Source organism: Rattus rattus, chromosome 1 (assembly GCF_011064425.1).
Source record: "Rattus rattus isolate New Zealand chromosome 1, Rrattus_CSIRO_v1, whole genome shotgun sequence".
In the NCBI taxonomy this organism is placed as follows: domain Eukaryota; kingdom Metazoa; phylum Chordata; class Mammalia; order Rodentia; family Muridae; genus Rattus; species Rattus rattus.
Window position 1 is genome coordinate 5,108,983 of NC_046154.1, and position 126,416 is coordinate 5,235,398.

At 45.1% G+C, this 126,416-nt stretch overlaps 4 protein-coding genes across 11 annotated transcripts; 1 reads left to right on the top strand and 3 right to left on the bottom strand.

Annotated features, from left to right (window-relative positions):
* Window positions 1–218: 218 nt before the first annotated feature.
* Nadk (NAD kinase) lies at window positions 219–27,684 on the bottom strand. 2 transcript variants are annotated; one of them, XM_032893314.1, is made up of 12 exons: window positions 27,444–27,684; window positions 15,059–15,262; window positions 12,895–12,978; window positions 6,984–7,113; window positions 5,914–6,022; window positions 5,712–5,797; window positions 4,423–4,525; window positions 3,754–3,893; window positions 3,467–3,566; window positions 3,231–3,388; window positions 2,564–2,646; window positions 219–1,902 (listed from the first exon to the last, which is right to left on the bottom strand). In XM_032893314.1, exons 2-12 carry the CDS (start codon window positions 15,235–15,237, stop codon window positions 1,740–1,742), a joined length of 1,335 nt encoding a protein of 444 aa, XP_032749205.1. In that variant the 5' UTR covers window positions 15,238–15,262; window positions 27,444–27,684; the 3' UTR covers window positions 219–1,739. The 2 variants fall into 2 exon arrangements, with proteins under 2 accessions (XP_032749205.1, XP_032749213.1); XM_032893322.1 differs by lacking the exons at window positions 12,895–12,978; window positions 15,059–15,262; window positions 27,444–27,684 and adding an exon at window positions 7,988–8,453.
* On the top strand, window positions 11,036–11,630 carry LOC116891908 (ATP synthase subunit d, mitochondrial-like). Its single transcript, XM_032893333.1, has one exon. It carries the CDS (start codon window positions 11,082–11,084, stop codon window positions 11,565–11,567), a length of 486 nt encoding a protein of 161 aa, XP_032749224.1. The 5' UTR covers window positions 11,036–11,081; the 3' UTR covers window positions 11,568–11,630.
* Window positions 27,685–32,817: 5,133 nt separating the features above from the next.
* On the bottom strand, window positions 32,818–98,971 carry Gnb1 (G protein subunit beta 1). Of its 6 annotated transcripts, none has more exons than XM_032893394.1 (12): window positions 98,864–98,971; window positions 76,683–76,731; window positions 64,820–64,916; window positions 57,772–57,810; window positions 56,161–56,267; window positions 50,987–51,050; window positions 48,441–48,603; window positions 40,575–40,641; window positions 38,622–38,823; window positions 36,770–36,986; window positions 34,760–34,867; window positions 32,818–34,563 (listed from the first exon to the last, which is right to left on the bottom strand). In XM_032893394.1, exons 3-11 carry the CDS (start codon window positions 64,874–64,876, stop codon window positions 34,761–34,763), a joined length of 1,023 nt encoding a protein of 340 aa, XP_032749285.1. In that variant the 5' UTR covers window positions 64,877–64,916; window positions 76,683–76,731; window positions 98,864–98,971; the 3' UTR covers window positions 32,818–34,563; window position 34,760. The 6 variants fall into 6 exon arrangements, with proteins under 6 accessions (XP_032749285.1, XP_032749279.1, XP_032749273.1 ...); XM_032893388.1 differs by having other exon boundaries at window positions 34,756–34,867; XM_032893382.1 differs by having other exon boundaries at window positions 32,818–34,566; window positions 34,756–34,867.
* A 24,486-nt stretch (window positions 98,972–123,457) lies between these two features.
* Window positions 123,458–125,292, bottom strand: Tmem52 (transmembrane protein 52). 2 transcript variants are annotated; one of them, XM_032887345.1, is made up of 5 exons: window positions 125,104–125,292; window positions 124,961–125,044; window positions 124,803–124,844; window positions 124,137–124,315; window positions 123,458–124,014 (listed from the first exon to the last, which is right to left on the bottom strand). In XM_032887345.1, exons 1-5 carry the CDS (start codon window positions 125,160–125,162, stop codon window positions 123,764–123,766), a joined length of 615 nt encoding a protein of 204 aa, XP_032743236.1. In that variant the 5' UTR covers window positions 125,163–125,292; the 3' UTR covers window positions 123,458–123,763. The 2 variants fall into 2 exon arrangements, with proteins under 2 accessions (XP_032743236.1, XP_032743226.1); XM_032887335.1 differs by having other exon boundaries at window positions 124,961–125,004; window positions 125,097–125,292.
* Between the last annotated feature and the right edge of the window lie 1,124 nt (window positions 125,293–126,416).

Below are 126,416 nucleotides of genomic sequence, written 5' to 3' on the forward strand. Positions count from 1 at the left end.
TAGTCACCAATCTGTCCCAGTTTTGGGCACTACATGTGACCTCTTTGCAGAGGTGATTGTGTCCCGACTCTTAAGATACAATGTTGTATTGCTTTGAAGTGGGCCAGGTGCCCAACCCAGGGCCATGGTGCTATCAGTTAGGGTAAGGGTATCTCTTGTGGATAGGGTGACATCTGGAGATGTCCTTGACTTGAGCCAGAAGAAAGCTGCTACTTAACTCAGTTTTTTTAAAACAAGTTTATTTATTGAAAGAATCTGAAAATAGTAATAAGGCCTTCATTAACAATTAACAAAATTTTAAGATATTAACAATATGAAACATTAAGAATTTACGTGAAAATTCCATGTGTTTGAGATCAGTCTGGTGGCAGCTGCTTCTGTACTTGTCAACACTCGCTTTTTAGATGCATGGACTATGCTTCAGACCCTGCTCTCCTCTGGATCATAGCAGAGGCCTGCTGTGCGCAGTCACAGATGAACAGCACAGGTGAACCATGGGGATGAGCCACCATGGCTTAACAGCACTCAAGCCAGACCACTTGGGGCTGCACGGGTGCCCAGTAGGTCCGGACTTTAACAGGTAGAAGAAAGCTCAGAGTAGTCGGTTCTATAGCAGCTGACAAACCTTCCCTAGAAGCATGAGACAAAAGCCTGACTTCACCTGGAAAGCCAGTCAAAGAACAGGCAGTCCTCCCTACTCCTGCCGTAAGAGGTGAGCACAAAACTGAAAGCAGATACCTAGCTGAGGTGCCGGGGCCGACCACTGACCCCACAAAGGCTCCAGGGCCGGTGTGGCACTCACGTGCATTACTTGCACTACATACATGTGTTGCACACAGGCTCCATATGGCTGCCTCTCAGTTGCAAACCTAAGAAGGAGAGCAGGCCCACAAGCCTGAAGTCAATAGTGAGCTGGTCTCAAAACCCTTGTGGCCACTGTGTAAGGGAGGAGTGGCAGCACAGAGCCCTGTCCTGGATACAATGTAATCCTGGATACAATGTAAACACCAGACAACAGGCAGTCCCCTCTAAATCTTCACAAAGTGTGTACAAGAAAATATGTACATAATCACTTCAGAAAGTTTAAAATAACCTCTAAAAAGTGTATACAGGATTTAAAATGTCCCCAGGAGCTGCTGCCCTGATGTGTGAGGAATGTGAGGTTGCTGGATGGCTGTGCCAAGTGTTACCTCTGTCTGCTCTGGAAGGAGTCAGAGGTCTTGGGGCCAGACTCAGAGGGAACCGAGCCATCTCCAGAAACACAGGAAGCAAGCTTGCCTTGCCAACCCAGAGCAAAGCTGCCACGGGGAAAGGTACAGGCCCTGGGGGAAAGCACTGCAGTTAAAGGAAGATTTCTCGCTGAGACATTTATTTCAATATCAGAAGGAAGATCAAATCATTCTGACCCCCTCAGAATTTCAACAGACTGATTTATGGGAATTCCTGACCTAGAAATCTCAGGGGTACTTGGGGGCCCATGGGAGAGATGTAGGACACCCAGCCCAGTTCTCATTTTGCTTCTTTAAGAAATGAAAAAGAGATTTAAAAACATTAAAAAGCTGATCTGTTCTGCAAAAGGCAGACCCAAGCTCTCCCAGCAAGGCAGACAGGACATAGATGCCTGGTCAGCCATGTGGTTTGTCAAGGCCAGGTCAGCCAGAAGGCCAGCAAGAGAGCAAGAGAAAGAAGGCTCCCAAGGGCTTGAGGGCCTGATCGGGTTAGAAGCTGGGAAATGTAGTCTAGCTGTCCTCCTCATTCTGGTCCTCCTCATCTTCTGGAAAGTGAGCTTGCTTCTTTCGAACATTCCAGTGCAGACACTGAGCAAGGCTCTCGAACCAGTCACTCACAGGGTCACACACACAGATGGAGGGCAGTGGGTAGCAGGAGGTGGTGATGCTGATGCTTTGAAGGGAAAGAGAAATACGTTTGGGTAAGCCAAGTGCCTTTCCAAGTAACAAATGCTCTCCCTGTGACAAAGCTCTCTCCAGGGCCTCACTTTGTCTAAATGCAAGCAGCTAGTTTGGATAGCATAGGCACAGGCTCCGTCCCCGTTATCACTGTGCTGATGGCCTGACTCCAGGTCTCTGACTCCAAGGGATCTAGGCAACTTCTCCTGGAGGTGAGGCAGGATGGGGACTGGTGGAAAACCAGGCAAAGACATAGGCAGCTCTGCTGGCCCATTCTAGGTCTTGTGGTAGACCACACTTAGCTGCTGAGCAGCACACCCGTACATCCTGAAGATGCAGGGGCTATCTTGAATAGGTGCAGCTGGCTGTTTCTGAGCCTGTGCAGTGGTGGGCTCATGGCCAGCTGCGGACCATTCCCCTTTAGGCATTGCAGGTCGTAGGCAGCACCACAGCCTTACTGAAGGTGACTCACCCTATATGTAGGCTGAGACCAGTTCTGTCTTTCTGTATATAACAAGAACCAAGGAACAGGGCCTTGCTGCAAGCTTACTGCATTGTACATGACCATGCTTTTGGAACAAGCCACCCACTAGTGACTATTCCCACCTGATGGAAGACACGGATTCAGCCCATGCCCCAGACTTGCAGTTCCATACCTGTCTCCATGGCGAATTTCCTGTCTTTTCCGTCCATCAAAAGACACCCATGCCGTGTTCCTGGCTTCTGGTGACAGCATAATCTAAAGGGGAGGAGCAGAACAAAAGTGGGCTCCAGGCAGGAAGGGTGTGTTCCCAGGCCACTCTGAGCCCTTCAGAGTTCCTGCAGGGTACAGCTTTGGTCTCATTTTGGTGTTTAAGAATAGTCAAAACCTCCCACACATATGGTCACTAGAACTTATACTAGTAATTAGTTAACTAGCCTACGTGGCCTGGGATGGAGGGAGGGTAGAGAAAAATGAAGCTGACGGTGGGTACTTGGAAGTCTGCTAGAGACCAGGTCAGAGGCTTTGTGGAGCAAACCAATCAGGAGTCTTTCCTTACACGGACACACTTATTCCATGCCCTCCTAATGGGGACCATCCCCATTCTTTGCAACTCAGAGTCCTGCACAGAGGACTGGCCAGCTTTATGGGCCATCAGAGACCATGGACAGAAGCAAAGCTCTTCTGCCTTAGGTTCCAGGTACACTAACAGGTGGGGCTCACATGTGAGGGTGCTGGGAGGTGGACTTTGGAGGTGGCAGATACTAAGGTACAACTGTGTTCTGCTGGCCTAGGGTCAAAAGATTCACAGATCAGAGGAGACAAAGAGGGACTGCTCTGACCTTCAGCTCGACCCCTGCAGGGACCACGATAGGCCGGAATGACAGCGAGTGGGGGCAGATGGGTGTAACCATGATGGCCGGCACGTTGGGGTGGACCATGGAGGCCCCGGCTGCAGCTGCATAGGCTGTGCTGCCCGTCGGGGTGGACACGATCACTCCTGGCAGGGACAGGGTGTAGGCATCACTCTTGGGCCCATGTGGGGTTCTTGGGTCCCTAATTGCAACATGAGCCTTACCATCGCCCTGCACAGTGGTAATAAGGTGTCCATCCAGGTAGACATCAACGTTGGACAGGTATGAGGAAGGGCCTCTGTCAATCACCACTTCATTCAAGACCTGGAAGAGACGGAAGGCCATGGCGCTGTGCTCAGGGAGCGAGGTCATGGCTCGTGTGGCTGTCAGAAGCCCCGAAGGCTCACCACAAGTTCCTCAATCTGGTATCAGGGATTCCAGCCCGAGTTCACCCCACCCTAGTCCCCTCCTTGGGAGCTGAAGTTAGGTAGCTGGGGAATTTTCCACAGACCTGGTATTGCATAGCTTGTTTTCCGCCCTCTGTGTCCAGACCATTTTCACTGAGGCCGTTGTGGATGGCTGTCTTCTTGTCTCTGGGCTCTTTCACCACCCTGACCTTTAGCCGGCTCCTCAGGATAACAGCAGCATTCCCTGGGGTCAGCAGGGTCCAGCTCAGAGAGGCTGGGGCTACCTCCAAGGAAGCTGGAACCCTTCCCTTTCTAAGTCAGTGACCATCAGTGCCTTTCATGAAAGCCACCCTGAGCAGCCCATGCGCTGCTGGACTTCCCACTTAGTAAGGAGTGTTTAAAACATCTGAAATTTAGAAATTCCCAAATCTTGAAACTGTATCATTAATAAATATTTAAAAAAAAAAACAAAACTACCAAGGGGGCCAGAGACATGACTCAGTGGTTGAGAACATTGGCTGCTTTTAAAGAAGACCCAGTCTCAATTCCTAGTTCCCAAACATTGGGTAACAACTACCTGTAACTCCAGTCCCAGTGGACCCCAAAGCTCCATAGAAGTAGGTACACTCACGGTGCATAGACATACTTATGGGCAAAATACCCATACATATAAAATTGAAAAACAAACTAAACCCCACAGCAATAACAAAAATCTAATCAAGTAGGAGTGAAACTCTGAACTGTTTTGGGAGATCCAGGACGCTCCAACTTACCCTCTATCACCTGATTCACTTGGGATTGGAAGTTCTCAAAGTTGAATGGGGTCAGAAAGCCCAGGGATCCAAGGTGAAAGGCCATAACAGGAGGCACACTGCCCTGTGGGTGAGGAGACCAGGTGGCATCGCCGGACTGCCCAGGGACCACCGAACTGTCAATAGTTGCACATCTCAGGGATGGTGGGCGTGAGCCAAGCAAGAGGCAGAAGAGCCAAGAGTGAGGCAAGGCAGGGCATCTCCCAAAGCAATGAGAAATGGGTGGGAAGGGCCAAAAAGAAACAAAAGCAACAGGATCTGACCAGTTCACTGGTCACACAGCAAAGATCTGGCCAGTACCAGATACAAGGCTAAGACTGTGGCGACCATGCCCATAAGCTAGAAGGTAGGCAGACTTGACAGAGACCTGGGGGATGGAAGAGGAAAGTTGGAGATGGTTCAGGCCCCATCTAAATACAAGTGGGGCTGAGCATAAAACTAAGGTTCAAAGTGCAAGTTGCCTGTAGTAATTAGACAGAAACTTCTGCAGCAAAGCAGAGGTGACATCTTGCCAGAACCCCAACCCCACTCCATGCCCAGCTCCACATAGTTAGATGGGCTCAGCACTGGCATCTCACCAAGGGCCCTGTCCGCTTCCATCCCACTCCCTGTAGGCCATACCACTCTTCTAGCATACCATAGGTTAGGTCCTACCTTGCTGAGGGGGAGGCCAGAGGTCCCCTTGCTGCCCTTATCTGCCTGGGGTTTGATTTCTAGCCTACCTCTGCAGTGCCAGGTTTGCAGCCATGCGGTCACTCTCCAGGAAAGAGTCTCCCCACACTCTCTCCCTCCTCACCCTGACACAAGGGCACACCCACTCACCTCTACTCACCCAGAAGACCAGCTACTTGCATTATTTGCAAACCTGCCCTACTGCTAAAAATTGGACTAAAAAGAATTCCCACGTCCTTAGAGTCCGTGGCTCTCAGCCTTCCTAACGTGGTGACCCTTTACTACAGCTTCTCATGCTGTGCTGACCCCCAACCTTAACATTATTTTCGTTGCTACTTCATAACTGTAATTTTGCTGTTGTTACGAATCGAAGGTAAAGTATAAAGTATGAGGTGTGTGTGTTTCCGATGGTCCTGGGTGATCTCTGTGAAGATGCTGCCTTTGAATAAGAACACTAAGGACCTTGTTTGTGGCTTTCTGGTGTGGAGCTGCATGATGAGGAAGCAGGGTACTTACGCTGAAAGCAGCTCCTCACACTGGACTCAAAACCACCTCAACACCCCCAAGCATGGCCTTACCTGGAAAAGTGAGGAGGCATAGAGCAAGGTACCATCTCCTCCAAGGCATATGATGAAGTCTATCTGGTTGGAAATGTCATCATAATCTACAAGACAAACACAGAACTGTTGTCGCACAAACCCTTAGTGCCCAAGTGTGCAGACACCAACAGGGCAGAATCCTAATGGCTTCTGCCAGCTGAGAGGGCTCAAGTCAGCACACCTTCACGAAAAGTGCAGAACTTCTTCTTCACTGGTCCAAAGTTTTCATCACCCACTATAGCAGGGTCTTCCAGAACTTTCTTTTCCACATACACGATCATGTTGTTTTCCTGGAAGCAAAGAATGCATGGGAACCCCTGCATTGCCCATGAGGCCCTCACCAGTGCAGTCCAGGTCATGCTGGCTTTCCCACTTTGGGATCAGGTGGAAAGATGTTTTCTTGGCTTGCAAGTCATTCCCATGCTGCTCAGCCCCTCACAGTACAGTCAGGAACTCTGCGGCTCAGGGTGTCATAGAGACCTCTTCCAAAACAGGTGCTTTCTAACCCCAGTGGCTCTTGGTTTTGAGGGAGTTCCCAAAGTCATCTACTGAAGTGCAACATGATTTTGAGGTGCCACTTTAGTCTTCAATGTCCAGAGGTGGCACCTCTCGGGGGGTGATTAGGAGTTAAGCCATCAGGGTAGAGCCACACCACTGCACTCTTGTGGTTTTATGGGGAGAAGGAAAGGCCTGAAGGTATCTGCACACATATTTAAGAACAAAGGCTGTCCTGTGCCTGGGGGCTCTGCAGGGAAGGTGGCTGTCATCAGTTTTGGCACCTGGACCTTGCATCTTCAGAATCACAGGCTAAAATAACTCTCTCTTTCTTAAAACTTACCCAGACAGGGGAGATGTGTTATTGGCAACATCAAAAGGATCACGGTGAGGGTTTAGTGCTGCAACAGGACTCAGAAGGTAGTGTGCTGGAGGGTCTGAGGTCAGGAGGGCAAGTTCCTTGTCAACACGTGACACAGTATAGGGCTCTTGCCAGATGCAGCTCCTCCACCAGGGTTTCCCAGCCCCTAGCACTCCAGGCTAGCCTCCAGGCTGGCACTCCAGGCTGGCACTCCAGGCTGGCACTCCAGGCTGGCACTCCAGGCTGGCACTCAAGTACTTTTTAGAATGCTTCCGACAGCTAAGTAAAAGGCCTGTCAAGTCCTGGGTTCTGCCACCCTGGCCATGTCTCTTCCCAGAGCCAGAACAGGATGCATCAGCCCCAGAGCCTAGCAGACCCTATCCTGCTTGCCTTACCTCCATGAGGTATATGCAGAGCTCCTTGAAGGGCTGCAGTAAGCTGGCATCTCGGATCTTTTTGATAACAAGCACACTCTTGGGAGACTTGTTCCATGTCAACCGTTGGCTTGCAGGGTCCTGGATGTGCCTTTGGGGAGAGAAGAGAGCTCATACCAGCAGTTGTCTTTTCCTTGAGGAATATGGAAAAATAAAAAGAGCCAAAAACCAGAAACAAGTAAAAATGCATTGCCAACTGTATGCATAGAATCAGCAATGGTTCCCACCAGGGATGGCTGCCAGCCAGTCCGCAGCCACTTACCGGGAACACCAGGGTTCCAGAGCAACTGTCCTTAGCTACTAGTATACCCTGAAGACCCACCCTGCCCAGCCACTGTCCACATGGCTTTGGCCATATCCCCTTGGGCACCCTGCTTGCCAACGTTCAACAGGCCAGATCATGTGTGTTATGGTGGGGACAAAGATGGCATAAAGCAACAGAGGGGAAAGCCCAGGCTCCGTCAGCCCACAGAGGACATCTGTTCTTCACAGAACCTACAACAGTTGGTTTGAGGACTCTGTCCTGGGGTCTACTATGGACTATTTCCAGTCCCAGAACCCTTCAAAACATGTGTTTCCTTTGATGTACCTGGAGGGTGTATGGCTTCTCTATGCCACTGTATAAACTTAGCTGAGCCTTATTTATTAATTAAAAATCAACATAAGTATTAAGATTAATAATAATTATTAATTTTTTTGAGAGGTTCTCATTATGTGGCTTTGACCAGGCTAGTCTCAAATTCATAGAGATTTGCCTGCATTTGCCTCCTGAGTGCTGGGATGAAAGCTGTGACCTGGTACCATGCCTAGCCCAGTAAATCTTCATTTCTGAAGAACCTTTTTTCCTGTCCAACACAATCTCCCCAATTATGCAATGTGTTCTAACAGTCTGTGAGAACCCACAACCAACCTTCAAAATTATGACACTATTAAAAGCAGAGGTCACGAGTGATCAAAGCACTCACCTGTTCCTGGCATTTCTGGGAGGGGAGAGGCCGCTCATAGCTGCCTCTCTGAACCTCACCACCTGCCTGTAGTGCTCACGACTCCTGAGGCGCTCACTCTCCACCTTCTAGGAGATAGCAGGCATATCCCCAGCATTGCGGTGTTCCCTCTCTAGCAGACACACACAGCCCTGCCTGGCCACCATGCTCCTAGCTGTGTATTATACTGAGTTTAGTTTTTGTATCCTCAAAACTGAAAGCAAGATGTAAAAGACTTGTCAAGGTCCTATAGCAGTGTTCTCTAAACTATGAAAATCAAATAAACAAAAACAGAGACTCCCTTCTGACTACATGGCCCTTTTGCCTCATCATCTGGTTTAAAAATGAAAAACACAAGGTTAACTCTTAAGAGCAAAGAGGGCCAGTCTCAACTCCCTGCTCTTAAGGCAGGGCCAGGCCCCTAGCCTAGCAGGCCCCTGGCAGGGCAGTGTCCAAGCCCAGGAAAGAGAACTGGGAGCATGGAAAAGGCAGGCCCGCCCACAAGAGGCGGCCTCAGGCCACCTGCAGGTGAAAGGGCTGCAGGTGAAAGGAGATCACTCCCTGAACTTGCCAGGCTCTGGGTTCCAGAGAATGTGGGTGGATCACAGACCTCTGCCCCACCAGAGCTCCAAGCCCACACCCTGTACCCAGCAGTTTATCCTGCCCATGTGTGGGTTATGGCTCAGGCCCAGCCCATGACTCTTTCAGCCCCAAAGCTCAGTAGGGCTCAGCATGTGTCACCAGCATTTTATATGCAGGTCAAGCCCTCCCTGTGACCACAAACCAGCTCACCTTCCTGTTGTGTCATCTAAAGGGGAACGGTGACCATTCCAGGCAGGCTGAGATTCAGGTGCTATGTGGAGCTGACAAGCTCATGGCCTGTCAGAACCAGATGAGTGATCTGCCATGCTAGTCAAGGATGCATTACCACTGTGCCATACAACAGAGACTGACATCCTCACATATCCCCATAAGGAAATTACAGCCTCAAAGTAAAGTCTCTAATATGGGAACGGAATTCCTCCCAAGTCCTCCATGCTATCTTGGGAACACTTGGTGAATGGATAAAGCCCTCGCTTTGATGACATAGGCGGTGCTATGTCCCTACACTGACATAGAGGTATACAGACAGGTGACAGAACTCTACCTCAGAGCCCAGAGCAAATGGTCCCAGGCAGAGCAGAGAAAGACACCTGTCCTGGACCCTAACCCACAATCCTAAAGCCCCCTCACTTGGACTTTCTGACCTCAAAGAGTAGCTTGCAGGCCACTTTGTGTCCTGGCCTAAATAATTGGTATCTATGTAAAACTGGCTTTGAGGGGTTGGAGAGAGAGCTCAGCAGTTAGGAGTGCATACTCCTCCAGCACCTGGGAGTTAGGAGCGTATACTCCTCCAGTACCTGGGAGGCAGAAGCTGAATCTCTTTGAGGTCAGACGGATCTAACTAACAAGTCAAGTTCTAGGAGAGCCAGGTAACATAAAGAAACCATGACTTATAACTAAAAAAAAAAAAAAAAAAAAAAAGGAGGGGGTGGACACTGCTCTTGAAGAGGACCCATGTTTAGGTTCCAACACGCATATCTGGTATTACAATTGCCTATAATTCTAGTTCCAGGAAGTCTAAAAACCTTCTTCTGGCCTCCACAGGAAGTTTTTGCTTGTTTATAATATATATGTATTATACATTATATATATGTACTATAAACAAGAAAAAACTGGATGTTGGAGAGGCACTAGGTAAGTGGCAAGTGCTAAGCTGTACAGGAAGGGGCAGGAAGTAGTGGAGTGCCTAGAGTTCTAGGTGGTGGGGAGCTAGTGTGGGTCACATGTGGGACAGACAGTGACACAGTGGAGACTCATGGGAGACTGCTTGGTGTTGCTGCAATTATAGTTGCTGGACATATGGATAAGAGCGTACACACCGTGTCACGAACACTTGCTTCCAATGACACACATCTAGCAGCAGCACTAACTCATAACTAACCCTGCTCTGTGAGCTCACAGGCACAGAACATTTCTTTCAGAAGCACTGACACTAGCATTACAGCCCCAAGGGCGTAGGAACAGCATCATTACTGGGATTTATACCAACCCGCAGCCAAGTTTGAAGTTTAAAACCAGTTCCTTGGATGGCCTGGAGGTGGCAGAAAAGCAATGATGCTGTCCTCTCAAAGAGGAAGCTTAGAGCAAGGGGTTTCAGCCACCATTTTGGGGCTTACATATCAGATATCCTGTCTATCAGATATTTATACTGTAATTCATGACACTAGGAAAATTAGTTATGAAGTAACAATGAAATAATTTTATGGTTGGATGTCCGCACAACATGAGGAAGTGTATTAAAGAGGTAGCAGCATAAGGAAGTAGGAGACCCACTACTTAGAGGTCACACATAGCCTTGGTCAGGTCTATAATCCAGACCCTGGATGCACAGATAACAACAGTCTCTAGTCAGGGGCAGAAAAAGCCAAACAAAAACAAAAACCAAAGGTGAAGAAATGAGGTGCTCCTGTGCATTTCCTTACTTAGCTACTTACTGATTTAGTGTGCGCGTGTCTGTTACAACGCGACTGTGGAAGTATGACTGTTCTTTCCTTCCACCACGTGCGTTTTCCACTCAGGCTGTCAGGCTTGGCAGTGAGTGCCCTTACTCACTGAGATATTGCTGGCCCTGACATTATAATTTTTTTTTGTTGCTTTTCTCTTTTTCTCTTTTCTTTTCCTTTCCTTTTTTTTTTTTTTTTTTCCTTCCTTCCTTCCTTCCTTCCTTCCTTCCTTCCTTCCTTCCTTCCTTCTTCCTTTCCTTCCCTTCCTTCCCTTTTCTTTTTCTTTTTCTTTTCTTTTCTTTTCTTTTCTTCTCTTTTCTTTTCTTTTCTTTTCTTTTCTTTTCTTTTCGAGAAAGGGTTTCTCTGCATATGTACCCATGGTCTGTAGTCTGTAGAGCAGACTGACCTGGAACTCAAGGGATCTGTCTACTTCTGCCTCCTAAACCCTGAGGGCTGTGATTAAAGATGTGAGCCTCAGCTGCTGGAGACAGCGAGACAGCGCTCCGTCGGGGGTCGGTGAAGTATCCAAGATGGCTGGGCGCAAACTTGCTCTAAAAACCATCGATTGGGTATCTTTTGTGGAGATCATGCCCCAAAACCAGAAGGCAATTGGAAACGCTCTGAAGTCCTGGGATGAGACCCTCCACACCAGGCTGGCTAGTCTGTCTGAGAAACCACCAGCGATTGACTGGGCTTACTACAGGGCCAATGTGGACAAGGCTGGCTTGGTGGATGATTTTGAAAAGAAGTATAATGCTCTGAAGATCCCTGTGCCTGAGGATAAATACACAGCCCTAGTGGACGCCAAGGAGGAGGAGGATGTGAAGAACTGTGCCCAGTTCGTGTCTGGATCTCAGGCTAGGATCCAGGAGTATGAGAAGCAGCTGGAGAAAATAAAGAGCATGATTCCCTTTGACCAGATGACCATTGATGACTTGAATGAGATCTTCCCTGAAACCAAGCTGGACAAGAAGAAGTACCCATACTGGCCCCACCAGCCCATCGAGAACCTGTGAAGCAGCCCAGGAGGGAGCCCTGGCTGACTTGAAATAAAACATTTACATAGTCTTAAAAAAAAAGATGTGGGGTTGGGGATTTAGCTCAGTGGTAGAGCGCTTGCCTAGCAAGCACAAGGCCCTGGTTCAGTCCCCAGCTCCAAAAAAAAAAAAAAAAAGAAAAAAAAAAAAAAAAGATGTGAGCCTCTAGTGTCTAGCTACCATTCTGAACTGCTAGTATCAACACACCTGAAAGATTTTTTTTTTTTTGTTCCCATGACAAAACACAGCTAGATCCTGTGGAGAACACAAGGCAAACATTTATTCTTTTGGAAATATCCAATGCTAACCAGAATTTGGGTTGACAGAGATATTGATCAGGTGTAACCCAGTAAGGTCTCAGGAAGCTTGCATTCCAAGGCATTGTCCTGGCCAGTGACAGGGTTGTGAGGAGCACACAGGATGGAATGTAGCCAGTGGTAGAGTGCGTGCCTGTCACAGGCAAGTCCCGGTCCCATTTCTAGCATGGCAAACCCATTGTTCACACATACACATGAATAAAGAGAAGCATCTTTCAAGCAACTAAAATCAGGTTAAAAAACATTAAATTCATACTGCTACACCTGGTACTACTGTTAGAATGTAATTCTCATCATTAGAAATAGAAAATTGGAACTGGAGCGATGGCTCAGTGGTTAAGAGCACTGGTTACTCGTCCAGAGGTCCTGAGTTCAGTTCCTAGCAACCACACAGTGGCTCACAACCATCTACAGTGGGATCTGATGCCCTCTTTTCCTGTTTTGTCATGCAAGCATACATGTGCAGAATGCTCCTATGTATGTATACATACATACATACATACATACATACATACATACATACATACGTACGTACATCTTTATAAGAAGGAAAAAAACAGAGCACTAGGTAACTCAGACTGACCCTATTTAACCTGTGTAGATAGGAACAGTCAAGGAACCAGTGCCCATGTGGCCACAGCCCTCAGCTCACCATTGCTTTTCTTTCTCCCTGGATTATGTTTTTGTTTTTCAGACGGAGTCTGACTCTAGGCAGTCATCTTACTAATAGCTCAAGCTGGTTCAGATTGGAGATCCTCCTGCCTCAAACTGAGTGCCATAGTATAGGTATATACCAAAACAGAAATTTGCCCTCTGCCTCTGGAAGCCATGGGAGAAACCACCAACTGAATGTCTCCACTTAGGAGACACTTAGGAGACAGACGGTTTCTGAAAGATACCTGCTTGGCTTTTGTTTTAAACAACTCAGAACTTTGCAACCCCATAATACTTCCAAGGAACACCCCTCCCCCCAATTCTGGTACACTCACATGATGGTCTGGGGGTTCTGCAGCACGCAGGCTTTTGGTCCAAACGTTGTCACTGGGCACGGCCCATGGAGAGAGCGGGTTCTCCTGTGAAGCACAGTGGGGATTGGTGTCAAAGTAGATGGAGACAGGAATCAAAACAAACATGGCCCCATCAGACTCCAAGAAACCTAAATGACAGTAGCTTCATCATCACTGGCATTCACAGGGAAGGCCCAGAAGATCCTGCCCTGGTCTAGGATGCTGTGCTGGAGCTCACTACTGCCCAGGTTCCCTGTGGCAGTAATGAGGCATGAAAGCTGACCTGGACAGGCTCCCGTGGACACTGATCCCAAATCAGAGGAGGCACAAGTCTAGTAAGAGCCAGGAAAACACGGGTCTGGCATGAGCCTGGCATGAGCCCAGGACCCAAGGCAGCACCTCTCAGCAGGTCTGTAGGCTATAATCGGGAGTCGGGACCTGGCACCACCCTGAATAATCTAGATGAACATTCTAGCAGAAATATTTGCTCTGGAGCACATATGTCTATAACACAGATACCAATCGAGCAACCCAGTCTTCCCTCCTGAAAAGTGACCCAGCCAGTTGACATCCAAACTAAGGCTCCCTGCTGCCTGCCCTGACCAGAGACAGCAGCGGCCAGGCTTCCTACACCTCTGGGGAATTAGGGCAAAGACCAAGACAGTACTGTGGTTGTTCATCTCGGGACACTCACTCCTCTTAGCCCAAGAGAACAACACCGAGTTAGTAGTCTTCGAACTTGCTTGCCCCTTCACTGCCTGTCTCCACATCCAGTCCTCCAATCCCGATGACGCAGATGAAAGTCTGCCCTGCCCCTGGGCGAGCAGGCAGTGTCCAGGGTCATGGAGCCTGGCCAGCTTGGCCAGCTGACAAGAGAGAAGTCTGGGTGTTGCAGGCCTTTCTCAACTAAAGAAGTGCTAGAGTTTTACATAAAGCTTTTCCTTTTTTTTCTTTTTTATAACAGGCCTCCCAATATGGCCCAGCTTGGCCTTCCGCTTGTGATCCTCCTGCCTCAGCCTTTTAAGTACTAAGATTGCAAGTGTGAATCACTCACTAAGCCTGGGTTAATTACATAAGCCTTTAAAAGGTTATACAGAACATCACACATATCGACTTGTGTAGGACTTAAGGGAACCAGGCAGGAAACGCAGGGCTTGCAGAAAACAGGAGTCGGCACCAGCACCAGCACCCTCCATCCTCCTTGAAGGATCGTTGCATGGGCAAACCTGCTTGTACACTCACTGCTCTAGGACATCAGCCACCAGCCTCAGAAGCTGCTCTGACCCATGGCCACTCTCACAAGTCCACCATCCCCACAAAAACCAGAAACTCAGGCAATTATGTCCTAAGTTGGTAGGGCACAAACATAGTGGTGAAGGCATAGGCAACAGAGGCCACACTGTGATTATCTGTGTACACAGGGCAAAGGTATTGGTTCTACTGGAGCCACCTCTCACAGAGAGACCTTTCTACATACAACTGCAGCAGCCCCTGTCCCTCCACTGCTAAGTGGGAGCTCTGTGAGATCACTCTCTCTCATGGGAAAGACTGCCCACTGTCACATCTCATAGGTGTGACCCTGATTCTGGAGTCGGTGTCAGTCTCTGGCAAGCTTCCATCAAGACTCAGAGTGGTTATTGTTCCCAGGAATGAGAGCACCTCCTGATGTCAGTGGAGCCCCGTGCTTATCAGGTGAGCGTCCCTTGAGGCTTTATGAAGTAGCAGAGAAGGCAGTGCCCTACAGCGTGCACATGAGACTCTGTCCTCGTGTGAGGAGCAGAGGCCTCTAGGCCACAACAGTGCTTTGCTCCACCAGCACTTACTTTACTCAACCGTTCTTCCTATCTGCTCACCCCCAATGCAGCATGGCTCTGCTGGGTGGTTCTGTGCTGAGGCAGAAAGGAAAACATGGTGTGGCCTGTACTTCGTACATGCCAGTGGGTAACAAGTGTCCACCACAAGTCTCGTGGACAGTGCTTGATCCCTCTGCTAAGGTCAGCACCACATGGGCAGTGCCAAGCCCCACCCTGTGGGCGAAACTCACACTAAGCAATGATGATCTACACTGATATAAGCTGTGTCCTCTGTAAGAATCGTAACATGTCCCTCTTAGCATGAGAGGAAAAGAGAACACTCCTGGTCCTACCTGAACTCCTTGGTGCTGCCCAGGGCAGGTGAGGCTGATAGGCTCCGAGACTTGGCCCGGCCCCGGATGGGGTGATTGTAGCTCCAGGTCTCATCCCCATGGCATGCTGAACAGTTGTAGGAGGCTGAGTCAGGATTCAGCTCCTTACTCAGGTTCATCTTTTCTTGTTCCATTTCCATAGTTGATATGAAAAAAACACTGGTGCTTTAATTTGATAAAATAAAGCAAGTTACATATATGAGCAGCAATAACAGACATTCAGTGCTGTCCCAGGAAGGGTTGGGTGTGATATCTGCCTCTCACAACAAGTTCTTCCAGACCTGCCCAGTGGAAGGAGGGGAAGATTCCTGAGGCCACTCCCCTCCCTGAAGGTATATAAACAGTGAACTCGGCCAGTTAGACTGTGGTGGTACGCCTTCCTATAAGTAGCAATAAATTCACTCCTGTACTTGGTTGTCATTTGTCACTGCTATCTGTATCTGGGTAAAAAGAAAACAGACTCCCTAAGAAAAGTTGCAACAGGAAAAAAACTGCCAGGTTTCCATTTTCCAGAGTTTTCGAAAATAGGCTATTTTCACCTTTAACATAGTTAAGAACAGGCTGGAGAGATGGCTGAGCAGTTAGAGCATGGACTCCTTTTCCAGAGGTCCTGAGTTCATTTCCCAGCAACCACATGGTGGCTCACAACCATCTGTAATGAAATCTGATGCCTTCTGGTGTGTCTGAAGACAGCTACAGTGTACTTACATATATAAAATAAATAAAATCTTTTTTAAAAATTAAGAACTCACAATCCTTCCTGCTGTCATCCACCACCCCCACCCCCCACCCCCGTTTTAGAGACTGAATCCGGGGCTCAGCACATTCTAGCTATGCCCAAGATACAATCTCACACCTCACTCTGAACCATCTTAAGATGTAAGGAAAAAAAAAGCCAATGCAGAATGCTAGCGTTTCCACCACAAACCAGATAAGAGAGTCCCTGGAAGGCTGGACACAGAGCCCCTGAGCAGTCTTTATAGCAAACGAGTAAGATCAAACGTAAAGTTGTGGCGTGGACAACGGTACAGTAACACACTTTTCAATCTCTAACAGTGGAAGAATGCAGGTTATGCACCACAAAGCCAACGAGCTCAGTCCAGTAGATGGAAGTTATCAGAACTGAGCTATAATAACTCCCAAGAACTTCAGCTCCCAAATGAAGATTCGCAGTTCTGACCATGGCTCAATAAGATCCGGGAAAGACAAAGGAATGGAGGGGAAAAAGCCAATTCTCCCAGCCAGCTTGAGACCAAAGCCCATGGTTAGCATGGGAAGCCACATGGGAAACATCCAGGCAGTAAAACCAGGTAAACACAAAGTTTATTTAGTTCCTAGAACTGAGCTGGATTTCCTAAGGATGAATAGAAGAACTAACAAAGCTGGGAAACAATACAATGAGCGCAGCAGTAGTCAGGCGAGGCAGCACAAGCCTTTACTCCCAGCTCTTGGGAGACAGTGACAATCAGATCTGTCAGCTCCAGGCCAGCCAGGCTACAGTTAGACTCCTGTCTCTTACACAAAGGAAGAAAGAAGGCTAGGCAGGTTGAGAACGCTCATGAACCCAGGAGGCAGAGGCAGGCAAATCTCTGAGTTTGAGGTCAGCCTGATCTACAGAGAGAATTCCAGGACAGCCAAAGTTACAGAATAGATACCGTGTCTCCATAAAAAAACAAACATAAACCAACCAACAAACAAGACCAGCAGAGACACACAGAGCCCTGGGAATTCCAGTTCAGACAGGGCTACATTTTATCTGTCTCAGAAACAAAACAAATCAAAAAAACAACCAGGAAAAAGAAGAAACACAAAAGGCAGTCTAGAGAGAAACTCTAATAAACTGGTTTGAGTTAAGGGACTGACACACTGTGCCCTGGTTTCTTTCCTGTCCCTGCTGTGATATAACACTGACCAAAAGCCACTGGAGAGGGACAGACTGACTTGGCTTACACAGCCAGGTCACAGTCTGTCCCTGAGGAACATCATGGCAGGAACCTGTAAAAACCCTGGAGGAAAGCTGCTCACTGGCCTTCTCTAGTGCTCAGCTAGCTTCTTTAGATAACACCCAGGGGGCTGGAGAGATGGCTCAGCGGTTAAGAGCACTGGCTGCTCTTCCAGAGGTCCTGAGTTCAATTCCCAGCAACCACATGGTGGCTCACAACCATCTGCAACACAATCTGATTCCCTCTTCTGGTGTGTCTGAAGAGAGTGACACAGTACTCACTTACATAAAATAAATAAAATCTTAAAAAAAAAATAGACAACACCCGGGAATACCTGCCTAGTTACGGTGCTACCCACAATGGGCTGATCCCCCACATCGATAATCAGACAATCTTTCCTGTATCCATAGAGCAACCTGATAAGTCCTTTGAGACTAGGCTGTGTCAAGTGAATGCTAACTAGGACACACTGACAACTTCTTTGGGGGGTGGGTGAGGCTGTTTTTGAGGTAGGTCTCATGTAGTCCCAGCTGACCTCACACATTACTATGTAGATAAGGATGATTTTCCTGGGTACTGGGACTACAGGTGTTTACTCCATGCTGTGTTGCACTGAGAACCGTATCAAGGTGACTTTTAAAAATGTCTTTAAGAGTTACCTTATTTTAGGTGTGTATGTCCGCACTACATGTATGTACGCCACGTGTGTGGCTAACACTAGCAGAAGTCAGACACAGGGCACTGGATCCTCTGGAACTGGAGTTACAGATGGCTGTGAGCCACCTATCCATACTTCTCACCCTCTGCCCCCATCCTAAACTCTCCAGCCCAGGGTTCTCTTCCCTTCTCTCAGTCTCTGATTCCTGCATGAGAGACATTTTGGCTACTTGCCCTCCTGGATGGCTGGCGCACGCTTGCTCATGTGCGCGCTCTCTCTCTCTCTCTCTGTCTCTCTCTCTGTCTCTCTCTCTCTCTCCTGGCCTTCAGGTCTGCTGGCCATGTTCAGTCTGGACCCTTCCAGACGCCCTCTGGCTGTTCTCTCCCTTATTTCTACAATAAAATCCTTCTCAATGCACCTCGGAGAGGTCATGGCCTCATTTTCATCACCTTCGCAGCTCAGGCTGTCCTCTCACCTTCACTGACCCTGCTGCTTCTGGGTCCAAGTGCTGGGATCACAAGTGTAAGGTGATTCCTGCCCACACCCTCCCCACTCACCCCCAAATAGGGTTTTTCTGTGTAACAGTCCTGGCTGTCCTGGAACTAACTCTAAAACACACACACACACACACACACACACACACACACACACACACACACACACACCCCAGGCTGGCCTTGAAATCACAGAGAGATCCACCTGCACCCTGAGAATAACGGTTTGTGCTATGCTGCCTGGACTGATTTTTTTTTTTTTTTTAAGTTTAAAAGTGGGCCAGTGAAGTGCACATGGGCATGCATGTGCAGCTGCCAGTAAAAACCAGAAGGATTTGGATTCCTTAGAGCTGTAGTCAGTTACAGGTGATTGTAGCCAGGTGTGGGTGCTGGGAACCAAATTCTGGTCCTCTAAAAGAGCAGCTTTTGCTCTTAACTACTGAGGCATTTCTCTAGCCCAAGGGAATTGTAAGGAAGGCGCCTTCAGGGAGCTTGGCGTAGTGTTGCATAGCTGAAATCCTAGCCTAGTGAGCTAAGGCAGAATAGCAGAATAAGGGGAATAATAAATTCAAGGTCAGTCTGCTTTACATGGGCGACTATAAAAATGAAACCTCCAGAAAGAATTGTGGTAGAAGGAAAGAGAGTCATAATTTCAGGCCCAGTGCTTTGCTGTGGCCAGTGACAACCCCAGACTTCAGGAAGCCTATAATGGGGCAAGACAAAACAAACCAACAAAAATACAAATCAAGGGCTGGCGAGATCAGTCAGCACTGACTGCTCTTCCCGAGGACCAGAGTTCAATTCCCAGCACCAATAAGGCTGTCTGTAACTCCAGTTCCAGGGGAGTTGACACCCTCACACAGACACACATACATGCAAAACACCAATGCCCATAAAAAATAAAAATAAAAAGGAGGGGGTGTGTAGGCTAGTGAGACTAGTTCAGCAGGTGAGGTGGCCATCACCAAGGCTGACAATCTTAAGTTCAGTCTCTGGCATCTACAGCAGGGAAAGAGAGAAATGACTATTGAAAGCCCCACCCCCATAACACACACACACTTAACCACCACCATCATGCTTTCCTGCTGAGGACCACTGATATAAAAATGTCCCCAATAGTGGCCTAGATGGAGAGTATGCTACAAGCAACACTCAACATAATCCATTCTTAATAAGGAAATCACTATACAGCAAATAGAGAACACACAGTGTCAAAAAACTAACATTTTTCCATTGAAGAAGAGAAGCAGCTGGGCCTGGTGGCTTGCACCTTTAATCCAGCAGCAGGGAGGCAGAGGTAGGAGGATCTCTGAGTTAGAGATCTGATCTACACAAAGAAACACTGTCTTGCAGAAAGAAAGAAAGAAAGAAAGAAAGAAAGAAAGAAAGAAAGAAAGAAAGGAAGGAAGGAAGGAAGGAAGGAGGAAGGAAGGAAGGAAGGAAAGAAAGAAAGAGAGAAAAGAAAGGAAGGAAGTTAGTGTAAATCCCAGATGAAACCGTGCTGTGGTCCAAATGCTCCCCCTACCTCCAGCAGTCATGGGGACCGAACCCCACCATTCGAGCAAATCCTCTACTGCTGGGGGCACAGCACAAAGGTCCCTGCTCCCACAGGTCTCTAGAGAAACTAGGAATGTTAAACACACAGGACTCTCTTTCCAATGGGAAAGATGAAAAACCTGTTCTTCCATCCAGAAAAGCTGAGAATTGGACGTGATTAACAGCTGGTGATCTGCATTATCCATTGGGCCAGGACATATCGAGCTCCTACAACCAGGACCAGAAGTCGCTAATGGCCAACTGACCCCTCCACTATTTATAAGGCTGAGACCAGGCCAGACCCTCAGGCCCCTAAGCTAGTGCAGGTAGTGTATCTCTAAAACCTGCGTTCTTTGAAGAAATGGCATTACCCTGAGTTGAGTTTCCATGCATTTACACTTCCTTTGCATCTGGGATTGTATTACACCTTTTCCAAATTATACTGGGCTTAAATAACATCAGGGAATAACCTGCCTGTTCTTACACTCCCTGGGGTCTGATTCAGGTCAACAAGTCAGTCTGCCCAGGTTTTCATTCTGACCTCTTCACGAGGGATGAATGTGCACCAGCAGGGACCCTCTCCACTACTGAGCTATACCCATACCACAGCTGATTTAGTTTTTTGAGACAATCTCTGTCACCCACATAGCATCTTGAACTTGTGATCTTCCTGCCTCAGCCTCTAAAGTAGCTTGGATAACAGACCTGCAACCACCAGGCCCAGTGACACGCTTGAAGCTATCATGACCCCTTAACTACCACTGTGATTATTTGGAGAAGGGTTTCTGAGGAAATGAATCACAGGGTGGGGCCCTGATGTTCATTAGTGCCATCCCCACCCCCACTCCCGACACACGAGGTTTTTCCGTGTAGCCCTGGCTGTCCTGGAACTTGCTCTGTAGACTAGACTGGCCTCTGCCCACTCCCTGGTTCATTAGTGCCTTTTAAAGAAGTATTAGAGATCTCCCTCCATTTTCAGACCTGCCCACCATGAGCAGCACAGAAATGCTGGGAAGAGTTCTCCACAGTGAGCTGGGCTTCAGTCCCCTACTTCAAACAACCCAGTCTGTGATATTTTGTTACAGCAGCCCAGACAGCTAGGACCTGTGACCTTGGACAAGTCTATGGAGCCCATGCTAAGGTCAAAGGTGAGAGAATAGATGCGGTTCTTACCCTGGCTACATTTTACAATAACCAGAGAACTTTATCTATTTTTTTATTTTTTTATTTTTTTTTTTTTTAAAAAGGCTGAGGATGTAGCCCAGAAGTAGTATGCTTACCTAGCACAAGGCTGCTGCTCAATTCCAGTATCAAACAGAGCAGATGGTCCAGAGATAGACATCAACCACTGTGAATGTATGTGTGTGTGTGTGTCTGTGTGTGTGTGTGTGTGGTGTGAGTGTACAGCTATCCCTCGGAGGTACACCCTAGCCTAGCCTAAGGGTCTTGACAAAGATGCTGAGGTAATTCAATAAAGAACCTTCAGGTAGTAACAGATGGACAGTCAGTCAAAAAGACTGAAAACTGAACTATTTCCTCTTATCACATACACAAGTAGACTACAGACCTGTAAGCGCCAACTGTCTTTAGAAGTGTTAGAAAAAGGCAGATCATGATGCCTTTAAAATCTTTTCCTGTGTGTGGTGTTGGGGTATAAACCTAAGACTTCAAACCTGCTACATAAGTACTTTACTACTGAGCTATTCTCCCAACCCATTATGTGTGTTTATTTTTGCCTTTTTGGCTTTCTGTGCAGTCCTGGCCACCACTGGACTCCGAGATCTGGCCTCTAGAGCACTGGCACTAAAGCATCCACCTCCAAGGCCTTGCTTTTTATCTTTCCTAAAAACAGGGTCTCACCCTGTAATCCAGTCTCTAGCCTCGTGATCTTCCTGTCCTCTTGTCCCTGCCTCCCTAGTACCTAGGACTACAGGCCTATGCTGCCATGTTTTTTGCTGTTTGTATGACACTTTTAAGAAAATGAGAAGACATGCATATACTAACATGCATATACTAACATGCATATACTAACATGCATATACTAACTACTAACGGATTATTTTTCTGGAGATAAGGCTTCACTGTATAGTTCTTCATCCTTCCCCCACCCCCAGCCAGATGCCCAAGTCTTAGTCTCGAAGGGATCAGGCCATTCCTGGACACTGACATTCAAGTGTGAGATCTGAGTTCAATCCTTTGGACCCACACTACAGAAGAGAACCAACTCCTTTGGACCTCCACGGACAGGCTGTGTACATCTGACCCCATCCTTGTACACTACACATCAGTAAACAAGGCCTGTGGGGGTTCTGTGCGATGCCAACCTCCTCACCCTACCTTGTTAGGTCATCGCGGGGCAGAGCGATTGGTTTGTCAAGATGCCAATTATCACATAAAGACTGTGTGTACGAGGAGCAAGTGTCCACACCAGCATTCGACAGGGTAGAAAATGACATCATGCATATTACAGGTGCCACAGGCATCTCTCAAGTCAGGGCAGAAAGGACCCCACAGTGACAAGCAGAATGTGGCTAGACTCATGTATGCCCTTGTCCTTTGTCCTGGTCATTAGGTTAGACAGACCCTGGTACATGCTATACGTAGCCTATGTCCAAGTGACTGGAAGAAATGAACTGTTGGGTCTCCCAGGCTCTAGCTTTGTGTTTGCCGGAGAAAGAGATGGAAAGAACATGTAGAAGGCAGGATTCAAGACCATCCTGCCATGCAAACACATTGTGCGGGTGGATTATGGTGCCATTTCACAGGAGAGGAGACTAAGACTCCAGACCATGGCCAGAATGAAAGTGCAGAGGAAGGATCATCAAGAGAACATGGTCGTTGCCAGGCAACTGTGGGGCAGAACAGACAAAATGCTAACAGCATCACCTTATTTTGTGCCCACTAGAGTTGAACTTCTAGTTTCTCAAGGCAAGAGAGAGTGGCCACCACCTAGGCTCTCAGGTACCAATCCACACTTGGAGCTTTTAAAAAAACAGATTAAGACTTGAGAGATGGCTCAGCGGTTTAGAGCACTGACTGCTCTGCCAGAGGTCTGGAGTTCAATTCTCAGCAACCACATAGTGGCTCACAACCATCTATAATGAAATCCGATGCCCTCTTCTGGTGTGTTTGAAGACAGTTACAGTGTACTTATATAAATAAAATAAGCAAACCTTTAAAAAAAAATTATTTTTATGTGTATGCAGTTCCTATAGGCACCAGAAGAGGGTGCTGGATGCTTTGGAATTAAAGTTTACAACTGTTAGCAGCCACATAGGTGCAGAGACAAGCCCATTTCCCCTACAAGAGCAACAAGTGCTATTAACCATGACTCATCTATCCACGCCCCAAGCCTTTTCTTTTTAAATTATAGTTGTCGGGGGTGGAGGAATGCCTTTAATCCTGGCACTTTAATCCCGGAACCGAGAGGAAGGACAGCCTAGTCTACATAGTGAGTTGCAGGCCATTCAAAGTTACATAGTGAAACTTTTGTTTCAAAATATAAAGAGCCAGGTGGTGGTCTTTAATCCTAGCACTTGGAAGGCAGATGGATCTCTGAGCCTTTGAGGCCAACCTGGATTACTTACAGCAAGGGTCACACTGAAAAACCCTATTTCAGAACAGAAATAACAACACAGAAAAACCCTGCCTCAAAATAAAAACAAAGAAACAATAACAAAAACAAAAAAATAAATGAATAAAAAAAGAAGCCAGGCCTAGTGTGCACAGTGAGCTCCGGGACAGCCAGAGCTACACACACACACACACACACACACACACACACACAAAGCCAGGAAATCGTGGTGCAAGCCTTTAATCCCAGTACTTGGGAAAGCAGAAGCAGGTGGCTCTCTAAACTGAGGTCAGCCTGAACTACAAATTGAGTTCTAGGACAGCCAGGAAAACACAGAGAGACCCTGATTTGAAACACACACCATCCCTGCCCCCCAAAAAAATAAATTTAGGGAGGAAAAAATAAGTAAATAAACAGACACATTTACTTATGGGTTTGTGCACACATACTCGCTTGCACCCCTTAATCTGCATGTGGCAGTCAGAGGATAGCTCTTAAATCCTTTCCCTCCTTTACCCTGAGGCTCCCTGGGATTGAATTCGAGTTATTGGAACTAACCATCATTCTTTTTTTTTTTTTTTTTTTAATTCTGTAGCCTTTTGTCCCCAACCTTTCTCTAGGTCATTCTTGCAAACAAGGTCTAGAAAGGGATATGGAGGGGCTGGAGGGATGGCTCACAACCATCTGTAATGGGATGGGATGCTCTCTTCTGCTGTATCTGAAGAGTGCAACAGTGTCCTTACATACATAAAATAAGTCTTTAAAAGAAGGGAAGTGGAAACTATGGCTAGGCAAGGTTATATATGCTGAGGCAGCAGGTGGGGGTGGGTGCACTTAGCTAAACCTGGTGCAATTTGTTGTTGTTGAATAGCCCTGGCTGGCCTGGAAAAGCATTATGGAGTATGCATCAAGAACTTATAAATGTAGCCAGAAAGACATCAATATTGAAATAGGTCAATAAACTCATGTACAACAGGAACCAAAGACAGGCAGGGACACACACACAGAGCCCCACAAGAGACTTAATACAAACAAGTTCAACTTCATGTGAGCTTCGCAGGAGAATCATACATGAGAAGTAAAGCCAGGCAGGCACGTCGGTACGCACCTGTGACCCAAGGACTCAGCATGCAGAGGTAGGACTGCAATCTGTGCTACTAAAGTCTGAGTCTTTAAAAATAGAAGGAATGAAGGAAGAAATGGGCGGGAGAGAAAAAAAAAAAGAAAGAAAAGGAAGGAAAATTAGTGAGAGTAACAGGGAAATGGTTAACTTCATTAGTTAATACCAAGCTGGAAAAGTTTCAAGTTCTTGTTTTGTGAGACAGTGTTGCTATATCGACCCTACTGGTATCATAGTGAGCCACAATGGCCAGGTTTAGTGATTACCTAATACCTACTTCATTTCTACAAATAAATGATATCCAAGCTAGCAGACAGGTGGGAGGGGGGAGTGTGCTGTTACTGGAAAGTTCTAAGGAATGGTATTGCAGAACCCATCTATCTGGTGGTGGAAGTGCTTCACGGACCTGAAGGAACCATTCTGGTCTAGGAGGCTAAGTGGTCGGGTGTTGCCACATTTTCTACTGCACCATGGAGGGCAGCCTCCATGGATCAGAATATAGGACAGTGATAAGGTAAGCAACAATCACAAGAATAAGAATGGCTTCTTGGGGTTGAAAGTGACACTCCTTCAGGAGGGCCAGAGTCCTATGGGAACTGTAAGCAGATCTCATAAGTCCTAGAAAGTGGAGCCTGAGATCACAGCCCGCAGTCCACCCTCTTGTCCTCCCAAGGCACCTCCTCACAGTGTTGAGCATTTTGAACAGCTCTCTGGCTTTCTTGCTGCTACACCAGAAAGCAGACAGGGGTGGAGTGGTGGCTCAGTGGTTAAGAGCACTGGCTGCTCTTCCAGAGGTCCTGAGTTTAATTCCCAGTAACCACATGGTGGCTCGCAACCATCTGTAATGGGATCTGATGCCCTCTTCTGGTGTGTCTGAAGACAGCTACAGTGTACTCACACATACATAAAATAAATAAAAGTCTTTTAAAAAAAAGAAAGAAAATGGAGGTGAATCCATTTCTACCACCTAAGGGACTGGAGAGAAGCCTCGACAGTTAAGAGGCTTTTGTTGCTCCTAGAGAACTTGAGTTTCCTTCCAAGGACCCAGGGATCTGACACCCTCTTCCTGCTTCCAAGGCACCCGTACTCTGTGCAATAATAACCACACACACAGACACACATGCGTACACATAAACTCAAAATAAAATAAATCTTTAAAAGAGTGGTGGTGTAAGTCTTTAATCCTAGCACTCAGGAGGCAGAGGCAAGGGATCCCTGAGTTCAAGGGCAGCCTAGTCTACAGAGTGAGTTTTGGGCCAGAGAAACCCTGACTGGAACTCCATCCTCCAGCCCACAAAAAAAAAAAAAAAAGGACTGAAAAAGAGCTCAGAAGTCACAGTGCTTACATAGACAAAGCCTTGGGCTTCATCCTAACATCACATTAAAACAAGAAAAAGCTCAACTGGATATGGTTGGTTCATGCCTGTTAATCCCAACATGCAGAGATACACACAGGACAAGAAGTTCAGAGTCGCCCTTGGCTACACAGGGAATTAGAAATCAGCTTGGCATACATGAGGTTATGTCTAAAAACAAATGACCAGAGAGATGGCTCAGCAGGTAAAGGCACTTACTGCCAAGCCTAATGTCTTGACTTTAATCCAGGGAACACACAGTAGAAGGAGAAAACCAACTCTTGGAAGTTCTTCCACACATGAGCAGTAGCGAGTGTGTGTCCATTCCCATTAAAAAAAAAAAAGGAAAAGAAAAGCCACTCGCTTCTCTCCATTCTCCAAGTGAAGCCTAGAGAACTAATGTTCATTTAAGTACTGCTGTTTTATCTGCTAGCCATGTCTACCCAAAGGGAGAGGTGTGAGATGGATTGCGGCTAAGTGGGACACGATCTGGGCTGGATCTGTAACACTTCAAACAAGATGAAAAGGGAAAAAGGAAGAAAACAGCAGTCCCAGCGATTGTTTTCAATAAATAAATCTACAAAGGAGAAAAAGCAGAAGCATCCCGAGATGCCACCTCCAAAATGAAGCTACTTGGTCAGACTGTATATTGGCACCTGTCGCTGTCCCAGAGTCCAAGATGGGTTGTATAAGTCACAGTGAAGTGTCTGCTGAGGACAAATATACTAAACTCCAAAGGACGGGTCACTAAAGGCTCAGAAGAGCTATGTTGAGAGGGAAGGTCAGATGTTTTTAATTAACTAAGGCAAGGATACCAGCGTCGGGCCCGTGGAAACCGACAGTGATACATAAAATAAATGAGTATAAGTTTGAAAAACATTCTTCTCAAGAGCCAAGCCAAACGAATAAGTTTTGTACTGGAACAGAGCGTGTTCCCAAACAAAAAAGGAAAAAACAATTTGCTATTCAGAATCACAGCCAGGAGAAAGCCTATTGCTTGGGAGAGCTAGGAAGAGACGCCTGATCTTTGCCAAGGAAAGACGGGCCCTGGAACTGAGCTGGGCGCGCCCTATTCGCACAACTAAGAAACCTGCCAGAGGCCAAGACAAGCGGCCTGTGAGTGTGATATCATGAGAGGCAGCTGCCTCTAGGAACATCTCCATGGACTCTTCAGGACTTTGGAAGTTTCTGGCAAGTACTGGATACTAAGTTTACGATGGGATCTTGGAGAATTTCACACCCCGACTGCTTTACACAACGCTTGGTTCACTACTTTGCACTAGCTTTGGCTTCTGAAGTTTTGCATGCCAAGGCCTCTCCTGCTTGCTAAGGCCCCATTGGAAGACCAATGAAGCTGAGTCGGCTGCGGTGCTGCACGCTGAACTGGCCAGGAACAGATCGGCGGCCTACCTGGCTTCTCCCAGGACCCGAACCTCTGACTGGTCCCCAGACCCATTCCCGGACCTGAACCTCAGACCTGTCCCCTGGGCTCGTTCCCGAGACCACACGTCATCCTGGCCACAACCCACATTCGGACGCAGGGAGGCGCGTCAGTGCCACCAGCACCCGGCCTCGGGCAGGTGGGCAGGGCCGGCGCGGTGACCCGGTCTCCACGGGTCCCGGCAAGTGACGCCCGGCAGAGGGCGACCCCAGGCCCCGCACTCACCGTCGGCTGCCGCGCGCCCGCGTGGACGTCTACATGCTGGGCCGAGCCAGCGGTCCCTGCTGCCCTACTGCTACCTGGCTCTCAGCGACCCAGCCGCCCGCCACCCCATGGCCGCTCGGTCCAGAGGCCGGCACCACCAAGCAGAGCTGCGCCGCGGATGTCAGTGCGCAAGCGCAGCCCGCACGCATGCGCAGTAGAGCACGTGGGGGGGGTAGCGCGGCGCACCGCACCTACACAAGACAGGCACTCAAACTTTGGATTTCGCCAAACCCTTTGTAGGCCAAGGATCAGAGGCTGTGAGAGAGAGAGACGTAACGAGGGAGGGGCGAGGCAAGGAAAGGAGGCGGGGCAGAGAGGAAGTGGGCGGGACAGGGGGAGGAGGAGGGGCAAAGGCAGAGCAGAAGGGTCGCAGCAAAGGAGCAGAAACAGGACGTAGCGGAATAGGATGGGAACAAGGGGGCGGAAGACAGCACAGGAGGGATGGGGCCAAGGTTGGTAGAAAGGGACGGGGCAGACAGTGGGGGAGGGACAGGTTGCAAAAGGGCGGAGCCCAGGGCTGGAGGGACGGAACTAAGGAGACTAAGCGTGAGGGGAGGGGAAGATCCGTAGAGTAGGAGGGAACAAAGGGTGGGGTTGTCCGGGAGGAAGTGGGAGGCGGGGCAGAGGGGGTAGAGGGTGAGGGAGCAAAAAAAGAAAAAAAGGAAAAAAGGAAGCCTAGCCTAGCCGAGGAGGGGCAAAAGGCTCTGGCTCAGTTCTTATGACTGTCTCGGCTACAGCAGAGAAAAACACCACCAGATTCTTTCCCTCTTCTTGCCTCCTTGCCTCGCTGTTCGATCTTTATTCCTGTCCTACATCACACTGTTTGCTTTTTACTGGCGAGGTCTCCAGGACCATGTAGTCAACGCGGGCCAGCTTGGTGGGAAGGTGGGCCTCGCGACAGGTTCCTGTTCCCACCTTGTTCTAAATGGCCAGCGCATGGACCTGGTAGCCTTCAGAAGCAGAACTCAGGTGCCAGCCATGCCTGGAGCATCTGCACTCATTTGGGTCTCAGGCCCACCAGCAGTAACTTGACACCCTTTGGAACTGGCAAAGCCTCTAGGACTTAGGTCTGAAAGTAACAAACCTGACAACTGGCTGATACATTGGTTCGCTACTTTAATCCCAGCACCCAGAGCCCAGGATTTCTAGGAATTCGAGGTCAGCAGGGGGTACGGTAGTGAGAGACTCTGTCTCTAAAAGAAAAAAAAAAATTCTGATAATTGAGAAGTGACTGTGTAAACAGCGTGCCTCACCCCACAGCTTCTTTTTTTTTTTTTTTTATTTTTTTTCCAGAGCTAGGACTGAACCCAGGCCTTGCGCTTGCTAAGCAAGCGCTCTACCACTGAGCTAAATCCCCAACCCCACCCCACAGCTTTAAGAGCAGGAAGGAGGGGGCTGGAGAGATGGACTGTTCTTCCCGAGGTCCTGAGTTCAAATCCCAGCAACCACATGGTGGCTCACAACCATCTGTAATGAGATTTGATGCCCTCTTCTAGTGTGTCTGAAGACAGCTACAGTGTACTCATCTATAATAAATAAATAAAATATTAAAAAAAAAAGAGCAGGAAGGAGGGAGGCCATTAACTGACTTTGTAACTGATCCAGGATTATGCTGAACTGGTGGACACCCAGTTTATGCATCAGACCTTAGACATCCAGCAGTGTGCATACATAGTGCACCTGTAGGTGTTTTGCAGTCTCCTGGCTCCCAGCTCCGTAGTTTTCAGATGGTCACACCATGCTACATTTGTCAAGACTTGGCACCCTGCCATTGCCCTTCCTGTAAAGCCCAATTTCCAGGCATCCCCACAGCCTCCATACCTGCTGCAGTCAGGATGTTCTCTGGTGGGAACTCCTGAGACCTGTGTGCTGTCCTTCCAAAAAGAACACATCGATGCAGTGGGGACGAAAAATTGTGGGTAGGGAGGATGGTGGGAAATTGTGGGGATTTCTTAAATTTTGTAACTTCCTCATGAGTTTTGTAAGCCTAACTTCTTCCCCAGAGTGAACCCCAGTCACACCCACCAAAGGCTGAAACTGTGCTTTTGTCTATCATATAATAATAATCTTGATTGATACCTAGTGGTAAATGGCAGGCATATGGACAGGGACGGAGAGACATCCGGAGTGGGAGTAGTCATATCCTTCTTTAAAGGCACCCAGTCTATGGTCTGCAGTCCAAGGTCACACACCAAGTAACCTGTCTAGTCTTAAACTAAAATAGCGGATGTCCAGTAGTTGCTGGGGAAACCCTTTTTCTATAACGGGGTCAAGGCCTGGACTGTGCAGGTGGCTTCCTCATTTCAGAGGAAGCTGACATTGTGCAATGTCTTGCTGGGAACCACCAGACTCTGAAGACTCAGGAACCAAGTGCTCACTCCCCCAAGGCAAAGGCTTGGAATGGCAAGAGAGTAAGTACTTAGACTCCTAGAGTGTTTAATCAGGGCTGGCTTCAAAGGGCAGCAGATCAAATGTCACATGGGGGTGAGGCACCAGGAAGAGATCAAGGCAATTATACATATTATTGCTTTGGGCCTCCAATACCTGGACTTCCTCCTCCTCAAAGGCTAAATGATAAGGGAAAGGAAGAATGAGATGAAAAGTAGAGGGATGGGCCTCTGCCTAAAGTCAATTTTGGGTGGGGGGTTGGGGGGATGTCAGTCAGGTAAGCTCTCAGGCACAAATATGGGGGGGGCATGTACCTCTTTGGGTCCTGCCTTAGTACTGAGTGGGAAGTTGGTTTCATGTGACCAGGGTGGGGCAAACAGCTGAGTAAAGGCTGTCCAGTACTAAATAAGGCTGACAGTTAACCAGAAGAGTGTATTACGGAGCAGAGTTGATTGCCATGGGATACTATGAAGTCATCTTGTCCATCCTCCAACAGTGCACTTGGCATAGGCAAAGATCAATACTGATGGCATCATCAGGGGCTAGAGTTTCCTTATTGGAGTAGGTGAGGGGCAATGTTATTATCCCTTCTTCAGCCAAATCAGTGGGACAGCTGCCAGGTATTCAACTCTTTGGGTGCAGCAGGAGAGTAGGACCCAGCCTTGCCTAGGGTACTTAGGAACAGATGTCAGGCAAGGGAACAGTGGTTTCAGGAGCCTGGGTTACATAGTCACCAGCTGTAATCTTACACTAGGAACTTTTTTCTCACAGAATCCCTGCTGACTATTTACTAGTTCCCACATGGGGAACCCGAGGGCAAATACCTTGTCCAAGATCACCCTGTGTAAAGAGGCAGAGGCGAAAGGCTGCTGGCTGCTCTTGGACCTTGAGGGGCTGGAGGGGTCTAACAGAATGCTGGTGGTGCCAGCTTGAACTGAGAATCAAGGGGCACAGTGACGGCAGGATGAGAGTAAGACCCAAAGGAGACAGTAGAGGAAACAAGCTGGACTCAGGCCAGCTTATGGCCTTTTATCAGGATCCCAACCTAAAGTATTTGGCAAATAATGAGGTGGCTCCCTTTACAGGGCAACAGAATTGGAACCCTAGGGTCATGGAAGGGCAGCCCATGCACTGGAGGCAAATGAAGTGACACAGCAAAAGTGGGTTTAAGATACAGCAGCCTTGGGCTAGAGAGATGGCTCAGTGGTTAAGAGCACTGTCTGCTCCTCCAGAGGTCCTGAGTTCAATTCTCAGCAACCACATGGTGGCTCCCAACCAGCTATAATGGGATCCAGTGCTCTCTTCTGGTATGTCTGAAGTCAGCAACAGTCTACTTACATGAATAAAACAAACACATCTTTAAAAAAAAAAAAAAAGGTACAGCAGCCTCTCAGCTGCCTGTGTGCACCTGAACAGTATGTGTATTCCCAGCATGGGCAGCAGACTGGGCGACTACACACAGGGTACCCTAGCATCTCAGCATTCAGAGCATGAGTGATGTTAAATGCTAGATGTAGGTGTGTAAGCCTGAGCATTTGTGGGGGCTGTTGCTCAGGCCTTTGCTGTTTGGTCACTGAGGCTGCCCACATATTCAAAATGGACATGTTTTTCAGTTATTGCTTGCTAAACAAGTGGGTAGTGGTCTTGATGTTGTTTGAGAAGCAGGACAGGCCTTCTGAGACAGAGACAGACCTACCCCAGTCCACTCAGGCCTGCTTGTACTCAGGCAGAGTAGAGACAAATTAAGACATGGATTCCCAAAGAGAGAAGGTGGAGTGTGGGGGCATGGTTAGCCTTACCTTCCAGATCAAAGACCTCAAGTGCTCTGTATTCTCTGTGGGAATTGAGGTAGGTAAAGACTTGCAAAGGTTTTTGTGTGTGTGGCATCAGGGAGTCACTTCTGAAGGGGATACCACTGACCCTGCATGGATTCATTTGCTTACCACTGTCCAAAAGAGGTGGCTTGGTCTGGTTAGTATTTAGGGGATGTAAGCCTGAAAATTAGTTATCTTTTATCTTATTTTTTAAAGGAATTATTTATTTTATGTATGTGAATATACTGTAGCAGAAGAGGGCATCGGATCCCATTACAGATGGTTGTGAGCCACCATGTGGCTGCTGGGAATTGAACTCAGTGCTCTTAACCATGGAGCCATCTCTCCAGCCCCCTAATTATATTTTATCTTAAAATTTAGGATTAGAATTGTATCACTAAGCTTAGAACTAGGCACTGGGCACCAGAAGTGGGAATGGCAGTCCATCAACTTGGGTGGTGGTGGTGGTGGTGATGGAGGTGCTGGTGATGATGTTGATGGTGCTGCTGGTGGTGGTGCTGATGGTGATGGAGGTGCTGGTGGTGGTAGCTGATGCTCGCTTTTCCTGATGTAGTAACCTTTATTGACTGAGAAGGAAAAGCTGCTTAATTAAAAGGAAAGTGTCTTTGGAAGGGCAGGTCCTCGAATATTTTAGTGGAGAAAGAGGAAGAGAAAAGGAAGTGGAAGCCATAGCAGCTGTGTGGTAGAGGCCAAAGCAGGAGAGAGCAGACAGGGTCCAGATGCTGAGGGTGAAAGGCCCCTTGTTGTGAAAAACATGTGGCTCTGCAGGCCTGAGATATGTATCAGAAACCTCCCAGGAGCTGATCACCCCTGAGATGTGTATCAGGAAGCTCCCAGGAACCGATTCCCCGCCCCCGCCTTGAGACAGTGTCTATATTGCTTGGCAGTCCTAAAATTTACAAAGTAGATCAGGCTGGTCCTAACCTCAGAGATTCATTGGCCCTGCCTCCTGAGTGTTGTGATTAAAAGTGTGCACTACCGCACTCAGCCTGAGCTGACAGTTTTATAATATAAGGATCTCTCATGACATTATATAACTGTTGAGTCAGCATTGGGGCATGTGGCTACCTTCACACACTGAAGCTGACCCTCAAATAACCATCACACCAGAGTCCCTCATGTCAAACTGCTTTATTACATCTTAAATAACAGTACAGTTTAATATAGTATCTATCTTGCATCCAGCCTCCTTGCAGTACACTGACTTTAAAATTAAATACAAAAGGTGAAAAGGGTACAGGGTGCAGAGAGCTCTACAGAGTCGTTTGGTAGGAAGAGAAGGGGCTTCGCTGTATTCTCTTTGCCATGTCCAGGCCTACCGCACAGTCACAGCACAGTTTTGTACAGGACGCTGCAGAAAACAGAATGGCGAAGCCACTACTGCTATGAGGGGTGCAGGATATAGGGGGATGGGAGGGCCCACAGAACACTGCTGTCCAAACGCTGCTGCTGAACATGGCTTTGAGATGATAACCACGAAGATCTGCACGGTGTAAAAATGGTTGCCTCAGATGCAAAGGCTGTTCCATGGAGGCTGCTTCCAGGAAGTGGCAGAGAGGCAGCGGAGCAGCTTCCCTCCCTCCCTGAAGCCGCAGCAGTCATTCCCAACAGGACTGTCATCTCGTAAAGTAAAGAAAACAGTGACTTATCCCACTACTCGAGTGTGTAAAGCGCTTGCTGCTTCCGGTATGTGTGCAGAATAGCAACAGTAATGGACAAAGCCGCCACGGTTACAACTTGAAGAGGTTATTTCTTAAAATAAAAAGAACATCTAAGGACTGAGTCCTATATGCACTTTAGAGCATTTCTACAGCATGCGATTCTAAGAGTAAACCCACCCAATATGGCAAACAATCAAATTGTTTAAAATTTAACTTAGAAAGTCTGAGATCATTATTTTCAAAACATTGATTTGTACATTGTTTCATACACAAACTGACTATCCAAGCACAGGACAGGCACCTCTCTGGAGAAAAAAATCTGACAGCAGGGGCAGGACGGCTAGTGTCACATGACTACAAACTTCCCTCCAACTTCACAGGAAACCCAAGGAAAGAACAGAAACTGGACATGAGGAGGGAAGGGTGCTGGGAATAAGTTCACTGCTGAGCAAAGGGAAGGATTCTGACCAAGCATTCGTGGCCATCATAACATGTGCTTGGCTACTTTGCTTCTGAATTTTTTCTTCCACTATGCTGTGTTTGTGCGAAACAGTCATCTGTGACATGAGACAAAAAAAAAAAAAAAAAAAAAAAAGCAAGCCAGGGACAAAAATGCATCAGTGACAGTCAGACACCCCCATGGGCTCTGGTTCTCTTAACTACTGAACATAAAGGAATATGTTTAAGGAAGAAACGTGAATGCTTCCAAAGTCTTGCTACAAATGACTTATATTTAGAAACAATTCCAGATAAACAAAGTCTTTAACTTGTTTTTCATGAATGCCACAGATCAGGATCACTGATTTAAATGCAAATGAACTAGTAAAAAGGTGTGTCTGTCTCACAATCATACTCAGGGTTACCTTCTGGTTAACATTTTTATTGTAGTATTTCCTTTAAAATTTGACCAAGACAAACAAAACAAAAACAAAAACCAAAAAACAAAACAAAATAAACCAAAGACAATGGCCCCAGAAAAATGCACAATTTGTTTTAGTTTACAGCACAGAGATCCTTCTCTTAATGGGAGTTGTGCTCTTGGTTTCAGCAATAAGTGAAGGAAAAAAGATCTTGCCCTTTTGAAGTTCTGAGGGGAGGTGTGGGTGTCCACGTTAGTATGGTTGGATAGGATATGCTATCGCAGTAACGCTTCAAGGTTGGAATGGTCTTCCAGGCGCCATGGCATCCATCCACCTGCTGCTGTGAACAGAGCCTGGAGTCAGTGCACGAGAAAAGAACCTGAGCTCTTCCCGCTGTGCTTTTGCACCACAGAGAAGGGCCATCACTTCAGATCTGCTGCAATGCCAGATCAACAAGGTATCTTTGTAAATCTACAACCCACATAGGAAAACTTCACGTCCTGAGAATGGGTCTGCTACAATTACCTACTGGCCTTAGTTCCAGATCTTGAGGAAGCTGTCCCAGGATCCTGTTGCCACAGCCATGCCATCATCAGTCACCCCCAAGCAGCTGACTCGGTTGTCATGTCCAGCTAAGACACCTGCGGACAAGAAGAGCATAACCACAAACACGTGATGCTGTGACAAGAGCAAATAGCTCATCTGGATGGACAATACTCCAAGACATTGGTACAGCCAGCGCCTATGAGGGAAGGTCACTATGAAGACAGGAAGTTTTTGTCAAAGTGTAAATTATCCTTAAATGTACAGTCAATTCTGTTAAAGCAGCAACCAATCATAACATGTTCCTCTGTAACAAGAACATGGACATAAGCTCAAAAGGATGACAAAGTGACATGCACAAGTATGCACATGTACACGAATCCAGACCAGACCCGTGTGATAGTTTTTGTATACTAACAAAAGCAGCTTAAAAATCACAGAACACTGGGTAGTGGTGGCACACACCTTTAATCCCAGCACTTAGAAGTAGAGGCAGACAGGTCTGTGTGATCCAGGACAACCAAGGCTACAGAGAAACATTGTCTTGAAAACACAAATGAGGGGTTGGGGATTTAGCTCAGTGGTAGAGCACTTGCCTAGCAAGCGCAAGGCCCTGGGTTCGGTCCCCAGCTCCGGGGAAAAAAAAGAAAAGAAAACACAAATAAACAAAAGAATAAATAACGAATAAACATACCCCATCTGTGAGGCAGGGTTTCTCTGTGTAGCTCTGGCTGTCCAGGAACTCACTCTGTAAACCAAGCTGGCCTCAAACTTAGAGATCCACCTCCTTCTGTCTCCCCATGTGCTGGGATTTAAAGTATACCCCCACCACTGCCCATAGAATAAATCAACCTTTAAAAAAAAAAACCAAAAAAAACAAAAAAACAAAAAAACTGAACAGCTAACCTTAGAGCAATAAACCACATGGGTATGCAGAACCACCATCACATGGCACACGCCACCTGCCAAGACACCCTTTCTCTCACAGAAGGGTTTGAAACTTCAGAAACAACTTCTAGTTCCTGTAGCTACTCATGTACCAACTGAGAACAAGGGCTGGAAGGTTCTCTGTCAACTTCCTGGGCTACAGGGTCAAAGGCAGAAATGTTTATTTTTATTTTTGAGACAAGGTCTATGTAGCCCTGATTATCCTAGAACTCACAGAGATCTGTATGCTTCTGTTTCTGAGATCTGGGATTAAAAGTGTGGGCCACCAAAAATGTCCTCAATTCAGCAGTCTGGCAGGGTATAAACATCCACAGTGGGACACATAAGACTTGTGGTCTCAATCCCCTCTCCCATCCTCCAAAGCAGATTTGTTGAATGTGATAACACTCTTCAACTTGAAGCTTAAGGCCAGCTTGAGCTCAAAGGTAGACACTAGAGACAAAAATGTTCTAACCTTTTATCCAGCTTGTATTTAACCCATTTGATTCTGATATATTAAATTCAGGCTTTAAACTGAATCATCACCAGCACACTACTCAACAACCTTGTACAGACAGAGGAAGGGGCATGGCATTGTATCAGAGGTCAAAACTGTACAGATAGGCCCAGAAATCTGAAATGTGGCTGGCCATGGTGGAATGAATATGTCAGGAGGCAAATGACTGCGGAGGATGAGTCAGGAAGACTGAAAGTTGATGGTACTCACCAATAATTCTAGTATTTAGAAGGCTGAATCAGAAGACTGTTTTAAATTCAAGGACATCTGGTCTAATAGAGTGCTCCAGGCTAACCATGGATACTCACAGGAAAAAGGTGAAACTAACACTGAGCTCAGTAGTGTCTGGCATACTATCATCTCCCACATTCCCCTCACAGGAGTTTGGTACTTCCTGGAGGGCCAGAGCTCAAATTAGGTGGCCTTTAACTGTCCCCTCTACTGGCTATGACATACCTAAGTTGATGACACAAATGTACACATTTTAGCTCATCTAAGCCTCATTTTTACCACAAGCTGATGTCCAAGAACACAGAAAGGCCATGTGGCCACTGACCTGCTCTGTCAGCTTTGAGTGCATCCCAGACATTACAGTTGAAGTCGTCATAGCCAGCGAGGAGGAGGCGGCCACTCTTGGAGAAGGAAACAGATGTGATACCACAGATAATGTTGTCATGGGAGTAGGTCATGAGCTCCTGGTCTGCCCGAAGGTCAAACAGCCTGCATGTAGCATCGTCTGAGCCAGTGGCAAAGGCATTGCCATTGGGAAAGAACTAAACAGAGAAGACAAATCAAGACATATGTAAGCAATGAGGCCTGGGACACAGGCCAGCTGATTCAACACTTACTTAGCATGTGTAAGGCCCATAGTTCAGGCACAGGAGAGGGTAAAAAGTATAGTGGTTCTGCCTGTACTCCAGCATGGAATGGAGTACAGTTTTCAGGAACACAGTGGATTCAAGGTCTAGCTGAACTATATATGAAGTTCTAGGCCATATACTGACGAAAAGTAAACATTCAATAAGACACGATGTTAATGTAGTGGCAGGACTGCCATGGAAAGGAAAACATAGTACTCATGGACTGCCACTGTGAGCACGGCAGACTTCAGTACAGAAAAGCAATGAGACTGAGGCACTGCTGAAGGGCTTCTGGTCCCTGAACACTAGGGAGGGATTTGTGGAGGACAGAGCAAATCCCTGCTCCCGCACCAGACTCGTCACTTCAGGAGGTGTTAACAAGAAAGCAGTTCTAAATTTGCCATTCCCTTGGCTGGCAGGATATTCAACCTCTAAATTACTGGTCACTTTACAGAAAGGAACAGAGTCGAGCTGGCACCTAGTAGCCTCATTAGTGTCTGAAATATATGCACGGCACAGGGTTCAGCTGCTTCTAAAGACTCTGTGACTGTGACTCTGGTTGTATTTGCAAAGGGAAGGACAACTAGATTTGGTAGCAAAGGCCTGACCTTTTCTCAGAATAAACACAAGGGAAAAATTTTTTTTTTAAAATACTTCTTTCTTTTTTTTTTTTTTTAATTTTTGTTCAAAGATTTATTTATTTATTTATATGAGTGCACTGTAGCTGCCTTCAGACACACCAGAAGAGGGCATCGGATCCCATTACAGATGGTTGTGAGCCACCATGTGGTTGCTGGGAATTGAACTCAGGACCTCTGGAAGAGCAGTCGGTGCTCTTAACCACTGAGCCATCTCTCCAGCCCGGAAAAAAAAAAAATTTTAAAAATAAAAACAATACTTTGAATTTTTTTCCCCCCTAAAGATACTAGAGTTAAACACCAGAAGTTAAGAGCATTTACTACTACCCAAGTTTGTTTCACCCACTCTTTATCAGGTGTCTCCTAATGGCCTACTTAACTCTAGCTCCACAGCATGAAATAACCTTGTCTGGACTCTGTGAGCACCTGAACTACACATGTACATACCCACAGATAGACAGACAGACAGACAGACAGACAGACACACACACACACACACACACACGAATGAAAATGGTCCCCACATGCTCGTACGTTTGAAGACTTGATTCTTAAAGTTCACGGAACTGTTGGATGTGTAAAGTTACAAAAGGCCATGCCATTCCATGTTTGCTGCTCACTCTCCGCCCTGTGGTCATTTATGTCTCAGGAGGAAGTGCTCAGCTGCTTCTCCTACCATTCTTGCCTGCCTGCAGCCAGGCTCCTCACAAGGACGGTCATGGACTCACCCTTTGAACCTGTAAGCCTCAATTAAATGTTTTTCCCTTTAAGTTGCCTTGATCGTGGTGTTTTTGTCATGGCAACAGAAAAGTAAATAATATGCTATCTCTCCAGCCCCAGAAAAACAAATCTTCAACAACAACAACAACAACAACAGGTTATGATCTGAAGTAGACACAATTTAACTCACACATATGGCATTGATGTCAGACTCGTGTCCTGTAAAGGTCTGCCGGCACATCCCTTCTCGGACATCCCAGAGCTTGGCCGAAGCATCGCAAGCACCAGAAACAAACAGTCTGGTGTCAGGAGCAAGAGACAGGCTCATGACATCTCCAGTGTGTCCAGTAAACGTGGTTGTCTGCTGGCCGGTCTCGATGTCCCACAGGGCACTGGAGCAGGAATAAGTGGCAAATAGATATCAGCCACACACATGGGACCAATCACCTAAAACAACATCCTCCATACTACCCAGGACCACAGATGGCCTCTGTGCCACTGTGAAGTCATTTACTTCTGTAATGAGATTTTGTTTAGGAAAAGCAAATGGAGAAAATAAACAGCTATACGGATGAGCATAAGGGCTGCTGTTTCCAAGTCACCTCACAGTACAGCAAAGGAGCTATCATCCTTTCAAAGCAGAGTACATGAGGTTATATCACACAAGATAATCATGGGCAGTTTGTGGGACGGCAGAAGGTGCTAAGGCCTGAAAGAAAGGATGCTGTTTCATCTGTGTTACTCCCTCTGTGCCTTCATCTCCCACCTTCCCAGACACCAGGGAGGAACATATGGTCAGTAAGTGGCTCAGAGCAACTCTGATGCTCCAACTCCTCTTCCACGAGGACCATAAACCAAAAACAGTCTTCACGGATGGACAGGGCCTTCCAAGGGCCTCTGCTTGACAGTTACCGACAGCACTACATAAAGCAGGAACTGGCTATTAAAAGGAGAATCATAGGCTACTTCCTGCTGCAACCTGAAGAAGCAACAGCATGGTAAACTGCCATTCTTGTTAGCCTCACCAGCCTGTCTCACCCACAACACCATCCAATCAAGCAAGTTCACCACAGTGAATGCTGGCTATCTTTGCTAGGCATGAGGGACACAGGAAGGAAGAAGCACAGAGCACAAACGTTTCATACATTTCATCCAAGAAAATAATCAACACATGAAATTCATAATGACTAATCTTCACTGTCCACCTGACTACATTTGATTACTAAAGCCCAAGCAGCTAGGCACATTTGTGAAGGGTTGTCTTGATTGGATCATTTCACGTGGGAAGACCCACCCTCAATTTGGACCAGACCTTCTGGTGGTAGCTCACATAAAAGGGTGCTTTTGCTTTTTGCCTGCTTGCCTTCATTCTCATTGGCAAGTTCTTCTACCTTGCTGTAAAGACCTTCCTTTACTGCTTTAAAACCCACTTCAGATTTCCATTGTAGACAAAAGACCAGCTAAGACACCAGTTTTATGAACTAAACAACTATTAAATTTTTTACCATTTTCATCAGAAGTCCATTGTTGGATTCTCTGGCATGTAAGTCATGCTTCTAAACCAACTTGAAAATACTGCTACCGACCTCCCAAGAATGCCTCCAATGACCAGAAAAACACACAGGGGCAGCTTAAGTCTAAAATTATTCTCTTAAAGTAACGACCTGGTCATTTCATCATTAAACAAAGGGAAAAGTTACTTGAATATATCTCCATCTACTAGTAAACAAACATTCTAAAATAAATAAATCTGATAGAGCTGCTGTTTGAAAGCTAGACTCATTCTCACAATATGCTGAATTGAGTTCACAGTGAAAGAAAACCCCACAGGGCTAAAAACACATACATGAGTAAAAATAAATGGAGAAAAAAAATAAAAGAAAAACAGATATTTGATATACAACTAACTATAGTCTACATTTTAGTTCTTTAATCAAAATCAAACTTTGCATATCTACAGATGGTGCAATGAGTTATTTATTGATACTTACTGTTTTGTAGTTACCAGGCTATGATCAAACTCTAAACTGTCTTAACTACTGACAAGAAGTGTTTACCTTGCAATAGGAAGTAGCCCTACTAACCAGTGTTAACAACAGTGGATAGATCTCAAGTCTCACTCTCTGCCTTGTCATGTACTCACCATGTGGTGTCTCCAGAACTGGTAACTATCTGATTGTCATCCAGGAACCGGCAACAGGATAGATAACCTGGTAAAGAGAAGACCCAAATGAATAACCAAGTGTAGTCAGTCTCAATCCTAGGATCCTCTCACTGTAAAAACTATGGTAATAAAAATACCCAGAACTTCTGTCACAGGCCGGGTGAAACTATAGCTAGGTAGCCTCGATGGGATAACACTTCAGACAGGCCTACACCTGCACAGCACACAGCACTGAGCTATGCCAAGGGAACACCTCACTTTTCTGCCTGACCCTCTGTCTTAACATAGGGTTCCCTTTCCTTTTAGCCTCATTTGTTTGTTCACCTACTTACCGAGTAGGGCAGCTGGACACAAAGGAGCTCAATACCCAATGAGGAGAGACAGCAATGGAAATAAGGAGCAAGGGCTACAGGACAACTAGAGGAACAGGAAATGATGACAGAATAGCAAAGCACACTGAAAATGTCCAGTAAGTAGGCTCCAAAAATATGGGTGAATGGGCTTGCTCTCTCAAGAGCTGCAATATGAAGTATGCATGGAAAAGCTATGTTCCTGCTGCTGATACCCACAGAAGCTGGGATGGAAAAGAGGACAGTGAGACTGTCTCAAAACATGATAAAATTTTTGAGAGAGCTGAATACGAGTCATTGAAAAGTGAAACAGGCTGATATCTGAAAGTCACCTAGTTTCACTTGAGAGGAGTAAAATCTGCCAAGCAAAGGGACAAATTATAAATGGTTACATAAAATTACACAACACAAGGCAGGACACGGAGAACATCCCGGATGTGTATGGATTCTGTGCACAGGCACTTGTTGCAATCGCCTGAGTGGTTATCCCTGAAAATACCACTTCCTTTCTGCTGGAGTGACACGGATGCTGAAAGGCAAACTCCAGGGCTTTGCTTTAGCCTGTGATTTTAACAAGCCATGAGAGTGGGACACCAAGATGATGGAAACAGAAATAAGTACTTAATTGACCAGTTTTGCATTTCAGAACAGATTTTGCAGGCAGACAGAATCTTTTAGGTCACCAGTATCCTTCAGAGTGAGGGGAGGAAAAAAAAAAAAAAAACAAAAAAACCACCCAACCAACAAATAACCACCCTCCCAAAAAATGTCCACTGTGTTCATAAACATGTAAAACACCCAATTATTCATTAGATGAAAAAAAATTATACACAGAAAATGTTCCAGCTACTCACTCTACCAAGTCACAATACTTTCTGGCAATGCCATGCTACATCAGAAGGACAAATCATGGCCCTCTGAACCAGAACACTCAAGGTCTCAGAAAAAAGAGTCCACTCTTTTTTCATCAGTCCCTAGGGATTAGTACTGAGACCAATCTGTGTCTCCTTGAAAACAGTATCTAGGCAATAGACATGTTTTCATATATATTTATTTGCATGTATGTATATGCATGCCTTATTTGTTTGTTTATGACAGTATTTCTCTTTGTAACCCTCGCTGAACTGGAACTCAGTCTGTACAAGAGGCTGAGATTCTCATATTGAGCTCAGAGATTCTCATGCTTCTGCCTCCTTAGTGCTGAACTAAAGAAGTATGCCATCACACCTGACTAAGTATTCTCAATTAAAAAAAGAATGTGTGCTCTTTGCTCTTCTCTACTCCCTCTGTCCCTGTCCCTTCTCTCCCCACCCCACCCCTTTCCCTCCATGTGCCCATGGTCGGCCTCCTTTACTCCTCCTCCCTTCTATTCATTAAATCTCTCCACGTGGGGAAAAAAACAAAGAATGTGTATTCTACCTATAACTTATAATTAATATAAATAGTAATAATGAACACTCTTTGAGTTATTGTGAACCCGCTGGATCCATTTCTAGGGTTTCCTTATCCTATAAGATAGCCTATACGTTCGATTAGGTTTTCAGCCTGGAGGGCATACTCCTACATAGGAAGCTCCTACCTAGGAGCAATAGGACACAGAGTCAACTACCAAAAGCCTGTTCCTCAGCTGACTTCAATGGTCCTGTCTTTACACAGTTGGATGATCACCAAAGACTCAGCCAGTCTGTTGGAACATTCCTGAGAAGTGCTAAAGCAGCCTCCAAGAAGTCCTAACGTACATATCCAGGTATTTAACAGTTAACAGCAAAAACAAACAGGCAGTGGGCAAACCCACAGACAGCTCAAGTGGCAGGAGGACAAGGTAAGAATTTTGCTGCTGTGTATGTGTTTCTTAACCTGATGAAACTGAACAGACATTTGAAAGGAACATAACGAACCCACAGTTGCTATGACAATTATTGCCAAGGCTGCAATTCAAACTTGGTGCACTGAGAAATGGCAAACTGTGATCCACGTTCAATAGGAAAGGAGCACAAGGACACACCTCAAGACCAGACGCTACAATTAGTAGACATTTTACACTTCGCTCTTGTAATTATATTCAGAAACATAAGAAATAACCTTGTTATAAGTAAGACAGAAAAACTTCAGTGCTTGTGGAGGGGATCTTTAAAAATAAAAACAGAAATTCTGAATCTGAAGAGACCATTTGACACAAAACCTTATCTGACTATGCTCCCATGCCTCACCAGCACTCACCAGCACTCACCAGCACTCACCAGCACAATGCGTATCCTTGCACCCATTCTTAGGTGAATGCTAGGTTAATAGAAGGACAGCTGTGGTTCACTGACTACAAAGTCAACTGAATTTACTTGAATAGAAACAAAATATGTGGGGTTGGGGATTTAGCTCAGTGGTAGAGCGCTTGCCTAGCAAGCGCAAGGCCCTGGGTTCGGTCCCCAGCTCTGAGAAAAAAAAGAAAAAGAAAAAGAAAAAAAAGAAAAAAAATATGTGAGGAGTGGAAACTGAAGCAGCTTACCCTCACAGCCATAGAAACCAGGGCATTAGAAGACAGCTCAAATATTACCGATTTAGCAAAAGACAAATTTTAGTAGGTTCCAAATGCCAAGCACAAGAATACAAAGAAAGTCACATGTCTAGAAAATTATCGCCAAATCAAAGATATACCTTTAATATGTTTTGTTTTTAAATGTTGAAGGCTGAGAAGATGACTCAGTGGTTAAGAACAGTGGCTACTTTTCTAGGACTCAGGTTCAATTCTTAAACCAACAAAAAACCAGTTCCAGGAGAAACCCAGCACACTTCGTCGGCACTGGCCATGCATGTGCTGTGCCAACATTTGTGCAGGGAAAACACTCATACACATTAAGATGACATCAACTCAGAGTTCTGTATGTCCAGCAAAAATATCCTTCAGGAGTCAAGGGCCAGCAAGATGGATTAATGTTAGGTGCCTGCTGCCACCTGGGTCACTGGAGCTCAATCTGCAGGACCTACATGGGGGAAGAGAAAAGCCAACTTCCCACAAGTTGTCCTCTTAATTACACACACACACACACACACACACACACACACACACACACACACACACACACACACACACACACACACACACACACACACACGAGGTCAAAGACTGGCAAGATGGATCAGTGGGTAAAGGAACTTGCTGCCAGGTGGGTTTGATCTTCAGAATCCATGCAGAGATGGAAGGAGAAAACTAATTCCACAGAATCATCCTTGATCTCCATATGTATGACCCCATCACCACCTCGCAAATAAATACAATAAAAATAATCTAACTCAAAGGTGGTGACAAAGACAGACAGATCTCTACGAGTTTGATCTACAGAGACAGTTCTAGGACAGCCAGGGCTACATAGAGAAACCATGTCAACAACAACAACAACAACTACTGTAGAATAAATAACAAACAGACCTTTTCAAAAAATTAAGACTTCTCACCAGCAGCCTACTCTAACCACTGAAACCTCCTCTGGTTTCAGTTAACCCATGAAAACCTAGCAAATCCCAGAAACGAAAAATTTCTTGGGGCTGGAGTGGTAGCTCAGTGGTTAGGAGCACTGACTGCTCTTCCAGAGGTCCTGAGTTCAATTCCCAGCAACCACATGGTGGCTCACAACCATCTGTAATGGGATCTGATGCCCTCTTCTGGTGTGTCTGAAGATAACTACAGTGTACTTATATACTTAAAAAAAATAACAAATTTCACTCAGTGCCATGAGTCCAAAAAAAACCCTTAATTCTCAAATAGCATTCATTATAGTGTATTGCCATACTGTGTTACCTTCTTGCTGCTTACTGCCAATTTCTTGTATCTAATCTGTAAATTAAATTTCACTGAACGAACATTCAGATATAAAAGAAAAACAGCAATAAAGGGACTACGTAATGCACAACTGCAGATGTTAGGAGGGAGTAGCTTTTTGGCTACAGGAAACCAGAAAGAGAGATGTCCTCAAGGAGTACACGGCACTGGAGATGCTGCTGCTGTCTGAGTGCACATGAGACCATATGACCCTTCAAACACAATGCTGGATCCAGGCATGGTGGTGCACACTTGTAATGACAACACTGAAGGGGCAGAGGGAAAAGAATGAGAGGCTGGAACAAGCTTGAGCTACAAACAGAGTAACACAAAAGAAGGCAGGGAAAAAAACCAAAACAGGAGAAAAAGGAAGCAGAGGGAAAGAGAACCATCCTAAGTACAGAACCAACTCCAACCACATCCAGAGCAACACTCAGGATTTTCTATTGTACATCAATAAAAAAGCAGCATTTAGTGCAAATAAACTTCAAATTTTAAATGCGATTATTTCAAATTATCAATAAGTGGTATGATCTTCCCAAGGTGCTGGCTAGCAGCAATGAACTCAAGTTCTCTGTCAGGACTGTAAGAGTGCAACACAGCAGCCTGACCTGTCCTAGGCAACAAAGGTGCACCCACCCATCACACTTTTAGTCCTAGCACCCAGGAGGCAGAAGAAGGCAGATTCCTCCAAGTTCTAGGTCAGCCTGGTTGCCCTTAAGATGAGGAAGAGGATGGATGGCAGGCTAGACATAGTCAACATAAATAGCCTCTCATGTAGTTTAGGCAGTTTCAAACTCACTACATAGTAAAGGACGATCTTCAACTTCCAGCTTCCATCTAAATGCTTGAAATAAAAAGGACTATACCACCAGACCTGGTTTTATGCTGGGCTGAAGATCTAACCTAGAGCTTCATTCATGGTAGTAAGCACTCTATATTTCTAGCCCAACAGAAGCTACAATCCCAGCTCCTAAAGGCAGAGACTGTAAACAGAATTAAAGCAAGACTTAACTCTATGCTGTGTATAAGAGACAACTTATTAGAAAAACAATCAACAAGAAAAAATGTCGTGCAGACAGTGAGTGTGAGGCTGAGCTGGCTGGAAACCTCAGGTGAAGTGGACTCACATGAGGGTGTACGTGAGGGGCACTAGGTCATGATAGAAACTACCCAGCATTCAGGAAGATACAGCAACAACAAACACACGCACATGCAGCACTTTAAAGATAGAAACGTAGATTCTGGTCTGCCAAAGTACTTTTTTTTCCTGATGGAAATACAGACAAACATGATGCCTAACAACTAGAACAGTTTGTTTCCACATTCTTATAGTACAACATTTGGTAGACCACCAGTTCAAATTAGAATGAGCTAACAACTAGTAAGTTAAATATCTCTCTAAAAATTTTTAGTGTACATCTGCCTGTGTTGTGGGATGAATGAAAATGGCCCCCACAGGCCCACAGGGAATGGTGCTGTAGGATCACCTGCTGAAGCAGATAAGGCTTTGTTGGAGGAGGTGTGTCACTGTGGGATTTTGATGTTTCAGATGTCTAAGCCAGGCCCAGTGTAACTGCTGTCTGTGAATTCAGATACAGAACTCAGCCACCTCTCCAGTATCGTGTCTGTCTGCATGCTGCTAAGCATCTTCCAATGATGATAATGGACTAAACCTCTGAGCTATAACCAGCTCCAATGAAATGTTTTCCTTTCTAAGAGTTGCTGTGGTCATGGCATCAATCACAACAATAAAACCTTGACCCGGACAGCCTGTATGGATACCATATGCATGTCTGGCGCTCACAGAAGAAAGCATGAGATTCCCTAGGACTAGAATTACATAGAAGTGGTTATAAAGCACATGCAGGTACTGGGAATTGAATCCAGACCCTCTGGAAGAGGAGCCAGTGTTTTTAACCATCTTTCCAACTCTCTAAATAATAAATTTTAGATATTTGTTTTACTTTTTTTTTTTAAGCAATCTTTTTTTTTCCCCCCGGAGCTGGGGACCGAACCCAAGCGCTCTGTGTATGTGGTGCATGCTTATCCAGAGGCTAATAGAGGACACCAGACATTGAATGTCCTGTCTATCACTGTCTGTTGTCTCAATTCCCTTGAGATTGGGCCTCTCACTGATTGAGGCTGGGCGTCAGTCCACAATGATGAATTATAAACAGGCATATGCCCCGTGCCCAGTCTTTTATATGTGAGCTCTGGGATTTGAACTTAGGTCATCAGGCTTAAGCAGTAAGTGTTCTTGGTCACTGAGTCTTCTTCCCAAACTTTTCCCTTTTTCTATTCTATATTTGAAAATTATATACTAAGCTTCTTTTTTGAGACAGGTTTTCATATAGCCCAGAGAGTATGAACTCTTGATTTTCCTACCTCTACTTCATGAGTGATGGAATTACAAGAATGTACCATTATGTCCAGTTTTATGGTGCTGGGATAGACCTAGGACTTTGTGCATGACAGACAAATACTCTACCAACAAATCGACATCCTCAGCCCCTAGGACAGTAACTTAAATAAATATCACTGATCAAAATGTACAGTAACTTAAATACTACTGATCAAAATGTACAGGGAGCCATGCCTGTATGGATTTTGCCCCTTTTAAGTTCTTCTGTTTGAGAATGAAGAGATCTAAAACTGGTGGCCTATGCTCCCAGCAAAAGCCAGAACATTAAGAAGCAAGCATTCCGTGCTGGAGAGATGGCTCAGTGGTTAAGAGCACCGACTGCTCTTCCAGAGGTCCTGAGTTCAAATCCCAGCAACCACATGGTAGTTCACAACCATCTGTAATGAGATCTGATGCCCTCTTCTGGTGTGTCTGAAGACAGCAACAATGTACTCATATAACTAAAATAAATCTTTAAAAAAAAAAAAAAAGAAGAAGCAAGCATTCCCAAAGTAAGCAGTAATGAGCATTGGCAATGTAACTTAAGACACTTGAAGGATGCACTTCTACCTGATCCTAAGGGTTAGAACACAAACCTGCCATGTTCTTCACAATAGTTAATCATGCACAATCCTTGGCTTGCATCCGAAGAAAGCCTCGAGTGTTTTATCAGTAACTCACTGAGGGGACAGGATTTTTGAGAACAAAAGATAATGGCCATAGATAGAAAATACTATGATGGGACTTTCTTCTCTGGAAATGCAATGTGGCCTAAATGATGTATGAATATGCACCCAACATTTTAATGCTGGCTACATTCAAAAGATCTGAAGGGACCATAGACTATCTTCTGTCTCCCCTAAAAGAACACTGGTCAGGGAGCACAAACAGATATGGCTGCAAATATATAAACACACGCTTAAATGAGAATTCCTGTGTTAAGGTCTGAGGAAGGCAGTTTAAAAACAGGACTGAAATACCAATGTGTTGATAAACAAGAATGGTGGCTGCTAACTGTTCAAAGAGAATAAAGTACCTGGGAATTAAAAAAAACTAGGCTTAAAAAACAAAACAAAACAAAACAAAACAAAACCAAAAAACAGTTTACAGGTCTCTTAAAGGCGAAGGCATAATGGGCATGGTTTGGCTTCACTTTCAGAAAATTTCTGGCCATTACCTAACATTGACTTGAATCAATAAGCAACAAATCAAAAGAGCAGTCAGTATACACCCCAGCAAGCAGCTTTCACTACTGCAACACGAAATGAGATGTGTACCTGTGTGTCCTGCCAGCTCACGACTCACACGCACATTTCCTTCACGAGTTTTCAGATTGTAAATGGAGCAGATGTTATCCAGGCCACCACAGGCCACATAATTCCCAGAAGGAGCGTATGCACAGGTCATGACCCAAGAGGAGCGCAGAGGGATGGCATGAACCTAAATAACAAGAACACAGCCAGGCAACACTATTAAGTTCAAGAACACATAACTACAGCCAGATGTGTGGTCCTGTTGTAGTCCCAGCACTCAGAAGGTAAGGGGATCTCTGAATTTGAGCCCAGGCAGGGTTACATAGTAAGGCCGTCTCTAAAGAACAAAAAGATAAACTAACTAGTAGATAGGTGTGATGGCATATGCCCATGAGTCTAGCAGTTGGAAGGCTAAAAGAGAAAGAACAAGAAGATTTTTTGTTTTGTCTATCTTTTTTGGTTCTGAGAATTGAACTCAGAGTCTCTAGGCTGTTTATCGCCAGCCCTGATGACAAGTTTGAAGACATTTTGAGCTAATCACAATGAGAAACTATCTCAAAACACAAATTATATTTGTATTTTTAATGATTTAAGGAGTGATATTAGTATGATTTAAGATTTATTTTCCTTTTATTATGGCTTTGAGCTTAAAAAAAGAAGAAAACAAAGACAAAAACAAAAAACCACCAGGTATGGTGATTCATGCTAATCCCAGCACAAAAGAAGCTGAGGCAGAAAGATAACTGTAATATAAAGTCATATAAAGTCAGCCGAGGGGACAGCAACTGATTCATATTGATTTTCTCCGACACATACGTGCAGTAACCTAACAGTACATTGGTAACAGTTAATCTCGGTGTTCAGATAGAGCAGTCAAAATTTTTACAATCTTCTACATATCTACTATTTTGAGGGAAAATACAATTATCTTAATTTTTTTTAACCTTACCTGATGACAGCATTAAAATTTGTTTTGAGGTTTTATTTAATTTTATGTTATCTGTAGGAACATTTGACTAAATGTTTACATGAGTATAGTGCCTGGGAAGGCCAGGAGGGCACTGGATCCCCGTGAAATGGACATACAGATGTGGCAAACCACCATGTGGTGCTGGGAATAAAACTAAGACATTCTGGAAAATCAGACAGTGACTGAGCAATGTTTGCTTTTTTAGAAAAGGTTTCTTCGTGTCACAGCTCTGGCTGTTCTGAAACTCACTTTATAGAACAGGCTGGCCCCTAACTCACAAGAGAGCTACCTGCCTCTGCCTCCCAACTTCTGAGATTAAAGGCATGTATCACCATTCCTGTTTCCCATGTTTGTTTGTTTTTTTTTTTTTTAAGTGTCTGTGTGTGTTTGTGTGCACACACATGCCAGAGAAAGTGCACATGGAGGCCTGAGGTTGACACTGGGAACCTTCCTTGACCACTCTTCACCTGATTCTTTGAGACAGTGTCTCTCAATTCTATGTAGAGCTCTTCTATGACTAGTCTAGCTAGCCAGGTTGCTTTAGGGATTCCTTGTCTCTGTCTTCCAAATGCTAGAATTATAGACTGGCCACCACACCCACTCAGAATTTAAATGGATTCCTTTTTTTTTTTTTTTTTTTTTTTTTTGAGGTAAGGTCTCATGTAGTTCAGGTTGGTTTCAACTTTATTATATGTACATACATAATCTTTAATGTTTGAGGCTCCTGCTTCCATTTCTCAAATGCTAGATTATGAGCATGTATCACCATACCCAGTGTAATTTATTAATTTATTTCAATTTAAGGGAAGTGAGGCTGGAGAGATGGCTCAGTGGTTAAGAGCACTGACTGCTCTTCCAGAGGTCCTGAGTTCAATTCCCAGCAACCACATGGTGGCTCACAACCATCTGTAATGAGATCTGATGCCCTCTTCTGGTATGGTCTGAAAACAGCAACAGTGTACTTATATATATAATAAACCTTCAAAAATAAACAGTTCATTTAAAAAAAGAGAAGTGAAAATGTAATTCAGAGATTTATACCTGTCAGGCAAATATTCTACCTAGTATCTCTCTGTCTTCTCTTTTTCCTCCCTTACCATATCTTGTTATGGTAGCTTTGACCTTCTGGGCTTATTCAATCCTCCTGCCTTAGCCTCCTGAGTGACTCTCACCAATCTGCTGGATTACTTTGTTTTTCATCTTTTGTGGTTGTGGGAATCAAATCCAGGGAGTTCTGCCCAGTAGAAAAGTTCTCTACCACTGAGCTACATTTCCAACCCTCGACTAAATCTTTAAGTATAGTGCATTTAAGATTATCTCTCACTAAAACAAACTAGTAACTAAATAGAATCTACTTTTCAGTATTCTAGAAATAAATTAGGAAAGTTCCCAGTAAAAACTAAGAGTGGATGGAGTGTAGCTCTTGTATAAGGACAAGGAAGCACTCAGCTCCTATCTTCATGCCAAGACAGGAACCACAGCATAACTGTGTGCCAAGCTCAAGGAGCCAGCAACACGAGCTCTTCCATCACCCTTAGAGGCCATAAGCACTCCATGAACAGACTATTACTGCTCCAGGGAAGAATCTTGTATTGCCCACCTTGTTTGTGGTATAGCTGTCCCAGATGATGAGTTTCCCATCCTGAGAGGCGCTGACAAGGAGCCTGGAGAAAAGATAAAGAAAAAACAAAAACGAAAAATCTTGGTAATATCTAACTAGAGCTTTAAAGCTAAATCTGCTTAAAATGAAATACATTTAATAATAAGAAAAAGAGGATCTCAATGCTGGAGCAATGGAACACTATGACTGGTGTCAGATGACAGTCCAGCCCTGGGAACACCCGGATGACCAGTTCTTCCCTTTTCACCTGAGAGACGGTACTGACCTGACCTGCTTCTGACAGGCTTCATTTTTACTGCAAGTTAAATTAGATACACAGAGCCATGAGAAGTATCAAATATTTAGGACACAGTTTTGTTCAATCTGACACCAAGAAAGCTTTAATGTTATGGGAAAAGCTTGAAGCACTCCCCACTCAGGAACCATTTTAATCCATTTTAAACACCTGCCCTGTTTTTATTTATATTGGGGTAGTCTAGGTGGGGCACAGAAGCTAGAGTTGTCTAAGGAAGAAGGAATCTCAGCTGAGAAAAATAACTCCATCATATTGGCATATAGGGTGCCTACGGGGTATTTCCTTGATTAATAATTGATGTGCACAGGCTGGAGAGATGGCTCAGTGGTTAAGAGCACTGACTGCTCTTCCTGAGGTCCTGAGTTCAAATCCCAGCAACCACATGGTGGCTCACAACCATCTGAAGTGAGGTCCGATGCCCTCTTCTGGTGTGTCTAAAGACATCGACAGTGTACTCACATACATGAAATAAATAAATCTTTAAAAAAAAATAACTGACGTGAACAAGGCCACCTTACAGTGACATCTTTGGGCAGGTAGTCCTGGGTGGCGTCAGAAAACAGGCTAAGTAGGCCCTAAAGAGAAAGCTAGTAAGAGTATTCCTCTGTGGTCTCTCTGCTGATTTCCTTTCACAATAGACTAAGCTGAAATAAAATTGTCTTCAAGTTGCTCTTGCTCAGTGTTTAATTACACCAGTAGAAATCAAACTGGTACACATGAGCTTGAATGGTAGCGTACTTTATAACCCATGAATGGGGGAAGTGGAGACACCATAACTGAGAGAGAGAAGAGAGGGAGAGAGAGAAAGAGAGAGAGAGAGAGAGAGAGAGAGAGAGAGAGAGAGAGAGAGAGAGAGAGAGATCAAGGCCAGATGTGACGATGTAACAAGTTTGAGGCCCAGATTCTATTCCTCAAAATCAAGAGAAAACAACAAACACTATCCAACTTCCCAGATGGAGATAAATTAGAATACCTGTCTCGCAGAAACTAAGGAGTCTCCTTAGTGTGGTAGTGAGATGACAAATGACAGCAGAAATGCACATGGTTGGGCAAAGAGGCCACCAACTACAGTGAATTATGAATTTCTCATGACTGTCCTAGCTCAAGGCAGCTGTTCTAAGTTTGGAATATGCAGTTCTCTGTATTTGTAGAACTAAGGCAGGGTATACTGTAAAAGGCAAGCCTGACTAACAGGCAAAGGAATCTAAGTTATCTGGGAAGTAACTGAGTGAGAGCGACTCTGGAAAGCACAGCTCCTCAGACACAGGGTCCTATACAATGTACTCTTGCTTAAGGAAGGGTGAAAGCTCTCCCAGGTTCACCATGTGACACTGACATACAGGTTTTAACATCAAATTTTAATCAAAATATATACATTCTATACATTTCAGCCACAAGTATATTGGGGCATATTTGGATTTCTGAAGCTGATCAAAGACTTGAGGTAAAACTCAACCCCATCATTCTGAGCCCTCTGACACTTTTAATCAACCATCCTTGTTTGATTGATTGATTTGCCTTTTTGAGACAGGATCCCTCTATTACGTAGCTCTGACTGTCCTAGAATTTACTATGTAGACTAGGATGACCTCAAACTCAGAGGTCTACTTGTCTCTGCCTCCAAAGTGCTTGCACTAAAGCTGTGCTACATCATCCTATGCCAAACCATTTTCTGATGTATAAATTTCCTTTATAAAGAACAACACAAATGTGATAAGAAATAAAATTCCTTTCCATCCTTTGTCACAAAATTTATCACAGAACTGGGCATAGGTGCCCAGTTGCTTTTCAGCTATAATTTTTATTTCTTTTTCAGTTATAGAAATTGAATTTAGAGTCTCCTGCACAGTAAATTGTACTTTACCAATGAATTACACCTCAGTCCTCTGGTACATTTTTTTTCTTTATGAGGTTCTAGGGACTAAACTCTGGATCCTTTAGAATACAAGGGAACTCAACTAATAAGTCGTAGTCGTCTCTACCGCCTCAGACAGACGATTATTTTACTTTTCTGAAGATGGGGTACTGTGTAACCAAGGTTAAAGTCCACTCTTCTATGTTCAGTCATCATACCTAAGGTACTTTCAACCATCTCCAAAGGATAGTATAAGGCCTCTCTGCTGCTCTATTTCTGCCTGGTCATTTGAGACTCTGAGCAATGGTATTAAGAGACATCTTTAGTAGTAGCTCATCCTCTGATTTAAGGAGTCACCTTCATAGAGCTCAATAATTGCTAACTCAGTGAGGAATTAAGACAATGCTAAGCTGTGAGCTGATCCTCCAGAAGGTGAAAGAAGACACGCCTTCTAATCTCAGGTCACGTAAGTTGGAGGAACCAACACAGTTCATTGTGCTGTCTGAAGCTTTTCCTGTTCTGTTCGGAACAGATATAGAAACTGAGAACTAGCCAAATAACTGCCTAGAACAAAAAGAGGCGATCACAGCCCAAACCCACATACCCTTCATTTTACTCAGAAGAGGACCCAGCCAGAGAGACTATTTCATCAGGCTCTGGAAAGAGGGATTAAAAACCCCTCAGAACTTGGAAAAGCGTTATTGAGCTAGAGAGACAGTTCGGGTAAAAATGACTAGCAAGCACGCAGCCCTTCCATTAAATCCTTAAGCCAGGTGTGGCAGCTCATGCAACCATTTAATTCAAGCTCTCAGCAGGCAGAGGCAGGAGGATCACTGAGTTTGAGGCCAGTCCTATTTATACAGTTCCTGAACGGTCATGGCTGCACAGGGAAACCCTGTCCTGAAAGAAACCCCCCCACCACCACCAAAAAAAAAAAAAAACAAGCAAAATACATATAATTGGTTCCAGGAATCCACATAGAAGAAGAAAAGAACTGATTCCTTGGTTATATCCTCTGACCTCTACAGGCCCATGCTCCTGTCCCTTCCCCTATTCTTCCTGCCTGCCTGCTTGCCTGTCTGTCTTTCTCTTTTGTAGACATACACCCTCAAATCAAAAGTTGAATTTTAGTATAATGCTCTCTGCCTTAACTCGTTCCTTTGAAGCAGTCTCACACTGAACCTGGAGCTCATCCTCTTTCTGCTACAGCAGGTTCACTGATCCCAGTAATTCTCCTCTCTACCCTACTGAAGCACCGGAGTTACAAGTATCTGGCCATGATCAGTTTATACATGTGTCTAAACTTAGGTCTTCAAGCTTGTGCTACATGGTTGGCCTAAAACTCACTATATAGACCAGGTTGCTCTTGATCTCACAAAGATCTACCTGCCTCTACCTCCCAAGTACTGAGATTAAAGACATTTGCAACCACACCAAGCTTAATAACAACCCTTTACTACTAGCACAAAAAATATGAAAGTGATATAAGGGGTAGGGGTATACATATCCAGAACAACTCCTTAAACAGCTACTTTGGATTTTTTAGATACAACCACTGACTAGCCAGAAAGTATGCTCATCTAAAACAATCCCTAAATATTGCTTCGGATGGTTTTATTTGCTTTTTAAGACAGGGTCTCATGTAGCCCAGGCTGTCCCAGAACTTGCTATTTTGCTTTAATCCCAAGTGCTATGGTTAAAGAAATGGACCACTGCGTGTCCATTTTCTAACTTTACTTAGTTTTTTGAATGATCTTTATTTTTAATTGACAGTAACTATGGGCTGTAAGTTGCTTAATCCATTACAGAAAGGTTAAGTGAATTAACATAGTCATTACCTCACATTTTTTAGCATCTTTTGTGGTTGGAACATATAGTATCTATTCTTAGACTAGAGGTGTACCTTAGTGGTACACCAATTGCTTGCAATTATGAGATCCTAGGTTCAATACTCAGCACTGAAAAAAAAAAAAAATCAATCAATAAATCTACAAATCTACCCTTAACAATTCTGACAGCAACAACAGAATACATTCATGATCTATCTAGCTGAAACTGCAGCAAGAACACAATGCCCCACCCCCCCTTTTCTTTTTTGATGGGACTGTTTCCATTATTAAACATCCTCAGAAAGTGCTCATTTGCACAAGCAATTGTATGGACTCTGCAGAGAACTAAAGATAGAATCTTTTGTTCTCTAGCTATTTACACCCTACAGCAGACAATTTCACAAAGAGAAAGCCAAGCAGAAATTCCACTCTGATAACAGAAATGAAAAAACTGACTCAAAAGGAAAGGATGTTGAGACTTGGTGGGTCTGGAAGGGGAACACAAACCATGCTGCACTTTGTTGGGAGAAGTTGGGAGAAGACTCAGATGTTCAATAAAGGGTAGTTGTTATCAAAGTACAAAAGAACCTCAAAATGGTAGTATCTCTTTGAATAATGAACAAGTAGATGGTAGGGCCGTGTGGAAGCTATTCGTTTATTTTCCACAAGGCTTCCCAGTAAGGATGAAGAGACCACTGAAGCCCACATTTAGTTTTTGGGACCAGTCTGTTGTAAACTTAGCACCTTTTACCTTCCACTGACCAACTCTTACATTACAACACAGCTCTCAGAGTAGCCAACAGAGCCCCAAAAGCTAAAAGGTAAAGGGTGAAGAAAAGCAGGTGCTGCTATGAAAAGGACAATCGTGCAGTCAATCAGTTAAACGGAAATATGAGTAAAGCCTGAGAACATTAGACCTGGATACCAGGCAACTGGTACCACAAACTTTCTACCCTACTCTATCCTAGTTCTGGCTGGGATGGGTCTCATTGTGCTAGCCTGGAACTCACTATGTAAATCAGATTGGCCTTTTTAAACTCACAAAGATTTGTCTGCTTCTGCCTCCTAAGTGCAGAGATTAAAAGTGTACTGCCAGATCCACACCATTATCATTTAGAAACCCTAGCAGCCAGCCAACATTTCAAGTACTGCTTTTGGAAGACCCCATTCATACCTTGAGTCTGTGCCCCAGTGCATGGCATAAATCTTTGCCAGATGCCCCCTCAGTGTTCTCCTGGTTCGCATTTGGATTCTTCCCACTGGATCAATGTTGTTTGTGATCTTAAAAAATAAAATTAGTGCAGATTAATTTTAGTAAATAATTTTTGGGTTCTGTAATATAATGTCAACTAAGAACCAAAAATATATTAAATGGAAAATCCTGTGTTTACATGAGAGAATATTTTTAGCATGCAGAAGCCCTGGGAGGTCAGAAGATTTACAGACAGTTGTGACCCACTACAGAGTGCTGGAAACAGAAGTGCAGCAAGTGCTCTAAACTGCAGCCACTTCTCCAGCAGCCAATCCATAAACTTTAAACTGTACACTGCTCTCTTAAGTAGCATGATTAAACCATTCACTCTGTAGTACCTGGGGCCTGACTTCCTTGTCCAGTGAGTCCATGCTTTAAGTATACAGGATGCTTATCAGCAATACGCCACAACCACCATACTTTTCACATGCCTTAGTACCTCACTTCTTCTGAAGAATATAGGCACTGCATCCCCCAATATACCAGTCAGTACATGCAGTAAGGTATTTTGAGATCATCTGATATCTTATGTAACTCCTATAGAATAGCTACCATTTTATTACTGCTTTATTAAATTATTAGTTATCTTCACCTTTACTTAACATAACACTTTACCACCGCCATAGATACACAGGGAAAATAAATCTATGTATGTCTATGAAGTCTGAGGATCAGGCCACTGATTACCCAAGACGGTAGGGAGGGAGGGAGGGAGGGAGGGAGGAGGGAGGAGGGAGGAGGGGGGTGTGTGTGTGTGTGTGTGTGTGTGTGTGTGTTGCTAGTTTTTATTGTCAAGTTGGCACACAGAGTCACCTGAGAAGAGGGAATATCAATTAAAAGAACTGCCTAGATCAGATTCCTCTGTGGGTATAGATATGGAACACTGTCTGGACTGCTAATAGATGTAGGAGCCCATTGTGAACAAGACAACTTCCAAGCAGATTAAATTATCTTTGACTGTTTGAGAAAGCACGCCAGTGAGCAATTTTCCTCTATGGTGCCTGCCCTGACTTCCCTCAATGATATATTATTACCTAGAAGTGTAAACCAAAATAAATGCTTTCTGCTCCAGAGTGTGTAGTTAAGTGTTTTATCATAGCAGTAGACTACACTATGGCAGAGCTGGTGTCCACAGCTTTAACTGTGCTTTGTTTGCTTGGGTAGGAGAGTGGTCACATGTACACAGAGAACCTGTGAATCTATCTCCTTCTACCATGTGAGCTCTGGGAAACGGAATTCAGGCTGTCAAGCTTGGTTGCAGACACCTTTGCCTGCTGAGTCATCTAGTCAGCCTTGTACATGTTTTAAATGTTAAAAGATTAAATTGTTGGGTCAAACAGTAGAAATGTCCTTTCCATCTTAAGAAGCAGTGGATCCTGCCCTCTCTGCCTATCATTGGAACAACTTCAAACGTAAAGCTATAAGAGTGGTTTTACAACCTCACCCCACAAGACAAAAGTGCTCATTCCACATGATAAGAGCCCACACCCGACTGTGCATTGTAGACAACTGCTAAGTGGAACTGTTTCTTACCTGAGAAAGAGTCGCATCTGCACATGCTTTACGGGCATCCTATGAAGTAACAAACGGGAATTAGTTGTACTCCACACTTTCAATCTCAGGACGTCTCCACAAACTGCCTTCTTCCTTACCTCTTCTCTAATACTCTCAAGTCCACTGCCACTTTTTAGTTGTTCAGGCCAAAACTCACAATCCCTAAACCTAACTGAGACATGCAGACTCCACAGAACTCTGGGGACTCTAGGCAGGCCCAGGAGAAACCACACTGGAAGTTGGTAAGCAGTGAGCAGCCTGAAAGCGAAGGCTAACTTCCCACAGCCAGCACACACCTGCTCTGTCTTTCCCCAGTTTACATCAGAGCACAAGGGTTTGCAAGAAACAGGCTGAAAAACAACTCGCTTTTGAGGCCAAAACCTTCTCTTTGAGAATGCATTATGCAAGGACTTTATTTTTAAGCCAAACAATGAGTAAATCTAAGTTCTATGAATAGAACAAGGGATTTAAAATTGTTAATAAAATTTCAATGAGACTGGTAACAAAATAGCAGTCTTTTATATCTATGAAACATACCAATATAGCTAAGACCTACAAAAGGATATACCATGGTAATTTTTCTTTAGTTTTTACCATATTAATTAAAGTGCTTTCACTTATAAATAAAATAAACATTGACATCTCAAAATTGCACATATTGTTAAATATAAAGATATCCATTAGGAAGGAAAATGATACAACTCCATTTTTAAAAGGTAAAATTTTCTATACAGGCATAATTTAAAGGAACTCCTGACAATCTTGAGCAAGAAACTGATCGCCTGCTTCCAAAGCGGCAGCTGGCACTAGGCCAGAGTCTTCAAATGAAGTAGAACATTCCCAGATCAATGATCTACAACCAACTCCCTCACAGAGCAGGATTCTTACTTTATTGAGTCTGTGTGAATATCACAAGCTGATGGCAAGGAAAATATACTGAGATGACCACTACTATAAGAACAGAAGAAACTTCTAGGTTCCAATCATCATTAATGAATTTGCTTATAATCAAAACAAGTAATTATGTAACCAACTATGTCTACATAAAATCTGAGTACAGGGGTTGGGGATTTAGCTCAGTGGTAGAGCGCTTGCCTAGGAAGCGCAAGGCCCTGGGTTCGTCCCCAGCTCCGAGAAAAAGAACCAAAAAAAAAAAAAAAAAAAAAAAAAAAAATCTGAGTACAGCACACAGCGAGGATTTAGAAGAGCACATCGTTGTCAAGGACCTCTTCTCATGGCAGTAAGTCTAGTGCTTCTAACAATGTGCTTGTTGATATGCATTAACCTATAAAGCTATACAGTATACCTTTGGGTTTGAAAGAGCAAAATTTTATTAATAAAAAAATGGTATTTAAGCAGCTTCCTCTTGTTTGGTACCTAAAGACCAAAATGGTTGAATATTTCTGACACTGCGACTACTAGCAGAAGAAAAACAATCACATCCAGCCATCTTTGCCTTGGTCACTAGTGGTTGAAAAAAGCAACTCTGACATTGCTTAAGTGAACACACGTGTAATTTACAGAGAGGACAACTTGTGCTGGCCAATTATCTCCTTCTACCACATGAATCTTAAAACTGAACTCAAGCCACTGGGAATGATAGCAAGTTGATGAGCTGCCTTGCTGGCCTCCCCAAGTGACAGGATTAAAGAAGTGTGCCACCATGCCCAGTCTAATAATTTCCTTCCTTCCTTTTTTTCAGACAGGGTTTCTCCATGTAGCCCAGGCTGGCCCCAAACTCTGCCTCTGCCTCTGATTTGTCTGCCTCTGCCTCCACAGTGCTGGGATTAAAAGCCCTCACCTGACTTTACAGTGATTTCTTAACGGATTCATGTAGATTAATCCATTCAATCAATCACTTTTCTGTCCTGTTTGGGTTTAAGTACAAAATCATCACCACAGAAGAGGCTAACCCATCTCTTATGCCATCTCACACTAAATTGAGAAGTCTGGGCCCAGCTCAGCTCTGGGTCACTACATTTTGTACCATGTGTACAATGCAACTGGTCACAGTAAGGTAAGTTCCTCTGTATTTAAGGCATGTGTATTTTAATTAAACATCTGTTTGAGAGCCTGTTTCCTTAAGTTCAACAAAACAATGATAGCTTCCTTTTTTTTTTTTTTTTTTGGTTTTTCCTTTGTTTTTTCCAGAGGCAGTTTACATAAAAAACAAATCAAAGACCAGACAATACTTTTTACAATTAACTGCCATTTCTTGTGTGATTCACTATATAGTCAAACTGGTCTTAAATTTACTATGTATCTAAGGATGACCTTGAACTCCTGATCCTCCTGCTTCCACCCCCTATAATACACACATACACACCCACACACACACCCCTACCTGGAAGCTTTTTGATTTTTAATAATTTAAAAAATATTAAGAGTATAGGTGGTGACGGCACACACCTTTTATTCCAGTACACAAGAGGCAGAGGAAAGTGGATCTCTGAGTTTGAAATCAGTCTGGTCTATAGAGCAAGTTCCAAGACAGTTAGGGATACAGAGAAAAACCCTGTGTTGGTGGCAGTGGGGAGACAAGGGAGAACCAAACACACACACAAATGCTTTATTGGTAAAAATCCAAACAAACAAACAAACAATCCCAAGAGTGTGATTGCTGCACATCAGTATATGTGCTACAGCGTGTGGAGACCATGGGACAATGCAGAGACAGTGTTCTCCTCCCACTCAACATGGGCTCCAGGGATGCATCTCCGGTCTTCAGCTCACACTGTTGGGCGGCAACACATTTATTTGATGAATTATCCTATCTGCTGTTTCTAATTCTGTGTTTGTTTTGAGATAAGATCTCTATATTACCCTGTCTGTCTTGGAACTTGTTTTGTAGATCAGGCTGACCTAGAACTCAAGACATCCACTTAACTCAACCTCCTGACGGCTAAGATTAAAAGTGTGTGCTGCCACACCCAACCTCTTCCTTTGATTTTAAGGTAGGCTCTTGTTTTGTAGTGCAGGCTGGCCTTCACACTGAAGACAATCCTCCTGTTTTCCCAGTACTTCCATACACGCCGAGCTTCACCACACTAGCATGCTGGGCACATACTGCTAGGAAAGCATCAGACTACTGAATTATGCCATACTTCCATCCCTTGTACTAAATTCTTTAGCACGTAGTCAGTAGACAATTGATAAAAAACATTATACTTTTTTTTCCCTCCCTTATATCATGCCCTTAAAAAAAGGTTTTTTGCTTTTTATTTTTAAATTTATGTGTATGCAGGTACTCATGAAAACCAAAAGACAGTGCTGGATTCTCTGGAGATAGAGTTATAGGCAATGCTGGGATTAAACTTAACCACTTAATTATCTCTCTAACCCCAGATTTTTACTTTTTTAAAGATTATTCCTTGCCAGGCAAGGTAGCACACAGCTTTACTCTCCAAAGTAAACTTGGGAGGCAGAGGCAGGCAGTTTGAGGCCAGTAGTCTACATATCAAGTTGCAGGGCAGCCAAAGCTACATAATGAGACCATGTCTCAAAAACAAACAAAAGTCTTCCCTTCCCATTTAGAGACTCAATGGCTTTCACTTCTCCTCACCAACCCACTCTAAAATTAGTGCAGTGCTGAAAGGCAAGGCAGCCATTTGAGAATGATGCTCATCATGAGGGTTGAAACAGTGGCTCTACAAGGAATGGTCAAAATGGTGCTGTCCACACAAGGATTGGTCAAAATGGTGCTGTCCACAATGGAGGTCAGTAGTTGGGCCATCAACTACTCTGTGCATGTCAGACACAGTTGAGAGTGAGCTGAAGAATGCCCTTATAGGGAGGCATGAGCTGAACTTTAAACCAAAACAAAACTGAAATGTAAGTACTGCAAACTATCTCACTAAGAATCTATTCACTAAAATAGTACTTAGATGGGACTAGATGAAATTTCCTAAGATTTCACATTACTAACGTACATTAACACCTCATGTTGCCCACTTGGCCCCAAACTTGATATGTCACTGAGGCATAGGACTGATAAGAACTGATACTCCTGTTTCCACCTCTTGAATGCCTATTATTACAGGGGAACTATGTGGATGCAGAAAGGCGGGTGGGTACTAGGGACTATACATGTGACAAGAGAGAAAACACAGGGAGTATGTAAACCTGATTATAAAAACCTTGCATGACATTTATCTTTGACATATAATCCCTCTTCATCTACTGTTAAGTTGTTTGAGCCTTAGCAGCTACACAGCTATAAAATTGTAGCTTTGTAAATTCGCTAGCTTTTCTGATTATTTCTTTTTTTCCTTTCTATCTGTTCTAAGTATGCTTCCTCCGACACTTGGGCTTTCTTGTCCTTTCCCAAAATCTTCCCTCCCTGCCATGTAGTTGGCCTCCATGTTGGCTTAACTTAAAACAGAATAGCCATCTCCTTTTAAAAGTTGAAATGAGGGGTTGGGGATTTAGCTCAGTGGTAGAGCGCTTGCCTAGGAAGCGCAAGGCCCTGGGTTCGGTCCCCAGCTCCGAAAAAAAAGAACAAAAAAAAAAAAAAGTTGAAATGACACCAGGTAGTAGTGGTGCACACTTTTAATTCTAGCATTTGGGAGACAGAGGAAGGCTATTATTATCTCTGTGGGTTTAAGGCCAGCCTGGTCTACAAAGTGAGTTCCAGGACAGTCAGAGTCACACAGAGAAACTTGTTCTTGAAAAACCAAAAAGTTCAAATCACAAGACAGGCATAGTGACGCTCACCTTTAGTCTCCAGCACTTGGGAGGCAGAGGCAGATGAATCTGTGACTTTGAGTCCAGCCTGGTCTATATAGTGAGTTCTAGGGCTGCCATAGCTACACAGTGAGACCTTGTCTAAAAATGACAAACAAGCAAGCAAACAAACAAAAATTTAAATTACACTATAGTTTATTTTTAAAATAAACTTGAAAATTTTCAGGTAGTTATTCAATACAACTCCTCTGTCCCTCAGAATTTTAATTTCTATATTCTTAATTTTAAGAACTTTGGGACGAAAAGAGATAAAAATCTCAAAAGCACATGGCCCACGTACAGGCTTCAAATCTTCAATACTCCTTCAGTCTCCAGGCATGCATTACAGACATGGCCTGTTGCATCTGACTTTGAACTTTTATTTTGTGAGTGTTTACGTGTGCGTATATATAAGTATCTGCAGAGGCCAGAAAAAAGTGTCAAATTCCCTGGAGTTAAGAGTTACACAAGATTGTGAGCCACTTGACCTGGGCACTGGAAACTCAGCTGGGATCCTTTGAAGGTGTAGGAAGGGCTGTTAATTGTTGAGCCATCTCTCCAGTCTGCTGTTACCTTTTGAGAGACCATCTCATGGTACCAAGGAGAACCCTGAGCTCACTATGTACTGAGGATGACTTTGAACTCTTATCACTCTGCTTCTTCCTCCCAAGTGCTGTGGTTAAAAGAATGTGCCACCTTAAGTCATGCAAAAGTTTAGGTAAAGCCAAGCATCAGGGGGATCACTTGAACCCACAATTCTGACATAAACCTTAGTTACCATAGTAAAAGCCCAAGCCCACGCAGCACTCCCAAAAGTCCTCACCCTAAAAAGATTACAGGCAGGGCTGGGTGTAGCTCGGTGCTATGTACTTGCCTGCCATGTGAAATAAATAAATTTAGGAAAACATCTTCTGATATTTTACTTAAAATTTTTTTCAAGTAAATTTTTATACCACATCAAGTATTTTAGAAAGTGTTTTATTAACTTATGGAAGCAGACACATTAAAGAACAGTGTAGGGGTTGGGGATTTAGCTCAGTGGTAGAGCGCTTGCCTAGCAAGTGCAAGGCCCTGGGTTCGGTCCTCAGCTCCAAAAAAAAAAAAAAAGAACAGTGTAAACAGTGTAGACACCAATGTCCAGTGAGGTGCTTACAGCAGAGGGTATTTTCTATTTTATCTCTGCTCTAAATCTTTCTAAATCTTAGGCAATTCTGGTATATTTTCTTAAATTCAAGTAAAAGTTGGCTAAAATGATGCCGTCAATTCTCCACCTAATCCCACTGGCAGACTGACACAACTGACAAGATAAAGACACGTGAACTGTTGTAACAGCTTAATGAGACTCTAAAGGACAGATAGCTACAACCTTACAGACAAGAACATGAAAACCAGAGGAAGCTATTTCAAATATGCAAAGCCTTACGCAAACTGAAAACTGGGATTTTCTTGGTAATTCTTAAGTCTTTTTTCCATGTTCTTAGATCAAGCCTAAGAAAAACAAAAACAGGGGTTGGGGATTTAGCTCAGTGGTAGAGAGCTTGCCTAGCAAGCGCAAGGCCCTGGGTCCGGCCTCAGCTGGGGGGCGGTGGGGGGAGGGCGACAAAACAAAACAAAAAAACCAACACATACTTAAATTGTCTCTGTATAATGTTGCATTCAAGGCCAGCTTGGTCTATACTGTGAGTTCCAGGACCCTGTCTCAAGTAACAAAAATAAAATACAAACCCCCAAACCAAAAACCCACATTTGCATGAGATGTGTGAGGACTCTCAGCTCCAGTTCCCAGTACAAAAGGAAAGAAATTTATCTTCCATATAGTTTTGTACCCACATAGACACATCTGCCCTCTCTGGTGGCCCAAGAGCTGTTGTTACGTAAATTCCAATGGTCATCCTGGAGCACAAACCACTGTGAAATTACGAAAAATAGGACAAAAACATCTAAAATGCCACTTTACTCATCCTTCCGTTTAAACTACCTTTTTCTGTTCTCAGCCTAATGTCCTTGCTCTTCAGAGCTGATGCTCCCATCTGACAATGACCTACAGGAGCCACAAAGCGGGTCCCAAACCTAGTTCCCTGGGGGAAGAAGTCCAAAAGCTTTGATAAGAGTTTACAGAAACAGGCCGTGTACATTCAAGCAACAAATTACAGTTAGTAAGAAAACAAAATTTCTGAAACAACATAATACACTTTATCTGGACACATAACTAGCACATACTACACCAATTTCATCTCATTCTGTTATCCATACAACAGGTATGTTTCTGATGTGAAACGTGTCAAACACACGCATGGCTACATACTCTAATTTGGTTCTTCAGTTGCTCGGCCTCCTGCCGCAGCTGGTCAAGTTCACTCATCTTCACGTCTCAGTGCTTTTCACACTTCAGAATCCAAGCTCTGCAACAGAAACATGCCATGAAATGCATAAGCTATGGTAGGACTGGTTAACTGAAAACTTCACAGCAATAATCTCATAAAGCAGAGAACTTTCCTGCAGCATTCATACTAACTATTGAAACCCTATCTAGAACTGGATTAAAAACACAATTCTCATTTTTTAAAGATTTATTTATTTTATGTATATAAGTACACTGTAATCCACACCAGAAGAGGACATCGGATCCTGTTACAGATCATTGTGAGCCACCATGTTGTTGCTGGGATTTGAACTCAGGACCTCTGGAAGAGCAGCCAGTGCTCTTAACCACTGAGCCATCTCTCCAGCCTCCACAATCCTCATTTTTATTAACTGTACTAATACACTGCTGAAAATAATGTGGTGGACTGAGAAAATTAATGTCAGTCGCAGTGGTGCATCCCAGGAATTAGGTAGCCGAAGAAGGAAGATCTTAATTTCAATGCCAATCTGTACCAGAGATCCATTCTCCAATTGATCAATCAATCAATCAATATTAAAACAGCACAGATCTTTCTCATGAAAAGATTCTGAGTCTCTCAGAAATCAACAACAACAACAACAACAACAACAACCACCACCGTAGATATCCAGAATAGCTACCACACAGAGAAACCAGGAGTAATTTCCTTTAGAAACGGGACTGAGGCAATCTGGAAAACTAGTACTTTGAAGCTATAGCAGTTATCATGAGCTAAAGGACAAAGGGACATTCAAAAGTCTTCTATTTCCCCCGCAAACCCTAGGCTGAGGAGTCCCAGAAAGCTCAGAAATACCCTGACCCTTCTAGAATTGGGCTGAATAAGGCTAGTCAAAGTGCTGAATACCCACACCTAGTCATAGTCAAAGACAATGGAGATCATCCTGTTATAAAAATGACTTTTCCAATGGAGTATGCAGAAGTTCAGCTTACCTAACATGCATGAAGCTCTGGATTTAAGTCCAGCCCCAAGACAAATGGGGTATGGTGGTGTGTATGTCTATAATCCCAGCACTTGAGAAATAACCAAGAGGATTAGAGTCTTTTAAGGTCATCCTTGGCTATATAACTTGAGGCCAGCCTGAGATATGACTGTTTCAAAACTAGATAAGCAAATCTGACTTCCTGGGTTGGAGATATAGTTCAATTAGTAGAGTGCTTACCTACGATGTATGAATTCCCACATGTAGAGATGCTAACCTATAATTCCACTTAGGAGGTGGAAGCAAGAAGTTCACTGTCATCTTCAGCTACACAGTAGTTTGAGGCCAATCTGTGCTTGGTGAGACACTGCCTCAAACAATAAAATACCTCAGAATATGGAATATGCCTTTAATATGACCCAGCAGTTAAGAGGCAGAAAAGAGAGGATCTGAATTCAAGGCCAATCTGACCTACATATCCAGTTCCAGTACAGCCAATGCTACATAGAGACCCGGTCTCAAAAAATCCAAATCAAAATAAAACAAAACAAAAAAAGACTTCATTTCCCCAGAGGAAGTTATACATAGAGATACCTGTGTACCTTTCTGTGTTGGCCTTGAACTAATAAGCAAATCTCCTGCCTCAGACTCCCAAGTAGTAGAAGAATAGGTGTCATCTACCACTGTACCTGGGGCACACAGGCTACACTTCTGACAAAGATATTGGTTATTAAGCCAATCACAAATGCGATTAAAACACCATAAAATTGAAGATGAAATTACTTAATACCAATGTAGTAGTTTATGCAAGAACCTTAATTCCCCATGCAAATTACACAAAATATGAGTGTTTTGACTACTGGTATGTGTGTGTGTATGTATGTATGTATGTATGTATGCACACACACACACACACACACACACACCCATATACACACATAACCATACATACACACATACACACACACATATATCCACACACACACACACACACACACTGTGAATGCCTAACCTCAGTCATATGGTTTGTGAGCTGCCATGTAGGCACTAGGAATGAAACTAGAGTCCTCTGGAAGAGCACCAAGTACATTTAGCTACTGAGTCATCTCTTCAGCCCCCCCCCACAATCAACAAAATTGTGTAATAATTAAAGAGGTACAAGATGGTGGGGAGTGAGACAGATACACATAGATGCTTGGGTTCAATGGCCAGTTAATTTAGTTGAAATGAAAACCTCTAGGTAATGCTGCTATCCTTTAATATAGTTCCTCACGTTGTGACTCCCAACTATAAAATTATTTGTATTGCTACTTCATGACTATAATTTTGCCTCTGTATGAACCGTAATATAAATATCTGCTTTCCACCTCTGTGAAACAGTCATTCAACCCTAAAAGGATCATGACTCACAGGTTGAGAACCACTGCTCTAGGTTCAGTAAGACCTTGTGTTGACAAGTGAGGTCAATTAATAAAATAAGATACCACGATCAGCATGCATGCATACATACATACATACATACATACATACATACATACATACATACATACATACATGAGCATACCTGAATAAACACAGAAATTCACAGACTTTATAATTAAAAACTTGGGTATGATAGCATATTCATAATCTCAGAATTTGGAAGATAGAGAGGCAGAAAGACTCCTTTTGGCAATATAGTGGGCTCCAGGCCCCCAGGATTGTGTACTAAGATCCTGTCAACTCTTTGTCAAAAGTCAAAGTTAAAAATATCAAATGCTAAACTAATATTATTTTCTTTTCCTTGTCCCCCCCCCCCAAAAGAAGGTTATTTTGGGTAGCCCTGGCTGTTCTGGAACTTGCTTTGTAGACTAGGCTGGCTTCAAACTGAGATCTGCCTTCCTCTGCCTCCCGAGTCCTGAGATCACTGTTATTTTCATTAAGAGTAAAACACATCTATAGTAAATCATCTGAATGACCCCAAAACTGTTACAGTTCCTTATATTTTTCTATTCTGCAATTCTACATATAGGCTCCTGGTAACAAAATCCCTTCCAACTAAGTGCCTCTGTTGCTGGCAAGACAAAGAAAAGGGTGAATTCATTAAGAACTTAACATGGGGGAGCAGGAGGGGAACAACATGGGCAACCAAGAAAGGACTACAAGGTAAAGCTGTGCACTGAAGGAGAGGCTTCCACATTCCTAGACCAGCACCTACCTGTTCTTGCTGCTTACTTGAAAAGCAGGGTATGCAGCAACACGGCTTTTAAAAGATTGCTGACCACAATGGTAGTCTCATTTACTGTTGATGGTGCTCCTTACCTTGCTTGTCTTTTTTTAAAATAAAGATTTATGTACTTATGTATTAATATATTTATGTTTTATATGCTGCGTGAATGTCTGTAGGTATAGCTACATGCCAGAAGAGGGCATCAGATCCCACCCGGTATAGATGGTTGTGAGCCACTATGCAGTTGCTGGGAATTTAACTCAGGGCCTCTGGAAGAGTGCTGAGCCATCTCTCCAGTCCTGTTCTTGTCTTTCTTTTTTTTTTTCTTTTCGGAGCTGGGGACCGAACCCAGGGCCTTGCGCTTCCTAGGCAAGCGCTCTACCACTGAGCTAAATCCCCAACCCTGTTCTTGTCTTTCTTAAGACAGCATCTTGCTAGTCTATTATGTACTAAAGCTTCCCTTGTCACCCACTCTGACCTTACTCTACTTTCCCAGTGCTAGTATTACAGGTGTGTCCCACCATGTCTGGTTTCTTGAGTGGATGCTTGATTCATTAGGCAAGCTTCAACAAGGGAGATACCTCAGGCCTCCCTGACATCTCTGGCATTAAAGAACATTATTTATTTTTGCAGAAGACTGAGTCATTCTGTCTTTAGCACACAAAACCTAAGGACTAAAATTTAGGAGTATTTTATTCCTACATGGCAGAATAAAATCCCAAAAGAATAAAAACACAGATGGAAAGAAGTGCTGCCATTTTGTCTTGCATGGGCTTGCTTGCTTTACCTTATAAAGGGTCCAAGTGGAAATCCTCACTGGCGTTACAGGATCATCACCCTTCAGCATGCTTTCCCTTACTGAAAGTAACTCTGGCTATAAAGGCCTTCTGCCCAATCCAGTATTAATGTAAAAAAAAGTAGCAACCAAAGTCATGAGGTACCCGAATTAGTCTAGTCAACAAGTAGCAGTTGACCAGGACATAAACACTAAAGCTTTTATATCATGAGACTGAAAACAACAGTGCTGAAGCAGTGCTTTATAAACAGGGGATCTTTCTGAGCTGCTTCAAAAACTCCGCAGGCATGGCAGTCACCAAACCACAGACATCTCGATAGCCCATTGGCTCTATTCCTCTCTAGGTTTCTGGTAAACCCATTTTTCTACTTTTTAAGCAATATAGCTGGATAACTGTCACATATTTTTCCTGTAGCATATAAAGAAAGAATCCAATTAAAAGAAAGATTTTTGGGCTCTGTGGTTCAAGTCCTTTGCTGTGCAAGCCTGAAGACCGGAGTTCAACCTACGCATGTAAAGTTGGGAGGAGAAAACTGCTCCTAAGTCATTTTCTGCCTCTTACAGCATGATTTTTTTAAACGATTTTTTGTTTGTTTTTGGTTTTTTCGAGACAGGCTTTCTCTGTGTAGCCCTGGTTATTCTGAAACTTGCTCTATAGACCAGGCTAGCCTAGTGTGCTACCACCGCTGGGCAGTGGTAGTAATTTTTTTCTAACTTTTTATCTATTTAATTGGGTATGGGTATGTACCACAACACATATACCAAGGACAAAGGATAACCTACAAGAGCTGGTTCTCTCCTGCCATGGTGATTTTACCACCATTGGTAGCTGCTGTCCCACTATTGCCTTCTCACAGTCTGAGGGAAGTGCAGCACACAACTGAAGAGTCTGTAGTAATGCTATCAACACAACTTCAGTAATGAAAAACAAATTATATTTATCAAGTCTTACTTACGTTTAGTCACCTTTGCCTTTCTCTTTAGTGTCGCTAGTCCTTTGGTCCTTCTGGAAACCCCACCATCAGGTCTGCCTGCCTGGGCAGCTCTTCTCCTCCAGAGCACGTCCCAGGTAAGCTCTGCCTGTGCTGAGACAGCACTTTCTAGCCTAATCCACTAAGACCATCAGGACCTGCTGAGGCCTCATGACTGCCCATGACCCACATCTGCTTTCAGCTTTAAATTAGAATTGCTATAGGAAATTTAAATAATTGAAGAGCATGAGGCTAAAGATGCGACAAACAGGTCAATGTGATCGATCTCCTATAAGTAGCATGCTCTTCTAACTTTAAATAAAATGTCAGCATGATTAGAACAGTTCACATAAGTGGTATGAGGTATAAAGTCCCCAACTTTGTGACAAAGGCAGTAGCACCAGAGTGCTCCTCTGATCAAGACCCTGTGAAGGAGTCATGTCAAGACACAACAGTGACCTCAGGTCCCCATTATCACTTAGTTGCTAACAATGATACCTGGGCTGCAAGCCTGACACTGATGAAAAGATATCTGCCATCAACCTGGTTTTGATTGTCCAAGAGAATTAACTCCTTCAAACTGTCCTCTGACTTCTATGTGTGCATGCACACTCAAAAACCCTGTAATTTAAAATTTAATGGTGCACACTTTGAAAAATAATTTCAATTTCTCCAACATACAAATAGAACCTCACTAAATCACTTTTAACTCTGGTTTGAGGACAGCATCAGCTGTGAAGCTGGGCAGTGGTAGTACATGCCTTTAACCTGAAACCCTGTCTTGAAAAATAAAGAAACAAACACCTATCTCACAGAGCAAAAACAAAAATTAAGTGACATAATCAGTCTGGTATGCCCCCATCCCATAAGCCTCTCAATGATTATACTACTTTAGTGTCCTCTTCACCAGAACAAATCCAAGGTTAATGACCAACATTTGAGAAGTCACATTGACAACACTACTGTCTGTCCTTGTTTGAGATGGCATTTTCTTTTCTTCCTCCCCCCCCCCACCCCTTGAGACAGGGTCTCACTGTGTAGCTCTAGATATCCTGAACTTTCTTTCTGTAGACCAGGCTAGCCTATAGCCTAGAGAACTCAGATATCTGCCTGCCTCTGCCTCCCAAGTTCTTGGACTAAAGGTGTGTACCAGCCACTACCACCCAGTTTTCAGATGCTATTTCCAATGACAAGAATTTCTAGGGGGTTGGGGATTTAGCTCAGTGGTAGAGCGCTTGCCTAGCAAGTGTAAGGCCCTGGGTTGGGTCCCCAGCTCCAGAAAAAAAAAAAAAAAAAAAAAAAAAAAAAAATTCTAAAAAGATTTAAGGTTATGATTGTGGCTGGGAATAGTTGGTTAAATCATTGCCTTTGATCCCAGCACTCAGGAGGCAAAAGTAGGTAGACCTCTGTGAATCTAAGGCCAGTCTGGTCGAGATATTGAGTTTCAGACTAAGCATGACTGCACAACGAGAAACTGTTTTAACGTGAAAGGGAGGGAGGGAGGGAGAAGGAAAGTAGGAGATTAGACCGACTATAAAGCCAAACCCAAGCAAACAGCATAGCTGAGGAGCTGCATAAAAAACAACTGCCTGAGCAGTGTGAAGAAGCAGAGAGGACCAAACCCATGTGCTGCTGTATACCCATGTTTGGCGTCAATGTCCCCTGCCACCACCATACCCAAAAGAAAGGCTGGAAGGGACTAGCCACAGAGAAGATCTGCATGGTGGTCCGGTAAACCTGAGCCTCCAAGCCTAAAACGGCCCCTGAAGAGAAGGCAGAGAAGGGAGAGAAGGTGATAAAGGGGAAAGCTGAGGCAGTGAAGATGTGACTAATCCTGCAGCAAATGGAGATGCTCACACTGACCAGGCACAGAAAGCTGAAGGTGCTAGAGACACCAAGGGACATGTGTGCAGTTTTGTTAACTGTATACTCCTGGTGACTGTACAGCTGGAAAATACTATTTACCAAGTTTTATAAAAAAGCAGAATTTCATTGGGGGGGGGGGTTTATGTGTCACTAACAAAATATCACCCAAACTGGATGGAGGACAGAAAACTCTTTCCTTGATAATTTTGAAAGGCTCCTGTTGGCTTCCAGGAGAGACATCCTGATCTTGCATAGGTGGCCACCGACGCACAAAATGCCTTGTGGTCTAGGGAAAACTCTAAATCCATTTTTATATCCTGTTTTCCCTGTACCATCAACATAGACTTAATTCCCTTAAAACCAGAGACCTGCTGGAACCTGACTCCCAAAATTGGTTTTCTAGTCTACTGGGTGATGTGGACTCTGCAGTGATTTCTTCAGTGTCCTCAGAAGAGCACTGGTTCTGTTTATAAAAGATAGTGGATCTTCAGATTGATAATTCTGCCATGATCATTTCCTGAACGTCAGGGTCAGCGTGTGAAAAGTTGTCAAACACTATCCTCAGTGTGAAATGTCAACCCTCACTCTAAGCTACTTTCCCCCTTTCTAAGCATTGAATGAAGATTTGAGTTTTACATGTATGTGTGTGTGTGTGTGTGTGTGTGTGTGTGTGTGTATCTCCAACATTTTACGATTTTATGTTTAAAGGAACAAAGTATTTAAAAGAGTCTCTTCAAAACAAACAAAAGCTAGAGAAATGGATAGGGACATATATAAGAAGACCAGCTATGAGCTAGTGGTGATTTTATTTGCTGATAGTTCTCCAAATAACTTTTTAAATTCGGTAAGGTGGGACACACTTCTAACCTCAGCACTCAAAAAGCTAAAGCAAGAGGACTTGAGAACTGCCTCAGCCTGGGCTATATATTAATGTCTTGTTTCAAACTTCTTTCCCGCCACCCCACCCACCCCCAAATTATCTGTGGACTTTGAATCTTGATTCTTGACTGAAAATTCAAATGTAAGAAAGCAAAACAAACAGAAAATAAATTCAGCTGTATAGTCTTTTTCAGAAGGGGAAAAAAAAAATCAGACAGAAGAAAACTATTGTCTAGATATCCTAACAGATTTGAACTCCTCACTTGTTACTTACAGCGGGGGGAAAAAGCCAGATTTGGGGATTTGCTTTAAAACAACTTCAAGAAAGTAAAGGATCAGGAAAGAGAAGAAAGGTGATTAGCTATAACTCAGAATTCTGTAAATGTAAACTGGGAGATTATGTAATATGTTCTGTATGTTTAAATTATTTCTTTATTTTAATTATTATTTTTGATATTTTAAAGACAAAGTTTTATGTAGCCCAATTGGTTTCAAACTCATTAGGTAGCTAAGGATTACCTCAAACTACCCCAGCGCTCCTAATTTGTAAGTTTTTTTTAAGTCAGTATTTTAGCATTGTTTGACATTACATACATGCATTAAATCTATAATGCAAATAGACCAATGTATCTTTTAAAAAAAAAATCTCCAATTTTATAATAAAGTTCTAAGGGCATGAAGCTTGCTGTGCCAACACCTTTTTGTTCCAATCGAACTGGAGCACACAGCCACGTATGGTTAGTTTCATTCAGCCTGGTGCAATCTCAGTACTTCCCCAAATTTGTTTAAACATCTAAATGGCAGATCTTGGGGCCTATATATCCATGTTTCAGAAGTGACAAAAAAAAACAAAAAACAAAAAACCTAATATTCAGGAATGTTCTTTTAATTCTCTCAAACTTCTGTTTCTTTTACTACCCCATCCTACTCCCCAAAACACAATTTGTTTAGCATCTTGGCTTGCTGCCCACTCCCTCTCTCTACTTTCTCACAGTACACGAAGGCCATGGCCAGGTATCAGCGTGACTTGAAAAGTGGGTAAAAGAAAGTTGTATGTATATAGCACATGATTTGACTAAAACAGTGAAAGCTTAACCCTTAAACTCTCTGTCCTAGGTATGATCCTCTGGAAATTCACCTGAAATCAAATGGAAGTGACAACATGCCGTCTCTGAAGGGAAGGGAGCAAGTGCAACTTGAGCTTAGTAACAAAGATACCTTTTACGGACACAACTGGCTTTTCACCAAACAGCATGAAAAGCTTTTAAACTCTACCCCTCTGCAGTGAAGACAGGTATGGTTGGTTTTTTGTGTACTTGTGTGTTAATGGAGCTAAATGTCAAGGATGAGTCCTGAAAAAGGTAATGCTTCTTTTAAGAAATTCAGCAATGCCTTATTTGCTTAAATTTTCCTCTACAAACAACTTCCTTCACTCAGCCACATTGGCTCAAACACTGCTATGGGGCAGAGCACACTACAGTGAAGACAAGTTTCCTGTTCACCAGCATAGAGGAATGGAGAGGATTCAAAGCTAAATATCATGTCCATTTAAGGAACTGAATCTGTGAAAGAAAACACACAGAATCTGTAATTTCAATGTTCAGATCCCAAGCATTAGCAATAAAGTGGCTCTGTTTGCCCCCCTGTGGCTCTACTGCCTCAGGAACACTCATCCTCAGTACTTTATAGGCCTCCTTTAACCCCAGCAGCAAGTCCTACCAGTCAGTCATCCAAATTGGAAAAAAAAAAAAATTTTTTTTTTCTTAAGTCTAGAAGCTAATTGGGACCTGAATGAAGCCTTGCTAAACAGGAATGGAAGGGCTTTGATACAAAACAAACAAATAAAAAGCAAACAAACAAACACACATACACACACTCCAAAACCCTCAGGTCTCATGTCATTCTTGCTGGTCTTCAAGCAATTCTGCCTCAAGCCTTATAAACAACCAGTACCTGGAACCTGAAATGTTTTAAGAACACAGTCTAGCTGGGTAGTGGTTCCAACACCTTTATTCCCAGCTCTGTGTGTGTGTGTGTGTGTGTGTGTGTGTGTGTGTGTGTGTGTGTGTCCGTCCATCCGTCTGTCTATCTGTCTGTCTAAAGATCTCTGTGAGTTCCAGGCCAGCCTGGTCTACAGAGACTGAGAGAGACCCTGACTCAATAACAAACAAAAACAAACCAAAAAATCAAGCTTAGCTACCCAGAGATACAGACCAGAGTTCAGATCTTAGCACACAAATACACAGTAACACAAGCTAGGCATTACTGCAAATGTCCAACTCCATTTCTGAAGGTTAAGATGTGGTAACTGGGGTTTTTCACCCATCCCCAAGTTCCTCAAAATAACTACTGAGACTTCTTATATATGAATAAATGCTTACATCATAAGCTTTGGTTTGTTCCCCAACTAGCTCATAACTTAACTACCTGTTTATTCTATTCTGTATCCTCAGAGTTCTTGAGCAAATCTCCTGCGCCTGACTGTTCCCCAGATTTATTCTCTCCATCTCTCCCTCTCCCTCTCCTTCTCTGCCATAGCTCCCACCTCCGATTTCTTGCCTCAGCTCATTGGTCATAGGATTTTTTACTGTCAGGTAAATGCTTTGACACAATATGAAAAGATTTTCTCTACATAAGACACTCTTTTGGGAATGCAGGAATGCCCGAGTTATCAGGACTGACCCAAACCATCTGGCAGAAAGGCACCTCCCCCAGCTTACTCAGAGTCACACCTTAACCAGATGTCCTTCAAACCCTGATACACCCCTAGCTCCTAAAATCCTGTACGCTCCAGTCAATACATACTCTCCAGCTGTGCTGTAATCTCACTGCCATGTTTAAATGAGCAATCACTTATAGCCGCAAAATTAGCCAATTGTGTAACGCGCCAAACCCCCTAGCCTTCCCTATATAAACCCCTGACTTTTGAGCTTGGGTCAACACCTCTGTCTCCCTGCCCAGGATACGTGTCGACCCCGAGATCCCCGTCAATAGATCTCCGTAATAAACCTCGCCTTGCTTATTTAAAAAAAAAAAAAAAACAAGACTCTTTTGGCTGCAAAATGCACACACACGCATACACAAACATAGAACTTAAAGGACAAAGAGTTTGTAGACTCAGTTTGTAATACACAAGCACGAACCCGAGTTCAGATCCAGAGCATCCATGTAGAAAACTGGGCATAATAGCGACCAACTACCTATATTTCTAGCGCTGGAGAACCAGAAACAAACAAATACCTGAAGCTTACTTGCCAGTCAGCCAACCTAACTGAATTAGTGAAAGATCCTGTTTCAAAAAACTAAGGTGGAGGGTCTGGGAGATTCACCAGACATTAGAATACATACCACGCTTACAGAAGACTTGAATTTAATTCAGCTTTAAGGCTATCTGAACCCTCTGGCCTCTCAGGGCACCTATACTCAAATGCAAATATCCATTCAGAAATATACATACATACAATTAAAAACAAAACTTGAAAAGAAAAGCTGTAGATTACAAAGGAAGGCACTTGACATCAATCTCTGCACTTTATATACATGAATGGACTCGCTCACAAACACAATTTTAAAATAGAGAAATGGCAGGTGTTGGTGGTTTACACTTGTAGTCTCAGCATTCTCAGAGACTGAGGTAGGAAGACTGCTTTGACTTTAAGGCTGATCTGGACTATGAGGTGAAACACCAAGGAGGAATTGGGGGTAAGAGGCTGAAGAGATGGTTCAATGGCTGCCACGTGGGGCTAACCATTGTCTGTTAACTTTAGTTTCAGAGGATCCAGTGCCCTCCCTGGCTTCCAAATGACATGCAGTTCACGGACTCACTATGTGGGTGAAACATCTATAGACATAAAACAGAAATAGGTACATCTCTCTAGGGCTGGAGGTAACTGGTTAAAAGCACTAACTGCTCTCCCAGAGGATAGGGACACGGAACACACCTTTAATCCCAGCACCTAGGAGGCTGAGACAGGCCAATCTCTGATTTCAAGGCCAAACTGGTCTACACAGTGAGTTCCAGGACATCCAGAGCTACAAAACGTGACCCTTTAACCCCTGCCCCACCAAAAACCACAAAACAAACCAACCAAATTGATGAGTAGCAATTATACATGTAAGTTACCTTGACTCAGAAGTGTTTCTGGTCTGGTTCCCCACACATGTAAGTCTATCTGCAACAACAGAAAAGGTTGTTTTATCATATTGGGGCTGGGCTAACAGCTATATTAACTACATTTTAGGAAAGAGCACACAAATCATCCTCTTTACTACTTTCTCCCCCAACAAACTGCTTTACTCATTATAGCATTCAATTTGTTTAACATTGAAAAATAAAAAAATAGCCGGGCAACGGCAGTGCACACTTTTAATCCCAGCACTTGGGAAGCAGACATAGGTGGGTGGATCTGAGTTTCAGGCCAGAGTACACAGAGAAAACTTGTCTCAAAAAACCCAAAACTAACAAACCAAACAAACCTTAAGCCATGAAAGATAAAAACTGGAGAGCAGTCATGGCGGTACATACCTTTAGAAACACTGCACTCAAATACATTTGTAAAATTAAAAAAAAAAAAACAAAACTACATAATGCTTTAAAAATAAAAACAACCCACTGTGTTCAGATCTGAGTTCTGCCTGTTCTACATAGAGCTGTCTCTGAATGAAGGGAGGGAGTAAGGAAGGAGAAAGAGGAAGGAAAGGAAGGACGGAAGGAAATCACAAAAACACTAAACAATTAAACAGAGACAGGCACTGGCAAGATGGCTCAGTGAGTAAAGAAACTTGCTGCTAAGCCTAAAGACCAGAGTTCAATCCTTGGAAGCCATATCAGGTAGGAGAACCAACTCCCAAAAGTTGGTTCTGACCGACCGACCTACCTACCTACCTACCTACCTACCTACCTACCTACCTACCTACCTACCTACCTACACACACAGAGCCATGTACACAGCAGACTATTCCATTCCTGAGAAGTCACACTAGGCAAATCCATAGAGACAAAAAGCTTGAGTTGCCAGGGGTCATGTAGGAAAAGTGAAATTTTACTGAGTACCTCTAGGGCTTTCTTTTTGGGGTGACAAAAATATAAAATTAAGTAGGGAGGTAGTTGTGCAATATTGTGGATATACTAAGTGCTACTAAATCATTCTCTTTAAAATGCTTTAATTTTCTATTATGTGAATTCCACCCCAAAAAAGAAAAGGTGGAGGTTGAAGTGGAAGCGGGGAACACAAGTTAATCAGTAAAAGCAAGTTACATCCACCTCCACAAATCCTCTCTGAAAAGGTCCCTTAAGTACATGCCTGAAGAACCAGTAAATCCTTAGTCTGAAGAAAGGTCTTAACCCTGGCACCCTGATGTTTAATTATTTTTTCTGTTCTTTGAGACTGGATTTCTCTGTGAAGGCCCAGCTGTCCTGGATGGAACTCTTATAGACCATGCTGGCCTCAGAACTCAAGAAATTCTCCTGCCTCTGCCTCCCAAGCATTTCTTTCTTTCTTGAGGTTTTTTTTTTTTTTTTTTTTTTGGAGCTGGGGACTGAACCCAGGGCCTTGCACCCAAGCGCTCTACCACTGAGCTAAATCCCCAACCCCTTGTTTTGTTTTTGAAACAGAGTTTCATTATGTAGCTCTGTCTAGTCTGGAACTTGCTGTACAGACTAGCCTGCCTCTACCTCCTTCCTGAAAACAAGGACTAAAGGTGTGTGCCGCCATACCCGCCATACATACCCACCTTACCTGGTTTACTTAAGGTGAAGTTACTCTTTGGGAAGGGTGAGTTGTTCAGCAGCTGGCAGGTGTACAGCAGACCCAGCTTCTACTGTCTGGTACAGCAGTACCACTAGCCTAGCCAGCCCAAGGTAAGAAAGAATTCCTCTATAGCCGAGTGGTGGTGGCTCACATTAGGTTGGCAAAGGCAGACAAATCTCTGAGTTCAAAATCAGCCTGGTCTACAGAGTGAGCTCCAGGACAGTCAGGGCTGTACAGAGAAACCCTGTCTCTAACCCTCCCCCAAAAGAATCCCTCCATAAAGTAAGCGCATAATTATCCCAATCTCTACAGAAAGCTTTTCCTAGGCATTTTATAAAGGGACAAATCACAATTTGTTCTATCTGAAACACAAGAGTCCCTGGGGAATTCAAGCACTCCAGTCTTTCACAAGACACTAGGTAACCACAATTACACAAGGTGACTGTGTACATTTGCCAATCTTGCGGCCATGTTACTCCTCGATGGAAAAAGATACTGCTTAACTGTCCCAATAGCTCTGCCTCAAGTCATCGCAGTTGACTTATTTGTGGTTAAATAAGATCCAACTGCAGTTTCTTCCATGGATTAACCAGTTTGTAGCAATCAGAACTTAGGGTATGACTCCTAGTCCCACAGAAAGGTAAGGAAAACCTGGAAAACCAAATTTAATAACATCAAAGCCACTACCCAATATGCTCCTATACAGCTACACTATCTAGTCTGTGGTACTGTGGGAAAGTGTTACATTACAGATGCCTATGTGCTGACAACATTGAGAGCCTTGATCTGCTGCCCAGTCCATAGGAACCTTCACAGAACTAGGAGCCATAAAGCCAGGCAGGCCAGCGAAAACAACACTGCGGAAATACATGTACCAAAGACAGGCGGCATAAAGACACAGTAAGAGACTAGTTTTTCTTTTTAGAAAGAAAGTAGCCCACTGTAGAAACTGGAAGTAAATGGTATAAATTACAAAGGTTAAGTTAAAATGGCCGAGTTGTGGTTCAGGGTTAGTATACATAAGGCCCTGGATTCCACTTCTAACACACACACACAGACACACACACACACACAGACATACACACACACTAATAAAACCATTTTAGTTAAAATTTAAATGGGTAACACTCGAATTACAGATTTGAGAGTAAATACAAACTTGTCACCAACTATATAAGGAAACTCAATAACAGAACTTTTAAAGTACTCTGAACAACATAGCTATTTAGACAAACAGCAGTTTACTATGAATGTACACCCTGGCTTTTGTAGATGGACTAGTCTAAGAATTCTGTACAGTGCAAAGTTGACAGACTTCCCATGAGTATAAAGCACATGCCCAACCTGTATTATATGATTTACTTTGTGTGCCTAGCCTTTAAAAGGACTCTATGCTCTTCAGTGTTAGTTGCCTCTTGGAATCCTGGGGAAACAGAAGGGCTGTCTTTGGCTGTCTCTTATATGCTGGTGTTTGATATACACATGATACTTCAACTTTTGATTTAAAATAATTTATTGGGGTCTGGAGTGATGGCTCAGTGGTTAAGAGTACTAACTGCTCTTCAAGAGGTCCCGAGTTTGGGGTTGGGGATTTAGCCCAGGGGTAGGGCGCTTGCCTAAGGAAGCAAAAGGCCCTGGGTTCGGTCCCCAGCTCCGAAAAAAAAAAAAGGAAAAAAAAAAAAAAAAAAGAGGTCCCGAGTTCAAATCCCAGCAACTACATGGTGGCTTACAACCATCTGTAATGAGATCTGATGTCTTCTTCTGGTGTGTGTGTGTGTGTGTGTGTGTGTGTGTGTGTGTGTGTGTGACAGTTACAGTGTACTTACATATAAATCTTTGAAAAATAATTTACTGTAAACATTCATTTATTTAAGAAATAAATTTGAGGGCTGGAGAAATGGCTCAGTGGTTAAGAGGACTGACTGCTCTCCCAGAGGTCCTGAGTTCAATTCCCAGAAACCACATGGTGGCTCACAACCATCTGTAATGAGATCTGATGCCCTCTTCTGGTGTGTCTGATGAAAGCTACAGTGTACTCCTATGAATAAATAAATCTTTAAAAACAAACAAACAAAAAAAAAACCAAAGAAATAAATTTGAGCAGGGCATGATGACACACACTTTTAATCCCAGCAGAGGCAGGCTGATAAAAGTTTGAGGCCAGCCTGGTCTACAGAGCAGGTTCCAGGACAGCCAGGACTACACAGAGAAACCCTGACTCAGACCCAATAAAAGAAGTACTTTTGAATGTCTGTGATGTGAACTATAGTGGTATAATATATATAATGATGTAACTATAATGGTGTACTATAAAAGTCAAGTACAGACTTAATCTTTGCAGTCTTAGTGGAGAAAGCTTGGAAAACCATCCCTGTAAGTTGACAGGAGAGAGGGATTCCAAAAAGGCAAATTAGATTAACAAAACCCAAGTGCATCAAGCCAGGCTGTGTTCACTGACTTTTTTTTTAAGGCATCAGTGTTATACACACCATTCTGAAAACTGTTTTTAGACTTTAAAATTTTTAATTTCATGTTATGACTATCTAACAAGTTGAGTCCTGGGAATCAAAAAAAAAAATCATGTCCTCAGGCTTAGCGGCAAGCACCTTTACCAGATGAGTCAACTGCAGGATGAGAATTTTACAAAGGAGAAAGCCAAGTCCAACATTTAACAGAAGGCACTATAGTGGAACTAAGCATCCAGTGGTCATGAATGTACCATGCTTACTTAGTCAAGGAACCTAGTTATGAAGCAACCCCCATGGTTATATTAAGTTAAAAAAAAATTCAAAGACTAAACTACTATGCTCAAGATCAGACACCATGTCAAGATTCTGAATAAAATCAACTGGTCCTGTTTTGACTCTGTAGAGCTAATTTAATCTTATTAAATATGAATGTGATAAACTTCTTTGTACATATACACTATAACACATCTTGAAGTTTTAAGTTCTAAACACTGTATTTGTATGGTACTCCCACTTAATTTTTCACAATCTTGAAATCGAATGCTTAAAAAGCTCTTTACAAGTTGCATTAAAATGTGAAATCAAGATTCTTTCATTGGACAATCTGAAGGCAAGACAGGGCACCAGCAGCTCCACTTTCCCAGACTGGGTCACAGACACACACCACCATGGTAGACTTTTACATGGGTGCTGAGGATCCATAGTTAGGCTTCAAAGGGAAACTGAAAGAAGCAGAATTGAAAAAAGCTATGCCTCAGGCTACTTGGGATCAATAGGTTCTTTGTGTGAAAGAAACTCATTTTGGTCCTGATCTTGTGCCAGGCACCAGTGAGGGCTGGGAAAAAAGTACAAATATAGCCTTAAGAGTTTGAGCACGAGGCTGGAGAGATGGCTCAGGGTTGACAGCACTGGCTGCTCTTCCAGAGGTCCTGAGTTCAAGTCCCTGCAACCACATGGTGGCTCACAACCATCTGTAATGGGATCTGATGCCCTCTTCTGGTGTGTGTGAAGACAGCGACAGTGTACGTCTACACAATAAATAAATGTATCTTTTCTTTTAAAAAAAAAAAAAAGGGGTTGGGGATTTAGGGAGCGCTTGCCTAGTAAGCGCAAGGCCCTGTTCGGTCCCCAGCTCTGAAAAAGTAGAAAAGAAAAAAAAAAAAAAAAAACAGAGTTTGAGCATACACAGGCACACTAGGTAACAGTGCAAAAACAGGATGGAAGCATTAAACTACCGACAAAACATTAACAGTAACGTGGTCTCCATAGCCAAGGTTCACAGGTATCATCTTTATTCAACAACTATTTACCAAATGCCAGGCTCAGGCCATGTCCCTTGCCTGCAAAGTCCTCTGCTTCCAGGCCTGGCACTTGGTAAATATCCTGATGAGGGGTTGCGGAGTAAATGATGCTTTTCCCAGTGAAGGGATAACAGAACTGGGTGGGATGGAAATGCAGATAGAGTGACAGTCACTCACAAAAGTCAGAGGAGGGGGTTGGGGATTTAGCGGTAGAGCGCTTGCCTAGGAGCGCAAGGCCCTGGGTTTGGTCCCCAGCTCCAAAAAAAAAAAAAAAAAAAAAAAAATCAGAGGAGCCGTCAGATGTGCTCCCACTGAAGCATCAAAGGCACCTGCTGCTTGTGACTGTAGTTCATCTTCTGACCCACATGATGAGTTGGGCGTGGCACTTCCTTTAACTAAATGTCAATGTGTACTGCCATTTCTATCTATAGATTTCAGAAAGAAACTAATCTTATTTTCTTTATTCGTAGAATACTTTCCTTTTCTTAAATTCAACTTGTTTGTACAAAAAAAGATCAGTCATGAAAGGAGGGAAGGGAAGACTAAGGCCATGGTTAAGAGGTAGGGTAAAATTCCTGGGTTCATTTTCCTATCTCGCACAAACAGAAAAGGAATCCAAAATGAAGGCTCACTCAACACACAAATTTTAATTTTATGTATACATAGTTCCTTTCAGCACCAGACTTTCCTTGCCAGCTAAGTTTGAAACAAGTAGAACATTCAACATCTTTTTGTTTGCTTGTTTTTGTTTTTCAAGACAGGGTTTCTCTGTATAGCCCTAGAACTCTGTAGACCAGGCTGGCCTTGAATTCAGAGATTCAACTGCCTCTGCCTCCCCAAGTGCTGAGATGAAAGCCCTGGGCCACCACTGCCGGCTAACATCATTAATCCCAGCATTTGGAAGGCAAATCTCTGAAGATGATGCCAACCCAGACGACACAGCCAGTACCTAGACAGCCAGGGGTACACAAAGAAATCCAGTCTCAAAACAAGACAAAGCCAAATAAACAAAAATACCCAACACATTCTCAACCAAAGAACCCATTAGTCCTAAGACCTTGTCCAGAAGGAGGTGAATAAGGAACATTCCAAGTTAACTTATCAATGAGGAACGAGGTAAACACACATCCTATTAACAAGAAGATCAAATCCTCACTGCATGTCTGGTACTGTGACAGCCTCACTGCATGTTTGGTACTGTGACAGCCTGATTATCATTTGTCTAGCAGGGGGCTTTTTACTTTCATAAATTTTTCTGTTTCCTCCCAGTCCTATGTAATGCAGCATGGTGACATACTGGAATGAGATGAAAAATCTGAAAACAGTAATTTTTCTTTTACAATCTAAAACACCAAGTATTGGACTTTCCTAAGGTAGAGGAATATGGAAGGATAGGTATTTGGGTAGGATGAAATGACTTGTAATTTCGTATGTTCTCACTAGTTAGTTATACCATACTGCACCATTTTTATCTCAAAACTGCTTAAAAGAAAAAAAAGTTGAACATTAAATACATCTTTAAGGAAATGGTAAAATCTAAAAGCAAAAAAAACAAAAAACAAAAAACAAACAAACAAAAAAAACCAAAAAACCCTGAACTACTTTCTTATGTCTTCTTCAACTTCCCTCCACCTTCAGTATTTACCTGGCCTTACAAGGGAGGCTCTTACAAGAAGGGAGATTCTGATAGGCAGCAGGACAGAAAGCACAGACAGGAAACAAATAAGAGCCTGGGGCCTCAGAGAGAAGGCTCTGCTAAGAGCACTCAGTGCTCTTGCAATGGACCTAGGCTCAGTTCCAGCACCCACATCAAGGGTTATAATCAACCTTCTATTCCCTGGGGCTCCAACACTCTCTTCTGATGTCAGTAGGCACCAGAAATGTGCATGATGCACACATATACACACAGGTGCTCACACACATATACACACATATACACAGAGGCGCTCACACATATATACACACAGGCGCTCACACACATATACATGAAAATGAATTTTAAAAAGGTTGAATGAGGGGTTGGGGACTTAGCTCAGTGTTCAGTTGGGGGAGGGGTTGAAAGAAAGAAAATAAGGAGACTTCTGTACAGACCTCTATTATGTCTGAAAACCTTTTCTCAAGTTCCTTCCATTGTCCTATGTACTAACTGAACAACAGCATCTGTCCAACAAGGCCTATCATCCACCATACAATCACCTCCAACTACCAGTCTGTCTCTAGGAAAGGTCTGTACTATTCCTAGGGCAGGCACTGGAATGGAAAGGATAACTGGGAAGGAGGCACAAGAAGGCCAAGCAACCGTGGGGTCCTGCAGCACAGGCTGCAGTTACATAAGCACCCATTTTTTCATTTCACACCATCCAACTAGAGAAATGAGTCATAAAGCTCTATAGATTCAAACACATCATCAGGTAAGAATGCAATTCTCCAAACAAGTAAGAGTGGCTGCTAAGCCATTAGCGGCACATACCTGCAGCTGAGCTCATAGATGAGAAGATCACAGAATAGCAAGTTCAAGGCCAGCTTAGACTACATGGTAAGACTCTTGTCTCAAAACAAATAAAGCCTCTAAAAGATAAGTTCTATATAACTACCTTAATACATCTCTAACAGCATCCACACACATCCCCATTGTCTTATTAGTTTATTTTATCAAAAGCAGTAGGAGGTCAGCCTTAGGTAGGAAGATTAAATAGCTGAGGCTAGCTTGGAGTACACAATGATCATTTTTAAAAAAAAAAAAAAAGGAAGGGAAGGGAAGACAAGGCCACAGTCAAGTCAAGAATATCTAACAGGTAGTCCCTTATTAATTGGACAAAATATTTTTAACTATTCATGTAAATGAGTGTTTTACCTACATGTATGTCTGTGCACCATGTATGTGCCTGTAGTTCACAAAACCCAGAAGAAAGCTACGAACCTACAAGGACATGAGTTATGAGATGGTTATGAGTCCTGGGAATCAAAACTGGGTCCTCTAGAACAGCAGCTCATGCTCTTAAATGTTGAGCCATCTCTTCAGCCCCCACAATTTTTCAGTTCATATGTCAATAAAACTGAAGACAAATGCAACTGTGTTACTGCCCTTGCAGCGCACACAATAAACTTACTTTTGGACTGGGAGAACAGCTTAATGACCAAGAGACTTGCTATCAAGCCTGGCAGCCTGAGTTTGATCCCTGGAATCCACACAGTGCAAGGAGAGAACCATCTCCTGTAAACTGTCCTCTGACCTACACACAGTGCTGTACTATGCATGCAGGCACACAAATCAATGTTCAAAACCAAAAAAACCCAGCATGGTAGCACATGCCTTTCTTTAATCCCAGCACTAGAGAGGCAGAAGATCTCTTGAGTTTAAGGCAAATTTGGACTACAGAACGAGTTCCAAACCAGCGAGGGATGCACAGTAAGACCCTACTTCAGCACACAAGCTCACACATAGGCACTCAATACTCTCAGCTCCCCAACTAAATGATGTTCAGGATGATGAACAAATTCACAGCACTAAGAAAAGTAATGTAGGAAGCTTGGAGGTGACTGACTGACAAGAGAGGAGCACTAAGTTCCACACTAGCTAGCTATATATCCTCCTGATGATGTCACATCCTAACAGCTGGGCCTGACATGGTTGCTTTAATTAAAAAAACAAAACAAAACAAAAAACAAACACTGCAAAAACTTCAGCACCACACAGGAAATGAGGTGAGAAAAATTTAATTAATAGCTAATAAAGAATGAATAAAATTAGTTTTCATGAGTATCACTTTCCAAATGGCCAGTGAATTCGTTAGACATAATTGCTTAAGTTGGATCTTACAACCAAGTATATGAGACTTAAAGTTATGTTAGGGCCAGAGTACCAGGAACACTTGAGACAGTACCTCCATGAATTTGGGAACCTTCCCATCAAAACCCAAACCTTGGCCTCAAAAGATAATACAATCAAGGCTAAGAACAAGATAGGGGAGGAGACAGTGAAAAGAAAAATCAGGGCAATGAGGAAAAAGATAAAAGAGCCAAAAAGGAAGAAGCAGGGTCCCCACAAACTTGGCCCATCTCCTTCTTTTCAGTTGAGGACAGTGAAGTTGAGTAATGCCAACATTCCTGAGAACAGGGACTCCCTAATCAACAAAACCCAGCAGGATCTCTACACCTGCTGGTTGAAAGGTATTTCCTAGGGTAAGCGGAAGTAGGGATGGGGGATGAAAGGCAAGAAAAGGTGAGGAGATAAATGGGGGAGGTGGGAATAGATGGGGGAGAGGGGTTTGAGGAGAGTGAGGTTGGAAGCAGCATTAAGTGTAGCAGACCTTCCAAGCAACAAGTGTAGCAGACCTTCCAGGCATCAAGGGTAGCAGACCTTCCAAATATTAAGAATGTCATTAGAGGGCTGGAGAGATGGCCCAGTGGTTAAGAGCACTGACCACTTTTTTTTTTTTTTTTTTTTTTTTTTTTTTTTTGTTCTTTTTTTTTTCGGAGCTGGGGACCAAACCCAGGGCCTGGCGCTTCCTAGGCAAGCGCCTACCACTGAGCTAAATCCCCAACCCCAGCACTGACCACTCTTAACCAGAGGTCCTGAGTACAATTCCCAGCAACCACATGGTGGCTCTCAACCATCTGTAATGGGATCTGATGCCCTCTTCTGGTGTGTCTGAAGACAGCAACTGTGTACTTATATATAATAAATAAATAAATCTTAAAAAAAAAAAAAAAAAGACAATCACTAAAGAAGCCCACAAACACATTTATTTAGCATTCTGCTTTAAATATAAAACCCTGGATTATACTGTAAAGAAGCCCAGTGACTGGGCCCTTCTATGTGACTCCTGGCCTATGTTCTTAAAAATGTAAGGGAGAACAAACTGAACAAAACATGTTCCCGGTATGAAATTTACTGATTTTAACAGTAAATTAACACACACACACACACACACACACACACACACACACACACACACACCCCTTGGTAGCAAGGAGGAAAATTAATGTGAATTTTCATTGGTTCATGATATAATCACATTTTAGGGAGGGTTTGGTTTATCTTAGTCTGTTTTCTAAGTAGTCTGGCTAATTAGTCCAGTCTGGCCTTGAATTCACAATCCTCCTGCCTTGGCCTTAAAGGTAGAAGACAAAGAATCCCTAGTGCCTGCTGCACGCCTATCCCAGAGAACATCCCAGCCCACTGCTGCTTCTAGGAATAGAAGAGTCCTAGGTTTGTTTGAGGGAAGTCCATCCTTCAGGGCCCAAATCAGGGGACTTTACCATGGCTTAAATGGGAATTCTTAGGTTCTCCCATTTATTGCCCACAAATATAAAGTACTTCTTTTTTCTGGAGGTAGAAATATCAAATCTAGATAAAGTAACCAAGGGGGTGGGGGTGAGGGTGAGGGGTAGACCAGGAAGGGAATAAAAATCTGGAGTGGATAGATGATTGATAGATAGACAGATATAGACAGACAGACAGATGGACAGATGGACAGACAGACAGACAAAGAGCTCAGTGGAGTATCCATCCAGGAACCACCCCTTCAGAGACTTCCACAAATACCACCAAGAGTCAAGGTGGCAGAATTCTAACCACACTGAGCTGAATACACAGACCTGCCTAACACGCAAGAGAAGGAAAGTCAAACCTCACACAGCAGCCTTCTCTCACACCTAGTTACAGGGAGTAGGAGCTAGCAGGAGGCAGAGTCTTACCCTGGCTCAGCCCGTCTGTGCACTGCACATTTTTGAACAGCATTCCCAGTCTCTCCCTTAATTAACAATATAGCTTGGGACAGGAGGAATGGGTCAGCAGGTAAGAGCAATGGCTACTCTTCAAAAGACCTAGGTTTGAAATCCCAGCACCCATATGTGAGATGAGACTAAGAAAAAGTTCTGTGGGCAAATCTTAGGCCTTACATGACATTTACTCTCTAGTTGCCCAGCATGCACACATTCTTCAACTCAGTCCACAGCACCACACAAACAAGGTGTGGTGGCCCACATCTGTAACATAAGCGCATTGGAGTAGAGGCAGAACCAATTCAGACATCCTTGGGTATATAGCAAAACCAGATTAGAATACCTAAGACTCCATTTTAAAAAAATTAGCTACACAGTTAATTTTCTCATAGAGCTACTTTGTTTTTGGAGACAAGTCTCATTATCTAACCCCAGATACCCTTGAACTCCAGAACCTCCTGGGCACCTCTGCTTCTCCAATGCTGACTAAAGAGTATGTTCCCACAACCAGCTTACTACAAGTGGTCTTTGAGAGTTTTGATCTTAAAAACACAAATAATTCACTGTTGTGCTACTCCCAAACTATTTTTCCTTTCCCCGCCCCTAGCAATCATGAGCTTGGCAAAATTAAGAGAAGGGGGAGGAAGGGGGGAGATGGTATCCTAGTATAAAAGTACCATACTTTGTATGTTATCTTGCTACATCCCCAGATCTGCACAAACAAACAGGGCTGGACAGCAGGACTTCACAGGATACGGAGAGATCTAATTTTTATGAATATACAGCTATGGTGAGCATGGCAAACACACTCACAGCTGTTCAGGATGCCTAGAGGAGCATCCGTTAAGACCAAGGGCTTAGGACCAGCCTAGGCAACATAGGAAGATCCTTTCACAAAACAAAGCCATCACAGGACCTGTAGAAAGTCCTAACCATGACAATGGCATTAAACTAATTCCCTCTCTTAAGAACCTCCCCCCAAAATCCGTAATCTATTTTTTTTTTTTTTTTTTTTTTTTTTTTTTTAAAAAACCCAATTTCTTTTCCCTTCTTGGGTAAGCCCTCCCCACCGGTTTTTTTTCCCCACCCCCATTTTTTTTTTTTTTTTTTTAAAAAAAAAAAAGCTTGTTACAAATCAGCACATGATAAAACTCAAGGCTGGGCCAGTCTACTGCTCCATATTTCATCTAGGCACCCAATAGCTTAAGTTACTGATGTCTACAATAAAATCCAAAGCAGAGTTTTACCATAAAGCATTGTAAAGTATATTCCAGCTAACACTCAGACCAAAAGGCATAATTACAGCAGAACTCCCAGACCCCAACAGGAAAGGGAGGTGCAGGAGCTCAGGTGCATGGCTTGGCTGAGTTTTTCATCGAGCCTCTGTCTCTCTGCCCTCCCCCACAGAACCCCAGAACCCCAGCCACAAAAATAACAACTAGGAAAGGAGGAGTAGAGAAACCTACTTGTCTAATCACAGTTATTCATCATGTAGCCAGTTTCTTTTTTGTTACTTCTTAGAGATGACCCAATTAGCCTCCAACTGCCCACTACAAAAGCATCTGATTCCCCCCACACCCACAAACTCCGTTTGGGGGTTGGGGGAAAGTAGGCCTGGCTGTCCTGGAACTCCGAGATTCACCTGCCTCCGCATGCACCACCACTGCCCAAACATCTGATTTTTATGATTGGCGGACACACACAAAACTTCAAACCCACTTCATTTTATCCATTGTTTTGTTGTTTTGTTTTGTTTTTTGAGACAGGGTCTCATTGTGTACAGTCTTAGCTGGCCTGGAACTCGCTATGCAGACCAAGACTGCCCCTGCTTCTGGGGTGCTGACATTAAAAGCATGAGCTACCACACCCAGCTAAAAGCCTCTATTATTGAACAAGACATACGACAGAAACAGGGAAAGAGGACTGAAGGTACAGCTTGGCAGCTGAGCACTGTCTAACACAGGACAGACCCTGAGTTCCATCCCCACTACTACTGACTCTGAAAGAAAACAAATACATGGGGGATCATAAGTTAGAAACCCAAGGAAATGTGACACACAGGATAAAGCACTAGGTACCTAGAGTTGAGCAGCGTCTGCCAAAATTCAGGTCTACTTGGAACTGTGACCTTATTTGGAAAGAGGTCTCTTTCAGGTGTAATCAGGCAAACTAAAACAAGGTCACGCTGAAATAGGGTGGGCCTTAACTATGTCCTTCTAAGGAAAGCAGCTGCAGAGAGAGAAAGCTCTATGAAAAAGAGGCAGAAAACTAAAGTGACACGGCTGTATGTTACAAGAGTGAAGAGGAGAGCGTCTCAATGGCAAAGCCTGCTAAGACATTTCATGAGCTCCAACCATGTTTTTGAGGCAGGGCATCTTTTATTTGAGCCACATTATGAACTGGTCAGTTTCTTAAACAGTTTAACTCTGAATCTGAAACTGACAATTTTTCAAATAGTTACATCAAATTATTTTACTCCAGTTATGTTCTGAATGAATATTGTATCCACCTGTGAGGTCATAGCATCATGCAGAGGTTATTTGGGAAGTGAAAGTTCACTGATATAAGGAGATATTTGAAATGTAGACAATGCTTCATTTTATTAACAAAACCATTTCACTTGTACTACCCTCTAACCTCATAAGCAAAGTACATTATCCTCAGGATTAAAGATGTATGCCTGAGTGGTACAACATTTATTTGCCTTGCATACAAGGGGCCTGGGGTTTCATCCTTGCAAAATGAACACACTCACACACCATCCATTTAAATACTGGATACTGTCAATGGTAGCAGAGACAGACACAGTCAAAGACACACACACACACACACACACACACACACACACACACACACCAATTTTTATTTGAAAACTTCTATTTAAAAAAAATTGGGGGGCTTAGTGGTTAAGAACACTGACTGCTCTTCTAGAGGTCCTGAGTTCAATTCCCAGCAACCACATGGTGGCTCACAACCATCTGTAATGGGATCCGATACTCTCTTCTGGTGTGTGTGAAGACAGCTACAGTGTACTTGTATGTGATAAATAAATAAATCTTTTAAAAAAATATTTTATGGTTAGGTGGTGGTGGCACACACCCTTAAGGCAGAAGCAGATCTCTGAGTTCAAGGCTAACCTAGTCTACAGAGTGAGTTTCAGGACAGCCAGGGCTACACAGAGAAACTCTGTGTTGAAAAACAAAAACAAAATTTCATTATATTTTATATATGTGGGTGTTTTGCTTACATGTATGTCTGTGTACCATAACCATGCCTTCAAAGACCAGAAGATGTCCAGAACCGGAGTTACAGATGGTTGTGAACCACCATGCGGATGCTAAGGTCTTGAGGTAGAGAGAGAGTCAGTATCCTTAAGCACTTAGCAATCTCTGAGATTTTTCTACTTTATTATTTCTATTATTGTATGAAATATTCCTATTATCATAAAATAAAACGCTGAGAGTTTCTATAGTATGCTATCAATACTCATGTACCTGGTTCACTCTGTTCATGTTGGAACATGGGACACATAGCAAGACTTTTGTTTCAAACCAGTAAAAATAAAAAATGTGAAGGAATAACGATTTTTTTAAGCCCTTGTTGGTCTGAATCTCACTATGCAGACCAGGCTTACCTCAAACTCAGAGAACTCCCTGACTCCTAAGTCTGGGATTGAAGACCTGTGCCACCATGCCCAGTCATTAACCTGAGTGATGTGACAATAACTGGTTTACACCACAGTTTTGATCTGTGAAGTAGTTAGCTGTTTTTCTCACCATCAGTGCAAACCCAGCACAGCAGTAAGTCAAACAAAGTGTTTCATGATTACAAGTAGTTTTAACCTAAGGAACCCTTAAAAGGGTCGCAGGAACTGCTAAGAGGTTTATACAGGTTACACTTTCACAGGTCTGAGTAAACAATTGCAAGGCTCCAGTCACCATCAAACGCTAATAACCACCCCCAAAGGCCTCCCTCCATCCCTTCTACAGCTTTAGTCACACAACAGAAGCTACAGATACAACAAGTATTTGTTGTATACCTTTTCAGGAGCTACATACAGGGTGATGTACCAGTAAAGGTAAGTAAGTGCCTGTCTACCTGAAGCTTAGGTGAGAAGCTCAACATCAGACTATAAATATAAAGCCTGAGATTCAGAAATGCCCTGCAAAGAGAGGCTCCTAAATGGGGAGAATGAACTCAAAACACTTTACAGCAAGGAAATGTTCAAGGTCTGTGAAGCACAATATGAAGATGGAGTAGCCACCATCCCAGCATGCACAAGTCAAAATCATAATCTGCCCCAACAAGCACCCAGGAAAGAACCTAAATTTAGTGCCCCACCCCATGCAACCCAGGACTCGTTCTTCATCACCAGCTGAAACCCCTCCCTGATGTGAGAATGCTCCAGGCTTCAGCATGGTCCCCATCTAGTCCATCTATTCAGACTTCAAAAGCCTGTTAGAGCTCTCTAGATGAAAGTTCACAATTTTTTTTCAAGGCTCTAATCTTTCTGTATCTATTTCTCCCAAGGGAAATTTCTGGCCTCAGATAATAACTATTGAGTGTTTATTATGTGCCAGACACAGCTCTGGTGCTGAAGACAAGGGGGATAACAGAGTCCGGTTGCTGTTTGTTGTATGAGAAACACCCCATCTCCTCTCCTGTCCCAGACTTCAAATTTATTTCAGAGACTTTACTGAGCTCTAGAATTGGCTAGGTATCCCCGAGAACTACTGACTTCCACTAGTCCTGCTGGTCAGGCTCCCACAACTTTAACCTCTGGACCCCCAAAAAAGATGCTAGGTAAGTACTTAAAATATTTTTTTTTTCTTTTTTTTTCCGGGGCTGGGGACCGAACCCAGGACCTTGAGCTTCCTAGGTAAGCGCTCTACCACTGAGCCAAATCCCCAACCCCTAAAATATTTAATATAAAGGAAAGGGAATATAAACTAACAGACAAACAGACAAGCATTTATACCCTGTACTGAGTATATTTTATGATCACCATACGGTTGTTGAGTTACAAGACAATCACACAACTACAAATTAATAAGCATGTTTCACCCATCCTTACTGTTCTCAACCTAACAGTCTCACAAACTAATTAATATATAATCTCTCTCCTCTTGATAAAATACATTATAAAATTTGGGACTACTGATTTTCATCTTATCATAACCTTTTTATCAACAGCAGAATGGATTCAACTAAATAATTCTTACAACCATTTTTTAATGTGGTCTTAGCCTCTTTTTTTTTAAAGGTTTATTTTATGTGAGTACACTATCTCTTTTCAGACACACCAGAAGAGGGCATCAGATCCCATTAAGGATGGTTGTGAGCCACCATGTTGCTGGGAATTGAACTCATAACCTCTAGAAGAACAGGCAGTGCTCTTAACCACTGAGCCATCTCTCCAGCCCCTATCTTAGTCTTTTAGATTGGAGAGATTTTACAAATGCTCTCTCAAAATTCTGATTTAATAAGACAAATCACTGAAGGCATGGATGTAACACATGTCTTTACTAGCACTTGGGAGGCAGAGGCAAGTGGATGTTTGGGTTCGAAGTCAGCCTGATCTACAGAGCTAATTCCAGGACAGCCAAGGCTACACAAAGAAAGCCTGTCTCAAAAAACAAAAAACAAAATCAAAAAATAGCAACATGGGCTGGAGAGATGGCTCAGTGGTTAAGAGCACTGACTGCTTTTCCAGAGGTCTTGAATTCAAATCCCAGCAACCATATGGTGGCTCACAACCATCTGTAAAGAGATCTGATGTCCTCTTCTGGAGTGTCTGAAGACAGTTACGGTGTAATTATATTAAATAAATAAATAAATAAATAAATAAATTAAAAAAAAAAAAAAAACAACAAGCAACATAATTAAACATCTTGAGTTCAAGGCCAGTCTGGTCTACAAGTCCCAAGACAGCCAGGGCTACACAGACAAACCCTGTCTTAAAAGAACCACCCCAGGGGGCTGGGGATTTAGCTCAGTGAGTACCTAGGGAAGGCCCTGGGTTCGGTCCCCAGCTCCGAAAAAAAAAAAAAAAAAAAAAAAGAACCACCCCAAAGACAAAGAAAAGGTAAATGGAGGGGAAGGGGGTACAGTGGTGGTACATGTCCTTAAACCCAACACTTGGAAGGCAGAGGCAGAGGGACCTCTAAGTTTGAGGCCAGTTTCACCCATCTACAGAGAGTTCCAGGACTGCCAGGGATACACAGAGAAACCCTGTGGGAGGTAGAAAGGCAACTGTATTCTATAAAAGAAAAAGGGTTTCTGTCATGGAAGCCAAAAGCAGCATCAGGGGATCAACATGGCTCCCTAAAGCCAGTACTGTACAAGGAGGTAAAAGAGCAGTCAGCAGTCCTCTTACCCAGTGACCAACTCCAATGTCTAAGAAGTCTGCATTTCTTAAATGAGTTATGCAACAAGATTCAAACTTTAAAAAAAGCGTGGTCCCTGGGGGTTGGGGATTTAGCTCAGTGGTAGAGCGCTTTGCTTGCCTAGCAAGCACAAGGCCCTGGGTTCGGTCCCCAGATCTGAAAGAAAAAAAGAAAAAAAAAAAAGCGTGGTCCCCATTCCTATTTCAGAACAGTTAACATGATACATCCTTTCATCACATATACATCCATACAATATCATAGGACCATTTTCCCATCACTACTTAGCATATGTTTTGTGAACGCTTTAATTTAAATGTTTTCTCCTACTTCATAACTTCTACAAATATTCTTAATAACAAACAGCTCTGGGAAGAATATAATGGGAAAACTGAGGGATGAGAGCCTCGAGTATTTCAAGAGTAGCCTAAGCAACATAGTGAGCTCTGTCTCTTAAACAAAGCAAACACCGGAATGCAAACCTGGAATTACTCAAATAGGATCTCATGTAGCTCAGTCTGGCCTCAGTGACTATGTAGCTAATGACCTTGAACAACACCTAATCCTGCCCCCACTTCCCAAGTGCTGAGATCACAAGTACACACCACCAGCTCCTAAAATCAGACTTAAAAGAAGGTTAAGAATTAAGAAGATGCCAGCTGGGGTTTGGGGATTTAGCTCATGGTCCCTAGGAGCAAGGCCCAGGACCCCAGCTCCAAAAAAAAAAACCAAAAAAAAAAAAAAAAAAAAAAGAAGATGCCAGCTATGGTCCCAGCACTCAGGACCCCTCCAGAAAAAATTAGGAAAAATTAAAGATTTAAAAGTTAAAAATTGGGGGTTGGGGATTTAGCTCAGCAGTAGAGCGCTTGTCTAGCAAGCGCAAGGCCCTGGGTTCGGTCCCCAGCTCTGAAAAAAAGAAAAAAGAAAAAAAAATTAAAAATTGGGGTTGGGGATTTAGCTCAGTGGTAGAGCGCTCGCCTAGCAAGCGCAAGGCCCTGGGTTCGGTCCCCAGCTCTGAAAAAAAGAAAAAAGAAAAAGAAAATAAGTAAATAAATAAATAAATAAAATAAAAATTAAAAATTAAGAAAATGAGCTGGAATGCCATCTCAGCTGTCAGAGTACTTGCTCCTCTTGCAGAGGACTTGGGTTTTATTCTCAGTTCTCAGCCATCTGGCGTCTACAGGAACCAAGCACACATAGGTACACGTATACATTCAAGCAAAATACTCATACCCATAAAATACTGAAAAAAATTTTTAATTAAAAAAAAAAAAACAAAAACCAAAAATCTTAAAAAGTTTTGTTCCATGTCTTATGAGCCTTATGCTAAAAGTTTTTAAATAATATGGCATAAAACTGGGCATGATGTCTCAGGCCTGAACCCTAGCACTTTGGAAGCTGAGGAAGGAGGATCACCAGAGGTTAGAGGCCAGCCTGTTCTGCATGGTGAATACCAGGACAGCCTGGGTATGATGGCCTTTTAAAAACTAAAGGGGACGGCACACCATATGGTCAAGTGCAGATAATAAAACCGAGAATATCTATTACCAATCCACTAATGCTAAAACCAAAGCCCACATAAAGAATTTAATCCAATTTGGTGACTGACATGAGCCAAATCTGTTGGGCAGAGAAAAACAATCCAATGAACAAACTAATAACTGCAGATACTACACTTCTAAAACAAAACTGTTGCGGCTCACACGGTAAGCCCTGGCCACACAGCCAGATGACAGTAGGTGATTGCAGACTGCTCATGCCTTTCTCAAAGCCACATTTAGAGCCGAGCTGTTAACTTTCCAGTAATACCGATGGATAATAGATTTTCTTAAATTATACTTGCATAGTGCAAGTCTGTGCATGGGTGGCAGAGGCCTTGAAGAAGTGCGTTTTCCCTTTTCCCAGAGGGGCTCCAGGGATCTAACAGGCTTGGTTGGCATCGAGTACCTGAACATCCAGCCCAACATCTTTAACTAAGTGAAATTAATAAACCTTCGGTACCTCCGTGCACCACTTCTTTTGAAAGAGTAAATTCTCTAAGTAAGCCTGTTTCTCCAGTGATCAATATAAATGCACCTGAATAATCCCAGAAATCATCCTCACTAATAGATGTGAAGTTTTGACTCTTAAAAAAGAGCCTTTGGGGAAAGGGAGGGTTTGAACAAAGCGTCATCTACAGGTAGACCAGGCTGTCCAGAGTGCTGGGATTAGAGAACATCCTACCACATCTGGTTTATTCTGCAACCTTATAAATCTAAGGCAATTTACCTGATCTCCCTTTCTCCCAAATCAGATATAACTAAGGCTATCAAACAAAGAAAAGCCTTTTTACAAAGCGTGCTTAAGGGGTACTCTGCACTACTCCAATTAAACAAACAAAGCTTTGATGTCAGCTCAGATGCTATATAAGAACTGTTTGTATCCAGTGGATGAGCTCATTCATGGAAGACACTGTCAAAGTTGCAAGTTAAATCTCCTGCGTAAAAATGATCCTTGCAAAGAACCAGCAGATCAAATACAATCCTAACACTGGGACTATGACATTAAACCCAGGAGCCAGGCAGCAGGTATGAGCACACAGTCCCAGAAAACCTACTTTTGACTTTCCAGACTCTCACCTTCTAAGAAAGATAGCACACTGTAGCAGTGAAATAAGTGCAGGCAGAACCCTACACCTACGTCTAGCCTCTCTCCACGGAGATCAGTGCCTTCCCAGTTGCACAGCATTCCTGCACAGGTCTGTGAACATGATCAATCTCCCTAAATCATATCAAGAAGCCAGAACCTAGTTCTGCTGTCTAGGGGCTCAAAGCCCATCTTCACATTTCCATCCCTGGCCAAACACCCAGTGTAAGACATTTTCTTTTTGCAATATGAAATACCTTCGAGAAGAATCCAGAAGACATCTTAATATGAAAACTAAAAGCCTCATCTTTAAATAAAGGCTGTTTCTCCCACCACCACTATAGCTTCACATGTAAAAACAAAACAAACTATTCAAAACTGATTAATGCCTTCTCTGAAGACCACATTTAGTCTCCACAGTGAAATGGAACTTTTCACAGCATTAACACTGCCATTTGCTCATCATGATGGACTGACTACGTATTTTCTTAGTTAACAGTAAATCTCACAGGCTATACACAAAAAGGCTTGATTGCTATCAGATCGAAACATAACAATACAAAGTACTACTACTACTAAACCAACACTACAAATTACCTGAAATTTCAATATTCACGAACAAGTGTCTTTAATATACTTAGTTATAAATTCTACTAATTCGGGGCTTGAGAGATGGTTCAGGGGTTTGGCTGATCTTCCAAAGGGCCCGAGGTTCAGTTCCCAGCACCCACACGTCAGCTAATGGCTCTTAACTCCAGTTCCAGGGAATCTGACACCTTCATATACACACACAGACAGACATTCAGGCAAAATAGCATTGCACTAAACAATTAATTAAAATGAAGTCCCACTAATTCTCCTCTCAAAAATTCTGGCATAACCTCTTTAAAGACGAGCTGAGCACATATATAGGGATGCTAACCCTGTGGTTTAAAAAAACCTGGAAAAAAATGTTCAGTTCAAATGTATCAAAAGGTCAAAAGCTAAGCTGCAGTTCCCCAGGGGAACCCGAGGCAGTGGAGACACGCAAAGGCTAGGCCACCCTCTGAGTGCTCTGGGCAGGACGTCCCCTCCCTGCACGGTGGCATCAAGAGAACCCAGGAGCCCGGCCCGTTTTCCTCTACACCGGCCGCCAGAGCCGGCCTTTGTTTTCAGCCCCGGCGCGGACGGCGCGGTCCTGGCTGACAAAGGCGGGCATCGCCATCTTGTCGCGGCGGCCGGACGCGGCGCCCATTCATTTGCGGGCGCTTGAGGCCAGTAACACCCGCAGCCAGGGGAGCTGGGAAGCTCAGTAGCGGTAGGCCCGCACCCGGCAGGGGTGATGGCCGAATCCGAGAGACCCGCCCCGTGTCCGCTCCCCGCGCGCCCAGCCGGGTCCCACGCCCCGCAGGAAGGCGCGGTCCGGAGGGCAGAGCTGGGCTTTTGTTCCCGCGGGGACCGGGCCGCGAGAAGTGCCTGCGGCGCGCCGAGCATCCCCGCCTTGGCAACCCATTCAGGCTCGAACATACGACCCGGGCCCCAGCCCTGCATCCCGTTTCCTTCCTGAAACTCAGGACCACCTCCTGGGCCCGGCATCAGGGCCTAGACCACCCGCAACAGCCTCGATCCTTAAGAATCATGGGTCTGGGAACCGATTCCCGACACTGGGCTTTGAACCCAAGACCATGCACGGGCCAGGTCCCGCATCCGGAATCCAGCTTTGAACCCAGAACCCCAGCCCGGAATCCTAGATCCGGCTTTGAACCCAGGACCTCCACCCGGGTTGCCGCATCTCCGATCCGGCTGATGTCCCGCACCCCGGATGCGGCCTTGAGGCTAAGACCCCGACCCCGGCCCGCGCCCGAGCCCGCACCCCGGCCTAGGCGGCTCCACCCCACCCCTCACCCCGGGACCCCAGCTCCGCCGCCCACCCAGCACACCCGGGGATCGCCCGCCCCACCCTGAAGAGCAGGATGAAGCCGGCGGCCGATGACCCCTGGGCGGGAAGAAGAACCGCAGGGCCGGGCCCGGCCCCAGGCAGGCGCCGCTCACGGACCCCAGCCGCGCTCACCTCGACCTCGCCTGGTCTGGCGCCCACGCCGCCGCCTGGTCGTCGCGCTCGCGGCCTGCGGGCAGGAGCCGGCGAGGCTGGTCGGGTCCGCGCGGCGGCTGTTCCAGTCCCAGCCCCGCTGCCCTCGCCGCCCGCGCCCGCCACCGCCGCCGCCGCCGCCGCCGTCGCCGTCGCCGTCCGCCCCTCAGACGCCTCCAGCCATCAGGATGGGCGCGGCGGCCCCTGTCCGCAGCCTCGGGAAACCCCACGTCGCGTCACCGCGCACGGGCGGCGTGCGCGTGCCGCTCTTTCCGCCCCGCCTCTCCTTCCCTCTGCGCGTGCGCGAGCGCCTTAAAGGAGCCGTGATTTTCCCCACCCCACCCCACCCCACAAACACCTGGCAAGGGTCTTCCAGGGGCGCTGCCAGCCTATCGGCCTCGGTGGCCTCTGACTCTGGCCTGCTGGAGTCGGCTCCTGTGCCATGTGCCCCAAACCAGAGGACGGTGTGTCCTGCCTGAGTGTCCAGCCGGGGAGAGCCGAAAAGCGTGCGTGAGCGGCCTAGCCCGGCCTGGACGGCTGGGGAAGGGGGACAGGAATAGCCAGGTGGGACAGGAAGGTCGTCAAGATTAACCACTAGAGTCTTTTAAGACATGCGATTCGGTCTGGTCCGTCTTGCCTATCTGTCCACCCACCTTCGACTAATAGGACTCCTGCCACACTGACTTTTTCACTCCCATTCTGCCCTTTCCAAAACCAGCTTAGTACCGCTCTTGTTTCCTCTTGGCCTGCACTAGTCTCTCTTAAGCAAGAGCCACAACTCTTTGGGGGGCCTAGTCACCACGTTGGCTTCTGGGAGCTGGCACCTCTCCATGCTTGCTACTGAGGAGGCTTTCCTTTCACACTCAATACCTTCCATTCTTGTTAGCTTCTGTGCACCTTGCAGCCTTTCCTCGAAGCCGGTTCTTCCTTGAAGCAGCCTTTGGGTGGTCTGTACACTTTCCCCTCCCTGCCTTGGACGCTTCCTGCCAGTCCATAAAAATGTCCCTGTCATTTTTCAGGCTTGACAGTTGCCTCATATGCTGTCCCTTTGCCAGCCCTGATCTGATGCCTTATTTCAAGAGTCCTAGCTTCTGCTAGTGGGCAGTAGACATGAGGATCCAGCTGTTGGGTATTCATTGCTACTAAAGTATCATTACTGAGCATACAGCCTGAGGGAAAACATATAATGTATATGAACACACAAACAGTCATATGGACATTTGTATCTTTTTCTTGAGCACACTTATTGTATCCTCTCTCCAAAATTCTGCAGGGTTCGTTCATATTCTCTTCCTTGCATGTTGAGTGACCTGCTTTGAGAGTAAGAAACCTGTTTCCAGTTATCTCAAATATTATAACCACCATTGCTATCATCCCATCCTAGGGCCTCTGACCCCTGGGACTCTAGGTTCTAAACTCCATCTGTTCAAGACTTGACTCTCTGTCATTTGTGACTCTCTTTTACCTGTAGCCCTTGACAGTTCCATCATCCCACTCTCTCATAAAAGTCCAGGGTCCTTCCCTTCCCACCATCCTCTCCACTGTCCCTGTGACTCCAACTTCCCAGAAGGGTCTATTCCATAACCTTGTGAAGGCCAGACCTTTGATGCTGTCACTTCTGCACAGATGTTCCCAGGCCTTTGGTGGCCCAGTCCCAAGAGAATGTCCCTTCAATCCTCAAGGGTAGCCTATTCCCAGTGGCCTTGCCCTGCTCATTTCCTACTTCACTGTGACTTCCTCACCCACCATATATACCTTACCCCAGAGGATACCAGAGAATGTTTATGGTCTGAGAAAAAGATATCTAAGTGGTGTTCTGAGTTCCAAGTGAGAGGGCCAAGACCCAGCAACCAGAGCAAAGCCTGGGAGAAGAGTGGGAGGGATAAGATGTCTGCCAGTCCCTGCTGGTTCAAAAGAAGGTGGAGCTAGAGGAATGTGAACAGCTGGGTAACCAGGAGACATCTGGGCCCCACAAAGAAGGGTTGGGGCACGGAGTACACACCAGTACCTTTTGAAATTTAGAGGGTCAGGACTTCTGAGTATTGTCAGGTGATCTCAGGTTTTAAGGTTCAAACTCCAACAGGCTTGATGCCCACCCTTCAGAACCTCCCTGGTGAAGGACTAAAGTAGAAATGAGAGTGAGGAAGAGGTAGTACAAATAGGAAACAGACAGAGGCAGTTAGCCCGAAGTATACAAGACAAGTTATCTCTCTAGAGCCCTCAGACACTCTTAGGTCTCATAAGTGAAGATGAAGGCAGGGAGGGTGCAGACTGGGCCCCTTAGAGGTTAGGCTCTGGAGCTCCCCTGTTCCATAAGCTGCCTCCCTGCTCCCAGTTATGGCCAGCCCATGAGCAAGGTTCCTTATGAGGACATTGAGCCTAACATGGCTGATATGGTTGGACTGTTGGTTTAGAGACAGGGTCTTGTTATGCAGCCCAGGCTAACCTAGAGTTTGGGATCCTCCTGCTTCAGCCTCCTCAGACTTTGAGATTTAGCCTCTGTACCTCCATATAACTGTGATCTGTGACCTTTCAGGGTGGGGCAGAGCCTTCCCTGGAACGTACCCCATGGTGCTTGCTGAGGTAATCATTTTTTGTGTTTATGGACAGGGTGTCAGGGGCAAAGTTGAGGGGAAGGAAGGAAGAAGAGGAGGGGCTGACCCCTGATTCTCAGATCCCTAGCTAAAGTTTCAGGTTGCCACATGGCCTCACCCCAATCTGATATGTGCACACCCCAGGCAGCAGAGAGAGACCTCTGGCCCTGGACCTTGGTCAGTCTCCTGCTCCAACTAGAAGCCTGCTCAGAAGATGATAAGAAGATAGCTTTTCCAATTGTATCCCAAAGTCTCTGAAGCTCCCTCATCCACCCCCACTCAGCTTAGGCCTCTTGTGATTTTTGGCTCCTGTGCTGCCTCCCAGCCCCCTCCACAGTTGGACACAAACTTCTTCAGGGATCCCTGCCTCTAGACCAGGGCTCAGGCCTCTCCTGATTTTTCAGGCACACTCCCTTCTCAGGAAATATCTCAGAAATCAGCTGGCAAGTCCAAAGCCACACCCAGTCAGATGCAACCAGCCCTGGGGCCCATCAGCCGTGGCTGCAGGGCTGAGCAGGGCTCCAGGGTGGAGGCACTGCCCAGGGGCTGGCTCGGTGCCCAGCCTTCTCTAAAAACCCAGGGAGCATGGATGTATAATTCAAGTGCCCCTCCCCCATCTGCTCTTTAGCAGGAAATGGCCTAACAGGAAAGTAGGTCTTCTTAAATCTGAATTATTCAAACAATCTAGGCATGTGACGGGGACCCAGAGCAAGGCAGTGGGTCCAGCCAGGCTTTGAAGAGGTTTGAAACACCAAGGAACATTTCTAGATTTCCAGATCTGGTTAAAAAAAAAAAAAAGGGCAGGATAGTGACCAGTAAAGTCCCTTTGTCCTGGCCTGGATTCAGGCCCTGTAGGCATCCATTCCTGTCCTGCTGAGCACTGCCTAGTTTCTCCACCACACAGCTACCCCATCATCACTTCCAGTAAGTGAGACTGCAGCCTGCCCCAGCCTCCACAGCCCAGAACCCCAAGAAGAGGAAGGAAAGAGAGGAGGGACATGTGACGGTGTCCAGGGACTCAGAATGTAGGTGACAGGGATGAAAGTGCTAATTAGTTCCTGTGGGCTTCCAAAGGCGTGGCTTGGTGTAAGAACGGGGCCATGGCTCTTGAGGAGACCCTCATCCTTCCTTCACCCCCTTAGCACACTTATCCTCACCATCTCGGCTAAGGTAACCTGGGCAGACCCATGCAACCCACAGTCCTAACATCCTGTGGCACATTTATCCCCAAGGAAGGGAGATGGCGGGAGCAGGGAGGTGGTCTTTGTAGACCGGCCAGGATCCTTAAAGAACCCTCAGTCCCTTCCCAGTCTCACCGGATTGGATTGGATCCCTGCCTATGTCATCTTACCAGGCTGCAAACTCTAGTCCTTCTGATCACTGTCCAGTCTCCATTATCCAAGTACCAAAATGAGATGGACGTGGAAAGGTTATCTAGCAGTGCCTGGTGAACCAGTCACGATGGGAAAACCACCGCTCTCACTGGGAAGGCTAGGTCTAGATGAAGCCAGCTTGGCCTTCACGGAAAGCCACTGTCCCAAAAATAAAACAGGTGCTGGCCAACAGTTCAGTGGCTAAAAGTGCTTGCCACACAAGCCGGACACATACAAATGGGAGGAGAAAACTATAAAGATGTCCTCTGACTTCCACATGTGCTTAGGCAGGTCTGGGGTGAAGGCTGAAGTCCCTTATCAATGAGTATGGGCATAGTGTTGCCTCCACTTAAGTCAGAAACCTGGGAAGAAGCCAGATTACTTCCTGGAAGAAGCAACAAGTATTTTTTTTTTCTGGGATTTGTGGGAGGGTGCATCACCCTGAGTTATGTTGTGTGTATGAACCTCTTGGCCTATGCAGTATCCTGGTTGCCCTTAGGGAAACCTCTACAAGGGATTCCCCGATACCATCTTCCTTTAAACTCTCTAATGAAGGAGGCAGCTATGAGCAGAAAGAGCAGGGGCCCAAACATCTATGTTGAAACAGTGATAATCAAGCCAACAAGAACACAATCTTGAACCATCTCGTATACAAAGCAATTGACTTGGAAAATAGTTCATTAACAGACATCTGGACGATGCGGGTAAGCTGGGTCCAGGTGTTCCATGAGGCTGTTGGGATTCCACTCTGCCTACCCATGTTCCTCTGTGTGATATCTCCCTCTGCCAGATAAGGAAATCACTCACTACTGTGAACTCTGCCTTCTGGTCACCCCAGCTTGGCACTGCAGTATTCAGAGGCATCTGAGATGTCTGTGAAAGCAAGACACTTCAGGCTTCCTTCAGATTTCAAGGGACCCTCTTGGCAGAAAGCTGGAGGCTACCGTCAGCTCTGTTTAGATAACACAAAGTTTCCAGCCCAAAGGATGGAACTGTTTCCTGTCACCAGGCAGGAGGAAAACGCTGCTCAAAAGAGGAAAAAAAAAAAAACAAACCAAAAACCCACAACCAATCTTCCTGAAACTAGAATTTGGAATTATGCATGGTGGTATATGCCTATAATCCCAGGACTCAAAAGGCCAGGCAGGGGAGTGGCTATGAATTCGAATCCAGCCTGGTCTACATAGCCAATTCCAGGCCTTCATAAACGTCCAAATGAGACCTTGTCTTTAAAAAAAAAAAATCAAAACCAAGGGTCTAGAGAGATGGCTCAGCTGTTAAGAACCTATTAGCTGTTCTTCCAGAGAACCCAGGTTCAATTCCCAGCATCCACATGGCAGCTCACAACTGTCTGTAACTCAAATTCCAGTGAATCTGACATCGATACACAGACATACTTTTAGGCCAAACACCAATGCACATTGAAATTCAAAACCAAAAGAAAACATAGTACATCAGAATTTGGAGAGCTGTTAAACTACGCACGTCTAGGAGTGTTTTTGGTTTTTGGGACTCATGGGTGAAGGTCAATTTGCCTGGAGTTTCCTGCTTTAGTTGCTGCCCAATGCAGGAATTATTAGGGCAGCTCTGGACACTGGCTTGTCAGAACGTCCAGTTAGTTCTGGGAGGGACAATTGATATAAACATAATTTCAAGATCCCTGTACTGTTCAGTTCTGCCTAATAACTTGAGCAAGCTAGGGCTCCCTTTCCCCAGCTTTGGGCCCCAGCTCAACATCTAGACATCCTTTAAGGCATCTCTGGGAATTCTGGGGCCACCATGGCTCCCTCCTTCCCAATGGTCGGTCCCCAGTCCTATTTCTTGCCCAGCCTGGAAAAGCAATTTAAACAAAGGCCACAGTTGTTTTCTTGGACTTCCTCTGTTTCCTGCAGGCCACGGGTTCTGGCCTGATGGGACAGTTGGCGACCATACCCTGGGTACATACTCTGTGAGAAAGAATGGGTGGAGATGTGACAGAGGTCAGAGGTCAGACTATACCCAGACTCTGACATACACACAGATGAGGGGACTTGAGAGAACAGGATGGATGTAGGGTGCAGGCCTCAGTGTCCAGAGATGAGGCCTGATGGGTGGTGAAGCAGACTGGTCCAGGGGCAGTTCTTAGCCCTGAGACAATTTGTGGCTCCCTGACAAAACGTTTCCTCCCCCCACAAAGTGTTACTTACAGTCCTAGGCATGCACAGAATGAAGAAACAGACATAGTGTTGGCTATGCTGAACCAAGGAGCCTAATATGGACCCTGAGGTCATGATAGCTTGTCTAGAGCAAAGGAGCTTCGTAGGTTCTGAGTTGCTAGGTGCAGGCCCCTGCCTCCAGCTATTTTCTCTGCCTAGAGCCTTGCCTGGGGGAAGGGAGTTCCTGACATCCTGGGGACTCTTTTCCCAGCAGATGACACCCTGGGACACACTATCTTGAGACTAGGCTCTTCCAAGGCCTGCTAGGTAAACATCTCACACCTGTGGCTGTGGCAGTGCGGGCAAACCACCTAACTATCAATGTTTCCATGGAGTCAGGCTCCTTAGGGTTCTGGCTAAGGGGCCACAGGATTGTTGCTGGCACTGAGGTTTTCCCAGACTCCTGTTCACAGCCCTGCTAGGCCCACCGGGTATGTATGGACTGTGTACCTGGACATGCCCTTCTACAGCAGGAAACTAGCTGAGGTCACTGGACAAGACAATGCACAGTGCTATCAGAGCCATGTCCATTGGCGGGGCGGGGTGTGTGTGTGTGTGTGTGTGTGTGTGTGCGTGTGCGCGCGCAGTGATGTATGAGGTACAATGGGCCCAGGACCCATAGCAGGTATGGTTCTGGCCACAGTGTTTCCCGTTCATAGAGTCCTGAATTCCCCTTAGGCTGAACATCTGCACACCACATTCTTTCTAACAGAAAGTCACCCCAGTTTACCAGATTGACCCTCCCCGAGGTAGATTCTGGGTTGCAGCCTTCTAGCCTCAGTGAACCCAGGCTTGATATCCTGCTCTCCCCACCACGCCCATGCCCTTCCTTCCCTCCCCCTCCCCTGTCTCAGCTCCAGGCATGGAGGTTCCCACAAAGAACCTCCACAGGTCTCACATGGACTCCTGGACTTAACCAGAAGGGAGAGAGAGGCCTCAAATATTTCTATTGACTCAATTTCCCAACTTTACCTTTTTTTTTTTTTTTTTTTTTTTTGTGGAAAGGGCTGGGGAAATGGCTTGGCAGTTATAAGCACTGGCTATTATTCATCCTGAGGACCTGGGTTTGGTTTTCAGCACTCACATGGTGGTTCATAACCTTCTGTAACTCCAAATCCAGGGAATCCATCACCTTCTTCTGGCCTCTATGGGCGCCAGACATACCCATGGTGTACACACATATTTTTGTTTTATTTTTGTTTTTTGAGAGATTCCTTTGTGTAGTCCTGACTGTCTTGGAACTCAGAGATCCACCTGCCTCTGCCTCCTGAGCGCTGGGATTAAAGGCTCATGCCACTGCTGCCTAGCAAAATGTGCTGTGTTTTATTTATTTATATATTTATTTAAGAAAGCGTGCCTCGTGTATCCAAGGCTGGCCTGTCAGTATGAGGTCAGTGATGACCTTGAGCTCCCAATCCTCCTGCCTCTGCCCTCCAAAGCTGGGATTAAAGGATATATCACCACATCCATTTTTTTTTAATTAAAAAAAATTGAGACAGGATTTTTGTTTTGGTTTGGCTTGGTTTGAAGTTTTGCCTCCCAAGTGCTGGAACTCAAGGTGTGTCACACCACCAATAGCTTTGAGACAGCTTAGCTTTGAGCTCATGAGGCCTCTCCGCTGCATCCACGTCACTATTCTTTCTGTCCTGCTAGTCTTCGCTGTCTCTTGATTCCCACCCAGCAGCCCCAGGCCCCATGCTAGGTGTGAAGTCAGTCTTCTGGAGTTTGTCACCTTCCTCCTGAGAGTGACCAACCGTGATAGCTGCTCTAGGCCCTTCTGCTTCTTCCTCAGGCCAGCTGACCTTCTGCCTCATCCTGAGCCAGTGACCAGAGCAAGAACCCATATGTAGTGCACCAGCACCTTCTGAAGTAGTGGTAGCCATCCTGAGCGCAACAGGACTTGTAATGGAGTCACTGAATAGCCCTCTCGCCCCACTTCCTTACCCAGAGCCACTCAACTGTGATCTAAGCCATGTTCAGCCATGCTTGACACTAAGGCTGGTCCCTGGACCCTATTGTGCAGGCCCCAAGGCAAGAAGCAGTTAGCAGTTTAGCCTTCTGTAGAGCCATCCTTGATGCTAAGCCCCAAGCCCCAGGGCAGCACCCCAGGAGCTCAGCCCACACATACTTGGCAGGACCTGGATTCTGCAGGGGCAGCTTCCTCCTGAGTGGCCTCTGGGGTCCAAGAACTGTTTGTCTAGAATCTTGTCCCTGTGGTTCAGTCACCTGTCACCTGGGAGATGATGCAAGGTTTGCCGGAAAGAGGCAATGAGGAGAGGCAGGCATGGGGGGGTGGGGGGGGGCGGAGTGAGCCATGGCCCCAGGCAGTTACACAGTGCTGTGTGTGTTGGTAGGAGGGATAGTGTGGGAATTGGTGTTTGGCCTCCAGCTACTGCCAGGTAAGCCACAATGCAAGCTGGAGCCATCATCATCTATAGCCTTCAGGTAGGCTGGGGAGGCTGGGCCAAAGGAGCTAGGTGTTTTGAAAAACAGCAGAGGAGGCCATGAAGGGAGCCAGGGCCCTGGAGCTTCTCTCTGTGACGTCCCTGTGAGATGGGTTGGGCCCTGCTGCAATACCTCTGGGGCTCATGCCTAGGCCTGCCCTGAGTCCTCTGTGGTCGGCCCTGTGACTAGCTCAGACTTCTAATGGTCTCCTATTCTGCCTCCTTTGCCCTTCAATCACTCTTTGAAGTTTATTTTTTATATACTTATTTATTTTTGAGATAGGACCTCACCATGTAGACTTAGTTGGCTTGGAACTCACAAAGATCTGTCAGCCTTTGCCTCTGAAGTACTGGGATTGAAAATGTATGCCAGTGGTTGGGGATTTAGCTCAGTGGTAGAGCGCTTGCCTAGCAAGCACAAGGCCCTGGGTTCGGTCCCCAGCTCCGAAAAAAAAAAAAGAAAGAAAAAGAAAATGTATGCCACCACACCCAGTCTACACTTTGGGGTCTTTATTTTTCCTCTCTTTTTCTTCTCCCCGCCCCCCCTCTCAGTACTCTCTCTCTCTCTGTAGTTCTGGCTGCCCTGCAACTCACTATGTAGACCAAGCTGACTCGAACACACAAAGATATATCTGCTTCTGCCTCCAGGATTCTGGGATCAAAGGTGTATGCCACTACTTCCCTTCCTTGACTTCTAGAAAAGACTATCTATACGGAGAAACACTCCAGTCCTGCAGTGAGGACAAGAGTAGATGCCTTTGATTCAGCACCGACTTGGTGTTGTTGGGGTTCTGTTGGAACGAGGTTCACGTTCACTTGCTGCCTCACCTGCCTGCCACAGCTTGTGGATGCTGCCACTCAAGCCAGGGCTCTATAAAGAAAGAATACATGTACCTGCACTGATTTTACTCCCCAGTCTCGGTTTTCCTTCCATACTGTAGAGATGTAGACAGGACGGAACTCCCTGGGAAATGCAAAGGCCACTTCTACTCTGGTGACTGGCCACAAGCAGTCTGTGTTCTCAAAGCCTTTGGACAAAATGGCTCTGCTGCTCATTTAAGACAGAAAAGAGCAAGGGCGAGCCCTTCCCTGTCCCATCATAGAATCCAGAGCCTTGGGCTGCTCAACTGAGCCTGAGCCAAGATGGGGCTGGACAGAGCAGGAAGTACAGCGTGGTACTAGGTCCAGGCCTGTTGGCTCGCCTGGTGGGAACGCGGCGCCACCAGGCCCAGGCTGTTTGCAGGGATTGTTAGTCGGAAACTTGGCTCTTGCACCGATTGGAGTTAGAGTTCTGCGTCTGTTTCCCCCCTCCCCCTAATCCCCACCCCGAGTTAGCGTCTGCACCTGCGGGACTGTCGTCAGTTTTCCAGGTGGCTGAGATGGAACTTATGTCTATTCTTGTTCTTTGCAATTGTGGAAACCTGAAAGTGATACTTACAAGACAGTTTTTTGAAAACAGAGAGCCCCACCCCTGGTCTCCAACCCAAGCTTTTATAGTCCCACCAGATTCCGAAGAGCCCTGGCCGCCACACCCGGTTGCGAACGGTGCTCGAGCGCCTCCTGGTGGGAACAAGCGGAACTTCCGAACTCCAAGCGGCTCGGCTTCCGGACTGGTTGAATGACGGAAAGAAGGTGGGGCTAAAAGTGGGGCAGAGAAGGAGCTTGGCCTGATTGACGTGAACAATGTCAGAACCAGGCCTGGGAGGAACGTCGGGCTCAGTACCACGTCCAATCGGGCTCAGTACCACCCCACCCCACCTTTTTTTTTTTTTTTTTTAAGTTTTTCGAGGCAGGGTTTCATTGTGTTGCCCCGACTGTCCTGGAACTCGCTCCGAGACAGGGCTGGCCTAGAACTGAGAGTTTCGCCTAGCTCAGTCTCCTGAGTGCTGGGATCAAGGCAAGCACCCTACCTGCCCGGCTGGCTGCCAGTCTTAAGATGCTGACCTCTCTTCACAGTGCGAGGCATCTTGTACCAGTAAGGCAAAGGCTTTCAACTCTAGCTGTCCACCATACCCATCAGAAACATTGAGGAGGGAAAATCTTAGGAGGCGTGCTGGCAAAGCCTGAATTCTCAACACTCAGGAAATGGAAAGGAGGGAGATCACGTGTTTGACGACAGCCTGGGGTACAAGGTGAAATTCGAGCTCAAGAAAGTAAAGATGAATTGCGGGAGGATAAGTGGTTCAGCGATTCTAAGAGTCTGTTGTTCTGGCTACAGGTCCCCGGTTCGCTTTCCAGCATTCACTCTATGCTTCACAACGGTTTACACACAGCTCTGGTTCCAGGGCATCTGAGACCCTCTCTGCCTTCCTGGGTACCAGGCATTCACGTGATACACATATGAGCATTCCAGCAAATACACAGAAAGTAAAGGCAAACATTCCTTTTTAAAAGAATAAGAGACTTTAGATCACGGGTGCTTCTCCAGAGAACCCAGGTCCAATTGCTTACACACACAATCGCAGCTTACGAGAATCTGTAGCTTCATTTCCAGTGGATCTGGCCCCTTCACAGACATAGGTGGAAACGAAACACCGATGCACATAAAGTAAAAAAATCTTTGGGGGAAACAAAAAGAATAAAAAGGACTAGGCAGTGGTGGTGCAGTCTGGAGGCCGAGGCAGGCAGATCTCTGGGTTCGAGGCCAGCCTGGTTTACAGAGCAAGTTCCAGGACAGCCAGGGGTACATGGAGGAACTGCGTCTCAACAAACAAACAAACAAATAAGAATAAAAAGCACACAAGCTCTGGCTGGCAATACATTTCCTGCATTTCTGCACCGTCTGTCACTTCTACTTCACTAAAATGTAGCTGTGGCACAGCCTAGCTGGCAAAGGTGAGGACAGAGGCCACATCTGGTGGCTGGCGCCTCCATCCAGTTCTCTTTGAATGCAGGAAGACCCACTCCTGTGGTAGGTAGGAAGGGTGGAGACTTGAGAAGGGGAAGTTGGTGAATATTTGTTTATATGCAAATTGTTTGGCTGTGCTGGATATAGAACCTGGAGTATTACGCATGCTAGGTGAGTTTTACCGAGCGTAAGAGCCTACTTGTCCACTTTACCAAAGTAATGTATAGTTTTAGTAGATAACCCTGATGTCCTCACAGAACCATCTAAACTCTTCCCTGATTCTGTTTTCTAACCCCCCCCCAGTGTGTGTGTGTGTGTGTGTGTGTGTTTGCAGGTATGTATTTGTATGTGTGTGTTTGTGTGCTATGTATATGTGTGTATGTGTGTTTGTGTTTGTGTATGTGTTTGTGTGTGTGTGTCTGTGTGTGTGTCTGTCTGTCTGTGTGTGTGTCTGTGTGTGTGTGTGTATGTGTGTACATGTGTGTGTGTTTGTGTGTGTGTGTATGTGTATATGTGTGTGTATGTGTGTGTGTGTGTGTGTGTATATGTGTGTATGTGTGTGTGTATGTGTGTGTGTGTGTGTGTGTGTGTGTTTGTGTGTGTATGTGTGTGTGCATGTGTGTATGTGTTTGTGTATGTGTGTATGTATGTATATGTGTGTGTTTGTATGTGCATATGTGTTTGTATGTATGTACATGTGTGTATATAATGTTTGTGTGTATGTATGTATATGTGTTTTTATATGTGTGTATGTGTTTGTATATATGTGTATGCATGTGTTTATGTGTTTGTGTGTATGTTTGTGTGTTGTGTGTGTGTGTATGTGTTTGTGTGTTGTGTGTGTGTGTGTTTTTCAGGCAAACATCATTCCTCTCTGCTGGGTAATGAAATTCAGGGCTTTGTGTGTATGGGTCCCCCACTGGAGTTCTGTGGTGTGGTCTGATTTGTTTCCTCCACAGTGGTGGTGTGTTTTTCCTGCGTTTGTTGTCTGTCATCTCTGCTCTGTCTTTCCAGAGGGGGTCCATTCAGGTCATTTTAAAATTGAGTCATTTCTGTGGCCTAGAATGTGAAGGTCAGGGACAGCTTGCAGGAGTTGGTTTTCCCTTCCAACATGAAATCAGAGGAACTGAGGTTGTGCCTTAACCCCATGAGCCATCTTGTAAGCCCCAGGCCGCTCCCTCCCCTCTCTCTCTCTCTCTCTCTCTCTCAAGTGTAGCACTATGGGGACTACCTAGGCCTGTGCTATACATGTTACAGTGTGTAGTTTGGTCTTTGGGGGTTCTAACGGTGGCCTTTTTTGCCTGCACCCTTTTCCTCCTCCTGGTGCTTGTCCAGCCTAACTCCTTTCTTACTGCAAGTTGATGTGCCATATTTGGTTGGTATCCTGAGGCCTGCCCTTCTCTTCTCCTAGAGGGGAGGAGCGTCCTCAAGGAGGGGAGATTGTGGTCTATTTATAATATTGAAAGTCGCATTTAAAAAATAAAAAAAAGTTTATCCCAGGTGACCTGGAGTTCATGATGTAACTAATCCAGGCTACCCTGGAATTTATGACAATCCTCCTGCCTCAGCCTCCATGAACACCAGGCCAATGTGATATTCTGGTCTCTGCATCAGGGACAGATGTTTTCTTCCATTGGAGTTTGAATAGCTGATTTTTGCTTATTTCTGGCTTTCATCCAATGCTGATCCATTTTCTCGTTCACATTGTTCTGGCTTTGGCCATTAGAGGAACTGAGGTTAAATATTTAATTTATTTTTTTAATTGCACTTGGGCATATAGGGAGAGCCCCATAGAGGCAGAGACATCCCCGTGCTAAGCCTCCAGTTCCTGGATTTTCATCTCCAGTCAACTTACAGCCTCCTCCTGTGCCTTCTCCTCCATATATCATTCTCTCTTCTCCTCCATTATCTCTCTCTCTCTCTCTCTCTCTCTCTCTCTCACTGTGATCTCACTATAGGCCAGTTTTGTTTTGTTTTGTTTTTAAAGATTTATCTATTTATTATATAATACTGTCTCTGTCACTGTCTCTGACACACCACAAGAGGGCATCAGATCTCATTACAGATGGTTGTGAACCACCATGTGGTTGCTGGGATTTGAACTCAGGACCTCTGAAGAACAGTCAGTGCTCTTAACCACACTGAGACATCTCTCAGCCCAGGCCGTTTTCTTTTTTTTTTTTTTTTTTTTTTTTTTTTGGAGCTGGGGACTAATCCAGGGCCTTTGCTTGCTAGGCAAGTGCTCTACCACTGAGCTAAATCTCCCCAACCCCAGGCCAGTTTTTAAACTTGCAGCTATAGTCCTGCTTTTGTCTCCTGAGTTCTCCTAACTTCCATTTTATTAGCTTTCCCCCACCTACACATGTGAAAGTTAAACAACTTACTAAAGACATTCACATTGAATCGATCAGATCGATTGCCTCTAGGTTGGGGAGAATAGGAGAGTAGAGCCAGACTTAACATTTATTGTGACCTTTATTTTTATTTTAAAGATTTATTTATTATATATAAGTACACTGTAACTGTCTTCAGACACACCAGAAGAGGGCATCAGAACTCATTACAGATGGTTGTGAGCCACCATGTGATTGCTGGGATTTGAACTCAGGACCTCTGGAAGAGCAGTCAGTGCTCCTAACCACTGAGCCAACTCTCCAGCCCCTATCATGACCTTCATATATATGACCTTAGTGATGGTTTGAATATGCTTGGACCAGAGTGATACTCTTAGGAGATGTGGCCTGGACTGAGAAAGTGTGTCACTGGTCGGGGGAGGGGCATTGAGGTCCTATGCTCAAGCTCAGCCCATTGTGGAAGAGACCCTCCTCCTGGCTGTCTGCAAAAAAGAGTCGCCTCTTGGCCGCCTTCTGATCAAGATGTAGAGCTCTCAGTTCCTCCTCCAGCACCTGCCTGCCTGCTGCCATGCTTCCTGCCATGATGATAATGGACTGAACCTCTGAAACTGTAACCCAGCCCCAATTAAATGTTTGCCTTCATAAGAGTGGTCTTGGGAGCTGGAGAGATGGCTCAGTGGTTAAGAGCACTGACTGCTCTTCCAGAGGTCCTGAGTTCAATTCCCAGCAACCATGTGATGGCTCACAACCATCTGTAATGGGATCTGATGCCCTCTGGTGTGATTTAAACAAAGTTTTCCTATTTAGTTACTTGCTTTAGGCTTAGCCTTGAAAACACATACAAGAGATTAAATAAAACCTTTCAGTGTACACGAATTATGTTTGTATTAGCTTGACTATGATCGTAGTTCATTAAAGAATTTGACCATTTATTAGGTGACTGAATGTTAACTTGCACATGTCAATTATTTTTAATAGTTTATAACAAGCTAGTAGCTTTTATAGCATTAGGATTTTACTGTTCATCCCCGTTAAATCTGTCTTAAAAATTTGAAATCAAGTATTTACTTAAAGACCCTTTACTCATATAAATAAAATAAATAAATTAATCTTAAAAGGGGTGGGACTGGGGTTGGGGATTTAGCTCAGTGGTAGAGCGCTTGCCTAGCAAGCGCAAGGCCCTGGGTTCGGTCCCCAGCTCTGAAAAAAAGAAAAAAAAATGGGGTGGAACTGGAGAGATGGCTCAGCGGTTAAGAGCATTGACTGCTCTTCCAGAGGTCCTGAGTTCAATTCCCAGCAAACACATGGTAGCTCACGACCATCTGTAATGAGATCTAATGCCCCCTTCTGGTGTGTCTGAAGACAGCTACAGTGTACCCATATAACATAAAATAAATAAATTAATCTTTAAAAAATCCTTTAGCGTCAAAATAAAACTTTAAGCCATAAAGGCAGTCCATCGAGAGACTGGGAGCCATCCTCTCTTGACCCTTTTCTAGTGCAGGATTGCAGAACATCACAGTTTCTTGTACGGCTCAGTTTATCCAAATATCTAAAGTTTATTAAAGTTAGGAGAGACAGGGAAACCAGACATCTGTTGCGTGAAATATTAAAAAACAATCCACGCTATCCCTGGCTAGGCATCGGCCAGCAGTCTGGGTCTGTTCCCAGCCTGGCACACAGCCCGCGACCACATATTTCCAAAAGTGCCAAAGCCTGTCCCACCAAAGCTGGCTCTGCCTCTCCAGAGCTCCAAAATGGCTCTTTTCCTCTCTGTGGTTGGCCGCTGTCAAACCCGCTCAGCACTCCCGAATTTCCACAGCTACTTGGGGGCGCACTCTCGCCAACCCAATGCCCTGCTGTGGTTACCTTTCCCCCAGAGCTCAGTTGAGTTTCCACGAAATGGAAAAACCAGACAATCTTCGTTTAGAATCGACAGATAACACGATCGCTGGGCGTGGAATCTAGCATCCTAAATTCACCAACTATTCTGTTAGAAATCTTCCGGTGGCGGATCCTGGTGGATTCCACCACCCGAACTAACAGTCCCAGCCAACATCGTGGTTGCCTTGCTCTCACAGTCCAAAAAGAAGTCCCCTCCTCCTGCCTTCCTCTTCCTCTCTCCCAGAGGAAGGTCCCACCAGAAGGTCCACCTCCTTCTTGTCGTCTTTATTATTTAATCAATTAGGGGAAAATTCCGCTACAGTTACTGTTAACCCAAGTAGACCTTAGGACTCATAAATATTATTTATCACAGGTATGTTGTTCTTTATTTAAGTTTTCTAGAAGCCTGGTGTTAAACAGTTAGCAAAGACATAAAGTAGTTAGAGGTAAATCTCTAAGTCAGTTTGTGTCAATTTGAGTAGACCTTTATAGCCTTAGGGATTTGTCATACAAAAAAATCCACACTAATACAAAATATTTTGGAGGCCTGCCATTGTCACCTTAGTCTAAAAATGAAATACAATCAGAGGGCTCAGGAGGACGAAAGAGTTTTATGGTTGTTGCATTTTGGTTTATAGCACATGGTCATTTTAATCAAGATGGTGCTTAAGTCACATTGCATGTACTCTTTTAACGTTAATAATGATGCAGGTTGTTCTTGAGGGACTTGGGGCCCCAGAGAGTGGGGTGGTCTGGTGGATTGGAGTGGGAGGAGAGCATCCTCTTGGAGATGGGGGTGTGTGCGGGGGATGCGGAACAGTTGGAGGGTGGACTGGGAGGGATTTAAAGTCTGGTCTGTGAAAAAAGATTAAAGAATAAAAAAAAGGGGGGGGCTGCAGAGATGGTTCAGTGGTTAAGAGCACTGACTGCTCTTCCAGAGGTCCTGAGTTCAATTCCCAGCAACCATGTGGTGGCTCACAACCATCTGTAATGGGATCTGATGTCCTCTTCTGGTGTGTCTGAAGACAGTGACGGTGTATCTACATACATGAAATAAGCAAATAAATCCTTTTAAAAACCCATACTTAATAATAATGATGATAATGATGATGATGATGATGATGATGATGATGATGATGATGATGATGATGATGATGATGATGATGATAATGATAATAATAATAATAATAATAATAATAATAATAAAAAGAGCACTGACTGGTCTTCCAGAGGTCCTGAGTTCAATTCCCAGCAACCACATGGTGGCTTATAGCCCTCTGTAATGCAGTCTGACACCCTCTTCTGGTGTGTCTGAAGATAGCTATAGTGTACTCATATAAGTAAAATAAATAAATCTTTTTTTTAAAAGATTTTTTTTTTTCAGAGCTGGGGACCGAACCCAGGGCCGTGTGCTTGCTAGGCAAGCGCTCTGCCACTGAGCTAAATCCCCAACCCCTTTTAAAAGATTTATTTTATGTATGTGAGTGCACTGTCGCTGTCTTCAGACACACCAGAAGAAAGCATCAGATCCCATTCCAGATGGTTGTGAGCCACCATGTGGTTGCTGGGAATTGAACTCGGGACCTCTGGAAGAGCAGCCAGTGCTCTTAACCCCTGAGCCATCCCTCCAGCCCCATAAATAAATCTTTAAAAAAAACTTTATAAAATATAAAAGTGGTCTTGGTCACGAAGAGTGTCTCTTCATAGCAATGAAACCCTAAGACAATCTTTATCATTAACAGGGCCTTGAGGGGAGGGGTGGAGAAGGAAGAGTAGAGGAGAGGAAGAGGAAGAGAAGGAAGAAGAGGAGAAGGTGGAGGAGGAGAAGGAGGAGGAGGAGGAGGAGGAGGAGGAGGCCAAAAGAGCCAAGAGTGAGTCACCCAGGAGCCAAGAGCAGAAGACAAAGAGGACACATGGCCAAGATGGCAGCTTTGTAATGAGATCTGATGCCCTCTTCTGGTGTGTCTGAAGACAGCTATAGCATACTTATAATAGATAAATTAATTAATAAACCTTTTTTTTTTTTTTTTTTTTTTTTAAAGAGAGATGCAAGTTGTTACCATGTGAGAGAACACGGAAACTGAGTGTACCAATTTTTGGTCATTTATTGAGTCAAGCCATTTGCAGTAAGACTTTGAAGAGTTCAAGGAAGAAATCTAGTCTGAGTCTGAATAGGAAAAGAGAAGGGGTTGCAATACGAACTCTTGTCAGGGGGAGCGTTCCTATAAACTCCTAGAGAACAGGGTCGCTGTGAGGGTCAGGAACTCCATCCCAGGGATTCTCTTTATCTTCAAGGCTTGAGAGGGTATAGAGAAGGGACAGGGCAGGCAACTGTGAGGGAGAGGTGTAGCATCTCTTATAAGCATCGCCTGTCAACAACAACAACAAAAGCTGATGGCCAATGAGCTGAGGCAGGAAATAGGAGGTGGGGCACTGGCGGGGAAAGAGAGGATTCTGGGAAATAGTGAGAGAATAAGGAGATGCAGCAAGAGGAAAGGGAGAGATTTGAGCAAGAGACAGAGAGGGATACTGAGGAGAGGCGAAGGAAGAAGGGGGCCAGGACTGGAGAGAGATAACTGACCAAGTGGTAGACCGAGAACAGTGTAAATGGATTAAATAAGTTATGAGCAAGTCAGGGAATGAGTTGAAGCTTGTGGCCAAGGCACTTACTAATAAATAATTAGTCTCGGAGATGTCATTCCAGAAGCAGAGGCTGGGGAGGAAAAACTGACATTTATTTTTACAGAGAGGCGAGGAAAGGGTTGCAGCATAGACCCTGGAGGGTGGGAGAAGCTGAGGAATTAGCAGGCAGCTCCTAGGGGAGAGAGGAGGAGAACAGCCTTTGGAGGTATAGGCCCAGCAGGACATAAGAAGAGATAGAGCAGGAAGCTCCAAAGGGGAGAAGGCCAGGAAAGAGTCATCTAGGACTTCTGATTAAGGTAGGATTCTGATACTACAGGGGCTCAGGAGAGTATAGAGAAACCGTGGGACTCCAGCTCTTAAGGAGGCAAGGAAGCTCCAGGAAGGAGCTGAGAACAATGGAAGCAGAGGGGACTTGTGTCATGGTGACAAGGATCTCAATCTGGGGCATCTCCAAGTGGACCAAAAGAACTGTCAGAGAGAAATGTCTCCAATCATGAAGGTTAGGTGTCCCTTTCCATGTGATGGGAACTCAGTAGGACAAGAAGAGCTTCCTGCCACACCTAGGTTGCTTTTGTAGTAACAGTAGACAAGGCAGGCGGCTCTGGGGTGACACTTACCCAGTACAGGAGGAGAGGGTGGTTAGAGCAGGGTTAGAGAAAAACAACTGAAGAGGACCCTGACAGGCTTTTGGGAAAAGGGAGGATTTCAACAGAGGCAGAGGAGGCATAAGTGTCTTAGTAGAGACACGACCATGCGGTTAGGCACCCTGGAGGGTGTAGTCAGCTCCGGGATCCAGAGAAAGGACACTTACTGAGTAGGCAAGGAGAGATGGGTAGTTAGAGCAGGTAGAGGGAGGGAGAAAGCTGCCAGAGATTCAGACTCTAGAATTTGGAGTTGAATGCGCTGGGTGGCAGAGGCCAACAGAAACGAAGGATCCATGCATATCTTAGACGAGTCAAACCAGCAGCTCGGATTCAATTAGAAGAGGCTCATATGGGCCCCTCCAGGGTTCTGAGCACCTGATGAATGGAAATGAGGGCCTGATCACTCCTATTGTATACACTCGAAAGGGAGGGTAGAGCCGGAGGCATCTGGAAGGGTCCAGAATGAACAGGGACATAAGGGGTGAGGGGAAAGAGTGAGGGAAAGAAAAGAGAGAGAGAGAGGGCAAGCATGGCCAAAATGCAGGTTTCTGTAGGAAAGACAGAGGAGGGAACAGAAGCCCAGCCCCTAGTCTGGAGAGGATTAAGGTAGGGGGTGTGTGTGTGTGTGTGTGTGTGTGTGTGTGTGTGTGTGTGTGTGTGTGCTAGGAGAAGCCACAGCTACTGAGTCGCTGTCTTCAGGGCTTGACACACATTAGCTGACCTCTAGCCATCTCCTAAATAATACCAGGCTCTTTAACTCATTGTACGTGTTTTTGGGGTTCGATGTTTTGCTTTCATTTTTTTTTTTTTCTTTTTTTTTCCGGAGCTGGGGACCGAACCCAGGGCCTTGCGGTTGCTAGGCAAGCGCTCTACCACTGAACTAAATCCTCAACCCCTTGGCTTTCATTTTTAACACCCCTTTCTACACGCCCATGGTCTGTGTTCCAGGAAGGTGTTGAGGTAGGGACTCAGTTTGTCTGGGGGAATCTGTGGAAGATGGGCTGAGTGGGTGGTTGCGACAGTTCTAGTAATTAGTGGGAACACCTACAGTCACCTGTAGAGGAGTCCCAGTGAGCGACTGACTGCATTTTGTTGGCCTGTAGCATGCCTGTGGGGGTCCTCTTTATTAACTGATGTGGGAGGACCCAGCACACTGTGAGTGGCGCCATCCATTGGTTAGGGGGCCGAAAGTGTGTAAGAGTGGAGAAACTGAGTTAAGTGCAAAGGAGCAAGTGAGAATGTATATGTTTCTCCTTCTGCTCTTTTTTTTTTTAAATTTATTTTATTTATATGAGTACACTGTAACTGTTTTCAGACACGCCAAGAGGGCATCAGATCCCATTCAGATGGTTGTGAGCCACCATGTGGTTGCTGGGAATTGAACTCAGGACCTCTGGAAGAGCAGTCGGTTCTTTTTTTTTCTGGGGATAACCCAGGGCCTTGCTGAGCCGCTCTCCCCAACCCAGCTCTTAACCGCTGAGCCGCCCCTCTCCTTCTGCTCTTGACTGCAGGTGTGATAATAACTATCTGGAGCTTGTGCTGCCAACCTCCCCACAGTGATAGACTGCAGCCTGGAACTGTGCACTGAATAAACCTCTTTCTTAAACTGCTTTTTGTCAGGATCTTAACGACAGAAATGAAGCTAGGACACTACTGGGTCTCTGTCTTTGAAAGCACAGGGGCCAGGGAGTACTTGGGTCTCCCAAACCTGACCCATATTGCTGTATTCGGAAAAACCACAACATGCTCTACAGTAGAGAGTGTCTCAAGGTTCCTGGAATACACTGTTCCTGTGCCTTCCTGGCTCTTGGGAGTTCGGTCTCTTCTCCTGTGTGACCTTCCGGATTAGAGAGACATTTTACACACACAGACACACACACACACAGACACACACAGACACACACACACACACCCCTGTCTATGTTGGTAAGGAGAGTACACACACACCTGCCTCTCTCGTACATAAATGTTTGGTAGGGGCAGGGATTGAATGGAAAGAAGTGGGTCACATGATTACGGAGGCTGGAGGGCCAGGGAAGATCTGATGTTGCATTCTTGGTCTTCATCTGCAGGCAGCTAGAATTGCACCCTGCCTAACCCGCTCAGGTCTTTTCTCTCTAGGCCTTCAGCTGAATCGACCAGGCTCCTCTATATCTTGTCCGTTACCTGCTTTTCTCAAATCCTACCCGTTCAAATGTTAATCTTATCTAAAAAGTACCTTTGTATGTTCCTTACGGAATCATTCACACAAGCCAAGAGGTAGAAACATTCTGAAGGTCTGCTGCTATATGAAGAACAAAATTCGGTCTCTGCATATAGTGGATGCTGTTAACCTATAGAAAGAAGTTCTGTTTTGGGGACAATATGCCCCTCAAGGGCAGCAAGGTGGTCCAACGGGTAATTCTTACAACCTGAATTTGATCCCTGGAACCCACAGAGTGGAAGGAGAGAACTGGCCTCTGCAAGTTGTCTCTGCATGTGCACTGTGACATACATGTGAACACACACGTGTGCACACACACACACATATACACACATACACTCACACCCACACACACTTATACACACACTCACACACACACTCACGCACACACATATACATACATACACACTCATACACACTTATACACACACACTCACACACACACACACACACACACGATAATTTTTTTCTTTAATTTTAAGTTCAGGGCTGAGAGACAGCTCAGTGGATTAAGAGTGCCTAGGTTCTGCTGCAGGGAACCCCAGGGGAGGCACAAACCTTTAGCCTCTGCAGTTGGCCTGCTGTGAATAGGGAGTATTCTGCAACTCTGGGCATTCAGACAGGCAAGAGGACTGGGCTATTGGAGGACACTGAGTGCCACACATGCTTAGAGTCATCAGACAGGCATGGGACAGGTGGGCCAAGGTCATGAGTAATCTTGGCAACCAGCCAGCTAGGGATGGGAGGAGCCTCTCAGGGCACAGTGTCTGAGATCTGTAAGTGTGAGCTTCTGAGTGCTGCGCTGTCTCCCCACCAGAGGAGTACTCTGTCTACTGCCCACTCTGCTTCTGCCTGGATGGGAGCAGGGAGGACCCCCAACTATGGTGTTGGGGGTCAGCACTACTGCCTGGTGGTTTGCTGCCCTCAGATAAGAGGGACTGGTGCACATCTGAAAAAAACACAAATGTGTAAGTGGGCACAGAGTATTTGAGTGTTTCTGTGACACCTTGCTACTTCCTAGGGAGTTGGCTTTGCTGTTCTGAGTGGATGGGAGGTCAGGTTTCCCAAGAAACCCCAGAATAGCTTCCAACTGCCTGGAGGCAACCTGCCAGCCTCATGGTGCTGGCTTGCCCCAGGTCCACCTGCCTAGCTGCAGGCTGTGCCCATGTTTCTTCTCCAAGTTCAGTCCCATCTGTGCATGGTAGCCGGGATCCCTGAGGCACTTGCTCAGTCCTTTCGCCTTTATAGAGTGTTTGCCATGTTTTGGCAGTGGGATTGGCACTGAGTCTATAAGGGTGTGGGTCCTGTCAGACTAAGGCAAATGGAAAACTAGCCGGCTGGGCTGGGTCTTTTGGAAGAAGTTTCCCAAATAAGTGATCACAGCCTTTAATGAGGGTCCCTGCAGCAGAACTTAGGTGCTCTTAATCTACTGAGCCGTTTCCCTAGCCCTGAACTTAAAAAATTATCACATTTATATTTATTTATTATTTGTGTGTGCCTATCCTGAAATAGGGCTGGCAGGATTTTCTACCCCTGAAAGGATTTTGGAATCTGTATCCTGGAAACCCAAGGTAGTTGAACCTAGTTAAGACCTGGCAAGCACTGCGGTCCAGCATGCTCTGCCCAAAGCAGCCTGGAGTCACTTCATTTTCTTTTTGGTCAGCTAAGGCACATGGTAAGACAGCTTCAGGTCCAAGGGAATCTTTGGTGGACTGGCTGGGTGGGTTGGGGAGGGAATGTGGGCAGGGCCTGCAGGCAGAGAATGCACCCAAGGTTTGAGGGCCTTTTGGGAGCCTAAGGAGGAGCTTTGAAAGCCTAGGGAAGAAGACTTTCACCTACAACACTTCCCTCTTCCAGGTCAGGGGTAAAGCATTCCTTGCTGAAGGCTTTCATAGGGACCTGCTCCTGCAAAGGTGTGAAAAGATGGTTGAATGCTGAGCTGTCCCTTGGAATGCTCCTCCACAGGATGTCCTAAGACCTGCTTGCAGGGAAGCCTTTACCTAGGAATCTTTATCTTGGCCTCGCTGGACATCACATCCCACTCCCACCCCTGCTAGTTTCCCGTGTCCTTCACCTGCTCTCATCTGGTGTCTACTTCTTTGTCCCTAGGGTTTGTTATGTAGATTTTATTTAGTCCCTGATGCTACTTCACAAGGCAGGCCTGTGCCCTGGCTCTTGTGTGCCTGCCTGACGGCCTTCATCTGGCCCTCACTGTGCCACCGCGTCCACTTGAGGTATTCTTGCTTCTGTCAGAATTATACTTGCCTTGAAGCTCGCCACACACCTGCTTGTTCTTAAACACCTTCTCTCCACTAGGCCCTCCTTTTTAACTGTATGCCCTGAAGGATAGCCAAGTAGATGATAGGTTACTTCCTACCCTTTCCTGGACAGGAGGGCAGTGGGGGGGGGGGGCTCCTGGAGACTGAGTGCTTGGTAGCTGAGTAGATTAAGGGATACGGGGGTGTCTTTGAGATGTGGGAGGCAGCTAATGAGCCTGCTGGGCACTGACTCCACCAAGATCGGGCTGGCTTATGTGGGCAAGGATGTGGACAGAGACGGTAAAGTCGGGGCTGGTGGGGTGTAGGTGCAGTCTTGGGCTGTGGTCACCTGTGCATAGAGTCGGGAGAGATGCAGCTGGAGGAGAAAGGGTGGGTGGACTTGGGAGCTAGCCCCAACTTGATTTCTGGACCAGTAAAACTCTTTGCAGACGAAGGGTTCTTTAAGTGCAATGGCTTCCTGATGCCAGTGGGGTTGGTGGTGTCTGAGGAAATGGGGAGTTCATAAAAGTACCAGCAGATGGTGGCTGAGTGCGGAGCCTGGCGCTCGAGAATGTGTGTGAGACCCTCGGTAAAGGGGAGGCTGACCCAAGGGGACTGACAGGGATGGGGGTCAGACCATTGACTATGAAGGTAAATGGTGAATGAGCCTTGGGAACAAAATTCTCTGGGCCAGGGAAGGCTGTTCGCCTGCCCTTCTACCTCCAGGATTTGTAGCCGGATGCTGGCAAAGTCCTTCAAATATGCCTAGTGGCAGAGCTGCTGTGGCTGTGGCAGGCCTGCCCAGGGAATCTGCTGTCCACTGACACCTTCCCTTCCCTGCCACCAGGTCTGTATCAGGTAAACAGACTCTGCTGTTTTTCATAGTCCCAACCTGGAGGGAAGAGGTGGGCCTGGAGAAGGGTGTGTGATCACAAATTGAGATCACTTTTCTCTGACCCCTGGCCCTTCCCACTGTCCAGATATGGGCTCTAAACACCAACAGGAAGAACAGGTGGACCCCCTCCTCCCACTAGCCCTGTCTGTTTACACTGGGGTGGCTACCTAAGGCCTGCTGGACACCTGGGGGCAGGGGCAGGGGCAGGGGTGGGCACTGGAGTCTTTTCCACAAAGGGGGAGACCACGTTTACATAAACTTTATTTTCCCCTCAGAGGGCTGACAGGCCAGTGGGGCTTGAGTTTCCAAGATCCAGGCTCCTCCGTGGTGAGGGTCTGCTGGGCCCCGATGGGTGGGAGGGCAGGCTGGCTGGCCAGGCATTGCATAGCAATGAGGCCGAGAGTCTGCAGCAATGTGCTGGATGGCTGGCCTTCCCGGGGGAAGGATGACAGGGGTGGGGTTCCTTGGTCTCAGGAATCCAGGCTGGGGTTTAATGGCTCCAGGAGAAAGAACACCCACCCTTTGCAAACGGGTGCAGCTAGGGCCACTAGGGAGTGGGGCCTGACTCCTGGGGCCCTCCAGTGGTCTCTAGCTCAGAGGCCTCTGGCAGAGGGTTGGTTCTCTCAGAGGGAGCTGCTGCCTCCTCCCTGGCTTTTATCATCTTCACAACGTCATCATAGGAGGGTGGCAGCTCTGTAGGGTATAGGCTGTAGGTGGGGGGTACCATGGAGTCAGGGTCTGGCTCCCCAAAGTACAGGGGCAACCGCATGCCCAGTGGGTACTGCACGGAGCTGTAGGCTGCAGGAACAAGAGTGGGTTTATAAACATGGCTTGGCATTCACCCCACGGTGGGTGTCCTCTGCCCCTCCCTCCCGTACCCCCCCCCTCGCCATGCTGACTAGTGGGTTCCAGACACTCACAGGTCACCGTGCTGTGTGCAGGGCTGTCGCTGTCCATAGGGATGACTGTCCCGTCACAGGGCTGCCATGCTGCTGGCGTGTGGGTCTGGGTGTGAGGCTGTTTCCTGAGGCAGCAGAGTCGTACACAACTGGCTGTGACCCCACACAGAAGCATCAGGAATATGGCAAGCAGGGTAAGCCTGACAAGGGAGAGCAGGATCTACCACTGGACTGGCCTTCTGTCACTGGGCACCTGCGCCCGGGGGGCCTGTCCTGCCTAACCACCCCAAACAGGATAACCGACAGGTGAAAACAAAGCAAGAGATGTCTTTCCACGCCAAACACTTCCTCAGCTGACTTCAGGCCTGAGGAGCTGCCTGTGCTGGTCTCTTCCAGCTGGGGCCAGTCCTGGCTTGGCTCTCCAGTGCTGGCCAGGGGTGGCTTTGGGTTCACTCCCAGGACATGCTGTCCCCAGACAACTGCACAGTCCTGTGCCTTCTGCAGAGGATGGTCGGGTCTGGTTTCCAAGGCTGCCTAGGGCTCAAGTGCTCTTCAGACTGTGTCGAGGGAGTTGGGAGCAGTAGATGGAGCGGTTGAGGCAGAAGGGGTTCTGGCAGTCCTAGCCTAGGTCTACCTTCAGAGGAACTGTCAGAACCTCAGAGGCTTAGCAGGTTGGTTTCCACTTACCCCACATGCCATAGGTTGCTCCAGCGGGCCTGGGGCGGGCACCTGCGGGGACAGCGGCACCTGGAGCGGGTGGGGTATCTGCTAGCTCACTCCACCGGCTCCAGCATGTCCCAGCACGGTCCAAGCTCGGCCTCTACCCGTAGCCCCCAGCTACTTACTGATCCGAGGGGTCACAGTTGCCATCCGCGGTACCCAGCGTCACCTGTGGGGACAAGGGTGAGCCAGAGCAGGGCGGGACCGAACTGGGGGCCGCCCCACTTGCCATAGATTCTCAGCTAGTGAGGCCCAACCCACCTGAGACAGAGGTAGGAGAGGCAGCAGCAGCAGGATCCCCTGTGTGGCTGATGGCCCCGGGGCCATGTTCCGCAGACGGAGCGGAACTCAGTCCAACACCAGCTCAGCTCTGTGAGGCCCCGCCCCTGGGCCTTGTCAGCTGAAGGTCCAGGGTCACGCCCACTTTGGTTTGCTTCCCTCCTTGTTCCCTGCTTTCCGTGTTGTTGTTGTTGTTGTTGTTGTTGTTGTTTGTTTTAGTGTTTGTTTTTTCCCCCATAGAAGTGTGAGAGAGCGGGGCTGGAAAGATGGTTCAGTGGTTAAGAGCACTGATTTCTCTTCCTGAGTTCAATCCCAGCAACCACATGGTGGCTCACAACCATCTGTAATGAGGTGAGATGCCCTCTTCTGGTGTGCCTGAAGACAGTGACAGTGTACTTAAATATAATAAATAAATCTTTTTTTTTTCCTTTTTTTTTTTTGGGGACTGGGGCCTTACCTTAACCCTACTGAGCTAAATCCCCAACCCCATAATAAATAAATCTTAAAAAAAAAAAAAAGGTTGGGGATTTAGCTCATGGTAGACACACACTTGGGTTCGGTCCCCAGCTCAAAAAAAAGAACCAAAAAAAAAAAAAAAAGCATGAGCATGAGCACACACACACACACACACACACACACACACACACACACACACACATGGCCCTCCCTCCATCTCATCTGATCTTTCAGTGAGAACCTCGAGGAGGGGATAGAGCAGTACTCCCTCTGTGCATGGGACATGGGTCTGTCTGTCTTGTACCCGACTTACACCTCGCCCTAGCCACCCCCATACCCCCCCACCCACCCAAACCAGGTCTCCTGACACTTGCAGTCTGGGCTGCACTGTGTTGTGGCCTCTCAGGATAAGTAGAATCCACCCTCACTCCTCATAATCGGCTAGGTAAAAAGGGGTGGGGATTTACACCGTCAATATGCTGGGCCTTCCAAACCACCACTCAAGGATATTTGCTATGGATCCTGTCACTCTGGGGTTTGGCCCATTTGGTCTGGAGCCAGCACATGGCTCTGGACTCCTGAACCATTGCAAACAGACCACTTCCCAAAGATTTTTGATTTTAAAGGTCACATTCGTTGGGAACCACCACTCCTCCCTCAACCTGGAATATGCCTGCTTTGCTGCTGCTGCTACTGACGTGGCTGCTTCTTCCTGGAGGATCTTCTTCATCGGCTTCCTCCCTCCAGGCCAAGGCAGCTCCTCTGCCCTATGCTACTAGGGGACTACTAGTGATCAGATTGCAGGACATGGCCGGCACAGCCAGGCTGGTTGAGGGGGGATGGGAG

Coding starts and splice junctions, on each gene's coding strand:
- Nadk (XM_032893314.1), bottom strand. CDS start 15,237: ATGGAAATGGAACAAGAAAAGATGAACCTGAGTAAGGAGCTGAATCCT. Junction 4,526..5,711: donor ATGCCTCCTCACTTTTCCAG/GTAAGGCCATGC, acceptor CCTCACCCACAG/GGCAGTGTGCCTCCTGTTAT. Junction 3,389..3,466: donor TACCACTGTGCAGGGCGATG/GTAAGGCTCATG, acceptor TGTCCCTGCCAG/GAGTGATCGTGTCCACCCCG.
- Tmem52 (XM_032887345.1), bottom strand. CDS start 125,162: ATGGCCCCGGGGCCATCAGCCACACAGGGGATCCTGCTGCTGCTGCCT. Junction 124,845..124,960: donor AACTGTGACCCCTCGGATCA/GTAAGTAGCTGG, acceptor CTGTCCCCGCAG/GTGCCCGCCCCAGGCCCGCT. Junction 124,015..124,136: donor TGCACACAGCACGGTGACCT/GTGAGTGTCTGG, acceptor TTGTTCCTGCAG/CCTACAGCTCCGTGCAGTAC.
- Gnb1 (XM_032893367.1), bottom strand. CDS start 64,876: ATGAGTGAACTTGACCAGCTGCGGCAGGAGGCCGAGCAACTGAAGAAC. Junction 57,811..64,819: donor AACTGAAGAACCAAATTAGA/GTATGTAGCCAT, acceptor GTTACTTCATAG/GATGCCCGTAAAGCATGTGC. Junction 40,642..48,440: donor TGAGCTGGCAGGACACACAG/GTACACATCTCA, acceptor TCTCTTTACCAG/GTTATCTATCCTGTTGCCGG.
- LOC116891908 (XM_032893333.1), top strand. CDS start 11,082: ATGGCTGGGCGCAAACTTGCTCTAAAAACCATCGATTGGGTATCTTTT.